Source organism: Trachypithecus francoisi, unplaced genomic scaffold (assembly GCF_009764315.1).
Source record: "Trachypithecus francoisi isolate TF-2019V2 unplaced genomic scaffold, Tfra_2.0 Lachesis_group10, whole genome shotgun sequence".
In the NCBI taxonomy this organism is placed as follows: Eukaryota; Metazoa; Chordata; class Mammalia; order Primates; family Cercopithecidae; genus Trachypithecus; species Trachypithecus francoisi.
The window spans coordinates 127,516,479-127,660,657 of record NW_022681455.1 but is presented as its reverse complement, the minus strand read 5'-3'; the positions used below and the strand labels follow the sequence as shown (position 1 = coordinate 127,660,657).

At 47.8% G+C, this 144,179-nt stretch overlaps 1 protein-coding gene and 1 long non-coding RNA gene across 2 annotated transcripts; both read right to left on the bottom strand.

Moving 5' to 3' along the window:
• Positions 1–36,119: 36,119 nt before the first annotated feature.
• LOC117088169 lies at positions 36,120–105,263 on the bottom strand. The gene is made up of 5 exons (XR_004439031.1): positions 104,448–105,263; positions 101,694–101,758; positions 98,952–99,041; positions 37,879–38,049; positions 36,120–36,809 (listed from the first exon to the last, which is right to left on the bottom strand). It is a non-coding gene; the product is annotated as an uncharacterized LOC117088169 (long non-coding RNA).
• Positions 77,203–77,828, bottom strand: LOC117088168 (60S ribosomal protein L12-like). Its single transcript, XM_033219239.1, has one exon. The coding sequence runs from the start codon at positions 77,738–77,740 to the stop codon at positions 77,243–77,245; it is 498 nt and encodes a 165-aa protein (XP_033075130.1). The 5' UTR covers positions 77,741–77,828; the 3' UTR covers positions 77,203–77,242.
• Positions 105,264–144,179: the final 38,916 nt, after the last annotated feature.

The following is a 144,179-nucleotide window of genomic DNA, read 5'->3' as shown; positions in this document are numbered from 1 at the left end:
CAAATGAAAACTTCCAAAATTCCAAATCCTGCAGGATTGGCTTATTTCACTGTGAGGAAAATGCATGCTGAACAGCTCACGGTAAGCCTACGTGTTTGTTTACTGAGATGGCCCCCCGGTCAGGAATCAGCTATTCTGAAGCACCAGGGCAGGCAGGGGCTGGAGTCCCCCAGCTGGGGACAGGCACTGTGCGGTGAAGGAAGGTCTGGGGCTCCCACCGTGGCCATCCCGCCGGGCTGGCCTCCCGGTTTCCTCCCTCTTCTCTCGCTTTTCCCAGGGAAGGTCCGCAGGCAGGGCGGGCTCTGAGAGAAAGTCTCCTTTGTTTCTCCCCAAATGTTTTCGTTAGAAAGCTGGTTCTCTTCTGTATGTTGTCCCTGGCCCCTCGCAGAACCAGTCATCGGGTTTCAGGACCACGATTTGGACAGCTGCACATGCTAATTTGATCAGGTATCTGATTTGGGGTCCCAGGGAGGCCATGGTGGCTGCCCTGTCCTGTCCTGCAGGCACAGCCCCTGGAGGTATCCACCCTTCTGTAGACAGCTGTCCATCAAAACAGCTCCGGCCTGAATGTGGGAGAACTCCAGTGTGGTCCGACTTATAACGTATTCAATGATGTCCCAAGGGAAAAAGGAAGAGAAAGAAGTAGTGACTGCTTGACTTTCATTTTTCTTTCCTGTGGGGTCTACAGGACCTCCATTCTGATACGGTTTTGGAGCTGGGGTGGCTGACCAGAGGCACAATTGTTCCCTAATCGATGCCAACAACAACCTGTAGAAGCCCCCCCCCCCCCTACTTCCACCAGCTTCTTGTAGCGGGTGGGACTGGCCCCTATTATGCACATCTGACAACCCTGCCTAGAGTTGATATTCGTGTCTGGGGCCACTAATGAATGACCACAAACAGTGGGGCTTACAGCAGCAGAATGGGGAGTCTGAAATCGAGATGTGGGCAGGGCTGTGCTCCCTCTGAGGGCTCCAGGGGAGGGCGCTTCCTGCCTCTTCCAGTTTCCAGTGTCGCTGGCTCTCTTTGGGATTCCTTGGCTCCGAGGTGCAGTACTGTGGCCTCTGTCGTCTTCACTCTGTGTGTGTCTATGTCCAGATTTCCCTCTTCCTGTGAAGGCACCAGTCCTGTTGGATTAGGGTCCACTCTCACCCCATTCGAGCGCATCTTGACCCAATTATACCTGCAAAGACACTACTTTCAAATAAGGTCTCACCACACGTGCCCAGGGCGAGGACTTGAGCATTACTATTTCAGTGACACAATTCAACCCTATACAGAGCTGTTTACCACAAGGGCCCTTTTCACATTGATGTCTCAGTTTTTTCATCTGCAAACTGGGGATAACAGTCACACCTTCCCGACTGGGCGAATGTGGGGACTGAATTGGCTCAGAGACATTGCGTGCTTAGAGCTGTGCTGGACATGCAGCAAGCAGGGTGTCAGAGGGCTCTGCTCTTGATCTCATCATCAGCTGCAGGCTTTGGACAGCACAGAGGGAGACGGTCGGGGTGGACACAGGCCCTACTCCATCAGAATAAAATCCATACCTGTAGCGTGACCTTCCAGGCCGGTGCCATGTAGCTCCTGGACCTCGCCCTGCACCGTCTAGCTCTACCTCACGGTGCCTGGCACGTGGGCCTCTGGTCCTCATCGTGTCGCAGGGGTGGTGGCTGCTGCCTGGAACCATTGTCCTGAGTTCTTGGATGGCGGGGATTTTGCTCCCTTCCCTGACCGCGCCATCAGGGTGGGCTTCCCTGTCCTGGCTTTACTCCCATGCGCCTCTTGCCCTGGCTGCTACCACTGCCCGCTGTTCCCTTCAGCACATGTGCGTTCAGTGCCTTTGTGCAGGGCAGAGTTCGCTTGTGCTCTAATCTGAATGCCTCTAGACTGTGAGTCCCATGAGGACAGGAGCTGTGTCTGATTTGTTCTTCTCCGCATGCCCTGGCAGATGGGAGCTCGAAGTAGTCTTGGTACCCGTGCCTATGGATAAGATTGGACTGCTTGATTGGTCACCTGAGCCCCTTTCACCGACGGGCACTGTGTTACAGGGGCAGCCTCCATCCTGGGGGCAGCCCACGAGAGGGGCAGATGGGCAGGGAGGCTTGACATGGCTCCCCTGGCTGTATTTTTCCCTGTTTTATTTGCTTTTATTAAATTTTTTATTTTCAAAAAAATTGGACTTGTAGAGAAATGGTGAAATATTACAATGACCTGCTATATTCCCTTGGCTGAACTCACCTGTGACTGGCATTACTCCTTTGGCTGAGCTCACCTGTGGCTGGCATGACTCCTGTTGCTGAACTCACCCGCAGCTGGGCTCACCTGTGACTGGGCTCACCTGTGGTTGGCATGACTCCTGTAGCTGGGCTCACCTGTGGCGAGCTTTACTCCTATGGCTGGCATTACTCCTGTAGCTGGGTTCACCTGCAATTGGGCTCACCTGTGGCTGGGCTCACCTATGGCTGGGCTCACCTGTGGTTGGGCTCACCTGTGGCTGGCATTTACTGCACCGTGCTCTTTGCTCCTTCTCTGTCACTGTCAGCATCATCATTGTCATCGTTTATTTTTGGTGAACTCTTTGACAGGAACCTGTGGAGGGTGTGTCCCTCGGCTGTGAACACATCCATGTTCTTCTGAAGACAAGGACGTTCTCCTGCACAGCCACAGCACCAGGATGCTCTTAGCTGATCTTCCTACTCAAACATCACCATTTGTCCCAATGCTGTGTTTTAGGGCAACTTTCACCTTCCCATCCAGGCTTCAACCTGGAAGCACTCCTTGCATTTGGCTATCTCCTTTGTCTTCTTTAATCTGGAACATTCCTCTATCTTTCTTTGTCTTTACTTCATTGGCATTTTGGAAGAGTGTAGGGACTTGCATTTTGCAGTTGTGCATCTATTTGAGTTTGTTTGATTGGATTCAACTAAAGTTTTGCATTTTTGGAAACCCAGTGTTTTTAAAAATGGGGGAATTATTTATTAGGTAAAACATTTTCATCTTTTACAAATTCATAAACTTGGCAACATTGAGCCCCAATTCCCACTTGGCATGTTATCCACAATGCCCCCCTGCCAGCCCCCTGACCCAGGGCTATGAGTGTGTGAGCCCTAATGTCATGGTAAGAGGGAGCCCTGGAGGGGGACAGGAGGATGGTGTCCTGGGCAGGGTCCCCTCCTAACTCACCAAGTGGTCCTGGGCATGCCCTTCACTTCTGTGGGCCTCAGAGAACAGTAACAGAGAAAACATTTGATGAGAGTACATCTCTCTAGTGGCAGAGCCCAGAAAATATGATCCTTTCACTCAAAATCCATAGAAGTCTATAAATAGATGCTCCCACTGCCAGAGAGAGGGGCGTTTTGAAGAAAGATGATGCCCGTGAGCATGAGCAGCTGGGAGGTTGCGAGGATTTGTGCAATCACAGAGGGCACGGGTGATAACACGATAATGCCAAGAAGTGGCTCTGTCACTCATCCAGGAAGGGCTTATCAGCCACATTGATCTTTCTCAAGAACTCGGAGACTGACAGCTCCCTGCAATGAGAGTATCAGTCCCAAAGACAAGGAAGGTTGTGCCCATGCGGGTCATGGAGGGTCTTGGCTAGGACAAGCCCCACCCCAACCATACTTCGTTAGAACCTACCTACCCCCAATCAGAGCTGAAATTTCCCAAGTTTAGATGTGGTTGGGCTCTGTGCTGAGCAGTCAGCTGGTGTGATGTTCATTCATTTTGAATAAATATGTGAATGATTGGATAAGTGTAAAGCAGCTGGTTTCTTAACTAACTCTTTGGCTCATTCTCCAAATAAATGTTTCTTAACCTTCTTAAACAGATATCCCCTTTGAGAAATGCAGAAACACACCCCATTTTATATGTGATTCATACATCCAGTCCCCTAAAGGGCTATGGAGAATACATCCTCACTAACCTTTGTGATCCCACCTAAAAATCTCCACCTGCCAAAAACACTATGTTACTCTGTGTTTTCAAGTTGTATAGAGAAAAGTTATTTTCCCATACATTATATAATATCATAAAATAGAATGTTTGAAACATTTTAGACTTTAAATCTAACTGCATTGCTATCTGTCCTACATCTCCATTCTAGAGGTTCAAATTGCCCACCCTGAAGGTGGGGGAGTGCATGGCCCCTCCCCAGTGAACACCTCAGGCCTAAAGCTTTAGGATGGGGAACCTGCCCACAGCCTCCTAAAGCATTAGGATGGGGGAACCCACCCATGGCCTTCTAAAGCATTAGGATGGGGGAACCCGCCCATGGCCTCCTTGTGCAGGTGCCTGACTTTGGTGCATCATTGAACCTTACAGTCACTGTTCTGGGATCTTCCCCAGGAAGCTGGGCTCTAGGGCCAAAAGAGCTGGTCTACTTATGGGAACTGGCCTCAAAGATTGGCACGCAGCCCCAGTGCTGCCACTCTGCACCCCATGCCTCTCCCACGTAGAATAAATGCCAAGCCATGGAAAGGGAAAAAACAGGGATAGTCAGCCACCCAAAAGGCTCAACTGCAAATGAAATAAATCATGCACGTTCTCAAAACACAGCACAGAAAGGCGTTTGGGGTGAACTGGGCTGTTTGTCTCCATCCCTTCTGTGTGTTTGGTGATAAAGATCTTACTTGGAAACTTTCACAGAGATTAGGACACATTTTCCAGTTCACAGTGACAGATATTAGAAAATTGTTAGCTGACTTGGCTACGAGACAGCACAGGAAAGGTTTCCTCTTCATTTTTAGCCGTAGTAATAATAGCATCAGCCAACTTGAGAAAAGATCAAGTAGAATAGCTGATTCGAATTATCCAACATAATGGTCCAACGTGCTAAATTAACTGTGAAATCTTCTAATTTTATTCAGGCATGTAAATAACATTTCTGTGCCTGAGTACATCCAATGGCATGTTTTCAACTAGTTTTCAATAGGCACCCAGCCTACGTTCAGAGAGGCCCATATTACTAGGGTTCAGAACCTGGGCTCTGGGGCCAGATACTTAGGTTCAAATCTTGCCTTTGCCACTTCCTGCCTGGGTCAGCCTCTAGCAACTTCCTCTCTCTGTGCCTCCGTCTGCTTTTTGGAACAAAGGGAGTAAGGCTCATAGTGCCCTCACTGTGCATGGGAGGCTCTGTGGGATTTTGATTTTCACAAAATCGCTTAGTTTCCAACACATGGAAAGTATGTAGCAGAAGCTAGAGATGAAGGGGTGGAGAATGGTATTTCCTTAATGTACACTGAGCTCTTTGCACTCATAGGTGTCATACAAGTGTGAAACATACGGGTTCAATTAATTCTCCCAGAATCATTGTTGTCCCTATCTTTTTGATCAGAATAGATGAGGTCTAGGGAAGTTAGGGGACTGGAGCGGGGTTGGACCCAGGTCTGTTGGGATGGACTGAGGGCTCTCATGGCCAGTGTTGACACAGAGATGGACAGGATGTGACCAGTGACTCTAGGGGCCCATGATCCCCCCAAAAGGCAGAAGGGTACAGATGATCATAAGACAACGTTCTAGTGCTGGCATCCGGGATAGCAGGCGTCATCATTTGAACCCACCGACACCCTGTCCCATGGTGGGAACAGACACTCTCACATTCATGCAACTAAAGATGCTTTAATTGGCCTGGTGGTTGGTTCCAGGCATGAGAGTCATCATAGTGTGTCCAGAATTGGTGGGTTCCTGGTCTCGCTAACCTCAGGAATGAAGCTGCAGACTCTCGTCGTGAGTGTTACAGTTCTTAAAGACAGTAGTTCGGAGTTCGTTCCTTCGGCTGTTCAGATGCATTCGCAGTTTCTTCCTTTGGGTGGGTTTGTGGTGTCCCTGACAGGAGTGAAGCTGCAGACCTTCCCAGTGAGTGTTACAGCTCTCAAAGCTGGTGCGTCTGGAGTTGTTTGTTCTTCCCGGTGGGTTCATGGTGTCGCTGGCTTCAGGCGTGAAGCTACAGACCTTCGTGGTGAGTGTTGCAGCTCATAAAGGTGGCCTGGACCCAAACACTGAGCAGCAGCAAGATTTCTTATAAAGAGCAAAAGAACACAGCTTCCACAGCGTGAAAGGGTACCCCAGCGGGTTGCCGCTGGCTGGCTCGGGCAGCCTGCTTTTATTCCCTTATTTGGCCCTACCCACATCCTGCTGATTGGTCCATTTTACAGAGAGCTGATTGGTCCGTTTTGACAGAGTGCTGATTGGTGCATTTACAATCCTTTAGCTAGACACAGAGTGCTAGACAGAGAAGTTCTCCAAGTCCCCACTAGGTTAGCTAGATACAGAGTACTGATTGGCGTATTTACAAACCCTGAGCTAGACACAGAGTGCTGATTGGTGTATTTACAATCCCTTAGCTAGACATAAAAGTTCTCCAAGTCCCCACTAGACTCAGGAGCCCAGCTGGCTTCACCTAGTGTAGCCTGCACTGGGGCTGCAGGCAGAGCTGCCCACCAGTCCCGAGCCGCACCTGCACTCCTCAGCCCTTGGGTGGTTGATGGGACCACGGAGCAAGGGGCGGTGCTCATCGGGGAGGCTCGGGTGAGGTGGCAGCCCACCGCAGGGGAGAGGATTTGGGCATGGGGGGCTGCAGGTCCGGAGCCCTGCCCCATGGGGAGGCAGCTGAGGCCCCACGAGAAGTGGAGCACAGCGCAGGCGGGCTGGCCTTGCTGGGGGACCCGGCTCACCCACCGCAGCTACTGGCCCGGATGCTAAGCCCCTCAGTCCCTGGGCCCGCCGCGCCAGCTGGCTGCTCTGAGTGTGGGGCCTGCCGAGCCCGTGCCTGCGTCCGGGGAAACTTGCGCCGGACTGTGAGCGCCAGGGGCAGCCCTGGTTCCTGCGCACACCTCTCCCTCCACACCTCCCCGCAAGCTGAGGGAGCCAGCTCTGGCCTCGGCCAGCCCAGAGAGGGGCTCCCACAGTGCAGTGGCGGGCTGAAGGGCTCCTCAAGCGCTGCCAGAGTGGACACCGAGGCCGAGGAGGCGCCGAGAGTGAGGGCTGCTAGCCATCGTCACCTCTCAATAGCGCCTGTGAACTGGGTCCAGAAATGAGTCACCATCCCACCTGTGGGCTGGGCCCAGATAGGAGAGTCATATCTCCAACTTTCAACTGTGTTCAGGCGTGAGATTGAGGACCTCACCAGTGGGATGTGTCCACGTGTGAGGGTGACCAACTCCGCATGTCTGTGCCCTAATTGAAGTCTATCTACTAATGACTACTTAATTTGTCAATGAGAAGACCAGGTTTCAGTTATCATTTCCAGTCTCAGGTAAAGCTTTATTTACTTTTTAACTCTAATTTCTTCTTTTAATTGACACAATAATTGTACTCATTTATGCTTAAGTGAGGCTATTGTCCTCAACAATAGCTTTTAACACAATTTACATCATAAGTCTTTAGTCATTAGTGTTATGATGCTCTTTGATTATAATGAATGTCCCTAATAACATCAAGTGGTTCTGCATTATGTATTTAATATCTGTCGTCTATCTATATCACCTGTTTATCCATCTCTATCATTTGTCTATCTCTGTTAATCTAGTTCTGTCTCTGTCTCTCCATCCATCTATCCATCCACCCATCCATCCATTCATCCATCCCCAGCCTCCTGCAAAAGATTAGCAGACACTTGTTAAATAAACAAATAGATAGAAAACCCCAGTCCACAAAGGCACGCTCAATATTTGATTGGTCTTTGACATTGGAGACTTTCAGCTACATCCAGGGATTACAGAATCAAATGGTGAAATTGGTTTCGTTTATTTACTGGGGAAACAAGCCATGATTGTTATGTCAATGAATCATCAGGGCTGGCTCTGAAAGACTATTTTAAAATCCAAACCTGCTTCTGAAGATAAAGGTTTGCTGTCCCTAAAGATATTCAAAGACAGGAGTCGCACATAAATGTCTTTAAAGAGACAAAAAGCAGGCAGTGTTCAAAGACCCTTTCTAGAAGCATGTTGGACTAGATTCCTTATAAAGGACAATTGTTTTAGCAATAACAATAATGCTTGTTTTAAAACCTAGTATTTATTGGGGTGTATTGCTCATATTTGGGCCACCATGACTCACAAATATCACCTGCAGCCATCACAACAATCCGGCCAATTCAGCATTATTATTTCCATTCTATAGAGAAGAAAGTGGGTTGAGAGGGTTCAAAGTTTGCCTTGAATCTGACAGCCATTAAGTCCTACGGTCAAGATGAGAACCCAGGTATGCAGCCTCTGAAACTTGGGCAATGTTTAATCTACTCTTGCATCTGTGGTCCTGTTTGATGTTTGTTCTGATGGGTGAGTCAGACTTGGTTGGTGGAAAAGGGCTGGAGAGAGCATTGCAGTTGGAGGAGTCCTACACACGTAAATAAGATAAAAGGAAACATGAGGCCCCTAGGGCATCTGCAAGAACTCAGAGTGGCTGGAGGATTGCGGCAGGAGAGGCAAAGGGTGTGAAGGGGGTGAAGATGCCAAGACAAGAAGCTGGGGAGTCAAGCAGGGGCTAGAGGTGCTCAGCCCTGGCTTCAGGTTACAAAATCCTTTGGGAGTCACTCCAGATCAATGACTCCACACTACATGGAGTAGGACCCCTCATCCCAGGTAAAATTCCATGTTTTTTCAAAGCCCCCCCCCCGCCACCAAGGGAGTTCTAATGAGCTGGGACAACAGACGCTCTAGTGCGGGCATCCGGGATAGCAAGCATCATCATTGTCAAGTGTCAGTCAGCCCCCTGGTCCTCCGCCCGGCCTCTACTCTGTGTGGCACCCACTTGCCCTGTACCTCCAGGTACAAGACAAAGGAAATCTCTCCCCTGGGTATGACATTGTACAAGAGAGTATATATTGAAATAGACTAAATCTGGACTCCTTATAATCATGGCCAACACAGCCCTTCATGCACCACCCCAGCAGCTCATTAGATCTTCGGGGCTTTGGTGTTCGGTAAGTCCCCGTGAGACAAGGAGTCTCTTTTCCTGGGAGATGATGGCCGTTCGTTGGTCAGATATGTACTAACCTCTGCAAAGTGCACACTTGGAGTAAAGACAGTTGAGACAGGCGCTTCCATGGCGGATCTGACAGTCCAGGGTCTGAGAAGGGCATTGAGGGTGAAGTCACTGGGTGTCTGGAGGAGGGAGAACTGGGGATACTAAGTGGGGTGAGGGCACAGAAAAAGACCTGGGAGGGGCGAAGGGAGGGCAGGCACTCACATTTCCTTGTTTATTTTATCCAGACTAGGGTATTTTCTTCCTCTTTTCTACAGAGGAAACTGAGTCACAGTGAGTCAGCTAAGTTACTCAGTGCTGGGCAGCTAATAAGCAGTAGAGCTCCGGGAAGCTCTGGGGACTCCCAGAGGGTTGTGGAGAATCCTGGAAGTTTTGAGAAGGTTTGCCCATGGGCGGCTCTCCAGGAGGCCCCCTGGGCCCGCTGGCATTCCCAGTAAAGCCTCATTTGGCAACCCCACATTCCTGGGGGCAAGATTCCAAGAGAATGGGATGAAACAGTAAAGTTGCAGTGGCTCAGCTGCTCCTGGCTGTAAATAATAAAATGCCTGAGCGAGAGTGGTGTAAGCACTGATGGTCTTGAGTGGCTCCACAGAAGTCTGCAGGGAGGCGGATTCTGCAGGCAGGCGGATTCTGCAGGCAGGGGGATTCTCCAGGCAGGGGGATTCTCCAGGCAGGCGGATTCTCCAGGCAGGCGGATTCCAGGTGTGGCTCAGCAGCGTCATCGTGAGGTAGCACCTCCTGCCTTCTGACTCCCTGGCCTCAGTGTGGGCTGACTAACCTTATGAGATGGGGGCTCCAATGTCAGGCCCTGCCTTCTCGCCCAGTAAGACCCAAAGACGGGGTTGCAGGGGGGACTCTCGTCCCAGGAATCTCTTCACTGGGGAGAAAGTGCTTTCCCAGAAGAAGCTCTCTCCTGGAGACCCCCTGCGGAGCTCCCCTTGAGTTCAGAACTGGATCTATGGGGCCATTCTTAGCTGCAAGGCATTCTGGGAAAGTGAGTGCCTCTAGCACTATTGGTGCCTGTTATGGGATGTGGATTGTGTCAAGGAGGAATGAAACTGAGAACTACCAGGAGAGCTGTGCCTCGCAGTACGGCATCCACAGGTTCACATCCATAGCTTCAACCAACCTCAGATTGAAAATATTCTAAAATCAAACCCAATACAAGTAACAGTGCAACAATAAGATTAATACAAACAAAAATACACTATAACAACTATGCACCTACCATTTATGTTGTGTTAGGTATTTTAAGTAACCTACAGATGATTTGAAGTATATGGGAAGCTGTGCATTGGTTATATGCAAACACTATGCCGTCCTACACAGGGACTTGAGCATCTGCAGATTCTGGTATCTGAGGGGGACCTGGGATCAATTCTGTATTCCTAGGATAAGGAATTGACTCCTCCCATATTCCTCACAAACTTACTTCCTTGGGAGTCATCCTGTAACAGTTATCTGCATGATATACAAGTTTCCCCAGCTAGACTGAGAGGTTGCCTTGTTCATCTCGGTATCTTCAGGTCCAGCACAGTGCTGGGCACATAGTATGTTTTGAACAAATGGATAAATGAATGAGTGATTCAGAGTATCCCAGGCTTAAACTGCAGACTCATCTCCTCCTGGCTTCAGCCCAACTCCCCAGCTGCCACGTGGGTCTACCTGGACTCTCTGTCAGCTAGGAGCCGGGGTGGAGGTATTTGCTTAGGCATGAGTTATTTCCAGGAGCCTGCCAGGAGCCGGTTCCCACTTAGGTGCTGGGAATGGTGAGTGGGACACATGAGGACCTCTGTTAGATAGTCAATGAATCATGCAAATGAAGGAGACACTTGTAGTGTTGGGGGGCAAGTCACCTGGAGAACTGGCCTGGCCTGGTGGTCAGGAGCACTTCCCTGGGGAGGTGACAGTGAGTTGGCACTGGAGGAAGAGGAAGCTGATGGGTGAGGAGGGGAGAGCAAAGGCCGGCAGAGCTTTCCAGGTGGAGGGATAGCACGTGATGTCAACATCCTGGGGCAGGAGGGGGAACTAGAGAAAGCGCCATGTGTCTGTGGCCCCTGGAGGTAGGGGCACCTGGTAGCCCTGGATGAGGCTCAGGTGGGCTGCAGATCTGGAGGGAAGGTGACGGTGGGAAGCCCATCTGTGACCACTTGGGACAAGCCAACCCTAAATTAGGGTGGGGAAGAGTTAAGATCAACAACAGCCCCCACCTCCCAAGAAGATGGAGGGGGTTCTCTAGAGCAGGTGAACCCCACGGCTCCCCACCGCCTCCTCACCCCTCTATTCTCCAACCCTCTCTTCCCACAGGGCCCTTGTCTTAGACCTGGCCTCTTCCCTAGTTGTGCCTGAGGGCAAGTGTCGGCCGGGCACCATCCAGCCTTCTGGGAGGGCACTTCCGTGGCTGCACCAGTCTTGCCTCGGTCTTGAGACAGCCTGAGATTTATGTCCAAGATCTGTGAGCTTAAAACTCCTCATGTTCGCCCTGCAGATGTTTCACGTGCAATTTGGGAATTTGGGAACGCTCAAAATAGCATTTGCCCATAAAATCGCCTGAAATGCAGTCCAAATGTGTCTGTAAAAAGTAACCAAATAGCTATTTATTGTTATTAGTTCATGTTCTTCGAGCTTCCACATGGGGCTGGGCGTTGATTTAATTGGGTGCCAGACGAGTTTGGGGGTGACCTCAGATGCCGACGTGGACACATTGGGCTCTGTTGGCAGAAGCTGACAGTCAGCAGATTCTCCCCGCTGGCTCCGACATCTGACCAGGACGCATGTGGAAAGCCCCGCTGGCCTTTTCAAGATGTTCTCCTTAAGGTAAATTCCTAAAATCCTCGGCAAGAGTCCAAGCCTGCTCATAGAGATGCCAAAATCTAGAAAAAAGGAGCAGGCTAGAAGATGAGAAAATTATAATTAGGCAACCCCCTTCCAAAAGAGCCCATAGCCATCCATTGCTTCTATTCTTATGTTGGTAAAGTACACCTCACATACAAGTCGCCGTTTTGACCATTTCGAAGTGTGCAGTGCAGTGGCATTTAGTACATTCACAATGCAGGGCAACCATCACCAGCAACTCCAGAACATTTTTACCACCTGCAGAGGAAGCCCTGCACCCATTCACAGTCCCTCCCCATGGCCCCTCACCCCAGCCCCTGTCAACCGCACATCCACCTCCTCTCTCTCTGGATTTGCCTCTTCTGGACGTTTCATGGAAATGGAATCGTGCACTATGCGGCCTTTTGTGTCCAACAAGCACATGAAAAGATGCTCACCGTCACAAACTGTGGGGGAAAATGCAAATCAAAACCACAAGGAGATGCCACCTCACACCCACCAGGATGGCTGTCATCCGGGAAGGGAAAATCACCAGCATTGGTGAGGATGTGGGGGAACCGGAGCCCGGGTTCACAGCTGATGAGGGCCAAATGGTGCCACCGCTGTGGACAGCCACCACTTCCTAACAGTCACATGACTTAGCTGCTGGCTGGGCTCACTCTGGCTGAAGGAGAAGGAGCCAGTGGGGGTTTTGTGCCTGTTGGAGCCCCAGACCTCCCGCGTAGTAGCCATGTGACCTTCAGGAACTCACTCGACCTCTGTGAGTCTTTGTTCTTCATCTTTTACCTCCCAAGATTCTTCTGTGAGGCCAAAATAAATCACGTGTATGGCTGGCGAGGGCCTCCCCAGGTGTCCCCTGCAGCCTGTCTGGCCTGGTTCCTTCCTTCCTGTCTCCCTCGTGCCCCACCCCCTCACCAGACACATGGCTGGGGCTCAGTGCCTCACACAGGCAGTTCCTGCCCCGGGGCCTTTGCACTTGCTGGAGTCACCTGGAATGTGGCCTCCCTCACCTCCTTCACACTTGTATTCAAACACCACCTTTCAGTGACACCTGCCCTGAGTGCCCAAGTGAAAGTTATAACCCTTCCCTACCCCGGGCACTCCTGCCACGTAACTCCTGTCACTCACAGCATAAGAATGGACTCTTCAGCTTTGTGAAGTCACTTTCTTACCAACAGAATGTGAGCACCACAAGGGCTGAGTTGTGTCGGTCTGTTTAGCAGAGCTGAGCATGAGGCCGGTGCAGGGAGCCATTCAAAAGACGCTGTTGGATCGATGGACAGGCTGTCGGCTCCACATGATGGAGGCATCTTGAATGACACATGTGCAAGGCAGGTTTCCTGGAGGTCAGGGTCTTCCTCACGACATCCTTGTCTCCCTCCCTGCACGTGGCCCAGGGCACCCGCGTAGTGAGGGGTGTGCAAGAAGCCAGGCTGGTGTGGGATGAGGTCGGCTCTTGTTGGCAAGCAGCACAGACCCCCTGGTTCTGGCTCGGGTGACAAATGGGGAATTTAGAAGGATACAGGGATGGAGCTGAACCTTGGGCAGGGATGGGACAAGGCCCCGGGAAGGTGCAGGAATTCTGTCTCTTTTCCTCCCACTGTCCCTCCCTTCTTCTCTTTTTCCTCTCTAAGTTTCTCTCTCTTCTCTTTCTCCTTCTTTCTCTCTCTCCTCTCTCGGTCTCTCTTCTCTCAGTCTCCTCGTGCTTTACTGCATGGTTCCTCTCCCCTCCACCCATGTCATCTGTGTCTGGGAAACATCTTCCCAGCAGTGCGCGTATCTAGCAACTGAACACAGCGTGCATTCTCTCTCTCTTGGTCCCAAGTCCAACTTCCCTGGCAGGGGATTCTGATCTCCATTTGGGTCATGCTGCTTCCTCGAGCCCATTAGCTGTGTGTGAGGGTGTCAGACACATTGTAGAAGAAGGCTGTAGGGTGGGAGTTGGGGGACAGAGGGGTGAGCCTGGCAGTTAAGGAACTCCATCGTGAGCTGAGAAGCCTTTGCAAAAGCTGCTCACCACACGAAGGTAAAGGGGGCACAGGCTACACACCCTCATTTCCTCATTTGTCCACTTGTCCATCAGATACCTCTTGGGCTCCTACCTCATGCCTAGGACAGTGAGTGGCTACTGGCTGTTCTAGGGTCTGGGTCTACATCGGTGGATGAAATATATGGACACTCCTACCTTTATTAAACTTATAACCAAGCAGAGGAAAGGCTGCATAAAGAAGTAAACACATGACTGAACAGTCCTTAGTGCTTGGAGAAGCTTAGCAAGGTAGGAAGGCCTCTCTAAGGACCTGAGTGAAAGGGATGAGCTGGGCCACACTCCAGGCAGGTGGCCTAGCTTGTGCAAAGGTCCTGTGGCAGGTGCACGTGTAAGATAGGAACGTGGCCAGCGGGCCTGGGAGGAAGGAGACACCTGAGTCCAGCAGGTCATGCACAGGCAGGAGAGCCTGTCCACTTCCAGGCCCTTCCGCAGATGTCAGGCTATCCCCACACACGTTTTTGTTGCCATGAAAACATCTCAAGAGAACAATGGGGCTCCTTCGGGGACACGAGACTGGGACAGAACCTGGAATCGGGAGCTGAGTTGCTTAGATTGGAGTCTCAGGGAAGCCACTCACTGCCTCTGGGACTCTGACCTGCTGCTTGGCCTCTCGGGCCTCGGTTTCCCCATCTGTAGGGTGGCAGTAAGAGCTGCTCCCTATGTCCATGAGTGTCCCATGAAGTCTCACCCAGGACCTCACAGGTGCCCAGTGGTCACGTCCCGCTTCAGGGCAGCATGTGTGCATCTCTGGGCGCCGCTCGGGAAGGTAAACAGCTGCAGGAAACATAAGGCTGCAATTGTGTGCCCGCTGACGGCAAAGATTACAGAGCTCGTTTTTCAGGGATCTGTGATGACAGTCGCGGCCCAGGGTCAGGGGAGCCGCAGCCAGCTCCCTACCCACTGCTCCAGCCTCCTCGCCGACTGTGCGGGAGCTCGGGGTAAAGAATGAGGGCCGTGCCTGGTGGCGCTCTGTGTGCCTGTTGGACAGATGGAAGCTGGCTCAGAACGAGTGACTTTCAGGCGGCTGCAAAGGGGACAGGCTGTCTCGCTTGTCAACCCCCTTTGCTGTGTCCCAAGCAGGAGGCAGGAATTCTTGACAGGAAAAGCTGAAAGATAGGTCCCCACTGGACCATACAGATAATCTGCTGGGGGCCTTTAAACCCCAGGAAAGGCCAGGGCCTGCCAGAGGCCTCACCCTGAGGGTCCCAGGGGCCCTGTCAATCACGGCCCATGCAGGAGCAGTGGGGACGGGTCAGGCCGGCGTTTAAGAAAGCCCGGTATTGTTTTTAAAGGTTAACCCGTTTGCATCTTGGGTTTCATTGGGAAGTCTGTGTGGTCACACCGGCCAATTTAGCATTTGTTGGGAGCTGGGTGAGACGGGCCATGAGGAACAGCCCCCTGGGGGCCCTTAGGTAGTTCTGTGGTCATGACTTATGGGGAACGCAGGCGGGGAAAGGGCACATTTTTATCCCATATTTGGTGGTATAGGGGCTTCAAATTCTTCTTTCTCTCTCATTTGTCAGGATCTTAATGAGAAACCCCAAAAGGATTTAGAGGTTTCCCTTTCCCAAGGACAGGAAATAAATGGGAACGTTCTATGAAATTAGGGGAAAACCCGTTGCAAGTTAAGACAGTGGTCTTTGTTGTCTGTGTGTGTGTGAGTGTGAGAGAATGAGAGTGTGTGAGAGAGACAGACAGGGAGAGATGGACACAGAGGCAGAGAGACAGAGACAGAGAGAGACCAGAGACAGAGAGAGAAACCGGGAGAAAACAGAGACAGAAAAACAGAGGGAGAGAGAGACAGAGAGAGATGGACACAGAGAGACAGGCAGAGATAGAGACCAGAGATAGAGAGAGAAACCGGGAGAAAACAGAGACAGAAAAACAGAGGGAGAGAGAGACAGAGAGAGATGGACACAGAGAGACAGGCAGAGATAGAGAGAGACCAGAGACAGAGAGAGAAACCAGGAGAAAACAGACAGAACAGAGAGAGAGACAGGGAGAGATGGGCATAGAGAGAGATAGGCAGAGATAGAGACCAGAGACAGACACAGAGAGATAAACTGAGAGAAAACAGAGATAGAAAAACAGAGAGGAGAGAGACAGAGACATGGAGAGATGGGCATAGAGAGAGACAGAGACAGAGACAGAGACCAGATACAGAAAAACAGAAAAACAGGAAGAGAAACCCAGAGAAAACAGAGACAGAAAAACAGAGAGAGACAGAGACAGAGACAGAGAAAGACAGAGAGACAGAGACACACAGAGAGACAGAGAAACAGAGAGAGAGAGACAAAAAGAGACCAAAGAGACAGAGCGAGAGACCAGAGAGAGGGACAGAGACAGATCAGAGAGAGACAGAGACAGAAAGAGACCAGTGAGACAGAGAGAGAGACTGGAAAGGGACAGAGAGATACTAGAGAGAGACAGAGACAGATCAGAGAGAGTAAGAGACAGACAGAGACCAGAGAGATAGAGAGACAGACCAGAAAGAGAGAGACAGAGATACCAGAGTCACAGAGAGAGAGACCACAGAGAGAGACAGCAAACAGACAGAGAAACAGAGACAGATATAGAGACCAGAGAGAGCCAGAGCCAGAGCGAGTGCCCCGTCTTTGGGACTTGTTCTCTGGCATTGAGGCCAGGACCGTTTTGCAAAGGTTCATGTTTTGGGCGTTCTGGACCCCACTCATGACAATGATTCATTCTTTGACATTCTCAGCTTTGAATAAACAGTTTGTCCCTCTCTTGTCAGGCATTTGGACACCAGGGGAAGCAAACTTTGGCAAACACGTGTAAATGTATATTAAACCAAAACTACATTGAGAAATAAACAGAGGCTCGTGCGCCGTAAACACTGTAATCTGTTTCTTCCGTGTGATATAACTGGGGTAAAAAGAAGAAGAAAAAGAAGAAATGCTGAGACGCTGAAGATAAAATGGAAATAAGTCTGACCGGAGCAAATTTGCTTTATTGTCCTTTGGAGTTTCTTGAAAACCAAATGTATTCATTTGAAGTGTAACAGGCTTTTCCTTAACCAAACCTTCTGGCCATTGATTCGTGTAAAGAAAAGCCCTGCACAGGCTCAACTGAGAAACAAAAGTTGTTTCAGAGTCATAAGGCTTTTGAGTAAAATCATGTTGTTGATACTTTTTCCCTGTCCGTGTAACATTCCACATTGTTGTCAAGTGATTCCACAGGGAACGCAGCGCCCAGCTTCCCAGACACCTGCCCTGGGTGACAGAGGCACCGGCTCCCAGGTTAGACTGGCATCTGGCAACTCTGAGCTCCAGCCCTGGCCTGCCACTGCCACGGGCCAAGGGACCTTGGCTGAGTTACTTAACGTCGCTAAGCCTCCAGGTTCTGAGCTGTGAAGTGGGCATGCAGCTCCTCTTCCGTTCCACACGAGGTTGACATGCGTTGCGTGTTGATGCTGTGGCTACCTCCGTGACCATGTGGGCACAGCCTGGGGCTTGGCTCACACTGAAGGGGTGGAGGCTTAAACTCAGCAACTAGACAATGACAAGGTGTCATGGTGTCCAGGAGTGAGGAGTGACAAGGGTCAGGAAGAAACCCTGAGAAGGGTGAGAGGATAAGAGGTCCAGGGCTGCTGCTGGATGTGACGGTCAGAAGAGGCCCCTCAGCAGGGGGCCCTCGGAGCTGAGTGAACCATCACGGCGACACCGGACACGGGGACTTCACAGGGGTGGCCAGAGATATGAATTACACCTCATCTCTCTTTTTCAATAGATTTATTGAGCTGTAATTCACATACCGTACAACTCACCCATTTAATATATACAATTCAGTGGTTTCTAGCATAATCTCAGGTAGGCAACCATCACCACGGTCAGCTTTAGAATATTTTCTTTTTATTGTATTTTATTTTAGAGATGAGGGCTCACTATGTTGCCCAGGCCAGTAGCCACCTCCTAGGCTCAAGCAATCCTTCTGCCTTGGCCTTCCAGAGTGCTGGGATTACAGGCACGAGCCACTGTGCCCAGCCAGCCTGAGAACATTTTCATCACCCTAAGCAGAAACCCTGTAGCCATCAGTAGTCAGCTCCATTGCTCTTTCCTCCAGCCCCTGCCAACCACGAGTCTACTTTCCGTCTCTATGGATTTGTCCTTTCTGAACATCTCATAGAAATGGAAGCATATGGACTGTCGTCTGATCTTTCCTGTGTGCGACTGTAGAATGTTGGGTCCTTTGTGACTGTCTCTGTTGCTCAGCATCGCGTCCTCCGGGCTCATCTCTGTTGCACCCTGTGTCCTGTATGCGACTGTAGAATGTTGGGTCCTTTGTGACTGTCTCTGTTGCTCAGCATCGCGTCCTCCGGGCTCATCTCTGTTGCACCCTGTGTCCTGTATGCGACTGTAGAATGTTGGGTCCTTTGTGACTGTCTCTGTTGCTCAGCATCGCGTCCTCCGGGCTCATCTCTGTTGCACCCTGTGTCCTGTGTGCGACTGTAGAATGTTGGGTCCTTTGTGAATGTCTCTGTTGCTCAGCATCGCGTCCTCCGGGCTCATCTCTGTTGCACCCTGTGTCCTGTATGCGACTGTAGAATGTTGGGTCCTTTGTGACTGTCTCTGTTGCTCAGCATCACGTCCTCCGGGCTCATCTCTGTTGCACCCTGTGTCCTGTATGCGACTGTAGAATGTTGGGTCCTTTGTGACTGTCTCTGTTGCTCAGCATCGCGTCCTCCGGCTCATCTCTGTTGCACCCTGTGTCCTGTGTGCGACTGTAGAATGTTGGGTCCTTTGTGACTGTCTCTGTTGCTCAGCATCGCGTCCTCCGGGCTCATCTCTGTTGCACCCTGTGTCCTGTATACGACTGTAGAATGTTGGGTCCTTTGTGGCTGTCTCTGTTGCTCAGCATCGCGTCCTCCGGGCTCATCTCTGTTGCACCCTGTGTCCTGTGTGCGACTGTAGAATGTTGGGTCCTTTGTGACTGTCTCTGTTGCTCAGCATCGCGTCCTCCAGGCTCATCTCTGTTGCACCCTGTGTCCTGTGTGCGACTGTAGAATGTTGGGTCCTTTGTGACTGTCTCTGTTGCTCAGCATCGCGTCCTCCGGGCTCATCTCTGTTGCACCCTGTGTCAATGTTTCACTCCTTTTTATGGCCAAATAATGCTCTATTATATGGACAGATCACATCGTGTGTCTCCATTCATCTTGGGGGACATTTGGGTTGTTTTCACTGTTTAGCTCTTATGAATAATGCTACTGTGGACATTTGTGTTTCAGTGTTTGTGTGGGCATATGTTTTCATTCCTCTTGGGTATATCCCTTGCAGTGGAATTGCTGAGTCATAGGGTAACTAGATGGAAGTGTTTAAGGAACCATCAGACTGTTACTCACAGCAGCTGCATCATCTTGCATCCCCATGAGATTCCTTCTTAACCTTGACCAAAGAAGTCCTCATGAGGTGGGGGAGAGAGTCATTGTCCTCTGATGTGGTCTTAAAAGTGCCTGTAGACCTGGCCTCTAGAGGGATGAAGAAAACGTCAAACATGACCATGATCCCTCTGTTTGACTCTTTCATTTTTTCCTAAGAGGGAATGTTATGTCACTTGGGAGTCATTCCATTTCAGATGATAGAAAACAAGCCCTGAATTGGCTCCTGAAGTAAAATAAATTATTACCTTATCTAACTGGACAGTTTGGAGGCGCTGACTTCAGGCAAGGCTTGATCCAGGGGTTCCAAAAAGCCACAGAACGTCATTGCTGAGTCTCCTCACTCCGCCTTCCAGGGCATGGGCTTCTTCCTCAGCCTCTGCTGGGTGTCCCATAGTTCCAGACTCTTCTGTCAGGGTTCCAGCAGTTCTACTGCTCAAATCCTCATGGTATACAGTTGGGGTGGGGTGGGAGTGGGAATGGGTGGTGGAGAGGAAGAGAAACAGAAAAGGAGAGATAGGGGTGGGTTAGGGTAAGGTAGAAAGGAAAGCGGGGTGGAGATTCTTTCTGCGTATCTCTTCAAGTCCTACCTCTGCCTCAGCACCTGCCTCTGCCTCAGCACCACAGCTGGGAAGATGCTGATCCAATTAAGTCAAAAGGGCCCCATATTCAATAGGGCCACTCTGTTGATCTCATTTTAACTTGATCACCTCTGCAAAGATTGTTGTCAAATTAGGTCACATTCTGAGGACTCGGAGTCAGGATACCATCATATCTTTTTGAGGGGACATAATTCACCCCACAACAGAGAGGAGGAATCTTCTGTGGGTCTGAATATTGTTGGCACCTTTACCTTTCAACGTGCATAGGACCCTGATGCCTCCTGCTCCTAAGCCTGGCTGCTGACCAAGCAGCCCCTGCAGGGCTCAGGGTGCCAATAATGTGGGGACCCCTCACTTTCTACATCCAGTTCTCCAGAGAACAGGCTTACCCTGGGGCTGCTGGGCCCTGGAAGTCCTTCTATTTCATTTATGTAAGAGACTCATCTGTGTCTCATGCACTTCTCTTTGCACTTAACCATAATACTGGTGTTAGTTAGAAACTATCCAGAAAAGAGACAATCTGCCTTGCAGCCCAGGAGGTGGGAGCTGGAAAAGGCCTTAGAGGAAATCAATTTCCAGCCCAGTGTTCTTCAGGCTGGGCTTTGTGCTACTGCAGAATTCCTAGGAGTTTGGTGGCCTCTGCTGGGTCTTAGTTTGGGCTCCTCAGAAGCATACCTAGAGACAAGGAGTCATGGGCAAGCTGTTTATTTGGGAGGTGACCCAAGGAACCCCCCGAGGGAGCAGGGAGGCAGGACAGGGTAGGGGAACAGCAGCGGAGCTTTGGTTCATAGGTAGCGACTGCCTGGGGCACCTGGGGTTCAGTCCCACTGGGGACATCTGGGCGTCAGCATAGAGCTGGCCTCAGAGTTATCCCAGGGAAGGAGTGAGGGAGCTGGGGTATTTATACACCAAATCCCCTGTCCATTGTTGGCAGTGGGCTGATTCTGTTAGAGTCGCAGAGATTCACAGTAAATGGTGTTTCTTGAGGCACATCAGGGGATGAAGAGGGGGCACCAACAATTATAAGGGGTCACCAAAGTTTCAGATTTAGATGTTGATTTAATGCTCATGCAGATGCCTGAGCATCTGCATGAGGATTAAAAAAAAAAAAAATCTACAGGTGTGTTAAACATAACAGCAGTGTCAATGGAGCAGAAGGGCAATGAATGGAAAGTAATTCTTCCCTGGAGTCCAGTTCCCAGTCCCTCCCCAGAGCACTGGGTGAGTGTCTCAGGAGCCCTCCTGATGTCTTCTTTCTGTATCTGAGCAGATGCAAAGAAAAGGCCCACTTTCCTTACTCAGTGGTAGCCTGCTGTTGATGCCTCCAGTGTTTTGCCCTTTTCACTCAGCAATTATCTTGGAATTCATTCCTGTCCGTAGGCATGGTGATGCCTCATCCTTTTTATTTACCATGGCAGCATAGGAACTAGTACTCCAGTGTGTGGACATGGTACTCCAGTGTGCGGACATGGTACTCCAGTGTGCGGACATGGTACTCCAGTGTGTGGACATGGTACCCCATTGTGTGGGCATGGTACCCCAGTGTGGGGACATAGTATTCCACTATGTGGGCATATCATGACTTATTTAATCTGTCTTCTAATACTGGGCATTTTGGTTGTTTCCAATCTTTTGTTACTACAAACGAGGGTGTAACAAAATGTTTATCTCTGTACAGAGGCATGAATTGATCCATTGGATAAATCCCTAGAAGTGGAATTTATTTGGTAGAATCTTATGTTTTTAAGTTTTTGGCAAATACTGTCCAAACACTTTTGAAAGAAGTTGACTGATTTGACATTCCTGTGGCAGGAGCCCATGGGGTGCGTGGCTCAGATGTCCCTCATGTCAGGAGAAACCCTTGCTGTGGGGTGAGGGTGGTTGGTGCCTCTAGCTTCCAGTGCCCTCTGGCTCTGCCTCAGCTCTCCAGCCAAGGCTCCATGTCTCCAGGACAGCTAATGGCCTAGCATGGCAGAAGAATCTGAGGGCCCTTCCATTTCTGCCTAGCAGTGGCATCCTCTGGCGGGGGGCACCTTCAGTCTGGGGCTCTCGGTCAGTGTGGTCAAGACATTCTCTGAGATGCACTGCAGGCTGGGGCTCTTGCTACCGCATGCTCCTTCCTGCCCTTCTCCTCTCACGGGTGTTGGACCAGCATCGCAATCTGAAGGCTCACCCACGCCCTGCAGCTCCCACTTCGTTTTATGCAGTGTGCTGGCACCACCTTCCTAATACATAGCTCACATTCCTGACTGCATCATGGCATTCCTTCCGGAGGACCTGCTGACACCCACTGACAATGTGTGAGGATGGGCTCCTGATGGTACTCAGTGGGCAGGGGTCTATGGCTAAGTGGTTTCTCAGCTCCCAAGCTTATCCAAATCTCTCACTTTATAACGGGAAATCTGATGCCCAGAGAGGGCAAGCCACTTGCCAGAGGCCACACACTCAGGGGTGGCAGAACCAGGCCACACCCAAGTGCCCCCTCAATCTCAGACACCAGCTGGCCTTGATTGTCCCCACTCCCGGCCAAAACGAAGCCTGGAGCAGACACGTGTGGCTGGGATTACCTCTCCTGCTCTCCGGCTCTTCTCAGGGACAGGGTTCAAAGTTCCCTAAAATGTGTTGGGGAAATTGCATCCCAGTTTTTGGAAAGCCTGGCCAATTGCTTCCCATGCAGCCATTCCTGCGTCAATACGGGCTATGCATAGATGCCAGTGCCAGCTCCCACTCCTTCGTGGTCAGCCAAGCAGGGACCAGAACTCAGAGAGAAGCACTTTTCAGAGGAGCAGAGCAGGTGAGGGAGGTGAGGAGGGAGACAGTAGGCCACAGATTCTCATCACGTTTTCCCCGCCTGTGCTTCCAGGGGCTTAAACAGCAATAAAAGAATGTGCGATTGTCAGCATAAATCAAGAAAATCGGAATTCTGCTGAGCCAGGGAGAACATTGGACTTGAAAGGGCCATTTGCTAAATGTGAAAGGAGCCCTCGGAAGTGTTCCTGGAGGCCTCTTTCCTGCCCAGCTAGCTTGGGACTGAGCTAGGTCACCTGGAATCAGGGTCTGCACACGGGCTGGTGTTGAGGGCGTGGCCTCAGGGCTCAGGGCAGCTGCATTTGGGCTTGGCTGTGCCCCACCTGGTATGGCCCTGCAGGCAACTGGGCAGGTGGGTCCTGGCACCAAGATGAGTGAGGGAGGGAAGGAGGGACGAGGAGATGGCGTAGAGATAGGGTCCTCACCATACATACTTCCGTAAGCCCCCAGAGGGCAGAGCCATAGCTCACCTTTTATTCATCTCTAAGTTTCTCTCAGCTCTTAGCATAAGGGGACTCCTGCGCATTGGATGTTTGCTGACTGAGTGAATGAAGAAATAGAAAGGCAAGGAGGAAAGAAAGGGGGAAGGAGGAGGGAGGGGAGGAGGGAAGGAGAGAAGGGAAGGAGGGAGGAAGAAGCAAACCCCTGTAGTAGTCCGTTTTCACACTGCTATAAAGATGCTACCCAAGACTGGGTAATTTATAAAGGAAAGAGGTTTAATTGACTCACAGTTCCCACGGCTGGGGAGGCCTCAGGAAACTGACAATCGTGGCGGAAGGCGAAGAAGAAGCAAGGACCTTCTTCACAAGGCAGCAGGAAAGAGAAAAGCCCAGGGGAAACTGCCAAACACTTTTAAACCATCGGATCTCATGAGAACTCATTCATTATCAGAGATTTTTTTTTTTTTTAATTTTTTTTTATTATTATACTTTAAGTTCTAGGGTACATGTGCATAACGTTTATATCATGTATAACTCCCCAATGCAATCCCTCCCTCCTCCCCCCTCCCCCTGATAGGCCCCAGTGTGTGATGTTCCCCTTCCCGAGTCCAAGTGATCTCATTGTTCAGTTCCCACCTATGAGTGAGAACATGCGGTGTTTGGTTTTCTCTTCTTGTGATAGTTTGCTAAGAATGATGGTTTCCAGCTGCATCCATGTCCCTACAAAGGACGCAAACTCATCCTTTTTGATGGCTGCATAGTATTCCATGGTGTATATGTGCCACATTTTCTTAATCCAGTCTGTCACAGATGGACATTTGGGTTGATTCCAAGTCTTTGCTATTGTGAATAGTGCCGCAATAAACATACGTGTGCATGTGTCTTTGTAGTAGAGTAATTTATAATCCTTTGGGTATATACCCAGTAGTGGGATGGCTAGGTCATATGGTACATCTAGTTCTAGATCCTTGAGGAATCGCCATACTGTTTTCCATAATGGTTGAACTAGTTTACAATCCCACCAACAGTGTAAAAGTGTTCCTATTTCTCCACATCCTCTCCAACATCTATTGTTTCCTGACTTCTTAATGATTGCCATTCTAACTGGTGTGAGATGGTATCTCATTGTGGTTTTGATTTGCATTTCTCTGATGGCGAGTGATGACGAGCATTTTTTCATGTGTCTGTTGGCTGTATGGATGTCTTCTTTTGAGAAATGTCTGTTCATATCCTTTCCCCACTTTTTGATGGGGTTGTTTGTTTTTTTCTTGTAATTTTGTTTGAGTTCTTTGTAGATTCTGGATATTAGCCCTTTGTCAGATGAGTAGGTTGCAAAAATTTTCTCCCATTCTGTAGGTTGCCTGTTCACTCTGATGGTAGTTTCTTTTGCTGTGCAGAAGCTCTTTAGTTTAATTAGATCCCATTTGTCAATTTTGGCTTTTGCTGCCGTTGCTTTTGGTGTTTTAGACATGAAGTCCTTGCCCATGCCTATGTCCTGAATGGTACTACCTAGGTTTTCTTCTAGGGTTTTTATGGTATTAGGTCTAACATTTAAGTCTCTAATCCATCTTGAATTAATTTTCGTATAAGGGGTAAGGAAAGGATCCAGTTTCAGCTTTCTACTTATGGCTAGCCAATTTTCCCAGCACCATTTATTAAATAGGGAATCCTTTCCCCATTTCTTGTTTTTGTCAGGTTTGTCAAAGATCAGATGGCTATAGATGTGTGGTATTATTTCTGAGGACTCTGTTCTGTTCCATTGGTCTATATCTCTGTTGTGGTACCAGTACCATGCTGTTTTGGTTACTGTAGCCTTGTAGTATAGTTTGAAGTCAGGTAGCATGACGCCTCCAGCTTTGTCCTTTTGACCTAGGATTGTCTTGGCAATGCGGGCTCTTTTTTCACTATCAGAGATTTTAAACCATCGGATCTCATGAGAGGTCTCTCACTATCACAAGAACAGCCTGGGGGAAACTGCCCCTGCGATCCAATCACATCCCACCAGGTCCTTCCCTCCGCACGTGGGGATTATGGGGTTTACAATGCGAGATGAGATTTGGGTGGGGACACGACCAAACTGTATCACCGCCAAGTGCTTTTTCTTTTGACTGTGAGTCATTTTAATTAGGCACTGGCCTAACCTTTCTGCTCAGCAGCTGGGACCCAGCCACCTGCCCCAGCACCCCCTGGGTGGACATAGCTATGGCCTGCAGCAGACGGTCCTGAGGTCAGCGCCCCAGCTGTGGACCCACAGATACCCCCAATGGAGAGCGGAGACCATGCCTCGGTTTCCACACTGGCCCCAAGCTTTGCAGAGGAGAGGCCCTTTGTCCAGTAGCTACGTGGTGATCATCGACATCCAGGCTGTCCTCGACTGGACTAGTGCCATTCATGGTTCTTATCCCTTCCATGTCCACATGCTGGGGTACCCCTGAGCTTAAACCCGCGCAACAGCCTGAGGAAGAACCTTGGTCTGAGTTTCCCACGTCTGCACAGGCTCTGCTTCTTCTGGGCTGCGGCTGAGAAGGTGGGTGTATGACACAGGCCACAGCCACATCCTGTGTCTTCATACAGTCAGCTGCAAAACGCACCAATAGGCAGAGAAATGCCACCAGGTGTGTGTGATCAGCGAGGTGGCCATGTGGCTCCGAGACTGAATCATCTCTCCACAGTGCTCCTTCCCCCTGCCCCAGCTGAGAGCATCGCCCCTGAGCAACCCAGTCTTTAAATCCCACCAGAACTTAGAAAGCTTCTATTTCAAAACACAGGACCATGAGCTATCTATTGAAACAATGTCACTGTTAAGCTGCGCTGTCTGTGGCCGATTGGAATGATATCTTTCAGTGTAGTCCAGCGAATGTCCCTCGCTAACCAGGGCACTGAAATGGAGAAGGCAGCAGCTTAGTGAGTCCTGAGAAGAGGATTTAAGGCTTGCCAGAAGGATGTGCAGAGGGTAGGACAGGGTTCCCGGGACCTTGACGATGGAACAGTGAAGACAAGTGTCTCTGCTCAGACTGGCTTGTCTCAGCTGTCACACGAACTGACCTTAACCCACCACAGTGGTTGGGAGGATCTAAGATGAAAATATCCCCCCACCCGTCTCTGAACTTTCGATGGGGGCGGGTCTGGGTAATCAGGTGAGTCTAGGTCCCCAAACCAGGGCCCCCACAATTGGAGCCTCCTCCCTGGTGCTAGGAAGTTAGGTGTGGCACACGTGTGTGTGTGTATCTGTGAAGATGTGCAGTGTTTGCATGGATGGGGTGCATATGTATTGTTGCTGTTGCCTTTTAAAAATTCAGATGAAATTCACATAGTAGAAAAGTAACCATTTTAAAGTGAACAACTTAGTGGCGTTGAGTGCATCACAATGTTGTGCGGCCATCACCTCTATGCAGTTCCAAACTGTGCCTGTGCCCTGTGTGTTCAGGGAGTGGAGGACACGTGGGTGTGCATGTCTGTGGACATGTGGGTGTGTCTCGGGCATGCATGTGCTAGCCAGAGGGGTTTGCCGAGCAGCCACACGGGCCCTTAAGGTAAAGCTGTCAGCCCTGCCCTTATTCCTGTCTCTCCCTGGCCATTTATTTGTTCTTGTCAGGGGTCAGTGAGTGACATTTTGTTTGCTGGATGCATTTAGCTGTGAGTGACAGCTGCGGGGGGCCTGCTGCTCCCCCACCCACTCTGGGAGAGGACCCGGCCCCCCCAGGTGCAGTAGGAGGCTGACCTCTCCACCTGTGGTTCCATGGCTTTCCTCCTCCCCACGGGCAGCTGGCCTGGCCTCCTTGGGACTTGGATGGGGACAGGCTGGCTGGGCTAGTGCTGCTGTCCTTGGGGTGTTGGTCCCCTCAGCTCCTCTCAGCCTGGGTCCTGGAACCTGTGAGGAAGGAGCTGTGTGGCCTCTGCTCATGCCACTCTTGGGAGAGGTGGGCACATTTCAGGTTTCAGCCAGTGCTACCTGGAGGAGACATCCCCTGGGGTCAGGGCTGGGGGCTGGATGCAGCTCAGCTAAAAAGACATTTGATATCATTTAACTGAGTTGCCACTTCAAGGGGAATTAAGCTCTAATGTCAGCACGTAAGCTCCCAATTAAGAACTGTATAGAAAAAATAATCCTTGAAAGAACAGTTAAATCATCTATAAATCATGCTGCTTCCGCTGTTGAACCAGCAAAAGCAGCGGCTTCCACAGAGGCTCATAGCACACCGTAAGGATACGTCTACAAACCGGGAATTCACATTCGCCTTCAGAGCTTCAGGCTGTGCTTTCTGGGTGGCCACGGGATATGGGAAAGGACGGATCTCCAGTTTCATCTCCAGGCGTTAAGTCCACTGGGTGAAGCAGAGGGCAAAGCCCCCAGGCTTTTAGAATCATTTTCCCCCTCTACCTCTCTGCCTCACCTTCTCTCTGTGTCTCAACCCCTCTGTCTTCCTCTCCCTGTCTCTCTGTCTTTGTCTCTGTCTTACCCCTGTTTGTCTTCCTCTTTCTTTCCCGTCTCTCTCCTCGATACCTAGAAGCGAATTCACATGCACATAGGACACGATGCCAGCATAAAATAATTTCATGTTTGGAATTTACCCCCCTTCCCGCTTCAGTAGAGAGTCCAGTACTCAGCTACAACCCGTTGTGGCCACAGCCGAATGCTGGCCTGGGCTGGCCATATCTTCCTGCATTTCAAGAGAAGCCAGAAGTTTGAAATGGTTGGCGACATCTCCCATGTTTAGAAAAATGTGGCTCAAATTAAAAATAAAACATAAAACTACACAAAGGAGAGCAGCAGAAGCTGCTCTGAGGTCCGGAGTGTGACCTCCGTGTGATGGGCTCTCCCTGGGAGGGCTTCTGGGAAGCTGATCCTTCCAGGGAGGGGCCGTGGTTCCCCCGAAACTCGGCCAGCCCTGGTTCCTTCCTTACCTCCTCTGCCCCCTCACCCCTCACACAAACGGCAGAGGGTGTCGGCCTCCCTGTCTCCAGATGCCATTATCATTGCCAGCTGCGGGCAGCGGCCACTGTGAGTGGCTGGACCTGGGGGGCAGTGGTCTGTGAAAAGCGTCATCAAAGGTGCAGTCCCCTTTCCACCATCCAAAGGGGATCACCCTGAGTGTGGATTTGAGAAGTCTTGGCATGGGGATTTTTAAACTGCCCCTTCGATTGGCTGCGTTCTTATTTTTGGCAATCGATGCCATTTGAAAGAATGGCCATTTCTTCTAGCTAACAAAAATGGCAACTGGGCGGGCAGGACCTGCCCAGGTGGAGGAGAGGTTGAGACCACACCCACATTGGGGCAAACCTGTGTCCAAGTTGCCAGTTTGAAGGATATCCATTCCTGCAATTAAGGATTGGGATGCACATAGCAGCACTACCCGTAGGAACCCCAAGTGAAAGCAACTCAAACGCGCACCACGGCAGAATGGGTGAATAAATGTGCCTGTTCCCAGCATGGAGCCTGCTACAGCCTGGAGGTGAATAATCCACAAGTGTAGAGGCGCTGAGCTGAACAAGCCAGACATCGAAAGTACGTGTTGTTTTCCATGAAGTTCAAAGCAAGCAGAACTAACCAGGCATGTTAGGTTGAGGGCATTCTCTCCGGGAGCACAGCAGGGGGCAACACTGCACAGACTCCTGCCCTCATGGACTTATGTTCTGGAGGGAGGACTCAGGCAATAATATCAATAAGTAAACCTCAGGGACTTATGTTCTGGAGGGAGGACTCAGGCAATAAAATCAGTAAGTAAACCTCAGGGACTTATGTTCTGGAGGGAGGACTCAGACAATAAAATCAGTAAGTAAAGTACACAAACATGAGCACATGGGGAGAAAATAGGTGTAGAGGGGATGGGTGTGGGATCTGCATTGTAAATAGAGAAGTCACTGAAGGCTGCAGAGAGGGCGGCATTGTAAAAGTAAAAGCCTATGGAAGGGAAGGTGAGAGCCATAGAGGTATCAGGAGAAGAGCATGCCAGGAGAGGGAGCAGAAAGAGCAAGGGTCTTGAGGCAGGTTGCTTATGGAGGAATAAGAGATGAGCCTGACTGTGATGTGGTGAGTGGGAGCAGTGGAGAGGAGGGAGTTTCAAAGGGGTAAGGGGGAGTGGGGACAATAGAGAGCCCTGGGAGCCTGTAAGGACTTTAGCTTTGACTCTGAGGGACAAGGGGCTGTGGCAGGGTTCTCAGCAGAGGGACGGCCCCTTCTACTCAGGATTTACAAAGGCCACTGTGATTACTGGGCTAAGGGTAGTGTGCAGGTGGACAAGGCAGGGGAACAGGAAGACAGAAAGGAGGCCAACACAATGCTCCAGGGAGATCCAGGCTGGAGGTGCTAGCAGCCTGGGCTAGGTGGCTGTGGATTTGCAGATGGAAGAAGTGGACCCACCTGGGCAAGGCTGCAGCGTTGGGTGTACAGAATCAGGCAGTGGATGTGTGGGTGGGATGGATGGCCAGTGGAGATGCCTGCTAGGAGGTTAGGCCAGAGACCTGAGTTCTGGACTTGGAAACAGTCAGCTCAGACACTAGGTGAATGTCTGGGAGCTGTGGGGTGGGCCTGAAACAGTACAAGGAGGAAGAAGAGGGCCAGGGACCAAGCCCCAGGAAACCTTCATATTTAAGGAATGGCAACGTGACCCCGTGGGGGGAGCTACAGAGGTAGGAAGAAACCAGGAGCTGAGTGACGGAGCAAGGCCATTCTCACTGTGAGACCTTCTGTGGCTCACATCTTCCTCTCTTTTCCCTAGTCCGGAAGCTCCATGAGGACAGGGGTGGGTCCATCAAGTCCTCTGTTAGGTCCCCAGAACTGAGCGCAGGACCTGGCCCAGAAGGGGTGTAGCAGACCTTGTCAGATGAATACATGCCAGTGTGGCTGATGGAGGTAATAAGACAATGACTGTTCATCAAGGTCTGTGGCTGGTGAGGAAGTAGCACGTGCATTCTGTAGGCTGCAAGTCTCAGCCCCTGCACACCGGGAGGCTCAGTGGCCCGTCACGCACGTTGGTGGGAAGGAAGGACAGCTAGTCCAGCCTCTGTCAGGTCGTGCCAGTGTCCTCCCATCTCATGCAGACACAGGCTCAGCCAGCCCACCACCAGAGCCTCCCCTGCGGGAGCCACATCTGCTCTGCCTGTGCTCTTTCCCTGTGTTTTGCAAACTGTTTTTATTTTGCCATCCAAGAGACACAATTGGGACTTCTGTGTCAACGCAGATACGCGCCCTCCCCTCAGATCCTGGTTCAACGCTGAACTCATAAGCCAGGCTGTTAAAAAAAGCAAAATGTGTCTGGCTTGATAGCTGGCTCTGAGTGCAATGGAAAAAGCCAAAAATAAACACTGTAAGTTGATGACATCCGTACCATCCGTGGGCACGGGGCCCAGGCTGGGGGCAAAGCGAGGGAACAGTGTACAGCCCATCGGGGCTTCCTAAGGCAGTCTCGGGCCCCAGCTGACCATGAGGGTGCAGTGCTCTGCTACGCCACCAGCCTCCCTTGGGCACCAGGGACCTTCACGCCCAGGTACTGTGATGCCAGGCACTCAAGCCTCCTGCCTTTGTCTGCTTGCCAGAAAACCACTGCCTGGGGCAGCCTGAATCCTCGGAGTTTGTTTTTCCTCCCTGCTATTTTTCTTGCCATCTGAGAGGTGCCAGTGCCCCTGTGGGGTGAGTTTTGAAAATGGCTTTGTCTGGACAACAGAAAGTCACAGCCATGCTGATGGTGTACGGTTACCTTGGTGACTAGAGAAGAGTTTGCTCTCCTAATTCCATGGATGAGGAAAGGGTACTGGGGAGTCCTGCCTTTTCCCTGCATGGCTGTTGCTGGCTTCGCCTCCTTGGACACTCTTCCCCACAGTCTAGGTGTCCTGCAACCGCCTTTGGTTACCATTTTGATGAATATTTTATTGGAATCAAACTTTGAATTGACATGACACCCTCTTCTTTGTCTTTTTACTCAACTTTATTCTAAACAACACAATTTGTGTTGGTTATGGATCTTTTTCTTAAAACACAGTATTATAAATACAAGATAATTGAAAATGTGAAAACATTTCTTGCACACCCCATGGGAAGCCACCCCTGTATCTGTGTGATCCTTGTCTGGGGGTCGCTGCCCACGCACCTCCGTCCCCCACCCTCGGAGCCCTCTGTGGCCTCCCAGCCCCTGCAGGTTGAGTGGAAGGCAGTGCTCAGGCTTTGAGGACGGGTTATCGATCACATCCACCTCCTCAGGGAAGTAACCCGTGGTGCATTGTCAGACTTTTATTTGGAACATGAATTGCTTGAAAGGTTTTAGACATCGTGTTGACATAAAATGCATACACGGAAAGGGCACAAACTACAGCCTGGTCCCATAACCCCACGCCCAGTCTCATTCCTCTCCGTGCATGTTACACACGTGAGTTCCACATTTTGCTCACTGCTGCCTCCTCAGGGCCAGAACAGTGCCCAGCGTGCTGTAGGTTTTCAATACACGCTGGTTGAATAAATGTGTGAGTGAGTGGAGACTCGGTGGGGTCTTTGCCTCCAGCCTTGTTTCTTTCTAATCTCCAGTCCACTCTGGAGCCAAAGTAACCCTTTATCATGCAATGTGATTGTATCATCTCCCTGCTGAAGATGCCCAAGTAAATTCACAATAGCAAAGACGTGGCATTAACCTAAATGCCCACCAGTAGATTGAATAAAGAAAATGTGGTACATGTAATACCACGGAGTACTACACAGCCAGAAAAAAGAATGAGATCATGTCCTTTGCAGCAACATGGATGGAGCTGGAGGCCAGTATCCTAAGCAAACGAACACAGGAACAGAAAACCCAATACTACGTGTTCTCACTTGTGAGTGGGAGATAAACATTGAGTACACATGGACACAGAGAGGGGACAACAGACACCACGGCCTCCTGGAGGGTGGAGGGAGGGAGGAGGGTGAGGATCAAAAACTTGGGGCAGGGTGTGGTGGCTCACACCTATCTATCCCCACACTCTGGGAGGGCGATGGGGGTGGATCACCTGAGGTCAGGAGTTGGAACCAGCCTGGCCAACATGGCGAAACCCCCTCTCTATTAAAAATACAAAAAATTAGTTGGGCATGATGGGGCACCTTTAATCCCAGCTACTTGGGAGGTTGAGGCAGAATTGCTTAAACCCGGGAGGGGGAGTTTGCAGTGACCCGAGATCATGCCACTGCACTCCAGACTGGGCTACAGAGTGAGACTGTCTCAAAAAAACAAAAGAAAACTACCTATCTGGTACTATGCTTATCACCTGGGTGACTAAATAAAATAATCTGCACAACCAACCCCCCATGACACACAACTTACCTATATAACAAACCTGTACCTGTACCCCTGGACCTAAAAGTTAAGAAAAACAAAAAGGCAACCTCAGGCAAATGTAAATGAAATTTCAATATCATTCTATAAGCCTGACAAAGACACTAGGCATCTGTGTAAAGCTAAAACTGCCCATTGACTATTAAAGAATTGCTGAACTAGTTTAAAATACATATGCCTGAGTGACTCTCCTTGGTCACCGTGATGAAGAGCAACCCCGTAGGGTGTGACCCAGGGATCCAACTCCCTTCCCTGTAGGCTGCACCTGCACGCTCCACTCAGTCTGCTCTGGGCACTCCTGCCTGGTCCTGGACATACAGAGCCCTCCCCTCAGCACCTGCATGTGCTGTTCTCTCTGTCTGGAATGCTTCTCCTCTGCTGGTCACCTGGCCAGCTCCATCAGGGCTCAGTTTACCTCTCCTGTCCGAGGGAAGCCTTTGCTGAGCCCCATCTATCCTGCCATCTGCCTCTTGCCCAGAGTTCTGTGCAGCTGCTCCCTTGTACCAGCCAGGACCAGCAAGGTTGGGCTGCAGTGACAAATAAACCCTGAAACCTTAAGAACTTCATGCAACCCACATCTGCTTCTCACTCACACGGCGTGTTCCAGAAAGCCCAGGTCCCCGTTCCACACCATTGTTAGGGACTCAGGCTGAAGGAGGCACCACTCCTGGGCACAGCAGGGAGCAGAGAGAGTGGAGAGAACTCATTTCTGCCTCAACTGCCCAGGATCCAAAGTGGGCTGTGTTACTGTTGCTCTCAGTCTGTTGTCCAGAACTGATTACCCGGTCCCAGCTGCCTGCAAGAGAGGCAGGGAAGCATGAACTCCTTGTGTATCCTCAAGAAAGTGGATATAAAGTGGAATGGTCTCAGCTGTACCCCACCATGGACTGTCTCATGTGACATTGTAGTTGCCTATTTACTTCTCTGCCCACCCCACACCCCAGACTGAAGTTCCTTCGGTTCACAAATTTCAGGCTTCTCCTCCATATGACTCTTGGCCGCTAGCACAGTGCCCTCCTTGAAGGCCCATGAAGTTTCAGGAAGAGCCGATCACACGACCTGCCCGGCCATAGAGCACCTCCATGCCTCCACGGAGCCGACTTCCCTGGTGCAGCACGGCTGTGACGGATCATTTCTTCATCCATCTCCTCCCTCTGCCAAGTCATCAGAATATGCTGAGCACCTATGGAAAACCCTGAACACACTCCGCCTGTTCTGTCTGGTTTTCATTTTATGTTGTGCTGTTTTTTTGGTACAATAAACAAGGTGAAAGCAAGGAAGTCAACAATGTGGGGTTTGAGGGGGTTTCAACAAATGACTGCTGCCTCGCTGTGTTCTGTTTTGAGCACGTGCATCCCTGGTTTACACTGAGAGCTGGAAAATGGCGCTTGGATGGCAGCCAGGTTTCCGGGGGAATAAACACCTCCAAAGGGACAAATGTTTTTCACAGACTGTGAGTGAAATGGAGACTCAAATATTTAAAAATAAATATATAAAAAAGAAGAAAGAAAAGAAAAGGCAAGGAGATCCTGCTGACCTTAGTTCCCAAATGAGCTAAAAACAAGTTTTTATAGTAATGTTTTCTGCTTCCAAAGAAACAAAACTTCGTATTTTCACTACTCTCAGAATAAGTATTTCTGTGTGTCGCTACTCCCAGAACGAGTATTTCCAAAATGTCATTTTTGAGATTGAACAAAGGGCTTCAGTCTTTAAGCCACAAGTTACTCATCTGTAAAATAGGAATACTGATAATTCCTCACTCCCTGGGTAATTATGAGGATGAAATGAATTGTTATACAAAGGATATAGATCGGGGCCAGTGTGTGGTGAGTTCCATATAATTGTTAGTCATCACTGTCTTCATCATCACCATCATCATCATCACTGTCATCACCACAATCACCACCATGATCATCAGCATCATTGCCACCATCATCACCATCACCACTGTCATTATCATCACCTTCATCTCCACCACAATCACCATCATCATCTTCATCATCACCACCATCACCACCACTATCATCACCACCACCATCATCATTACCATCATCATCACCACCATGATCATCATCACCATCACCACCATTATCACCATCACCACCATCACCACCATCATCATCATCACCACCATCATCATCATCACCACCATCACCACCACCATCATCATCACCATTACCACCACCTTTATCATCACCACCATTGTCATCACCACCACCACCATCATCATTACCATCATCATCACCACCATGATCATCATCACCATCACCACCATTATCACCATCACCACCATCACCACCATCATCATCATCACCACCATCACCACCACCATCATCATCACCATTACCACCACCTTTATCATCATCATCACCACCATTGTCATCATCACCACCACCATCATCATTACCACCATTGTCATCATCACCATCACCACCACCCTCATCACCATCACCATCATCATTACCATCATCATCACCACCATGATCATCATCACCATCACCACCACTATCATCATCACCACCATCATCACCACCATCATCATCACCATTACCACCACCTTTATCATCATCATCACCACCATTGTCATCATCACCACCACCATCATCATTACCACATTGTCATCATCACCATCACCACCACCCTCATCACCATCACCATCATCATCACCACCATGATCATCATCATCACCACCACCATCATCATCACCATTACCACCACCCTTATCATCGTCATCACCACTATTGTCATCATCACCACCACCATCATCATTACCACCATTGTCATCACCATCACCACCATCACCATCATCACCACATCATCATTACCACCATTGTCATCACCATCACCATCATCATCACCACCACCATCATCATCATCACCACCACCACCATCATCATCACCATTACCACCACCCTTATCATCGTCATCACCACTATTGTCATCATCACCACCACCATCATCATTACCACCATTGTCATCACCATCACCACCATCACCATCATCACCACATCATCATTACCACCATTGTCATCACCATCACCATCATCATCACCACCATGATCATCATCACCACCACCATCATCATCACCATTACCACCACCCTTATCATCATCATCACCACTATTGTCATCATCACCACCACCATCATCATTACCACCATTGTCATCACCATCATCACCACATCATCATTACCACCATTGTCATCACCATCACCATCATCACAACCACCATCATCATTACCACCATCATTATCATCATCATCATCATCACCATATTCAGGAACCTGGGAATCTGGTGTGATTAGAAATCAGGTGTGCAACCTAGCAGAGGGAAACTGGAAACCCAAAGTTGACTACAGGCAGAGTACAGAATTTCCTCTAGGCTTTAGTTCCCCCAACTGTAGAAATGGAGACAGCAAAAGCTCGTGCCACCAGCTTAAGAGAGTTTGAGCTACGGCAATGCAGTTACTATTTCCATGACTGCAGACAGGAAGGTGTCAGATCTATTATTGTTAATAGTAATGTTTATTTTGGAAAAGAGGGTCAAAGTAGGATTAGTTAATATATTTACAATCTGTATTTGTTCTCAATCTATTTATGGACCCAGAAATGAAGGTGGTCTAGTTCTCTAAAATGCAAAACATTGATGATAAACAGAACCTCCAAACTGGGCAGTTTTCCATTATCCCTGGCTTTGGCTTTGGGTGAGTCTTTCCACCTACTTGGAATAACGCCCCTCCCCTCTTCTTCTGAGAGTTCCCACTTGCCCTCCATGCTCAACACAGTCGCTTTTCACTTATCAAATAGTCCAATAATCTAAAACATGATCACCCCATCATTGTCCCTTTATACCCAGCAGTCGGGGTAGGGGGATTAATTTTCCCAAGGGATGGTTGGGTAAAGCAGAGCTGAAGTATTAAAAAAGAGCCCATACCTTTCTGCCTAGCAATTTAATTTTAAAATTTACATTTTAAAAGCTTTACATTCTAAGCATTTGTCCTGGAGAAATAATCATGGATTTGCAGCAGGCACTGGCTCAAGGGATGATCACCCCAGCACTGTTTTAACAGCAGAATAATGGGAGACCACCAAAATGTTCAGCTCAGGAGATGGCATGCTTGCATGCTGGAATACTAGGCAGATATCAGAAATGTTTTTATGGGAAAAGAAAACATTTAGTAAGATGGAAAGATGCTATGATGTTTCAAGTGGAAAAAAGACAACATTCAATATAGCGAGGGTGGCCTTACATCCTGTTGTCCCAGCAGGTGTATCTGACCTTCCCCTCTCACTCTTCACACTCCCAGTTAGGACCATGAAGTCCTGGGTCACCTTAAAGTTAGAATGCAGAGCAAGGTCCCGTCTTCATGGAAAACATTGCCTGTACTTCTTCCTAGAAAAATGACCAGAAGAACATGCTGCAGACATTGGTGGCGGTTGCCGCCGGGAGCAGTGTTAGGAGCAGAGCTCCCAGATGGCCCATTTGGCACGGCATAGCACCGCTTCCTGCCCATTTTTTCCTGGTGTAATTCATCAATTAATCCCAGTGTCTTCTCTCACTTCTGAAGTGCCCCAGTTTGGCTAATAAATTACATGGTCACCATAGTTTTGAGAGATTCTTATGGTGTTTTTGCCCATCTCTGTTTTCTAAGCGTTTGTCATCAAGAGAATAAAACTGGAAAAGTGCAGCATGCCTCAACCAAAGCACCACCTTCCTCAGAAAGAGTTCCCCGATCCTCCTGCATGAGACACTCAGGGCTGAGTCCCCAGTGTCCCTTCTTGTCTGGCACATGGCAGGTGATGGTATTCAAAGAAACGAGTGCCAGGTGTGGTGGGTCATGCCCGTAAACCCAGCAATTTGGGAGGCCTAAGCGAGTGGGTCACTTGAGCCCAGGAGTTTGAGATCAGTCTGGGCAACATAGCAGACTGCCTCTCTGTCTCCACTAAAAATACAAAAAATTAGCTGGCTGTGGTGCCATGCTCATGTGGTCCCAGCTACTCGAGAGGCTGAGCTGGGAGAATCACCTGAGCCTGGGAGTTTGAGGCTACAGTGAGGTGAGATGGTGCCACTGCACTCCAGCCTGGGCAACTGGAGTGAGACCCTATATTGAAAAAAAAAGAAAAGAGGAAAGCCCAAAGCCCTCCCCTAGCCACGTGGATGACGCTGTCCTGCTAGCAATGGGAAGAAATTAAAACACTCCTCATGCAGACATAGAAAACATGCCTCCTCCAAGGATTCCGTCCCACCTGCTGGTCGGCAAGGCCGCCCACTCCCTCTGTGGGGGATATTTTCCTGGCTCCATTTAGCTGGTGTTTGCCCCCCGTGAGAGCCCTCCATGTGGGAGAGGACGAAATTGACCCAGGAGCCAAGCCTGAGACAGAAGCACTGAGTGTCCACCTTTGTACTGTGCAGAGCTGCAGTGCACTCCTGTCTATTTTTTCAGGGAACTTTTTCCACTCACCTTTGAACTACCTTGAAACAATAAAGTGTTCTCTTTTGACAGGCTGGCCTAATGGGGAGGTTGACCTGATGTCCACTCTCCTACCGAAAAGTGACGATGCAGCTGCCGGGCCAAGGAGGGACGTTGTGTGACCAGTTCAGAGGCAGGAGTTCACGCGGCTGCAGTGACCCTCTGCAAAAGGAAGCAACCGGACATTTCCTCTACACATTGTCTCTTTTGAAAAGTTCCAAGTGAGGAATATTTGTATTTGATTGTTTTTCTTTCCTTGCATGCCAGCAAAAACTTGCTCAGTTTAGGAGAAACGGAGAAAAAGCCTGGGTTATTAAATTTTAGCGGACAATCATGTTCAAGCCAAGGAAAGTGCGCGCTGACTTCCCCAGGAAGAGCTACCTCTGCCCAGCACCCATAACCGCCCCAGACCAAGAGGCCCGAGCACAGTTTTGGGACATAGATTTCAGGTCAAGTTGACTGTCATGCTTACAACCCTTTAGTGCGCCCTGTTACTTGGGCAGGGGATCTCTGTCTGCTTTTACCTGGAAATCACATGGGCTATGCATAAAAATACTGAGCCTGGGCCTCGCAGGCCAACCTGAACCTCCAGGTGTATGTGTATGTGTGCGTGTATGTGTGTGGTGTTTAGGTGTGTGTGGTTTGTGTATGTGTGTGGTATGTGATGTGTGGGTGGTATGTGTTTATGTGTGTGTGATGTGTGTATGGTGTATGTGCGTGATATGTGTGGTGTGTGTGTGTGATGTGTGTATGGTGTATGTGTGTGATATGTGTGGTATGTGTGTGTGTGGTGTGTGTATGTGGTATGTGTGTGGTATGTGATATGTAGGTGGTGTGTGTTTATGTGTGTGTAATGTGTGTATGGTGTATGGGTGTGATATGTGTGGTGTGTATGTGTGTGTATGTGTGTTTATATGTGTGTGTGATGTGTATGATGTATGTGGTGTGCGTGATGTGTGTGGTGTGTGTGATGTGTGTGGTATATGTGTGATGTGTGTGGTATGTGTCCATGCATGTTTATGTGTGTGTGTGGTTTGTGTATGTGATGTGTGAGCATGATATATGTTGTGTGTTGTGTGTGTGGTGTGTGATGTGTGTGGTATATGTGTGATGTGTGTGGTATGTGTCCATGCATGTTTATGTGTGTGTGTGGTTTGTGTATATGTGATGTGTGAGCATGATATATGTTGTGTGTGTTGTGTGTGTGTGCATGTGTGCTTTGATTCTTTGAAAAATTCATCAAGTGACTAATATGCTTTTGTTATTATTTTTTTAAGGTCACCAAGTGACTCTAACATGCAGCCAGGCTCGTATCACAGCTGCTGGCCTCAGTCCACTTGCACGTGGCTTCTTGGTGCCAGCACCGGTGGCCCCATCCCATGGGTGTCTCTGGCTGAGGGAGCATGCTTAACCCACGCAGGCGCAGAAAGGGTTGCTGTGGGGTGGTTGGCCCAGGAACAGCCTCTGCCAGCTTGGGTTGAAGGATCAATACCCCAGCTCCCTCACCGCTCATGCAGACCACCTGAGGGGTGCTCCCCACTGTCTCTAGGAAGCCTCTGATGGGTCCGAGTCCAGGTGCCCCCGGTGAAGCCTGACTGTCATCACTCCCCACCGTGGCTTCCTTCCCTTCTCTGTCACACGTCCTCATGCTCCTACTAAGCTTCTTGGGATCCACCCAAATAAACTCCTGGCACTCAGTGCTCGTCTTGGGTCTGTGGACAGTCCCTAGAAGAAAACTTGACAGTTTCCAGTGAGCCTGAAGCACTGCACAATCTGGCCACATGGTGTCCCCTCCTCGGTACCCCTCCCCTTGGCCACCCAAGCTTCCTGTGTTTGCCTTGAGTGTCCAGCTTCATCTGTGCCTCTGGATGCAGTGCTCAGCTTTGAACACCGTTCCTGTCCTTACCCTTCCCTTAACTGTCTAAATCCTACACATCCTTGGACCCCAAGTAATGCCCCTCTGTGGGACAGCCTTCCTCAGTCCCCCTGCCCATCCTTCTGGTTTCTCAGCATTAGAGCATCTGCCCAGACCTTCTTCCCTTGGTGCCACCATTTCTCTCTGTCTCCACAGACACCATCTGTGTCCAATCCAGCTCCCTGCTCTCCTGTTCTAACACACTTCACCTGCTCCCAGCCCAGCCCCGGGGTGCTGAACCCTGGCAGCCCATGGGCATCCCTGGCAGCCCTTGAAAAAACATTGACCCCCTCAGTCCTGCCCCTCAGATTCTGCTTTCTGGGGGTGCAGCCTAGATTTCTGGATTTCTAGTGCACAGCCCAGGCTGAGAAACCAGTGCTAGAATCTCACCTCACTGAGCTCCAGCCACACAAGCTCCTCTCTGATCTGTGGGCATGGCCAGTAGAGCCCACGCTGGGCCTCCGCACACGTTGCTGCCTCTCCCCAGAATGCTGTTCCTGTCTCTTCCATGGGGATGGCATTCCTTCATTTTTCCCTTCGGGTTTAACTCCATCGTGAATTTTTGAGAAGAGCCTTCTCTGATCACCCCAGCAGTGCTCTGTTTCATCAAGCACTGGCCACAGTCTCACGGTCTTGTCTGCTTGTTGATTTTCTGTCTTTCCCACCTGGAAGGTGAGTTCCAGGAGGGCAGGGATGGATGTCACTCACCATTGTGGCTTCATTTACTGAATGAATGAATGAATGAATGAATGGATGGTAAATTCCAGCTTATAGTACTCCTGCTCTTCAGGGCACCATGCCAGTTGCTTTGCAGGAGGCCAGGCTGGTGGCCTCCACTCTTCTGCTTTTGTGATTCCAATACTCAATTCCAAGGCTCATCTGAAACCATCTTTTCTCTTCTGAAAGGAATCCACACCACCAGGCTCAAACCTGCCTCCTTCAGCAAGCCTCCCCAGGACCCTCCTCACACGTTCCCTGATGACACGTTCAGGCACACACATTTATCGTGCACCAGCTGAATGCCAGCCGCAGTGCTTAGGTGGAGATTCAGCTGTGAACAGTATCATTGTAGAGCAAGCCAGACCTGTGGTGCAGAACCACAGAGGCAAGGAACCACAGCACCAGAGATTGGCAGGGCCGGGGACCATCTCTCCCATCACCCGTCTCCTGAGCTAGATGGAGTTGGGCTGCTGAGTGGTACACAAAGCATCCTAGGGCTCCTGTTCTCAAACCATTTTCTTGTGTGTGTGTTTTTTTGTTTCTGTTTTTGTTTTTTTGTTTTTGAGACAGAGTTTCGTACTCTCACCCAGGCTGGAGTATAGTGGCGCAATCTCAGTTCTGCAACCTCTGCCTCCCGGGTTCAAGCGATTCTCCTGCCTCAGCCCCCCGAGTAGCTAGGATTACAGGGGCCTGCCACTGTACCCAGCTAATTTTTGTGTTTCCGGTAGAGATGGGGTTTCACCATCTGGCCAGGTTAGTCTCGAACTCCTGACCTCGTGATCCGCCCACCTCGGCCTCCCAAAGTGCTGGGATGACAGGCCTGAGCCACCGTGCCTGGCCATTTTCTTGTTTAAGATGAACCTTTGCTGCCTCTATCTGCCTGGTGTTTGCACCCAGTGCAAGCTCTCCATGTGGAAGAGGAAGAAATTAACTGAGGAACCAAGCCTGAGACAGAAGCACCAAGTGTGCACCTTTGTACCCTGCAGGGTTGTGATAAACTCCTGCCTGTTTTCCAAGGATTTTTTTCTACTCACCTTTGAACTCCCTTAAAAAAAATAAAGTGCTCTCTTTTGACAGGCTGGCCTAATGGGAAGGTTCTCTTCCTTCTTTTTGGCTGGGACTCAGTAAAAGCTTTTCCATTATTTTAGCAGGGCTTATTGAAGAATAATATTAGACAAGGGGCAAAGACTTCAGGATAATAGAAGAGCAGGGTACTTTTTTTTTTTTTTTTCCTGAGACAGGATCTTGCTCTGTCCCCCAGGCTGGAGTGCAATGGCACCATCATAGCTCACTGTGGCCTCAAGCTCCTGGGCTCAAGCAGTTCTCCTACCTTAGCACCCTGAGTAGCTGCAATTACAGGCATGTGCCTGGTGTTTGTTTGTTTGTTTTGGTTTGGTTTTTTGTAGAGGTGGGAATCTCACTATGCTGCCCAGGCTGTTCTCAAACTCCTGGGCTCAAGCGATCCTCCTGCCTCTGCCTCCCAAAGTGCTGGGACTACAGGTATGAGTCACCACACGTGGCTAATTCTTTAAAAAAAAAAAATTGGTAGAAATGGGGTCTTATGGCCGGGCGTGGTGGCTCAAGCCTGTCATCCCAGCACTTTGGGAGGCCGAGACAGCGCGGATCACGAGGTCAGGAGATCGAGACCATCCTGGCTAACACGGTGAAACCCCGTCTCCACTAAAAAAATACAAAAAACTAGCCGGGCGAGGTGGCAGGCGCCTGTAGTCTCAGCTACTCGGGAGGCTGAGGCAGAATGGTGTGAACCCAGGAGGCGGAGCTTGCAGTGAGCTGAGATCCGGCCACTGTACTCCAGCCTGGGCCACAGAGCAAGACTCCGTCTCAAAAAAAAAAAAAAAAAAAGAAATGGGGTCTTGCTTTGTTGCCCAGGCTACTCTCCAACTCCTGGCTTCAAGTAACCTTCCCACCTCGGCCTCCCAAAGTGCTGAGATTACAGGTGGGAGCCACCATGCCTGGCTAAAATGCAAGGTCTTACATGTAAGAAGAATTTTTGTTGTTTGTTAGTGTCTCTCAAACAAAATAAACTTTTAAAAAGCTATTATTTATTGAGCACTTCCCAAGTGCTAGACATTCTGCTAAGCTCTTTAAATGTTAGTTTAACTCCACAAAATTTCCAGCTTTATACATCAAATAGGCTGAAAGCGAGTAAACTCACATGGATCAAACTAAGACATTCCATTTCTTAAAAGTCCAGGGGATAACTGATAATATCCCCATTTTACAGATGAATAAATTGAGGGTCAGAGAGGTTAAGTAATTTGGCCTCAGTCACACAATTCATGAGAGTGGCAGAGCCAGGATTTAAATACAAACATTGATTTGTGTAATAGGAACACTACATGCTGCTAATCTCAAGTGTGGAATTTTAAAAAAATTCACTAAATTTGGAGTCTTTTTGACTCCAAAATTTCACATTTGAGATTACCGTCATGTAGTGCTCCTATTACACAAATTAATGTTTGTGAAGTGCTCAGAATGGTTCCTGACAAAGGAACTGCTACATAAACAAGGTTAAATAAGAATAAATTAAGAAAGTATTTTGTATTCATTCCAATAATTGTTACGCATTAAATCCCAGTCACTCAACACAAAATCCTCTATATTTTGCTGTGTTTGGCCCTAAAAGCCTCCCAGTCCTCCTCATGCTCCATAAACCACCAACACAGCTCCAGCGCCCCCTGCTCCATCCTCCAAAGTTCACGTCCAGAGTCTTCTTGCCCACGAACTTGTCACAGACGCCGGGTCAGATAAGTCTCTATTTTTCTCTTGGAAAACGTGGAAACCACCACAAGGATCATTTCTCCTTTATCACCACAGAGTTATAGAAATGTAGAGATGGAAAGTTCCAGGCAGAACATCTAGTCCAAACTCCCCCACATCAGAGCGTCTCCTGAGACCAGGAGGCGGGCGGCAGAAGACCTGGGGGTTAATCCCATTATGTGCCCAAACCCAATGTGTGGTCTCGGGCACGTCTCATCACATCTCTGGGTCTGTAATTGCCTGTGGTGTGAGGATTGAGCCTGATCTTCTGTGTGTGTGTGCGTGAGAGAGAGATTCACTTTACTGTTATTATAAACAAACACGTTCTCAGATCAGTACAAGTAGCTTCAGAGCTGATATTAATAGAAATTATTCCAAAATTATTCTTAGGTTACAAATAACTACTATCCCACATAAAAAGGGGAAAAACCCACTCAGTCAAAGAAAGGGTATCCTGCATATGTTTCGATGGCAATGAGTTTATGCATTCTCTGATTTTTTTCTGGCTAGTTACCCACCACTTCTCCAATGGGTTCATTCAATTTCTTGGAAAATCATATTGACCAATGAGAGTATCTGGGCCACATGGACATTCCAAATTCATGGTGGATATTGCTATTATGAAAATACTCAGGTCTAGGTCTTGAGAATTCCTCTGCCAAAAGATCCCAAAAGGCTTTATGGAAAACATTAGTCACGCCTCAAAACTGCCCATTGAGGCAGGTCAGTATTATTATCCCCATTTTAACAGAAGGAAAACTGAGGCAATTATAGTTAGATCACTTCCCCAGGGTCACATAGCAAGTCAGTGGTACAGTAGTAGGAGAGGACTGGAGCTGATCTTTAACGTTTGTTTTTAGATTCAAGATTCCGTACGTAAGATCATGTGATTTCACCATGAAACGATATGTCCTCCTGAAACGTAACATACTCACACAGCATGACCTCCTGGGAGAGGGCCGTCGGCTTCCACGTCGCCTCCTTCTTTTCCCTGTGCATGGTTTGGATAGGTCGTTCATGTACTCAGGGCAACATGTACAAGGTACAAAAGGGTTTACAGTGAAAAATAGCTTCACCCTGCTCACACTTCCCTCAGCTGCCCTGGCCGCCTCCCGGGAGGCAGCAGCAGCGTTTTCTTCCTGTCCTTCTGGAGCCAGTCCGTATGTGTGAAAGCAGTCACATGTGGGTGCACCTCCAGCCCACTGGGCACCGGCCACACACCTCACTCACCCCTAACCTGTTTGGGGCGGACCCCCTTCCTCTGGGTTCTCCAGATGTCCTGAAACCGTCCTTTCTCCTCTGACCCCTTTCTTGCTCTTTGTTTTGGAACCTGATGTCCAGCCTCTAGGACTAAGACGATGAGAAATTCAGGCCCCAAAGGACCTCCCTGTATCCCAGGGAAGAAGAAGCTGGCAGAGGAGGCCAAATTCGGGGAGGGGGTGGAGCTGGCTAAATGGAAGGAGGGGCATGTCTCATTTCCTTTGGGCACTAAGTTCGAACGATATCCAGAAAGGGAAGAGAGAGAAATCCATCCAGGAAGAGCAGGGAACATCTTTTTAGGAACATTTTTTATTACATGTTTGTCTAAAGCACTTCCCCGTCACCCCATGCAGACTGGGAAGACTGGAGGAAGAATTAGCACAGCAGATGTCCCCATGCGCCATTGCTAGCAGATTTGTGCCACATCCCTTTGCACTTGGGCTACATTTGAACTTCCTCACTGTGGCCCATGTCCTGTGGGCTCTGGCCCTGTCCACCTCCACAACCTGAGCCTCAGACCCCAACCCACCCTGGCTGCACAGCCTCTTTGTCTGCTCCTCCATCTCCAGCTCCTGTCCAGCATGGGGCTTCCAAATGTCCTTGAAGCGCCATTCACTCCCTCCTCTCAAGGAGACGCACAAAAGTGGCTCATCCTCCTGCTTGGCTATGACCTTAGAGAACTGCGCTAGGCCCTAGGTTTGCACTCACCCCTCCCCAGAGATTCATCATCGGGTTCTACATTTTCCCATAACATTTAACACAGTCTGAAATTATTACATTATTTACTTATATTTTACCACATTTATCCTATGTTTACTTATATATTGTTCTCTCTCTCACCACTGGGGTACAACGTCTATGAAAGTGAGGGCTTTGGTTCGCCTTGTTCCCTACTCTCTCCCCAGTGCCAAGAAAAGCATGTGCCAGGTGCTAAGTACCTTTACCGAATTGTTCAATGAATAATAGGAAAGTTCAGAGTATATACTTTCCCCATTTTCCCAAAGATTTGCCAAAAATGTGGTAGAGCCGAGCTCTGTCTTGCCAGTGGCATGGCATCCCTTTGTGAGCCCTTGCTTAGAAATAAAGCTGGAGAGGGAAGTCAGGAAGTAGAACCTCGGTTCTCAAACAAGGGCATTGGTTCCCACCGGGGCAGCCCTGGGAAGATGGTGTGGTTGGCCAAGGTCTGCCCATTTCCAGGCAGGCCTGTCCACAGACCCACAGCACCTCTCCTAGGCTCCAGGGTGCACACCCTGGCCAGTCCCCACACGTGGCCATGGATGGAAAGTTCTGTATCTGTGCCACTAGGCAGACGTGGCTGCACAATTAAGAAACTGAATTTTAGTTTAGTTGGTTTAATTTTATTTCAAATTATTATTTTAAAGTTTTACTTCAGTTATTATTTATTTATTTATTTATTTTGAGACGGAGCCTCTTGCCCAGGCTGGAGTACAGTGGCGCGATCTCAGTTCACTAAAACCTTTGCCTCCCGGGTTCAAGGGATTCTCCTGCCTCAGCCTCCCAAGCAGCTGGGATTATGGGTGGCTGTCACCATGCCTGGCTAATTTTGTATTTTTTTGTGCCCAGCCAAATTATTCTTTAAAATTATTTAGCTAATTGCTACCATATTGGACAGTGTGGCCCTGGCCTGTTATGCCAAGTCAGGAAGCTGCATTTCCTCATTCATTCCTCAGGACAGCCCCATGAGAGGTAGCTACTGTTACTATCCCACTTCACAGATGGGAAAACTAAGGCCCAGGGAGGTAAATAACTTGCTCAGGGTCCTCAAATAGGGAGCAGTGGAGCCAAGATTCCAGCCCTGAGCTGGCACTCTTCAGCAGCGCACAGTCCACCCTCTCTGCACTCTGGCCAGCGTCAGCATCACCTCCAGGAACAGTGCATGCACCGGGAAGGACACAGCTTTGGAACCATCTGCGTGAAAATGCAAATGTTTACGTTCGCATTGCAAACCCCACTGTAAATCAGCTGTGACTTTGGACAAAGCCCATCATTTCTCTAAAGCCCTAACATCTACGGATTGCATCTGCCTTCCCTTCTTCCCCATCCCCACCCCCAGTAATTCCTGCTCCACCTTCAAACCCCCAACATACATCTCACTCAAACTCCCTTTCAAAGGCTGGGTGCAGTGGCTCATGCCTGTGATCCCAGCACTTTCAGAGGCCAAGGTGGGCAGATCACTTGAAGTCAGGAGTTCAAGACCAGCCTGGCCAATATGGTGACATCCTGTCTCTACTAAAAATACAAAAATAAGCTGGGTGTGGTGGCGTGTGCCTGTAATTCCAGTTACTCTGGAGGCTGAGGCAGGAGAATTTCTTGAACCCGGGAAGCGGAGGTTGCAGTGAGCTGAGATTGCTCCATTGCACTCCAGGCTAGGTGTCGCAGTGAGACTCCATCTCAAAATAAACACATACATACATACATACATACATACATACAACTCCCTTTCAAGATCAGCTCCCTGCATTTCTGGTCATCAGTTATTCCTACTCTAGTAGGTGTTCTGGTTATCTCTTGGTGTATAACAAACCACTTAAGGATTGAAAGCGACATGATTTCATGGGTTGGGAATTCAGGAAGGGCTCAGCTGGGCAGCTCTTGCTAGAGGTCTCTCATCTGGTTGTCATCTGATGTTGACTGACATGTCAGATGGGTATCCAGGACGGTGCACACATATGTTAGTGGTTGGGGCTGGACGTCACTTGGAATCTCGGCAGGTGGCAGATTAGAACCTTCACGTGACCCCTCCATGTGGCTTGGTCTTTCCTCTGCATGGCATTTGTGTCCACCAGAGTGAGCATCTCAGGAGATGCAGGAGGAAGCTGTCAGCCTTCCTGTGATCCATTCTTGTGAGTCCCAGAAGGCCACTTCTGCAGCTATTGATCGAGCAAGTCACTAAAACCAGCCCAGGGTCCGGGGAAGAGGATTACAGCGCAGCTCTTGATGGCAACATGGGAACAGCACTTTGTAAGAGAACCATGAACGAGGGAAGTACTGTCATGGCCACTTTTGTAAAGTAAAATCTGTCAGAGAATGAAGGTGAAATACGTCCGTGTGTTCCCTTTCTCAAGGGACTTTGCATTCAAATTTGATCTTTCATTGACACGCTGCAAATGAGTTTCCCAGAAAAGAATACTTGGTGTCCTGCTGCCCTGCCAGGGTCTCCCAGCACTGCTTTCACTTTCCTGTATGTGTGTTGTCAGGGACACCATCCACACAGTTCTCTGTAGGGGCTCCATCTAATTTTCCCACAAAATTTCTATAATTCGTAACAATAACTGTCGCAATACCTAACATTTGTTAGGAGATTTTTATGGAAATGGTCAAGTGCTAAGAACTTTCTATATTTCTTCTCATTTAGTCTCTCTGAAGGGGTAATGATTCCCATTCCAGGCGGCTGCATGATGGATCCAAGATCTAGATGATCTAATTAACAAGTGGGGAGTCAGGCTTCTTAGCAAAATCTCTCAGAGTGAACCCTGACCGGTACATTTGACACACACAAACGCACACACACGCACACATATGGGTTCATATTGGGAGTTAGTTTGAATGATTGTGGGGGCTGTCTGAAGAAGTCTGCCATTTGTAGGGCAGGAGGATGGGAAGGAAACGCCCTGAGCTGGAGCTCCATGGGCCCAGCCAAGCTGCACCATCCACAGGTGGGAGCTCTCCTTCCCTCCCTCTCTTAGATTATTGTAACAAGTGTGTCATTTCCAGCTTGAGGCAGCTAAAGACAGTGCTACCAGGAGCTCACACAGATATCTTGGTGCACCAAGACACAAGCTTTGCCAGGGGATATGCTTAGGAATGGAATTACAAATTATAGGATGTCCTCAACTTCGACTTTCTAGACAATTCCAAATTATTTCTTCAAGAGGTGTCCTGGCCAATGCAGCATTTTCCATCTGAGGAGCTGCAGTCAGCCTCCAGGTAACCTCTGCTCACTGGTTCACGTCCTGTCCTCTGAGACCCAGAGGCCCCTTCCAGGTCCAGTCCTCCTTGCCTGTGAATGCCACAGCACAGGGGCATAGTAGGTGCTGAATTAAGTATCTGTTGTCTGAATGAACAGAGGAGTTAAATTTGAAAACAGTATGTCCACCCTCCTGGTCTATGCTGTTCAAATTCTTTCCACTGATGACCTATGCCAGCCTATAAGGCATCTTTATACCAATTAGATAAAGAGACCCCTTTGGATGGGCAAATTGTGAAAATTCCTCCGCTCTGCACAGAAGCGGTTACAGTGGCTTATGGCATGAATGGTGGGACCCAAACTGCGTTTCAGCCCCCGATTGCATTGGTAAAAGATACACCGGGAGGCAATCCTAAGCAGAGGCCCTCATTCCCAGGTCTGGTCTGTGGGCTCCGACCACACTCCTGTGGATCAAAGTTCTTCAAAGGCAGCAATGGTCCCCAGACTTTTTGGCACCAGGGACTGGCTTCACGGAAGATAATTTTTCCAGGACCAGGGGTGGGGAGGACAGTTCCGGGATGATTCAAGTGCATTACATTAATCGTGTACTTCATTTCTATTATGATTACATTGTAATATATAATGAAATAATTATACAACTCATGATCATGCAGAATTGGTGGGAGCCCTGAGCTTGTTTTCCTGCGGCTGGATGGTCCCATGGGAGTGGTGGGAGGCAGTGGCAGGTCATCAGCCATTAGATTCTCACAAGGAGTGTGTGACCTAGATCCCTCACATACGCAGTTCACAGGATTCATGCTCCTATGAGAATCTAACGCCGCTGCTGATCTGACGGGAGACGGAGCCCAGGCGGTAATTTGAGCGGTGGGGAGTGGCTGTGAATACAGACGAAGCCTCGCTCACTTGCCTGCTGCTCACCTACTGCTGTACGGCCTGGTTCCTAACAGGCCACAGATTGGTACCAGTCCATGGCCCGGGGATTTGGGACCCCCAATAGCAGCATTCAGAATGCAACATGGTTACCAAGCCTTTCTAGTTCCCAGGATTTGGGACCTCCAACAATAACATTCAGAATGCAACATGGTTACCAAGCCTTTCTAGTTCCCAAGAAAGCAGTTTTTCTAAACAATGCACACAGAGAAGTGAGTCCAAAAAGCATCACAAGATTCCTGTTGGTTCAGTAGCTTTCAGGAAATGAGAGTCACGGGCGAATCTAGCCCAGGAAGCCCCCCAGTCCCATATTTAAGGTTGAGTCTAAATGTCAACCCAGGCACTGCTCTTCCACCTTCTGTTCGGGAGTCTCAGTCTGGTTTCCCAGGCAGGATGCTAGGACACAGGGCTCCCAGATGGCATCGTCACACCACGGCCCCCACGGCAAGAGGATACCGATAATTCCAGGGCTCGACTTCCAGAAAGGGACTTGACTCAGACACTGTGGTTTGGAATTAACCTGCTCAATTCAACTAACTGGGGAGCAAACCAGATTCCACATTAGAGGGCACTGTCTGGGCTGAATGCGCTGTGGAAAGCGGGCAAACATGAGTGGAACTTCTTAGTAAACAAAGGGCAGCCCTTGGCAGCCTGCACGGTACCAGTGTTTTCTAAAATGGCATTTTATTGCCTACATAATGCAATTTCATGACAAATTCTGGGCCGCCTTCCCACACCCCATATTAAGTTATTTCTTTTTATTATACTCATTTTATTGATGATGTCATGACACGGCCCATCAACCCTTAATTAAAACCACGGCTACAATGTTAGGCCTCCTTTAAACCGTGAAAACCAGGGTTTTGGAGGAGTCCTTTAGGAGAGTTTGCTGCTAGGACGGACAAGGACCTCGCTTGCTCCAGGGCAGTCATTGTGGGTTTCCAGAAAAAAAGCAAGAGGTTCTCAGAGGTGCTGGGGTATGGGGGAATTCAGGGTTGTTAGGGGATGAACTGTGTCCTCCAGAAAAAGGTGCGTTGAAGCCTTAACGCCCCGGTTCCTCTGAAGGTGACCTCATCCGAGGGTCATTGCAGATATAATTAGTTACGATGAGGTCATACTGGAGTAGGGTGACCCTAATTGAATATGACTGGTGTCCTTATAAGAAGGTGGTCATGGAAACTCACAGAGACGCACAGGAGGCAACACCACATGAAGATGAAGGCAGAACTCAGGGTGATGCTTCTGCGAACCGAGGGACACCACAGGTCTCCAGCAACCACTGGAAGCTGGCGGGGGGCCTGGGGAAAACCCTCCCTCACAGCCTCCAAAGGAATCAGCCCTATCGACACCTTGATTTCAGACTTTCGGCCTCCAACACTGTGAGACAACACATTTCCATTGCTTTCAGACATCCAGTTTGTGGTGTTTGGTTAAGAAAGCCCCAGGACACTCACACACAGGGTTTGATTGCGTCTTCCTGAGTTTAATCACCCCAACCTTGAAACGCCCCACATGCAGGCAAATTCTGTGTTTCCCATCAGAACCACAGTCACATCTCCCTGGCCTGGACATCAAAGGCATTTTGGTGGGGATAGGATTTGCTCTGCAGGGGCCCCCAGCTTTGACCATAGTTATAATAAGAACATGCAGCATTTGGGGAGAAATGCACCCACATAATTAATTATAGAAAGGCCACTAGGGAGGCTCTGAGAGTTTCTAGGGTTTGAGTTTCTCTTGGGTTCAAAAAAAGGGCTCGGAAAAACTGGATATCCTTCCAACACAACAGATCCCTGTTTTTCACGTAGCACAAAGTTTGAGAACCCGTCACTGAGATCATTGATTCTGGGAGAACATGTTTGTTGCATCCTCAGGGAATTCTTGGTCCCCATTTCCAGGTGGGGAAACCAAGGTTGGCAAAGGCAGCTGTGGGCCCAGATCACAGCCAGAGTGTTGCAGCCTCAGTGGCCAGCTGGCTGTGGTGGCTGGACGTGGGCTCGCTGGGCACTGGTGTGTGGATGTGGAGGAGATATACACGCGTGCGTGTGTGTGTTTGTGTGAGAGAGAGAGCATGTGTGTGCGTGTGAGAGAGAGAGAGAGAGGCCTTATCTCCCATGAGAACGGTAAAAACCTATGTAGTTAAAAATCACTCTTGAAAAAAATTGCAGTGAGATCTGTTTTTACTGACTTATTAATTATAATATTATCAACGTACTTAGTGAAATTTAAGCAATGGCAAAAAAAGACAGTTGGCACCTTGACAAGCAGACCCCTTCAACAGATTCACTTGAGTAAACATCACCTCCTTCCAAGGAGTCTTCCCGGAAATCTCAAGTTAAGCCACCAACAAAATCAGTCTTAGTAGCACCCTGGTTTTTAAAAATAACAAATTGTTGGCTGGGCACAGTGGCTCATGTCTGTAATCCCAGTACTTGGGAGGCCAAGGCAGGCAGATCACGAGGTCAAGAGATCGAGACCATCCTGGCCAACATGGTGAAACCCTGTCTCTACTAAAAATCCAAAAATTAGCTGGTCATGGTGGCACATACCTGCAGTTCCAGCTACTTGGGAGGCTGAGGCAGGAGAATCACTTGAACCTGGGAGGTGGAGGTTGCAGTGAGCCAGGATTGCATCACTGCACTCCAGCCTGGTGACAGAGCAAGACTCCATCTCAAAAGAAAAAAAAATAATAACAAATTGTTGTTTTCTAATTAAAAAATAAAAATTTGTGGAAAAATTAGAAAACACAAAATAAATGTATAAAATAAAATTTCAAAGTGACTATAATCTTATCAATCAAGGTTGTGCCAAAGATGTCGGAATATTTATTTCCAGCTTCTTTACATGTCTGTGTATGTGTGTGCAATTTTGAATTCCATTTTTATATATTTTGTAATACTTATATTACCATTAGAAATGACATTATAGGAGTGCTAACTATTAATATCATTAATAACTTCATAATTATAATTGTTGGCGCATGTCTTTCAATCTTATTTGCCACTTGTGATCGTTGACAAAGACTCAAGAATGGAAACGTCAAGAAAGAGCGCTTCTCAGCCATTGGGGCACTGTGGTGGGGGGCGGATTGGAAGGGGTGTTAATCACCAGGGGACTGCTTAACTGGTCATTCCACCAGGCTTATGTTCTTGGTTTTTAAAGAGCTTGGTGCCTGTTCACTGTGCCATGAACACAATAGTTACATCATAAAATAACTTTCACAACGATGACAACCACAAACTACCAAATGCCAGACACTGCGGTGAGCACCTCCTGGGCACTGAACCATTCTCAACACCTAATCCTCACAGTGTTCCTACCAGGTGGCTCCGATTGTCATATACACTTGATGAGGCAACGCAGGCAGCAAAAGCCGAGGTGCTGCAACTCAGCCACACTGTATACCCACCGACAGGGTACAGGAGACTGAGATCCAATCATTTCCCTTCCCAAATCCCAAGCATCTCCAGGGACCTGGAGTTGGAATTTGTGCATTCTGCATAGATACTGCACTCTTTGTGGATGTCTGATTGCATGTGCCTAGCTGCATTGCAAAGGAGCTATTCTCCTGGCATCTTCTGCCCGGGGACCTGGGATGGTTTTATCTGGTAATTCAGCCTAACTAGTCACTTTTCATAAATCAGCTTGAATCCTACCTCAAAATCAACATGAAAAGGCCCATCTTTGAATGTTTTTGCCCAGAGCTTACGGTGCTGTACATATTCCTTTCTTTTTTATTTTTTGAGACGGAGTCTCGCTCTGTCGCCCAGGCTGGAGTGCAGTGGCACGATCTCGGCTCACTGCAAGCTCCACCTCCCGGGTTTACGCCATTCTCCTGCCTCAGCCTCCTGAGCAGCTGGGACGACAGGTGCCCGCCACCACGCCCTGCTAATTTTTTGTATTTTTTTAGTAGAAATGGGGTTTCACCGTGTTAGCCAGGAAGGTCTCGATCTCCTGACCTCGTGATCTGCCCACCTCGACCTCCCAAAGCGTTGGGATTACAGCCCTGAGCCACTGTGCCCAGCTGGTGCTGTACGTATTTCTAAGCAACAGAAAGCAACCTTTCCCCAATATTCAAACCTCTTCAAGGAATTTAAAAGAAAAATGTGTGGTCAACTTTGAATTTTATGTGAGCATTTTTTAAAGAATCTATTTACATGCACCGTCAGCATGTGGTTTTACTGGAGGTAGAGTCAGTCTTCCTCCAGAAAAACATTAACATGTTATCAAGCACGAAAATCAGAAAAACAATTATTCTGCACTTCAGTAGATTATGTTGATGTAATGATCATGCAACTATTTGGGCTGATAGGAAACTGCATCTAAGTTCTTACTTTGCCCTGGATATTTTATGGCTATTTTGGGGAATAAGGCACTGCTTGTTGCCCTGGGTGTGAGTAAGGTGGCAGTGGAAACTCACTATGCTAGTACAGCAGTTAACCTAGGGCAGGGGTTCCCAACCAGGGGTGATTTTGCTGCCCAGGGACAACTGGCAATGTCTGCAGAGGTTTTTGGTTGCCATTACTTGGAGGGGAGAGTGCTCCTGGTCTCTACTGAGAAGATGCTACCAGGGACTAAATGGTGTCCTACAACAAAGAGTTATTCCACCCAAAGGTTGGCAATGCCAAGGGCAAGGAACTCTGATCTAAGATAATTTGTCTTATACAAATTATATACTGATAATATAATATTTAAATTTATATCATGTACAATATAATTTATATTATATTTGAATATTTTTAAACATAATTGTAATTTTAATATTTAAATGTATGTATATAATGTACAATATAATTTATATTATATGTGAATATTTTACAACATAATTTTAAACATTTAGATTTTATAATTTTATAAATACAAATTTTAAAATTATATACGTATATATAATCACACACATATATGTGATTCACATACATATATACATTTCCTTATTTGATGCAGGCACCCAGTTGAGCTGATTGCAGTCTCCACCTCCGCCCAGTGGAAGATGCCATGTTTCTGCTTCCTTGGTTAACTCCTTGGTTTGGTGGAGGACATCCTGCAGCAGCTTTCTGAGAAAAGGTGCACGGGAAGTGTATTTCTTGACCCCTTGAACTCCTTCAACCCTCCTGTTAGATGGATGGCCTTGTCGAGTTGAGAATTCTCAGGTGGAGATGCCTTTTGTTCACAATCTCCGGCTTTTCTCTGCATTTTCCAGCCCCCCAATGTTGCCACCAAGAAGTCTGGAGTTTTGTTCACTTCCAGAAAGATTTTCTTATCTTTCTCTTCCAACTTTTGCCTTGAACTTTTTCACTTAGGCTATCGTATTTTTCTCTGCTAAGAGCTTTGTGAGGAATATTGTTTTTGTTTCATGAATACAATATTTTATTTTCTTTCTCTGAGGTTATTCATGGTAGCCTTTCTCATTTTAAATTTTTGCTCACTGAATAGTCTTTTACCTTCCTGTTCCTTTTTTTAGTTGTTGTTATTGTGGTAAAATACTTATAAAGTTTGCCCTTTTTACCATGTAAACATTTCAATCTAGTGGCATTTAGAACATTCACAATGTAGTGCCATCACTGCTTCTTTCTAGCCCCAGAACACTCCCATCACCCCACAAGGAAACTTGTGTCCATTAGCAGCCATTCCCACTCCTCTCCCTGCAGCCCCTGATAACCACTCAAGCACTTCCTGTCTCTGTGGATTTGTCTGTTCTGAATGTTTTACATGAACAGAATCAGACCTCTTGTGTCTGCGAGATGGGGGCCCCAGGTTGCCATCTCCTATTTAAGAGCAGGGCACTGAAGGCCAAGGGGTGCCCCCAAGGAGCTTGGGAAGAATGTGATGAGTGTGGGGTCCCTGTGGGGTCCATTGCAGCCATGTCATTAGGGTCCCCCAATGTCAGCACGTTTGGGCACTTCTTGGACTCCAGTTCCCCATGGTGGGCTCTTCTCCTGCCTGCCTGGAGATCTGGAGGCCCAGGGCTAACGTTCTGAGAGTCCGTGCGTGGTGAAGGCCTGGCTGTGGGGAGGGATCAGCCTCCATACTGAACAAGTCACAGTCCTTCAATCCCCTGCTTCCTGCACAGACTCCCACCCTAGCTGGGCTCCAGAGACCCCTTGCCAGCCTTTCAGAGAATGAACGAGCCTCCATCTGCTGCCAAAGTTGGGGCACCTGGCTGTCTGCAGCAGAGGAAGCAGCTGAGGCCCCTCTTCTCCCCACTCCTAGAAGCACCTGGTGCTGCCGATTCCGGAGGCTTTAGGGGTTCTCTACCCCACATTGAGGGATGGAGGTTTCCCCTTCTCTCCCAAGGCTGTGTTAGGATTCAACTTCCCCAGGGGGAGGGGGAGGCAAAGTCAGTTAACACTCCTCCAGGGGCCTGTAGCTTCCAAATCTCTCTGCAGTTTCCACCTCTCTTGTTAGATTCCCAGGTTTGTGCCTTAAACAAAGTCCCTTCAGTGTCATCTAGTGATGCTTCAGGAAGATCCTCCCTGCTTCCCCCAACAATAGCCTCGGCTCTGGCGATACTGCCCCTCTCAGCATGCCCATGGGCACCCACTCCTAAGGCGGAGAGGCAGAGCATGCCTCCAAGAATAAGGACTGTCTGCTCCGACCTTGGTGCCGCCCACAACACCACGGGCTGGATGAGCCCAGGAACCCTGGGGACACAGGGTGGACTGGAGGACAAAGGCGGCCCCCTCCCCGCCCCACTTCACTCTCTCAGTTTCACGGCGTTTATTCTCCTGTGCTCTGCAGTGTTGCCGCCAATGCTTCAATTGCTTGGAAAACGAGTCAGTGGTCACCTGTGTGTTCCTGCCACAGAAATGGGCAGGATTTTTAGGTTCCACATCCTGCCCAAGCTACTTTGAGGGGCTTCATTTGTTTTTCAAGCGAGGTGCCCGGGGAGGAGGAACACCTACAGGAAAAGGCAAATCGCTGTTCCTTCCTGTTTCCCGCCGTTGCTCATTGCTGAAGTGGCCAGTCTTCATCTGAGCCGAGCAGGAGCAGTCACACAGCAAGAAGGCAGAGAGTCCCTCAGCCCCTGCCTGGAGTCAGCTGCCCGGCACCTGCCCCCGACGTGGCCCTGTCCTCGGGAAGGGGTCACGCTTCAGATGCCTGATCCAGCTCAGATCTCAGGGCAGTCCTGGGGGAGGTGAACTCACCCTCCCCCATGATACCCTCACCATGTCAGAGGTCAGAGGGCACGGCACGGGATTCAAGCCAATCACCAGCTCACAATTCTATACACAATGATCTTGGATCTGAGTTAAAAGGCCAGCCAGGACAGAACCCAGTCACCACACATTCCTCTGCTAATGTGTCGTTTCTTGGAAATGCACAAACAAATAAAGCAAAAAGCACACCCCACCGCTGGTGAGTTCTCACGACTGCTTGCTGATGGGGATATGCTGACAGTAGCTCTCAAGGGTTTTAATGCTCCAGACAATTTAAAGTAAAGGAGCTGGTTTAGGGAGGAAAGAATACAGGATGTTTTAAACACCAGAAAACTGAAAATTCTTGTCCCAGGAAATCAGTGACCCCTACAGATGAGCACTTGGAACGAAGGGTCACTGTAAATGGAAAAATGAGAACAACGTCTCTATTACAAAGAAAGCCCAGGGGTAAGGGAATACCAATTGGTACCAATTAGAGACGGATCAGATAGGTGGGGAAAGTTCAGACCCTCTCTGGAGTATATTTATATATCCTCTCTAGAGCAAAAGCCTAGTTAACCTGTGACTGGCTGTCGCCTTCCCCCATCGGTGACCCGATCCACAGTCTCTCTGCAAGCTACTTCAACGATGGCTGACTCTACTCCACGTTATTTGTAAATATGTTGCAGGGGGCACATTTTTTCCAACTGTCTGAAACATTGCAAACCCAATTGCCTTCCAGAATGAGGACAGTAATGTGGACTGGTGAGGCAAGAGGGTGTCAGGCAATAGGGAGTGGTGGGGCCTGTGGCTGAGCCCCAGGCACTCATTTCCACAGGGGAACACTGGCCAGACCTGTGGCCAGACCTTCTGTGTTTATCAAGAGCAGCAGGACAACGGGATTTATAGGTAAGATGTCTCCACTTTGAAAACATTGTAGGCCAACAGAAGATGCCCGAGGCAATGGAAGACTCCTAGATTAAAGTCACAGAAAATGATGGCGGCTTTTCTCTATGCATTGACCAAATCCTCTCGCCTCCCATAAAGGGACAGCGGGTGGTACTGTGGTCTACGCGCAGGCTTGTGGCTGGGCCAGAGAGCTCCCCACACTACTCTCTAGTTCTTGCCTCTGGCCAGGCCTTTTTTGCTCCCCTCCAAATGCAATTTGAGTTGAGCATTAACCTCCCAAGGTGGCGTTCCCATTACGATCTGAGAGGCAAAGGCTCACGACTTTGTAGTAGGCCTGTGAACGGCGCTCCAGCTTCACTGCGGGTTGAACCATTCGGTACAGACCTTGGAGTTCCCCTTGCCTGGTCTCTTCCCCATTGTAGCTTTATTCCCCTACTCTCTGGTATTTATTGAATGCCCTTCAGGGCCCAGACACTGTGGATGCCACTTGACGAGGTTGATGACTCCAGTGAAAAATGTCGTTCTAGCACTGGCTCTGGGGGTCAGTGCAGGTAGAATATTTGGTGCTTCCCTTGAAGGGGGAGCTTCAGGAGAAACGTGAGACACGCTGAGCTGCCTGAGACAGCTCGGTAGTTCTTTCAGCCCAAGCACTTCTGTGAAACCTTTTTTTTTTTTTTTTTTTGAGACGGAGTCTCGCTCTGTCGCCCAGGCTGGAGTGCAGTGGCCGGATCTCAGCTCACTGCAAGCTCCGCCTCCCAGGTTTACGTCATTCTCCTGGCTCAGCCTCCTGCGTAGCTGGGACTACAGGCGCCCGCCACCTCGCCCGGCTAGTTTTTTGTATTTTTTTTTTTTTTTGGTAGAGACGGGGTTTCACCGTGTTAGCCAGGATGGTCTCGATCTCCTGACCTCGTGATCCGCCCGTCTCGGCCTCCCAAAGTGCTGGGATTACAGGCTTGAGCCACCGCGCCCGGCCACGAAGTACATCTTGCTCCCCTCCTTCATGTTGTCTTTTCTCTGTTAACTTCAAAAGCGTAGAGCAAGCCGTCTCCCAGAAGGGTAAAATTTCCAGGGTGACAGATTCAAAGAGTAAAGCAAGTGGGGATCAAAAGCAAAAAGAAAACAGTCTCTTATTTGATAAATGGTTTGAATTTAATGAGTGGGGAAAAGCCCATCTCAGACAATCTGTGACTTGGTCAAGCCCCAGATCCCTTCTTGCAAAGCTGCGACAAGCAAAAGGGGTGGCTGGTCTAAGAAAACCGACCTTTCTGGGATGCCTGCTGTTTAGTCACTGCTCTGTAGCCCAAGTTAACTAGGGCTGAAATACACAGATTGGTGATGTTCTAAGCCAACAATGAAAAGAGTGGTTTTTAGGGTTGTACATTTTAAGGTTTTTTGCAAATAAAAACAAAGTTTTGAAATAAAGTTTTGAAAGAGCAGCAGCACTTTCTCATCCTCTTGCTTCATTTTCCAACTCTACTACGACCTTGTGAATTATGAGAGGTTTGGTTATAGGGTTTCTAAGAAGTCTGAGTTTAAAATTCTTATACCCATAGAGAATGAAAGCAGGTAGAAATATTGCCGTTCCAGGATTGAGTGAAGTCATCTGAACTAACCCTTGAATTGGTTCATTCATTCATTTCTTTTTGTTTATCCCACAAATATCTATGGATAATGGTCCAGGTAATAGGCTAGGTGCCAGGGGTAAGTGGTTTCGACAAAGTTCTCCATCTCATATTCCCTCTTGAGAAGGAGAGGGAGGCCCACGGACTGAAGTGACTTGTCTAGGATTACACAGCAAGCTCAGTTCTGTGCTTGCCCCCCAACCCTGCTTTTTTTTTTTTTCTTTTTTGAAGACTTAAAAAAAATCATGTCTCTTATGAAAGACATGTTTCACCATGTGTTCCTTCTTGTCAACAGGAAAAACAAACTCCTTCTAGCAGCGGTCCCAGGCTACAGACATGACATACTGACTTCTACTTGCCTTCCCTAAAACCTTCCCCCAAGAAAACCAAAAAGATCACTTGGCTTTCCTGCTTCCCTCTTGCCAGTGTGGCTGCAGCAGTGGCCTGGCAGAATTGGAAAGGTTGATTCTGGGTTTTGGGAGGGTTACCTAGATAGACGACCCCATGTCCAAGTTTGCATAGGATGGTCTCAGTTTCTGCCTCCTGACCTGGCATCTCAATGAATTAGTATACTTTTCAACTCTCAAAGGCGCCTTGGCTTGGATGATGCGTTATGGCCATTCTACGTGTAGGACACTTTTAAACACTATTCTGCCCATCACGTGTGAGTCACACAGCCCAGCCTTCCCTCACAGTGGAGATGTCCCCCTGCTGAAGCTCATAGCACAGGGGGAAACAGGCTGGTTCTCTTAGAACATGGGGGACAATGGCCCCTGAAAACCTATTGACTTGTTGACTGGCTACATCAATCTTAGTGGATTTGGGGCCAAAGCCAGATATGTCCATAACATGTGCAGGACATGGGTCAATATGAAAACTCACATGTCTTATATTCTGATACTTTAACATTACAAATCAAAGAGCTAAATAAACTCTGTTCTCCTGACTTGTCAAATGGAGCTTCATGACTACCTGGAAGGTGGGGTTTGAATGCAGAACTGTCATACTCCTAGGAGCTCCATGCTGACAGGTGCACACGGAGAAAGACAGTCCTCAGCCCCAAACCATGGCCTGTCCCTCTTCTTGTCTCATCCTGGTTCCTTTCTGCAGGGCCAGGGGTCTCAGGCTCATGGGTGCAGATGCCATAGCCATGCATCCAAGCTCTGCTCATATCCCTTGCAAACAGCCATCCCTCGACGACCTCTTCAGGCTCATCTGTAAAAGAAGTGCTGTGAACAAGACTAGCACAGGCCTTGGGAGTGAGCTTGGGGCCATATGGGCCAGGAGTTCTGGCCTGGGTACCTGGAGCATGACCTAGAGGTGCAGGTGCAGGTCCAGATGGGTGGTCTCCTCACACTTGGCTCCTGGCTTCCCCATGACCATAGCACCATGACATGGTGAATGGCTTCCATGTTGTCTGCATGGCACATCCCTCATGCTTTTTATCATGGGTGAAATCCCGATCTGTCTCTCATTGCTGACCACAAGGGCATTGCAGTCTTCTCAGTCTGGAAATACTGGGCTGCCTTTTAATTCTTGACTGTTTTAGTCCTAGCACACTGACTTTCCCCTGCCCCCCGACCTAAGCCTTTAAGCCTGAGTCAGAAAGACTTTTGCTATTCTTCACAAATCGGTCTCATTATTCTGTCTCCACCTGTCTTAATTACCTCTTACTCTACCCAAAGTTCTCTTAGTTCCTCTGAGTTAGGGTTTCCATTTCCTAATGTTTTTAATTAAGTTCAGGACTTACTCTATGTCATGAAATGGATGTTACAAAGGCAAAACAGGCTGGGCGCGGTGGTTCATGCCTGTAATCCCAGCACTTTGGGAGGCCGAGGTGGGCAGATCACCTGAGGTCAGGAGTTTGAGACCAGCCTGGCCAACATAGCAAAAAACCTGTCTCTACTAAAAATACAAAAATTAGCCAGGCGTGGTGGCAGGCACCTGTAATGCCAGCTACTTGGGAGGCTGAGACATGAGAATTGCTTGAACCCAGGGGAGGAGGTTGCATTTAGCTAAGATCGCACCATTGCACTCCAGCCTTGGGGACAGAGTGAGACTCTGTCTCCAGAAAAAAAAAAAAAAAGGAGGCGGGGAGCAAAACAAATCCACTGTGGAGATTCCACATCTGATATATGAGAAACAGAATACGCATGCTTTATCTCTGAATTCTTCAAGTAGGGACCAACTCCTCCCATGCACTCTAGAAGTGAGTCCACAAAGTTTATATTCTTAATCACATTTGCAAACAAAAAGGTGCAGTATATTTTGGCTCAAAAAGGGTCCTCAGCAAATATTTGATGAGCGAATAAATGAATGAATGAGTTGCCAAGAACCCAGATTTGGGAGGCTGATAGACCTGGGTTTGAATCCTGGTTACGTCACTTATTGAATGGGACGTCTAGGGCAGTTTTCTTAATAACTCAGCCCCAGATAAGGAAGTACAATCTTAGAGGGCTGCAGTGAAGGTGAAATTAGGTAATATTTGTGAAGACTTAGCAGAGTACACAGCATAAAGAAAGCATCTAATTATACAAGCTGAAAACAACAAGCATTTAATGCCATAGAATCAAATGGAGCTTGAGATCCCCAAAGGCATTGTTTGTTCAACAGTGGCATTAAACAAAACTTTTTTTTAACATAAAAAGTTTGCAGAGGTGTCCAATCTTTTGGCTTCCCTGGGCCACATTGGAAGAAGAATTGTCTTGGGCCACATATAAAATACGCTAACCATATCTGATGAGCTAAAACAAAACAAAACAAAACAAAAACGCAAAGAAAATCTCATAATGTTTTAAGAAAGTTTACGAATTTGTGTTGGACCACATTCAAAGCCATTCTGGGCTGCGGATTGGATGAGTTTGGTTTAAAGACCTCCCCCCAACTTTTTTTGCAAAAAATTTTAAAGGCCTTGTTCCTAGAGAGTACATTGTCTTCCAATAAGTGAGAATTGTTTAGACAATTTGGTATCAACCAGGTTTGAATAAAAATAATAATATAATTATTATACCAAAAGAATCATAGTACATATACAATTCTTCCACTTCCTTTTTTCATTAACTATATATTTCATTCATAATACACTGTCCACATTGATTTACAAAGATATCTCATTTAAAATATGTTTCATATTATTTCACTGCATGAATATTTCTTTTTTTTTTTTAAATTATACTTTAAGTTCTAGGGTACATGTGCATAACGTGCAGGTTTGTTACATATATATACTTGTGCCATGTTGGTGTGCTGCACCCATCAACTTGTCAGCACCCATCAATTCGTCATTTATATCAGGTATAACTCCCAATGCAATCCCTCTCCCCTCCCCCCTCCCCATGATAGGCCCCGATGTGTGATGTTGCCCTTACTGAGTCCAAGTGATCTCATTGTTCAGTTCCCACCTATGAGTGAGAACATGCGGTGTTTGGTTTTCTGTTCTTGTGACAGTTTGCTAAGAATGATGGTTTCCAGCTGCATCCATGTCCCTACAAAGGACGCAAACTCATCCTTTTTTATGGCTGCATAATGTTCCATGGTGTATATGTGCCACATTTTCTTAATCCAGTCTGTCACAGATGGACATTTGGGTTGATTCCAAGTCTTTGCTATTGTGAATAGTGCCGCAATAAACATACGTGTGCATGTGTCTTTATAGCAGCATGATTTATAATCCTTTGGGTATATACCAGTAGTGGGATGGCTGGGTCATATGGTACATCTAGTTCTAGATCCTTGAGGAATCGCCATACTGTTTTCCATAATGGTTGAACTTGTTTACAATCCCACCAACAGTGTAAAAGTGTTCCTATTTCTCCACATCCTCTCCAGCACCTGTTGTTTCCTGACTTTTTAATGATTGCCATTCTAACTGGTGTGAGATGGTATCTCATTGTGGTTTTGATTTGCATTTCTCTGATGGCCAGTGATGATGAGCATTTTTTCATGTGTCTGTTGGCTGTATGAATGTCTTCTTTTGAGAAATGTCTGTTCATATCCTTTGCCCACTTTTTGATGGGGTTATTTGTTTTTTTCTTGTAAATTTGAGTTCTTTGTAGATTCTGGATATTAGCCCTTTGTCAGATGAGTAGATTGCAAAAATTTTCTCCCATTCTGTAGGTTGCCTGTTCACTCTGATGGTAGTTTCTTTTGCTGTGCAGAAGCTCTTTAGTTTAATTAGATCCCATGTGTCAATTTTGGCTTTTGCTGCCGTTGCTTTTGGTGTTTTAGACATGAAGTCCTTGCCCATGCCTATGTCCTGAATGGTACTACCTAGGTTTCTTCTAGGGTTTTTATGGTATTAGGTCTAACATTTAAGTCTCTAATCCATCTTGAATTAATTTTCGTATAAGGAGTAAGGAAAGGATCCAGTTTCAGCTTTCTACTTATGGCTAGCCAATTTTCCCAGCACCATTTATTAAATAGGGAATCCTTTCCCCATTTCTTCTTTCTCTCAGGTTTGTCAAAGATCAGATGGCTGTAGATGTGTGGTATTATTTCTGAGGACTCTGTTTTGTTCCATTGGTCTATCTCTCTGTTTTGGTACCAGTACCATGCTGTTTTGGTTACTGTAGCCTTGTAGTATAGTTTGAAGTCAGGTAGCGTGATGCCTCCAGCTTTGTTCTTTTGACTTAGGATTGTCTTGGCAATGCGGGCTCTTTTTTGGTTCCATATGAACTTTAAAGCCGTTTTTTCCAGTTCTGTGAAGAAACTCATTGGTAGCTTGATGGGGATGGCATTGAATCTATAAATCACCTTGGGCAGTATGGCCATTTTCACGATATTGATTCTTCCTATCCATGAGCATGGTATGTTCTTCCATTTGTTTGTGTCCTCTTTGATTTCACTGAGCAGTGGTTTGTAGTTCTCCTTGAAGAGGTCCTTTACATCCCTTGTAAGTTGGATTCCTAGGTATTTTATTCTCTTTGAAGTAATCGTGAATGGAAGTTCATTCATGATTTGGCTCTCTGTTTGTCTGTTACTGGTGTATAAGAATGCTTGTGATTTTTGCACATTGATTTTGTATCCTGAGACTTTGCTGAAGTTGCTTATCAGCTTAAGGAGATTTTGGGCTGAGACAATGGGGTTTTCTAAAATATAATCATGTCATCTGCAAACAGGGACAATTTGACTTCTTCTTTTCCTAACTGGATACCCTTGATTTCTTTCTCTTGCCTGATTGCCCTAGCCAGAACTTCCAACACTATGTTGAATAGGAGTGGTGAGAGAGGGCATCCCTGTCTTGTGCCAGTTTTCAAAGGGAATTTTTCCAGTTTTTGCCCATTCAGATGATATTGGCTGTGGGTTTGTCATAAATAGCTCTTATTATTTTGAGGTACGTTCCATCAATACCGAATTTATTGAGCGTTTTTTAGCATGAAGGGCTGTTGAATTTTGTCAAAAGCCTTTTCTGCGTCTATTGAGATGATCATGTGGTTCTTGTCTTTGGTTCTGTTTATATGCTGGATTACGTTTATTGATTTGCGAATGTTGAACCAGCCTTGCATCCCAGGGATGAAGCCCACTTGATCATGGTGGATAAGCTTTTTGATGTGCTGCTGAATCCGGTTTGCCAGTATTTTATTGAGGATTTTTGCATCGATGTTCATCAGGGATATTGGTCTAAAATTTTCTTTTTTTGTTGTGTCTCTGCCAGGCTTTGGTGTCAGGATGATGTTGGCCTCATAAAATGAGTTAGGGAGGATTCCCTCTTTTTCAATTGATTGGAATGGTTTCAGAAGGAATGGTACCAGCTCCTCTTTGTACCTCTGGTAGAATTCAGCTGTGAATCCATCTGGTCCTGGATTTTTTGGTTGGTAGGCTATTAATTATTGCCTCAATTCAGAGCCTGCTATTGGTCTATTCAAGGATTCAACTTCTTCCTGGTTTAGTCTTGGAAGAGTGTAAGTGTCCAGGAAATTATCCATTTCTTCTAGATTTTCTAGTTGATTTGCGTAGAGGTGTTTATAGTATTCTCTGATGGTAGTTTGTATTTCTGTGGGGTCCGTGGTGATATCCCTTTATCATTTTTTATTGCGTCTATTTGATTCTTCTCTATTTTCTTCTTTATTAGTCTTGCTAGCGGTCTGTCAATTTTGTTGATTTTTTCAAAAAACCAACTCCTGGATTCATTGATTTTTTGGAGGGTTTTTTGTGTCTCTATCTCCTTCAGTTCTGCTCTGATCTTAGTTATTTCTTGCCTTCTGCTAGCTTTTGAATGTGTTTGCTCTTGCTTCTCCAGTTCTTTTAATTGTGATGTTAGAGTGTCAATTTTAGATCTTTCCAGCTTTCTCTTGTGGGCATTTAGTGCTATAAATTTCCCTCTACACACTGCTTTAAATGTGTCCCAGAGATTCTGGTATGTTGTATCTTTGTTCTCATTGGTTTCAAAGAACATCTTTATTTGTGCCTTCATTTCGTTATGGACCCAGTAGTCATTCAGGAGCAGGTTGTTCAGTTTCCATGTAGTTGAGTGGTTTTGATTGATTTCTTAGTCCTGAGTTCTAGTTTGATTGCACTGTGGTCTGAGAGACAGTTTGTTATAATTTCTGTTCTTTACGTTTGCTAAGGAGTGCTTTACTTCCAATTATGTGGTCAATTTTGGAATAAGTGCAATGTGGTGCTGAGAAGAATGTATATTCTGTTGATTTGGGGTGGAGAGTTCTATAGATGTCTATTAGGTCCGCTTGGTGCAGAGATGAGTTCAATTCCTGGATATCCTTGTTAACTTTCTGTCTCGTTGATCTGTCTAATGTTGACAGTGGAGTGTTAAAGTCTTCCATTATTATTGTATGGGAGTCTAAGTCTCTTTGTAAGTCTCTAAGGACTTGCTTTATGAATTTGAGTGCTCCTGTTTTGGTTGCATATATATTTAGGATAGTTAGCTCTTCCTGTTGAATTGATCCCTTTACCATTATGTAATGGCCTTCTTTGTCTCTTTTGATCTTTGATGGTTTAAAGTCTATTTTATCAGAGACTAGGATTGCAACCCCTGCTTTTTTTTGTTCTCCATTTGGTTGGTAGATCTTCCTCCATCCCTTTATTTTGAGCCTATGTATGTCTCTGCATGTGAGATGGGTCTCCTGAATACAGCAGACTGATGGGTCTTGACTCTTTATCCAGTTTGCCAGTCTATGTCTTTTAATTGGAGCATTTAGTCCATTGACATTTAAGGTTAATATTGTTATGTGTGAACTTGATCCTGCCATTATGATATTAACTGGTTTTTTTGCTCGTTAGTTGATACAGTTTCTTCCTAGCCTCGATGGTCTTTACATTTTGGCATATTTTTGCAATGGCTGGTACCGGTTGTTCCTTTCCATGTTTAGGGCTTCCTTCAGGGTCTCTTGTAAGGCAGGCCTGGTGTTGACAAAATCTCTAAGCATTTGCTTATCTGTAAAGGATTTTATTTCTCCTTCACTGATGAAACTTAGTTTGGCTGGATATGAAATTCTGGGTTTAAAATTCTTTTCTTTAAGAATGTTGAATATTGGCCCCCACTCTCTTCTGGCTTGTAGAGTTTCTGCCGAGAGGTCTGCTGTTAGTCTGATGGGCTTCCCTTTGTGGGTAACCCGACCTTTCTCTCTGGCTGCCCTTAAGATTTTTTCCTTCATTTCAACTTTGGTGAATCTGGCAATTATGTGTCTTGGAGTTGCTCTTCTCGAGGAGTATCTTTGTGGTGTTCTCTGTATTTCCTGAATTTGAATGTTGGCCTGCGCTACTAGGTGGGGAAGTTCTCCTGGATGATATCCTGAAGAGTGTTTTCCAACTTGGTTCCATTTTCCCCCTCACTTTCAGGCACCCCAATCAGACGTAGATTTGGTCTTTTTACATAATCCCATACTTCTTGCAGGCTTTGTTCATTTCTTTTTCTTTTTTTCTTTTGGTTTCTCTTCTCGCTTCATTTCATTCATTTGATCCTCAATCGCTGATACTCTTTCTTCCAGTTGATCAAGTCGGTTACTGAAGCTTGTGGATTTGTCACGTATTTCTCGTGTCATGGTTTTCATCTCTGTCATTTCATTTATGACCTTCTCTGCATTAATTATTCTAGCTATCAATTCTTCCACTCTTTTTTCAAGATTTTTAGTTTCTTTGCGCTGGGTATGTAATTCCTCCTCTAGCCCTGAGAAGTTTGATGGACTGAAGCCTTCTTCTCTCATCTCGTCAAAGTCATTCTCTGACCAGCTTTGATCTGTTGCTGGCGATGAGCTGTGCTCCTTTGCAGGGGGAGATGCGCTCCTATTTTTTGAATTTCCAGCTTTTCTGCCCTGCTTCTTCCCCATCTTTGTGGTTTTATCTGCCTCTGGTCTTTGATGATGGTGATGTACTGATGGGGATTTGATATAGGTGTTCTTCCTGTTTGATAGTTTTCCTTCTAATAGTCAGGACCCTCAGCTGTAGGTCTGTTGGAGATTGCTTGAGGTCCACTCCAGACCCTGTTTGCCTGGGTATCAGCAGCAGAGGTTGTGGAAGATAGAATATTGCTGAACAGTGAGTGTACCTGTCTGATTCTTACTTTGGAAGCTTCCTCTCAGGGGTGTACTCCACCCTGTGAGGTGTGAGGTGTCAGACTGCCCCTAGTGGGGGATGTCTCCCAGTTAGGCTACTCAGGGGTCAGAGACCCACTTGAGCAGGCAGTCTGTCCGTTCTCAGATCTCAACCTCCGTGTTGGGAGATCCACTGCTCTCTTCAAAGCTGTCAGACAGAGTCGTTCGGGTCTGCACAGGCCTCTGCTGCTTCCCCTGTTGTTTTTTAGCTGTGCCCTGTCCCCAGAGGTGGAGTCTACAGAGACAGGCAGGTTTCCTTGAGCTGCTGTGAGCTCTACCCAGTTCGAGCTTCCCAGCGGCTTTGTTTACCTACTTAAGCCTCAGCAATGGTGGGCGCCCCTCCCCCAGCCTCACTGCTGCCTTGCAGTTAGATCGCAGACTGCTGCGCTAGCAATGAGGGAGGCTCCGTGGCCGTGGGACCCTCCCGGCCAGGTGTGGGTATAATCTCCTGGTGTGCCCGTTTGCTTAAAGCGCAGTGTTGGGGTGGGAATTACCCGATTTTCCAGGTGTTGTGTGTCTCAGTTCGCCTGGCTAGGAAAAGGGATTCCCTTCCGCCTTGTGCTTCCCAGGTGAGGCAATGCCTCGCCCTGCTTCAGCTCTCGCTGGTCGGGCTGCAGCAGCTGACCAGCACCGATTGTCCGGCACTCCCCAGTGAGATGACCCCAGTATCTCAGTTGAAAATGCAGAAATCACTGGTCTCCTGTGTCGCTCGGGCCGGGAGTTGGAGACTGGAGCTGTTCCTATTCGGCCATCTTGCTCTGCCCCCCTTTAGGGCTTTTAAAAATGCCTGCATGAATATTTCTTAATGTTTTTGCCCTGTCTCCTATGAATGGACTTGGGGCTGTTTCTAGTTTTTTTCTGATTCTATGTTCAGTGAATAGATCCCTAATTTTTTTCTTTTTTTTTCTTTTGAGACAGCGTCTTGCTCTGTCGCCCAGGCTGGAGTGCAGTGGTGCTATCTTGGCTCACTGCAAGCTCCACCTCCCGGATTCACGCCATTCTCCTGCCTCAGCCTCCTGAGTAGCTGGGACTACAGGCGCCCGCCACCGCGCCCAGCTAATCTAATAGAGACAGTGTTTCACCATGTTGGCCAGGATGGTCTCGATCTCCTGACCCTGTGGCCTTGGCCTCCCAAAGTGCTGGGATTACAGGTGTGAGCCACCGCGCCCAGCCCCCTATGCTTATTTTTTAGTGAGTTAATTTCTAGGAATGAAATTTCTAGGTAAATGGAGAAATTGCATTTTGATAAAAAGTTCCAACTTGGCTTCTCCAAAATGTAGATCAGTCATGTTTGAGGGGGGTTTACTTCCCAAAATTCCAACCAACGTGGAACATTCTGGTTCTTTTTAATCTTGGACAACCTGGTGGACGAAAGTAAGATCTCCTATTGTTAACATGTGCCTGTATTTGATGACTAGACGTGCTGGAGCACTTCATGTGAACACTGGCCATTGGTGCCGTGTTTTCATGAGCTGCCTGATCACATCCTGCCTTTGTCTGTTTTTCTCTTCCAGTTGTTTGTATTTCTGTGCTGATATGTAGGCGCTTTGTTTTGTTTTGTTTGAGACAGAGTCTCGCTCTGTCACCCAGGCTGGAGTGCAGTGGAATGATCTTGGCTCAGGGCAACCTCCACCACCTGGGTTCAAGCAATTCTCCTGCCTCACCCTCCAGAGTAGCTGGGATTACAGGCGCCCACTACCATGCCTGGCAAATGTTCTGTATTTTAATAAAGATGGGGTTTCACCATGTTGGCCAGGTTGTTCTTGAACTCCTGGCCTCAGGCGATCCACCCACCTTGGCCTCCCAAAGTGCTGGGATTACAGGCATGAGCCACCATGCCTGGCTGTTGTTATTTTATAAAATGAATATTCATCATATGTTTGCCATATGTGTTGCAAATTTCTAAGTTATTGATTATCTTTTAATGTTTTATTACAAAATTTGGTAAGATACTTCGTGTATTATTCTGCCTTATTTAATCCAGATCCCTGAAGATAATTGAATTTCTTATCGATGACCCATAACCTGTTCCCTTCTTCATGTGCTGCTAAAATTTGTACAACTATTTGCCCTTTCACTGAATGGTCTCCGATTGCCATACTTCTGAATACTTCTACCTATTTTGTTATCTTGGTCCTTCTACCTTAGTGATGTGTTATTCATATGTATTCCCTGTTATTAATGGGTTAAAATGGTAATATTCAGTATTCTTCCTTGATTTTCTAAATGTGCTTTTCTCGATTGGCTACAGCTGGGGAATCAGACAGCCAAGTCTGGTAGGATTGTGTCTTAAGGGGGAGTCACTAGGTCATGAATGAGATCCTTAGGTGCCCTCAGTTAAATGCACGAATGATTTTCAGAGTCATTTTGTATTTTCTTGCCAATTCTTGGCTCTTGTTCAGCTGGTTAAATGTGCCTGATACTTTAAGCCTCAGTTAAGTGAGGTATTACTATGTACCAAAGACTTACACAGAAGCAAGTGACTATATGCTTTTCAAGTGAATTAGTTGACTCTCAGATCTTAGATTTAATTTGGTCCACTCTCTCTATCTCCAGAATTTGGAACCATTCAACAATGTCCCCAGCTGTGTTGTCATCTACACTCTTTGTGAACAGTGGCAGTGGTGGACAGACCAGTTCTCTAATCCGAGTATTGTACTGTGGACAGCTCTCATTATTACAAAACTGTGTTACTCTATGGAACGTAATTCCCCAGAAAATTCTCCCCATAGTCCTGGATCTACCTTCTTCTTGGCTTAGTTCTGCCACATGTCCTTTTCCCAGTAAGCCCCATGATTGCTCTGTGGTCAGCACAGATGTCCCCAGGTAAGCCTGAATTCCTCCACCAAAAAAACAAAAAGAAAAAACCTCCTCCACCCTAAGGATAACCACTGGGTTTTCCAAGTCCCATATAGAGAGTGTGAGGCTGGCTTTGGAGTCATTTAAGCTGCTCTGGGCTTAATAAGGGTAGCCAGATCCAAAGAGCACCACACACCCAATGAGGTCATCACCATTCCAATCCCACTGAGCCTTCCGCAGATGCTACAAAAAACCTGTCTACCAGGCAAGTCACATGTTAAATGTTAACCTGAGAGGTTCTGAATCTGAACGGGCCAGGGACTACTGGCATTCCTCCATTTTGGCTGCTGCTCTGGATACTGGCGACGGGCTTTCGTCTCCTTTTGAGGGCTCTGACTTGGCAGCGTGTACCTATGGCAGTGTCTCCAATGTCATTTCTTCCTTAACCCTCCAACAGGAAAAAGCACACACACAAAGCAGGTGTTTGTTTTCTTCAGTGATTTGTTCACTCAGAAATGAGTACTCTAGCCTGTGAGCCAAGATGTTCCTCTTTTTTTCTTTCCTTTTTTTTTTTTTTTTTTTTTTTGAGACGGAGTCCCACTCTGTCCCCCAGGCTGGAGTGCAGTGGTGCATCTCAGCGCACTACAAGCTCTGCCTCCTGGGTTTACGCCATTCTCCTGCCTCAGCCTCCCGAGTAGCTGGGACTACAGGCGCCGCCACCACGTCCGGCTAATTTTTTGTATTTTTAGCAGAGATGGGGTTTCACCATGTTAGCCAGGATGGTCTCAATCTCCTGACCTCGTGATCCGCCCACCTCAGCCTCCCAAAGTGCTGGGATTACAGGTGTGAGCCACTGCGCCCAGCCAAGATGTTCCTCTTAAGGAAGTGGTGACTCCACCTGACCTCGCCCCCCCGCACCCCGAGAACCTCCTCTGGCTTCTATGGGGGATGCCACTGGGAGTGGGTCCTGGACAGCCTCGGAAGAAAAGTGTCTGGATGATGTAATCCTCTGGCAAAGGAATGCCTAGCTCAGCTCATTGTAGGTGAACTGAGCCCTTGTGCCCGCCTGGCAGAGCAAGTCTAAGGAGGATGAAGCACACAGCGTTGGTGAACTCAACAGCCACCCTTCCCATAGGTTAAAAAATTGATACCCATAACATATGGATACCTACAGCCTTGAGCAAGATTAGAAACACATTGTCCAGAGCTTCCTTTGTCCAGACTTTCAGTATTTTTTCACCTGTAAAATGAGTGGATTGGACCACAAGGTTTTGAAAGTGCCCTTTAACTCTACTATTCATAGACTTATTGGGTTCAAGTGGGTTATTTGGGGGAAGGGGCACCAAACTATGTCTACTCACCCTTCCTTTCCAAGACAGTCAATGAAGCACTTTTGCACACAATTGGCATTGATCATGCCAGGATGCCCAGCAGACCTTAAGGTGACTGTCTCAATTGTCATCATTGCCATCATCATTCTCATCATTACCATCAGCATAACATGATCACCATGATAAAATGATCACCATGATCATCACCATGAGCATCACCAGCCTGATCACTATCATCACCATCACCCTCACCATCATTACCACAATCACCACCACCACCATCCTCATCACCATCATCCTCACCACCATTACCACCATCACCACCACTGTCATCATCACCATCAGCCTCACCATCATTACCACCATCACTACCACCACCATCCTCACCATCATCCTCACCATCATTACCACCATCCCCACCACCATCATCATCACCATCATCGTCACCATCATTATCATCTTCCTCATCACCATCATCATTACCACCATCACCACTACCATTATCACCATTCCTACCATCCTCCTCCTCATCATCATCATCATTAAGGTCATTAGTATTTGGGGATGTTTAGATTGAGCTAAGACTCAAGGTGACCACTGGTTGTTCTGAAGGTGATACACTGTCTCTCACTCAGTGAACGTAGAAATTGTATTGTGTACTGCCTATTTTGGCTTTCATCTTGACAATAACCCTTTGCATCAAATTCTCCATCCCTGCCCTTTTGACTATTTTCAGACAGTGTAGAAAATGATCATAGAGAGAGGTATCACTTTTATCATTTAATGGAGTGATTCTGTAAGGAAGATGCAACATGTGAGTGGTAAAATACAGCGAAGGAAATAGACAAATAGGCTCCTTGTTTTGACCACATCCTGTTGCCCATTTGTGATGTGTTCCTGTTTGTTGAAATCAGGTGCTGAGTATCCAGTGAATTTCATGCACACCAACAGAAAATGGGGATGAGTGAAAGAGAGAGAGTAAATTTTCTCAGGGCACCAGGTTCTTACTTCCTCCCACTAAAATCTAGAATAAAAGCATTTTAAATGAACACTTAAAAAATCCATACTGCCATGGAGTAAAATCAAAGTCTTGAGCACTATCTACCTTAGAGTTCCCCAAATTCTTATGATGACCATTAATTTATTGTCTAAATAGGGACCCTTTTGAGAATGAAAGGAGGCACTAGAACCAATTAGTAGACATTAATTAACAACTAGACTCCATTAAACTGTCCTAGCCCAACTAGGATGTATAATCAGCCTACAAATACCAGACCTTCAGCTCAGCAGATCTGTAACAAATTTGCACCAAACAATAAATGAGAAAAATGACATTGTAAATATGTAAGATTGTTAACTGCCCTTTCCTGGGGCAATCTATTCTGTATCCATCATTATGTTCTTTCCACTTTTTTTGTGTTCAAGTGTTCTTTTTAAAATAAATTAATTGGTCACAGGGGTAGATGATAGGGTTTCATCATTTTTGTTAATCTGTCTGCTTGTTATTTTTTAATTATTTGATTGGCACATAAAATCTGATGAGCTTATGTCAATCCAGCCATTTTCATTTTTAGTTTCCTAGTCTCTGTAATCCTCAAATCTGGGATTACTTATCTGGACCTTTCCAGCTCACTGGGAAAGGATGATTTGCTCCATGAGTGAGGACATTCCTACTGAGTCTCAGTCTGTGTGCTGCCCCACATACATGTCCGTTCTCAGAACCGCCTATTCTTCCAATTGTGTTAGACTATTTTTTCTCAAATATTTTTATTACTATTTTTTAACCTTGATCTTCCTCCCTGTGAAAACATGGAAAGGCAGCCTCCTCTCTTCCATCAACCCATCCACAGACATCCCCCACCCCAAGCAATGGCAGCTCCTCCATCATCACAGATACTGGAATTTGTCTCAGAACCATCTGGCATGCATCACTATGCAAACGACGTCCTCACCGGAGGGAACCCAAAGGGAGATTGCTATCTCAAGCCCCCATGTAGGCTGGTTGTTATTTTTAAAGGCAGCTCATTCAGCCACTGCAGGGAACTAATTTCTTTTCAACACTGCCACAGCACCCATCCTGAAGTTAGGGAAGCTGGACAGAGATGGAGTAGGTGGGGGTAGGGGAACTATTATTAGCCTGATTTCTAGGATCAAAGTCCTTTATGACCTAAAAGATCTAGGCTGTTAAATTATAAATTAGGGTTTAAGTAGAGTCTTGTCCATCAACTTTTATCCCTGCTTCAGTTTGGGCAAATGGCTCTTGCTTTGGCAGGTCGTTCCTTAAGTGTTTCGGAGACTGTAAGCTCCAGTATTCGTGTCAAACAGTGGAGCAGATGTGCAGTGCTTTTCCACCCCTAAAGGGTAGAAAGTGGAGATGCATTTCATTTGCTTTAGCGAAAATAACTGCAGATATGAAAGTTTAAAAGTCTTGAAGCATCTACACCTCACTCATTGTGGGGCAAAGATGACGCCACAACCGAAGTCTACTAGGAAGCAGAGGTTAAAGAGCCTGAGATTTCTGTTCACCACTGAACTCGGAATTCTGACTCTGGTAACTGGACCACTTATTTAGCTTCTCTAAGCTTCATTTCCCCTCAGTTCTGAGATAAAGATAGTGACAGTAGCTAGTCGTAAAGAATATTATTATTTTTTTCTTTTTTTTTCTTTTTTTGAGACGGAGTCTCGCTCTGTCCCCCAGGCTGGAGTGCAGTGGCCGGATGTCAGCTCACTGCAAGCTCCGCCTCCCCAGTTCACACCATTCTCCTGCCTCAGCCTCCCAAGTAGCTGGGACTACAGGCGCCCACCACCTTGCCCGGCTAGTTTTTTGTATTTTTTAGTAGAGACAGGGTTTCACCGTGTTAGCCAGGATGGTCTCGATCTCCTGACCTCGTGATCCGCCCGTCTCGGCCTCCCAAAGTGCTGGGATTACAGGCTTGAGCCACGGCGCCTGGCCAAGAATATTATTTTTATAGAACTACTATTTACTGGGCACCTGGTATATGACAGGCACTGGGTTAAGCTTTGGGAGTCCTATTGTCAATACAACAAAGAAAGTATTTTGTGGAGCTTACATACTGGACAGGAGAGAGAGGGAGAAACAACAGACCAATAAAGAAATAAACATGATATAATGAAGAAAAATTGAGTAGTGTGTAGGGAGAAGAATAAGAAGGAGGTACTGAGATGCTAAGTGAGCAAATGTATGTTGAGAAGTTAGCATGGTGCCTAGCAGATAATAGTGGTCAAATAAAATTAGTGATGATGATGATGGAGATGGTGGTGAAGGTGATGACTGATGGTGATAGTGGTGATGATGATGGTGATAATGGTAGTGACAGTGATGATGGTGATGGTGGTGATGATGATGATGATAGTGATGATGGTGATGGTGGCAATGGTGATGATGGTGATAATAGAGATAACGATGGAACATGATGATGGTAATGGTGATGATGGTGATAATGATGATGCTGGTGGTGTTGATGATGGTGATGCTAGTGATGATGATGATGATGATGAGATGGTGGTGAAGGTGATGACTGATGGTGATAGTGGTGATGATGATGGTGATAATGGTAGTGACAGTGATGATGGTGACGGTGGTGATGATGATGATGATAGTGATGATGGTGATGGTGGCAATGGTGATGATGGTGATAATGGAGATAACGATGGAACATGATGATGGTAATGGTGATGATGGTGATAATGATGATGCTGGTGGTGTTGATGATGGTGATGGTAGTGATGATGATGATGATGATGAGATGGTGGTGAAGGTGATGACTGATGGTGATAGTGGTGATGATGATGGTGATAATGGTAGTGACAATGATGATGGTGATGGTGGTGATGATGATGATGATAGTGATGATGGTGATGGTGGCAATGGTGATGATGGTGATAATAGAGATAACGATGGAACATGATGATGGTGATGGTAATGGTGATGATGGTGATAATGATGATGCTGGTGGTGTTAATGATGGTGATGGTAGTGATGATGATGATGGTGGTGATACTGGTGATGATAATGATGATGAAGATGACAATGATAATAGGGAGGTCAGTGATGATAATGGTTATTCCTAAAACTTTCTGGACATACCAGATCTCTTTCCTTTATTTTCATTCTTGGAAACAACTCTTCAAAGATTGATTGGAGTGAAAGGATATCAAAGCTATGCCCACTTTTTCTTTTTTCAAGTTGAACTCTGCCTTAGATTTAGCCAAAGGTTTTGGTGTAAGTGTTCAACTAGACATTTCTTAAAAAGCAATATATGCACACAGCCTAAAAAAGTATTCAAACTAGGAAAGAAAAGGGTTCTTTGTGTTTTGCTGCTTGGCAATAAGTTTGTATTAAATCAGAACAAGACAGATTCTGTGTAGATAGGAACTCTTGGAACCAACTTTTCTAACAGCCCCGAGCTGCACATGGCTGAGTGCCTTTCAACCACACCTGTGCCTTTTATTAAATTCGGGAAGGAAAACTCTTGGACCAGCTTGTTCCATTACTAATTTAGTACTGCAAAGCAAAACAGCAAAGAGGAATGAATTTTCCTCGGACCCTCAGCCCCTTTATAATTTTGTGGTCATCCATTATCAAGAAACAATGATGGCCATTTCCCTGTGTCCTCACAATAGTGGAGGAATGTCTCCATTCCTAGGGTGCTTCTGGCTTCATCTCAAATATGAAGCCATCATGTTCATCTAGTTTGGGACAAAAATCCACATGTATTCACCATTGAGGCAGGGGCCAGGCTAAGCCAGAGAATTAATCATTCTCCCCCATTCCTCCCTCCCTGTGATGAGTGATGGGGAGGAGATAAAAAAGATGAAAAGCAGCACTAAGGGAATACCAAGTCTTGCTGCTTATGTCCCTCCAGACACAGTAAGAGTGAAAGCATTTGGCTAAATTAAGGACCATACAAATAGTTAATTAATATTATACTACCAGAAAGGTTAAAAAGAAAGTTTCATTATTTGAGGATTTTGGGTTGCAATGAAAACATTTCTAACTTAAGAAAAAAGGAATTCATGAATTGTTCTGGGATAACTCATGGGCTTGAAAGCAGAATTCCAGCACCAGATCTCAGAAAGGACAGAAACTGGGACAGCTTGGGGGCCTCCAGAGACCACTGTCAGAATGAGTGAACACCAACTCTTTCTAGCTTTGGGGTCAATTAACACCAGATTCAAATTCCAGGGAGAGCAGAGTTTGTCAGGCTGGCCCCACTTGAGTGACATGCCCAGTCCTTGGCTGTGGGGGATGCCTCCGTTCATCTGTGCTGCTTTAACAATGTACCACGGTCTGTGGTGCTTAGAGAACAGATATTTATTTCTCACAGTTCTGGAGGCTGGCAGTCCAAGATCAAGGTGCTGGCAGGGCTGGCTTTTTTTTTTTTTTTTTTTTTCCACCGGTTGTCAAATGATCCTTTGTTGAAATACTTTCCTTTGTGCTTAACTGGCTGGACATTCCACAGCACCACTGTTGATGTCATCTATGATGTCATGAGGGTGGCGGCCATCAACATTACAGCCCACAGACTGGGCAGTCCCCAGGATCTCTTTAATGGTTCCAGAGAGTTCTCTGGCTAAGGATCGGTGCCGTATCTGTCGAGCAATGTTGATGATCTCATCAAAAGTGATATTCCCACTGTGTTTAATGTTTTTCTGTTTCTTTCTGTCTCTTGGTGGTTCCTTGAGGGCTTTGATGATCAGGGCAGAGGCAGAAGGCACCACCTCAATCTGGGCCTGTCTGTTCTGAATGGTCAGTTTCACTGTAATCCTCAGGCCCTTCCAGTCACCCGTTGCCTTGGCAATGTCATCACCCACCTTTTTCGGAGACAGACCCAGGGGGCCGATCTTGGGGGCCAGCGTAGAAGTGGCACCGACTTCACCTCCGGTGCACCTCAGGTATACGACTTTGATCTCGTTGGGGTCGAACTTCGGCGGCATGGTGGAGGCGGCTGGTGTCGGATGAACCCGGATTCGGGACGACCGAAGAAGGTTGCGCCTTTGCCCCCTCCGAGCCGAAAGCCAAAAGCAGGGCTGGCTTTTTCTAAGGCCATCTGCTTGCTGTGTCCTCATAGTCTTTCCTTAGTGTGTGTCTGTGTCCTAATCGCCACTTCTTGTAAGGACACCAGTCCTATTGAATTGGGGTCCCACCCCCGTGACCTCATTTAACCTTACTTGCCTCCTTAGAGACACTGTCTCCAAATACAGCCCATTAAGGTTAGAGTATCAGTATTTGAATTTAAATGCAGGGGAGGCACAATTCTGTTCATAACAGGGGTACTGGCACTTTGATTGATAAATCACTTAAAGCATGGAGACCCAAAGAAGGGAGGATGAACCTGATATCCCAGCACTTTGGGAGGCCAAGGTGGGTGGATCACCTGAGGTCAGGAGTTCGAGACCAGCCTGACCAACACAGTGAAAACCTGTCTCTACTAAAAATACAAAAATTAGCAGGGTGTCGTAGCACGTGCCTCTAGTCCCAGCTACTCAGGAGGCTGAGGCAGGAGAATTGCTTGATCTCAGGAGGCTGAGGTTACAGTGAACCAACATCATACCACTGCACTCCAGCCTGGGTAACAGAGCGAGTCTCGGTCTTAAAAAAAAAAAAAAAAAAAAAAAAAAATGAAGGAAATGAAGGGAGGATGAATGCCAGCTCCAAATACAGACACTCCAGAGACATCAGTGAGCATGGGCCAAGCACAGGCGTGTTGGAATGAACATGACCTGCTGCCATCCTCTCAGACACACACGTTTGGGGCAGGATACAAAGGACCACAATACAGACAGGGGTGTCTGTATTGACAGGGGTGGCAACACAGAGAGGAGAGACTTTTAACTGTGCCTGGCAAGGCAGAGGCAAGGTGGGCTTCAGAGGAAGAGGGCAAGCCTGAGCCGGAGGATGAGCAGCCACCTCCGAGAGGGTCAGTGAGCGTGAACTCTGCCCAGTGCTTTGCAGATCCTGGGGAATGCCTTCTGCTTGTTGCTTGTGGGCTTGGGCCCCACGTGGATGTGATGGTGACAGTGACCAGGGCTCAGCACCCGTGCTGGGGAAGAACTTACAGCCTTGTTTTCTGAAAAGCTACCCAGGCAACCCTTCCCCCTGCAGCTGTGGAAGACTCCTCACCATGCTACCCACGGGCCTGGAATACTCACTCCCCCACTGATCCAAATGCACCTGTTCTGTGTTCTGTCCTGGGTGAGATACAAGTTCATGCATTGGTTTGTTATCATTTTCCTCTCGGGATCTTGGAAATCGGTCATTTGCTAAAGTAACCTCATTCAACATGCTAATGGATTTTCACCCATCAATGGGCTTCTTTTAAAGGTCACGTAACTGTATTTCCCAAGGCCCGCTAGCCACACCAGGTCAGAGGACTGATTTAATGAGCTGTCATGTTAACCATGGGATAAATTAGTTGAAGGAGATAGGAATTAAGTTTTTAACATTTGCTATCTTGTATTTAATTATCAAAGGAATGTGCTTTTTTATTTTAGGAAATTTGGAAAATACAGAAGACATACGTAGACAAGGGGAACCACATATCACATCACCGCCAAGGGGTAACCAAGGTGAATATGTTGATATGTGATTGATTACTTTCAAGTCTCATTGTCTGCCTGCACACACAGAACACAGTTCATGGAGCAGTACGTTAAGTTCTGTGCAGGACCTCACTCTGCCCCTTCCACAGAAGAGGGACGCGTGCCCGCAGCCTTCTTACGGGCAAAGTGCAGCTGGATGCGGGCTGCTTGGCATTCTCCCACGGGGCGACTTCGTAACTGATTTATCAAGCCCTTATTCTTGGACACTGACATCACTCCCAAATTTATCCCCTTCTTTTTATTACCACATTTTAAACATTTAAAACATTTAAACATTTTAAACATTTAAAAACAGCTAACTTTCTAGCACATAAACATCTGTGTGCATCTCAGGTTATTTCCCAGGGATCGCAGCCTGGAAGCAGAATTACTAGACTGCAGGATGAAAACCTTCAGCTTCTTGCTACACACGGGCAGTTACAAGGCCTGGACACTTACGCTCTAGGCGAGAGGATTTGCTTTCTTGCAAGTCTCACCGTTTCGACTCTTCATTTCCCTGTCTCTGAATCTGGCTGCTACAGAGGCCAGGGTTGGCAGGTGGTGTGTCAGGGGTCACTTGGATCACTAGCTCCGGGACAGTTTCTCCTGCATCATGCTGGTAACATCTCTCAACCCACCCTTAGGCTTGGCAAGAGGTGGTGCCCATCATTTCTGCCCACGTCCCATCAGTCAACGCCTGCTTGCCCAGCTCCACTTAAAGGCTGCAGGGTTGGCCTGTGGTCTAGCGTTGCTAGGGCCAGAGAGAACCCCCATACTGGATGCTGGTGAACTAGCCATCCTTTGGCATCAAAAATGATGAAAGTCTCCGTGAAGATTACACAGCTGGGGAGGGGCAGAGCTGGAATCCAAGCCCAGGTGGTTCAACCCAGAGCCACAATCCACTTAATTCACTCACAGACCATTGCTGTGGGTCCAGCTGTATTTTGCCCCGGGGATTGAGCAGTGAGCAAAATGGATAAAAATATGAACCAAAGAAGAAAAGGAATAATAAATAAATGCGTAAGTAACATAGCCATATGACCTATGACCATGGAGAGGAGCTGACAGGTGGGGCGGGGACCCAGGTGGCCGCAGGGTCACTGTAAGCCGGTCCCCTGTGGTGTGGGTGGTGCAGAGGGGCAGGAGTGCAGAGCTGTCCTCTGACCGAGGGCTAGCGGCCCTCCATCTGCTGGGCTGGAAGCAGTCTGCGGGGGGCAGGGTGGGAGCTGACGGCAGCTGCCCAGGTGATAGGTGGGCTAGGGTGGTCTAGGGCCATCGCAGCAGAGGTGGGAGGGGTGCAGGCTTAAGGCGAAGCCAGCAGGATTTGCTAATGGATTGGGTGTGGGCGGTAGGGCAGAGTGATCCATGGACGCGGCCCCAGGGTTGACCTGAGCAGTTTGGCAAGAATGCAGGAATAACAGGCATGGATGGCGGGTGGCGGGTGAGTCCGGGGGATGTCAAGAGTTTAGGCTCGAACCTGAGAAATCTCCAAATCCGAGATCCTGGAGTGAGTCCAACATGACAGAGTTTTTTGCCTGGTGCCTGGCACCTACAAAATCCTCAGAAACACTGACTCCTGGGCCGACTCCCTACTACCCCAGGGTGGGCAGGGCCCCGGGCCCCGGGCCACGTGACCCTCCTCGCTGCTGTCTTTCGGTGCCTGCGGCTCCTCGCATTCATCTCCCACACGAAAGCCCAGGAAATATGAGCTGTGGCTGAGTGCGGACCATCCTGGGAGTCAGGGGAGATGGATGCTCTGTGTGGAGAGGGGCCCCTCCGGGCTCATGCTGGCGGGAGCGGCAACTCCTCTGCCCACGCCTCTGGAAACCCGATCGCTCCCTGTCTGTTAGGAAGAGGGACTCACTGGCAGGTGATTATTTTTGCTTTCCCACTTCATATCAAACACACCGAAGATTAGTCCCCTCAAAGGCCAGCTGTTGACAAGGAGGCTGGAAGGCAGCGGGAGGACGTCCCTGCTGCTCCTTCATGACCTCATTAGGTCGCTAAGCAGGGAGTCCCTCACCCCAGACCCTGGAGGCACACACAGCAGGAGCTGGGGGCCGGGTTCTCTGGAATGTCAGGAAAGCCCCTGGGGCTGGTCTCTGGGCTTGATAAACTCAGGTCTCACTTATTCCAGGAAGTCTCCATGCTCTGGGATATAACTTCCCTGTTATGGGGCCTCTAGCACCTGCCCTTCACCCTGGCTTCCTACCACTGCATCCTTGCAATCATTTTATTAATCATCCATTACCGTTTGTGTAGCACCCATCTCTCCCACATGACTGTGAACCTCCTGGGGAGGAAGGTCCACATCTCTTTGGTTTTGTTAGACCCATTCCAGAGCCTAACACGTGACAGGGGATCAATCCATACTCATGGACTGGCTATTGACATTATCTGTGCAGAATAAAATGGAAAAAGCCGGGTTGATGAGCAAATACAAATACGAGTCATCGCTGTCTTCTATCTTGAGCTATGAGATTTTTTAAAAACCTAAATGACAGGCATTTGCCAGTAATCTAAAACCACTGGTTCCAATCTGTGGCTATGTGCACAGCACTTAACAGCTTGCAAAAGGCTTTCTACATCATGTGTCCCAGGCCCCGGTTCCTAATAGGCCATGGACTGAAACCAGTCTGCAGTCCACGGGCCTGGGACCCATGATGGACAAAGCCTTTTGCAAGCTGTTAAGATGTCACTATGGGAAGGGGATAACATTATTTTAAGGAAGTCTGATTTTGTGGGCCAGGTATTATACTTATTTGAAATTTTTATTATAAAAATTTCCAAACACTTAAGTAGGCAAATAGTCTAATGAGCTTTCATAAACCTACTAACTACATTCAAGTTTTCAATACTTTGCCATGCTTCCCAGATTTCACATCATTTCTTTCCTAAACACTTAAATCAACATCATTTTTAAAAAACAGACATTTTCTTACCTAATAGCAAAAGCATCCCTAGAGAAAACACGGTCTTATACATATGAATTGGACTACTATTTTTAACAGTATATGCTGTTCCCATTGCTGGTTTACTAAACTTAATTGAGGAGTATTACAGAATTCATAGAAGGCGTTTTTGTTGGTGCATTTTCTCAATACACACGTATTAAATCAGATCATCAGACCTTAAATCTTCAGGACTGCTATCTTGAAGAGTCCGTGACATCTTTTTCCGACGTCATACTTGAAAAGGTTGGAAAACTCTGATTTAAAACTTCATTTCAGCCACAACCCGATTTCTCCCCCAGCCGACTCTTGATGGAAGTTGCAAAGAGAACAAATTGGGGCGGCTCAGGATTCTTCTGCTTTGCCTGGTTTCTTTTGCTACCATCCCATCCGGGTGTTCCCAGGATAAACTGGCATCAGACAAGGGGTGGCTGGAGGGGGCTAGCCCACAGAGCATGGTCAGGGTGAGTGCAGCTTGGAAATGGCTTTAGTTTCTGAGTTGTCTGGAAGGATGGACTTAGAGGTTGAGTCCATGGCATAGTTTGGGTCCCAGATAACTCAGCTTTCGTCCTAATCTGCTGTTTGCCAGCCACAGGCCATTGCTGGAATCAGTTAACCCCTCTGAACCTCAGATTTGCCGCCTGCAAAATGGGCATAAGAATCCTAACCTCACTACCTACTCTCCTACTCTCCTTAAAGACCCAGTTAAGACCATCTAGAACAGCGGTCCCCAACGTTTCAGGCACCCAGTCTCGCGGAAGACAGTTTTCCACAGGCCTGTTGGGAGGGATGGTTTTGGGATGACACTCTTCCAGCTCAGATCATCGGGCATTCATTAGATTCTTGTAAGGAGCGTGCAACCTAAATCCCTCACATGCATGGTTCACAGTACTGTTCCTGCTCCCGTGAAAATCTAATGCCGCCACTGATCTGGCAGGAGGTAGAGCTCAGGAGGTCATGCTCGCTCGCCCTCCGCTCACCTCCTGCTGTGAGGCCCGGTTCCTAACAGGCCATGGACTGACACCGGTCTGCAGTCCAGGGGCCTGGGCCCATGATGGAGAAAGCCTTTTGCAAGCTGTTAAGTACTGTGCACATTCTCCTGGGCACACAGGAGCTCTGCCTTTGCAGTGGTCTCTGTGCAGAACCTCCATCCTTGGGGATCTTGGAGCTGCCGCAAGTCCTGGCGCTCCTGCCACGCACCTGCACTTGGCTGCTCTCTTGCCAGTATTTTCATCGGAGCTGCCTCCCCACCGGGCCAGAGCACCTGGCTCTAATGCAGAGGAATCCAATCCACCAGCGGCTTTTCCTAAAAGGCCAAACCACTTCGTGGGCTGATCCTTTTTTTCTCTAACATGGCCAAACGGCCACCAAATGGCCGGGTGGCTGGGGCCAAAAAGCCCCTTCCCAGGACACACCCCAAAGCTCCACATCCGCAACCCTCACCTGGCAACGGCCTTTGGAAGGAGGTGCAGGGCTGATTTGTGTCCTGTGGTCAAATGCAGCGGTTCTCAGTCCTGGCTTTGCTCTCGAATCCCCTGGGGAGATTCCCAGGCCTCATCCCAGAGAGGCTGGGTTGGAATCTCCGGCATGGGGGTCTGGGCACTGGGATTTGCTGGAAGCTCCCCGGGGAATTCGGATGTGCAGCTGGGGCTGGGAACAAGCATCTTATCCATCGTTCAGGTCAGCCAACTTGCTGGTTAAAGTCGGTGAGAAATGAATCAACCAAATTAGTCATTTGACAACCAAAAATTTAAATAAGTTTATCTGGTGCCACACGGAGATTGAGCCACAGAGGGCAGACAAAACCCTCTGCTGGCTTCCTCCCCTCCATGGAAAAGATCCTGGTGGAATAAGTCATGATGACTGCTCAGCTGGTTCTTGTACACGTGCAGCTTTACCTGGGGAAGCTGTTGTTGGCTAAAGACAAGGCAGGCTTTGTCCCTGGTCTGCTCTAACTCTTGGGGTTGGACCATTTCTCTGAACATCCTGATGAGATGAACATCATTCATTCATTCAGTCGTGCCCTCAATTGTTTCTTGCATATCAGGAACTGTGCAAAGTCACAAGTATATATTGCTAGGACCTGGTCATCATCTTCAAGTGGGAAAAAATTATGGGAACACAACAATAATTAGAGCTAGAGTTTACAGTGTCTTCTTCTTTCTAAGCATTCTGCAAAGAACTTGCCAGAATTTACTGTGTCTCCTTCTTGCTAGGCAGTCTGTGAAGAACTCGCTAGAATTTACTGTGTCTCCTTCTTGCTAGGCATTCTGCGAAGAACTTGACATGCATTCTCTCATTTGATCACTCCAGCAATTCTATTAAGTAGGATCATAGAGTTTATTATGATAATAGTTCTTATAACCATTTCATGATTCTATGATCATTTTCTGTAGAAAAATCTGAGGCTCAAAGATGTTAAGTAATTTGCACAAGGTCATAGCACATAGTGGCAGAGCTGGGATCCCCACCCAGCCCAACTCCAGGTAATGCTCCTCACCCAGCACATCACTGCCTCTCACAGTGGCATGACCCACACACTGGTCCACTGTCATCAGGAAGCTGGGAATGAAGGAAGAGACTTTATTCCTGGAGGCAGGATATTTCCCTCCAAGGCTGCATGTTGCTATCGACTGATTTTCAATTTCTGTTTGTGCTGACTCCAGTGGAGATGGGAAGCAATGGTGGGGCACTGAGAAGTGTTTGACAGCCTGGCACCCTGAAGAAAGCTCTGATCAGTTGAGTTTGCCATTGTCCATTTGCCATTCCATGATTATAGAATGGTTCATGATTGTATGATCATGAAATGGTTCTAATAACTATTATCATAATCAGCTCTATGATCCTACTTAATAGAATTGCTGGAGTGATCAAATGTGTGAATACCCCCACCATGGTTGATTTCAAATGGCCAGCATCATATCACTGAACTCAGAGATGGGCAGAGATGTGCACGGTCCGCTCTCACAAGCTGGTGTGAGTAGGCTCCAGCACTCCAGGGCTCTTTCCATTTGCAGGTCTTTTGAGGACCATTAGAGACAACTTGACCCTTTTAAAATTGTGGTTCATCCAGTAGTTTATTAGACTGAAACCCCTATAATGAAAGGGGCCATGTCTATTCTTACCATTGCATCTGTCTACCGCTCCTGGATTAAGCCTGGTAAAAAGTCAGTCCTCAATCAATATTTGTAGAGTTAATTCACTTCCAAGAGCAAGGGTCTCTTACTAGGGAAGCCCAAGATTTAGACGCTTACACTATAATATCATTATCTCAATAGATGTAGACAAATTAATGATGAAATTAAACAACCACCCATGATAAAAACAAACTAGCAAACAATATTTTTTAAAACTAGAAATGAAAGGGAAAATTGTAAAACTGATGAAGAGTATCTTCAATAAACATCATATTTAATAGTGAAAATTTAGCAGCATTTCTGTTATATTCAGAAACAAACTCAGGGTGCCAACCGTCTGCCATTGCCTGCTTTTGTCATTTGACTAGCAATCTCCATCAATACACTACTGTGAGAACAAGGAAGAAAGGGGGAAGAATTAGAGAGAGACAAAGCTGTCATTATCGGTAGACAGTATAATTGTCTGCAATGAAAATTCAAGAAAATCTGCAAACTATTAAAACAAGTAAGTAAATTCTGCAAAGCTTCTGAAGCAAAGGCAAACATTAAAAATAAATTCATTTCCATCCACCAGTCATAACCATTTAAGAGTATGTAAGATCCCATTCACAACAGTGAAACTAAAGCTTAGCAATGAGTAATTTTCACAAAACTTTGAAAGACAATTTTTGAGACAATTGTAAAACTGTATTGAAGGATGGGGAAGACCAAACTAGATGGAGATAGATGGGAAGACTTACAGATGGGAAGACTCAGTTTCAGAGGTGTCCTTTCTCTCTAAATCAATTTCTAAATTATATGCATTGGCAATAAAAATTCCAGTAAGATTTTTTTAATGGCACTTGACAAATCCATTCCAAAAAAAAAAAAAGCAAAGATTTAAATCCAGAAAAATATATTTCTATAAAATTAAACAATAAGATGAGGGGACTTGCCACCAAGTATTAACACTTAGTATCCAAATTATAGTAATGAAGGCAGATAAATAATTTTTAAAAAACAGTAAAACACGCCCATATATTTATTCTTTGAGAGCTATTTATTGAGCAGCTACTATGTGGGAGGCACTCCTCTGGGTGCTGGGTATATGACGGTGGGCTGGCCACAGTCTGGGCCCACAGAGGGCTTTCATTCTCAAAGTGGGAGGTGGGTACTGATAATGAATGAATGGATATGCCAGTTAGGCCTCAGGATTGCTGAGAAAACTAAATCAGGATGGTGGAGAGGGGGGAGTATGTTTGTTTGGACGGAGCGTGTCTGGTAAGATGGCATTTGAGAAGGGTCCTGAATAAATGAAGGGGCAAGCCATGCAATATGTCCTGGAATGAGGTGAGAACACAAGTGCAAAGGCCCTGGGGCAGACTGGTGCTCAGTGTGTTCCAGGAACAAGGTGGCCAGAGTGGCTGGAGCAGGGCGAAGAGGAACAACAGCAGGGCAGAGGGCAGAGATGCGTGAGGGGTGGAGCTGGAGCCCCACACAGGCCATGGAAAGAGCATGGGAAGGCCGTCGGAGAGCAAAGGCACAGCCTGCTCTGGCTTTAATCACTCTGCTAGCTGAGAATATGGAGAGGGAAGTGTGCCAGCAAGGCCTGCCATGAGGCTACTGCAATGCTCCAAGCTCAAGAGGGTGATGGCTTGGCCAGTGGTGTGGTAGTGGTGAGAGGCAGAAGTAGTTAAACTGGGTTATATCTCACAGGCAGGGTGAGTGGGATTTGCTGTTTTATTGTACGTGGGAAGTGAAAGCAGAAGTCAAGGCTTACTCTGGGTTTTTATCCTGAGGACTGGAGTTGGCTTTAGCTGTGATATGGGACACTGGAATACACAGGCCTAGGAGGTTAGAGATGAAAAACTTTGGGCCATCAGAGTTGCCTATTAGTTCTCTAAGTAGATATTGAGTAGGCTGTTGTATAAACCAGTCTAAGGTCTAAGGAACACTGGAGGAGTGTGAGGGAGAGTGGATTGAAAGACTCTGGAATCTATGAGCAGTTGAAGGAAGGGAATGAGGTGGACATGTCAGAGATGGTAGTTGGCTATGAGATGTTTGGAACTGAAGGGGATACAGTTATTGGTAACTTCGTGGTCTTGATTTGACCATGGAAGGAACAGATGAGGCTGTGTCAGGAGGAGAACGTTGGAAGAGATGTCTAGGATCTCAGAGTCTGGGATGAATCGCTAAGAATTATGACAGAATCAGGTTGGGAGAGAGTGTGAAACTTGGCCTGTGGAAGAGGTAGTTTTATAAACCAATGGGCTAAATGCTGGGCTTTTAAATAAATAGTCCTGGGGAAATTGGTTCTCTAATGGGAACAACAAATTAGATTCTTACGTTAGATCATTTACAAAAATAATTTCCAGATAATTAAAAATCTACAAATGCCTAAAGCAATGTTTTAAATCCTCTAGAGGAAAATGTAGGAGACTATCTTTATGATACTGGGACAAACAAGAATGTTATAAACAAGATTCAAAACTCATAAGCCACAAAGGACAATATTGTCAGAGATGACGCTGTTGAAAATTTAACATTGCTACATACTAAATAAAGTGAAGAGGTAGTTCATGTTCTGGAAAATATTTGCAATGTATACACGTGGCAAAGAATTAGGAGCCAAACTATATATAAAGAACTCCAACAGATCAATAAGAAATGAAAAACAACATATCAGAAAATAAGGATAGAAGATATGAACACGCAATCTACAAAAGAGAAAGCCTTACCGCCAGCAGGCAGGGAAATGCACCAGCAGGCAGGGAAATGCCAGTCATAACCAAAATGAGGTACAATTTTCCACTCACTCAATAATTTGGCAGAAATGAAGCTGGGAAGAGGGTTGCGGATCACATTCTCTGTGAGATTTGGAAGGTGGCACAACCACTCTGGAAAACCAATGTCAGTCTTACCTAAAGTCCGGCATGTACCTACGCTCCACCTGGGACAGCACGTACAGGACTTGCCCCAGAGGAACGTTCACCCATGCCCGGGAGTGCCCGCTGCTCATGTAGCAGCAAAAAGTCTGAAACAATACAAAGGGCCATCGACAGGAGTGTGGGTAATTAAATCAGGGTCTATTTGCCCAATGGCACATTCTACAGTGGCCAACAGGAAAAACAGAGCTATGATATCACCAAGAATGAATCTGGAAGCATCGCGATATGCAAGCAAGGAAAATTGCAGAATGAAATGTGCAATTTGAAACCATTTATAAAAGCATGCAAAACAAACACCATTCCACGGTGTTTATGGATGAATACACTTGTGGTCTAGATGTAAAGACATGCATGGGCAAGGTGAACATCGAAATCAGGTTCGTGGCTAATGTTCGGAAAGGAAGAGAGGACCACGGGGCCAGGGAGAAGAATAGAGATGATTTCGAATACATCCGCAATGTTCCTTACGTCTTAAATCATATGCGAATAAACGACGGCAGAATGGTAACATTGCTTAATGTAGGTGATAAAGACATGAGTATTGGTCACTTTATTCTCTGTGCTCATCTGTATGCTTGCAGTATTTCTTTTCTTTTTTCTTTTTTTTTTTTTTTTGAGATGGCGTTTGCTCTTGTTGCCCAGGCTGGAGTGTGCAGTGGGGCCATCTCGGCTCACTGCAGCCTCCACCTCCCAGGTTCAAGCAATTCTCCTGCCTCAGCCTCTCAAGTAGCTGGGATTACAGGTGCCTGCCAGCACGGCCAGCTGATTTTTGTATTTTTAGTAGAAATGGGGTTTCACCATGTTGGCCAGGCTGGACTTGAACTCCTGACCTCAGGTGATCTGCCCACCTCCACCTCCTAAAGTCCTGGGATTACAGGCGTGAGCCACCGTGCCCAGCCAGTATTTCATAATTTTAAGAGAGACAGCACTTCTTTCTTATTGAGCTCATTCTTCCCTGAAGCTTTGTATTCTAAGTTTCTATTCTCTTCTCCAGATGTACAAAAGGTAAGTCCACTCCCTTCACATATGTGAAGACGTTATCTGTTCCCTTCACCACAGGCTCCCCAAGCTGAGATGTTCCTATGCCAGGGAAAAACATTCACTGAATGTTTTATTCAGTGCAATAAAAGGAATAAATGGATATTCCTTTCATCCCATTAGTGGCAATGGGATCAAGAGTAATGACCTCCTTTCTGATATTGGTAATTTGTGTCTTCTCTCTTTTTCTCTTTGTTAGCCTGGCTAGAAGTTGATCAATTGCATTGAGCTTTCCAAAAGATCTCTGCAGGTTTTATGGATTATCTCTGTTCTCCTATTTTCAATTGCCTTGATTTCTGTTCAACTTTTTATTATTTTTTTCTTCTGAAAACTATTCGCTGCTCAGTGCACAGGTGAGGTCTCCCTCCGTATCACCTTTCTCCTTGGACATTCAGGAGACCATTCTTTTAAAGACAGTGCCTGGAAAACAATACAACACCTGGGTATGTTCTGTAGCTGCCCAGGGCTCACTGGGGACACTAGAGGTCTAGGAAGCTGTGCTAAGATAGGAGTCATTCTCGTAGCAGCCACAGCCCACTCTTTGCTCAGAATAAAGGTGTTGCTAGTTAAACACTCACAGTTGCTTTTTAAAAAATACTTGATTTTGACACAGGTCATCTGCATTCTGTGCTAGTGCAATCGGATTTCAGATGTAGATGAAGGCCTTTGCGTTTGTCTCTGTGGCTGTCTGAGCCCTTCATTTCAACTTACTGAAATTCTTTATTTGATAAACATTTATTAAGCACCTCTTAAATGCCAGGTCCTAGTTGTGGGCTTTTATAAATGCATTAAGTATAACTGACTACCATCTCTGGAATCACTACTGTTCTCACCCATTTCATGAGATTTTCTTCTGAGTTCTGTGACTCTTACGGTTTGATGCAATAGTCTCTCTTCAGCCAAATTTTTTGCTTGTTTGTTTGTTTTTGTTGTTGTTTTGTTTTCTGAGATGAAGTCTCACTCTGTCGCCCAGGCTGGAGAGCGGTGGCACAATCTCGGCTCACTGCACTTCCACCTCCAGGATTTAAGCAATTCTCCTGCCTCAGCCTCCTGAGTAGCTGGGACTACAGGTGCGTGCCACCACGCTTGGCTGATTTTTTTTATTTTTAGTAGAGACGGGATTTCACTGTGTTGGCCAGGCTGGTCTCGAGCTCCTGACCTCGTGATCCACCCACCTCAGCCTCCAAAAGTGTTGGGATTACAGATGTGAGCCAGCACACCTGGCCTCAGCCAAGTTTTTATAAAAAGAGTGAGTAGCAAGGGCTAAGTGCAGAGCCCTGTGGCAAGCGATGAGGGACTTCTGTCCGGATGAACTCTCCTAGCCTAATAGACTCTGCGTGCACGTGTTTGCGTCCATATACACTACATCTCTCATACAGAAAAGTTTTAGATGGCCAGTTCTAAAGACAATGTCATGAAGCATCTTAACATATCTTTAAATTGTTTGCTACTTTAGTAGGCAGAAAAAATATATTTGTTGAGCACAGATTTTTCTGTCTATTATGAACTTTAAGTGATACTGTTAAGGAAGAAGGGCAACCCTCCAAGGGCCCGGTTTTGGGGGGAACACTTGCCCTTTTTTCTTTTAACCTGGTTCAGAGGCTGAGGTTCCACCACTGTTTTTCATTTTTCATCGTCCTTCTCACTTGACAACAGAATCTCTCATTGTGATAGTCTTTCCGTCATTTACCTCCCCTCTCTCCTCCTTCTTCTGTATTTTTATTTTCTTATACTACTCGTGTCTTCCTGTTGTTTTCCCACTAGGCTGCTTTATCAATATTTAGTTTGTAAATATTGATTTTCTAAATTGCTGTGCTTGTAGTGTTTAGCCAGCATACTCCATTTCAATGAATCACTTGTAAATCCATTCATTCGTTTGTTGTCAGCCCTGGTTGCACACAGAATTGCCTAGTAAGCTTCCAAAAGTCACCTTGGCCCCATCACAGACCAATGAAGTTAGCATCGCAGGAGGCAGGGTCCAGGTGTGGACATTTGTCAAAAGTTTCCCAGACAATACTGTCATGTAGCCAAGGCTGAGAAATGCTGATTTCATAGATATTACTAAATGTTTCTATGATTCAAGATAGGGGAGGGTCCTGGAGGAGCGATAAGGAGGGCTTCCTGGAAGAAGAGAAACATAAGTGTGGTGGGTTGGATTTCCCAGAGAGGAACACAGCAATATGACCTGCCCCACAAGCCCCTCTGCAGCAAGACCTTGCCAGTCTTCCCTCTTGAACCTGGCGTGGGCAGGTCCTGGGACTGCTTTGACCAATAGAATGATGGAAATGACACTGTTTCCACTCTTGATCCTTAACTGAGCTCTGCTGCCTCTCCTGGTAGATCCTATCTTTCAAGGTACTGGTCCATTGCACCTAAGTTATCAAATCTGTGGGTATTGAGTTGCTTGACTTATTCCTTTTATCCCATTAGTGGCTGTGGGATCAAAGGTAACGACTTCATTTTCCTTTCTGATATTGGTAATTTGTGCCTTCTCTCTTTTTCTCTTTGTTTGCCCGGCTAGAAGTTGATCAACTGCACTGAGCTTTCCAAAGGATCTCCGCAAGTTTTATGGATTGTCTCTGTTGTTCTCCTGTTTTCAATTGCCCTGATTTCTGCTCAATTTTTTATTATTTTTTTCTTCTGCTGGCTTTAGGCTTGAATTTCTCTTCTTTCTCTACTATCTTAAAGTGGAAGCTTTTGTTACTGATGTTTTTATCTTTTTCTTTTCTTCTTTTATTTTAGTTTTTGGAGACAGGATCTTGCTCTGTTGCCCAGGCTAGAGTGCAGTGGTGCAATCATAGCTCACAGCAGCCTTGAGCTCCTAGGTTCCAATGATCCTCCTACCTCAGCCTCTGCAAGTAACTGGGTCCTACAGTGCAAAAGCAGAAGCTTCTAGGACCTCTTAAAATGGAGGCTTGGAATGGGCACAGCCTCCTGCCAGCCCTCTTATTAGTTAAAGTGGGTTACAATTCCAGCTGGTTCAAGGAGAGGGGACTGCGCAAGGCTGGGAATCCCTGCAGGTATGGCTCGTTGACAGTGACCAGCCTCCGGAACCATCACTCTGACCCTTTTCACAGCCCATCCAACCTTAGTTGGAGCCCAAACAAGAACCTGGAGTCTTCAAAGAACGATAGGTGGGAAAGGGACACATTGACTCCTCTCTGATTTCAGCCTCAAGGAAATGAAGTCTGGGATCTCCTTCCTGACTAAGGTGTCATCCCCACAGCAGCAGCAGCAGCACCCGGAATTTGTCAGAAATCAGAATCCCAGGCCCACCCCAGACACAGAGAACTGGAATTTGCATTTTAATGAGATCCCAGGGGACTGAAATGCACCTTAAGGCACGAGGAGAAAGAGCTCTAGACTCTCCACCATCTCAGAGAACTTGCAAACCAGGTTTGCAGAGCAAAACCCAGAGAATGATGGCAAAGGCTGCCGCCACCACCGCACAAAATCACTTCTAAGGGGACCCTGGAAATGAGAAGCAACCTTTCTGTGCTCAGACACACGTCCCAGCATATAAGGCTCAGATGCAGCAGGGAGAGGGGACAGCTTGGTTTCAGACAGTGCATTCTGACCACTTGCCCAAAAAGGGCCCCTTCCAACCCAAGGCTCTGGGAATCCAGGAAATCCCAATTTAGATATGCAGCTTTGGAAACTGGCAGCAAATAGAGAATGGAATCCGGAAGCCCCTTGCCATTGTGAACGCAAAGTCTAGACACTGGAAAGGGAGCCACCGAGGCAGGAAGAAGTGAAAGTCCCTTTCTCAGCGATCTACCTTCCAGGAAGCAACAACCCAGCAGGTCTCAACAAAGCTCCGAGGCTGTGATTCAGCGACCCCTGGGGCAGGTCCAATGCACTGTTATCATACTCTGTGAGCCTCGTCCAAATACTCACACACCCAACCTAGTGCTTCCTCGCGATAACACCAGTAGCAGGAGCGGCCCAGTGTCATCCTGCACAAACAGGTGGTGTTTACGTACGGCGTGTCACCGAGAGCCATCTGACCAGCCGTGCCAGCCGGGAGCAAAGGGGGCTGATAAAGGCAGCTTATCACAAAGGATTAGCAAGTGTTATTTTCTTTCTGTTTGTTTGAAGTTCAGTATTTGGACAATCGCCGTGAACCCCAGTGTGGCCAGGGCCAAGTTTAACAATGACGGGCAGAGATTGCTTGGGGAAGATGAAATGACATGAGTGAGCCGGTGTTGTGTGGGGGAGACCCGCTGCAGGGATTTGTCAGGCTGGGTTTTGACGGGTGGAGACAACATGAGGATTAATGAACCGCTTTGGCTTTAGACAAAATAACCACGTAAAGTAAAACTTCTGTGTGCACCAGATCGGAGCTTCTCAACCTAGGCTGCATGTTAGAATCACCTGGGAACTGTTGTCACTTTGCCACACAGGGGATGCCCCCAAAGCAATGAAACCCTGGTCTCTGGAGGTAGGAGTCCCACATCTATTCCTTGAAGGTTCCAGTGTACAACCTGGTTTGAGAAGTGGCTCCCCGGAGCAAGGCTTCCCCAGCTTTCATGTACATTCCAGCCACCTGGGGAGCTGGTTAAAATGAAGATTCTGATTCAGCCTATCAAGGGTGGGGCCTTGGGTTCTGCATTTTTAACACCCTGCCTGGGATACTGGCGCTGCTGGTCCAGGACCACACTTGGAGCAGAAAAGAGAATTGACTGCTGTCCAAATGTCCCTAGCATCACCTCCAAATCATCTGTGAGGCTGTCAGAGGAGTACAGTGGTTCTCGTGGGTGGGGGAGGTGATGGCCAAGTTGCTAATTGATGGGAAAGAGATGAGCAGAGCTCGGAGTGAAGGGCTCCACTGCAGGGCCTTGAGTTGTCCACTCCCAGAGAGACTGCCACTGGGCAGAATGAACACGGCTGGGTTTTGTGAGTTAACCAGGTACAGATTAGAGAATAAAATTTTGGCCAGGCACGGTGGCTCATGCCTGTAATCCCAGCACTTTGGGAGACTGAGATAAAGGGATTGCTTTAGCCCAGGAGTTCAAGATCAGCATGGGTAACATAGTGAGACGCCATCTCTATAAAAAATACAAAAATTAGCTGGGTGTGGTAGCATCCCCCTGTAATCCCAGCTACGTGGGAGGCTGAGATGGGAGGATCCATTGAGTCCAGGAGATCAAGGCTGCAGTGAGCCGAGATCACTCCACTGTGCTCCAGCCAGGAAGACAGAGCTGGCAAGACCCTGTCTCAAAAAACAAACAAACAAAAAGAATAAAATATCATAAATATCACAACAAAATTTTAAAAATACGTCTTTACTGGGATATGACTCACACACTATAACACGCTCCAATTTAAAGAGCACAATGCCATGGTTTCTAGCATATCTCGAGAGCTGGGCAACCATCACAACTATCTGGATTTAGAACATGTCACCTATAAAGGTGCCATTTCAGGCCACCTTCTTCCCATCACCTCTGGGAAGATTGCAGGCAAGAATACCCCAGTAGGAGTTGAAAGATTTGAGCCCCTGGTTGGAAGCACAGGGTGTCATCATATCCTTAGTAAGGGGAGGCTGTGGACACAAAGTGTGTCACTGACTCCAGAAAGCCCTCTGTGATGCCCCCAGGCCAGATTATATCCACTTCCACCATGTTCTCAAAGCACCCAGCTTACCTGCCATTCCCATCACCCAAGCCAACCAGGCTGGGGATCCCACCAAGTCAGGACCTGTGTTTTTCATAAATCTAGCCCCAGACCAAGCCTCATTCCAGGCCACAGTAGGGTGCAGTACATGTGTGGGCTGTGAGCTTGCACCAAGACCCTCCTGTGCTATAGTGTAACGTCTGGAGACAGGTACGGTGTGGTCTGTCTTTGTCCTCTATGATTGTAGTACAAAGAATGCTCAATTACCAAGAAGTCTGCATCTGAAGCTCACAGCCAGCACCTCAGTGTCCTCAGATGTAAACTACAGACAACCTCCCTCCTGGGCCATTAACCATCCAGGGCTTCTATAACCCGGGAGCAGTGAAGATTAGATCTCCTCAAGGATGGAGCTGGAGGCAATGAGTGGAGTTCAAGGTTGGAAAACTCTAGTTGGATATGAAGAAACAGAGACTCCCCTGATGTTGGAGGTGTCTTTTAGGTTGGTGAGTTCCCATTCCTGGAAGTATTTTAGGTAAATGCTGATCCAAGATGTTACCTAGGAAAAGAGGGTGACCTTGAGGATCTGTTGTAACCTTGTGCTTCTGTGGCGAAGTTTTTCCCTCAGGAAAAAGATGTATTCTTACTAAGCACTGACCATGTGGTGCTGAGTTTTGGAGGCAAGCTGACCAGGAGGAGAATGGTGCCACAGACAGAGTCGGAGGACCTCAAGAAAGAACAAGTTCATCTTAACCAGAAGCCCATAAAGAGCTCTTACGGGCTTAGGCAGTGTTTGCAAAGCATCTCAAATGCTGACGGTTCCCTGCTGATATTTTCACTAAGGGGTTTTGGTTAGGGTGGCAAAACTGAAATCTATATTTTCCAGAGTCTCATCAGTGGAAGCAACGGGGTGGAGATTTTAGAAACACATTTTAAAAAGAGAAAGACATGGTTGGTCTTGTGCTCTTCCCCTTTTCCCTTCTCATGCCTGGATCATGGAATCCATCCAGTGACAAGGACCATGACAGTCAATTGTCAAGGATGGCAGGGCAGGAAGTCCCAAGGACATGGATCCATGACAACACTTTTAGGTGAGCATAATGGCCCTGAAGTATCTCCAAGCATTTATATGGGGAAAAAGTTTTTTGTTTTTTTTTTTTTTTAAGAGCACTGATACATTGATTTGTTTAAGTCACAGTTGAGTTTTTAATTGCAGCTCAATGCATTCCTAACTGAAAGCAATCATTTTTCCTGGCCCCTCCTATATGCAATAGAGATGGCAAAGATAAGAACAAATAAATTTGGCCACTTTCTGTGAGATTACACAAGAATTCTCCATCCTATTCACTATTCCAGGCAGACAGCAAATGACAGCTGTCTGCCTGGAATGTGTCAAGCCTCCCCAGCTTTGTCACTGTTGGCATGTTAGGCTGGCTCCTTCTCCGTGGCAGTGCTGTCTTGTGTGTTGTAGGAAGTTTAGCAGTACCCCTGGCCTCTACCCACCAGATTCCAGTAGCATCCCCCGCTCTCCATTTGTAACAACCAAAACTGCCTCTAGACACTGCCAAATGTCCCCTGGGGGAAGCATCTGAGAACCATCGTTGTAGACATTATGGGAATTTGGCTTTGACTCGTGGGATTCTGAGCAGAGGAGGAACCAGACCTGACTATATTTTAAGAGGATCTCTTGCTCTCATGTGAGAATGAACTCTGCAGAGGAGGTTCAGAAGGGCCCAGGAGCCCGTGAGGAGGGTACTGAACTAGCGCTGGAAAGGCGAGGGGGCCTGTCCAGGATGTAGCGGGAGTTGACGGGAAGGGGTGCATCCAAGATAGATTCTTACGGTGGAACCAGCAGTGTTTTCTGATGGATGGGGAAGGAAGGTGACCAAAACAGGAGACTTGGGGCAACTTTGAGCTTTTGGTTCCGTGGAGATGCCATTTTCTGAGGTGAGAAAGGTCAAGGGTGGACCAGGTTACCAAGTGCAATCAGAATCTGCAGACTGGGGCCCCAGGGGTGCTGATATGGTAGCCGGGGGGCAGTGCACATTCTTCACCTTCCATAGCCAAGATCTTTACTTTTAACCCAGTTCTTAGCATCAAAGATCCACCCACATGCACAGGCCCCATGAAGGCAATCACCACATTTTACCATATGGTTTGTCTTTTCAGAAAATTCCTGAGCATTTCCCTGAAAGAGACTGAAATCCATTTTTTCAGATCTTTAGGCACAGTCAATTAACACATAAGGTCAAAGTACTAATCATCTATTCACAGGCAATTCTATCACCAGGCCTCCAAAGGCATGAAGTGAACAGACCAGCCTGTGATACAGAATTCAAATTCTCCCATTCCCATCGGAACCCTGTCAGGGAGGAGTGGCGGTCACAGGCAGCACCTGGGGCTTGTGGGACATTGCTGTGTAAACCTCCACCCATCAACAGCCACCCAGCTGACCACACGGCCCCCAGCATGGAGTGGACACCTCCTTTGTTTACAAGTTGACACGTCTGGAATACACCCAAAGCATGCACCAGAGATAGCCATTCATTTCTCTGCACCGCCTGTTTTCAATAGTCAGATTCTCACGAACAAACCTCGTTCACCCACACCAAAAATAACATGAACAGTTTAGAGGAATCCAGGCCCTACTTGGTGCTGCACAGTTTCATGCGAGCCATCACAGAGGGCCAAACCAGGACCTTCTTAGGTGATTTTACGAACAAGGCAGAATATTGATCCTGAGAGCTTCCCATGGGCTTTACGATGAAGCCAGCAGAGTCTAGCCAAGAGCATTTTCACACACTAGATTGAATTGTGATCAGAGACGCCCTCATCATGCCTTTCTGCTCTTGGTGATTAAACCAAAGAGAATAAAGACATTTAACTAGACACGAACTGGAAACAGATTCTGGTTCAAAACCCACAGAGAGAAGAGAAAAATACAGCAGATTGCTGGACAGAGCTTGAGCCGCCTCGCTCCACCTGATTTGACAATTTCCTTTAGGTTATTCTACCAGCCAGGGTGGACTAGATTTGCCACAAGAACACACAACCCTCTTTTGTGCGAACCGTGATCTTGTTTTTCTACTGTGCTTCTGCGGAGAGCTGTCACTCCACCAGCATTCAGACGTTGCCAGCCACCATGGCAGAGACAAAAGAAGTCGTGGTAAATTGCACCCCGGACATAAAGCCTCCAGCCTGACAGATATCACTTCTCCACATATTTAGTTGCCTGAACCTTAAAGCCACAGAGAAATTCTACCTGGGCCCGGAAGTTGGCAATAGACCTGATGGTTATGGCAGTGACTCATATTTTCTTTGGCTGCTCAGATGAACACAGGCTGGCGGCTATTTTCAAGGCTGCATTATAATTATTTTATAATTGTCGTGATCAGTCCTAATAACACATATTTAGCGAATAGTTCCCAGGGACTGGACACCTTGCCCCGTGCTTTCTTGCCATTAATTCATTCTTTAATTCACTCATTCAACAATTATATACAGGGTACCTACTGTGTGCGGAGTGTTTTGCCTAGCAGCTCACAATCATGATTCTTCTTTGGAACCACCCCGTGAGACGGTGTGTGAGTCAGGATTTGTAGTTGCAATAACAGAACCCACTTTAGGAAACTGATACAGAAAAGGGAATTTATTCAAGACTTCTCACATTGTCTGTGGGACGTGTGGAAACCAGGAGCAATGCCTAGATCCCACTGGAGGGCCCTCCAGCAAAGGCCTCCGGGAGGCGTCATCACAGCGCTATGACCGGCCGCGGTACTCGTGACAGAACCCACAGATCCCTCCAGCAACACCCTCACCCAAGCCTGCACCCACGCTGCCTCCTCCTGAACCCGGGCATGATATGCTCCCACCTTCCTGCAAAGGGAGTTGGGAAACTTACCTTGGAAGCAGGAGGCAACAGGAGATGGATGCTGTTTACCTGCTGCTGGGAAGCCTAAACAGGGCAGGTGCTCAAGACAGGAAGTCTGTTCTGTGGACAACAAAACCGAGCCTCAGGGAGCTTCAAAACACGCCAACAAAACCAGCAACCACCCCCACCCACCGGGTTCCCCAGCTAGAAGGGGCGCGGCAGGCTCAGTCCAGCCCTAGCTGATGCTGAGGGGTACGGAGGGCTTAGATGAACATGGCGTCAGGTCATCCTGCCTGTGGCATGCATCCCGGTGGGGATTTTCACAGCAGGTAATTAGACGTGTGTCTAGACAGACCATTTCCTTCACTGTCGTTGCAACATCGTGGGTTCTCCAATCAACAAGTACAGGGAGCAGAGAGCAGAGAGCCAGGCTCGAAGATGGTACCTTCCTCCTTGCCTCTTCTCAGCCTTTGACCCTCAGGTCTCACGTTCCCTGGCTCCCTGGCTGGCTGCTGTCCAGTCTCCCTGGCTCCACCTGCCCCTCCCTCACTCTCAGGAGAACTGAGCTGCTGCCGTGGACAGGAGGGAGGTGCTACGGTGGGAAGGTCTTGCTCTCAGGTCTGTGCCTGGACTGCCTGGATTTCTGGTCTCACTGCCACCACACTAATAAGTGAGGATGTTGGGCAAATTCTTCACCTCTCTTGAGTCTCAATGTCCCCTTCTGTGAAATGGGATAAAGTAATCGATGTTTGGCAAAGTTCTGATTACTACTATTATTAAACGGGATGGGAACATGACAGCTATTTCCAAGCTGGGAGGGGCTTTCTGTAAATTAGCTATTGTAGGGTATCCCCTCTGAATGAAGCGTTTCAATTTTGCTACAGGCATTTGCAAATGAGCCCCCCGGGAGAACAGCTATGTTAATGAGTAACGCCATAACCAGGGGAAAGGAGTGAATGACGCCTTACTTGGGGACATGTTGTTGTTTTTGCCAAACCCAGAAAACCTATGTGCAACTTTGCCCAAATGGTCAGGAACGTGGATGTTGGAGTCAGGCCTGAGTTTGAGTCCTGGCCTTGCCATTTTTGAGCTGTGTGACCTTCAACAAGTGTCTCAACGTCTCTGAACTTCCATGTCTTCATTTATAAAATGGAGATAAGCCTAGCCTGTGCCTCGTGAGATTTGGAGGCATACATGAGGCCATTTGTAGAGACAGCCACACACACTGAGAGCTCAGGGAATGGTGACATTGCTGGAGAAGGTGAAGGAGAGACAGAGGAGCCACGAAGAAGATAGAAGGAAAGGATAGCTCTAGCTCACATCTGTGTCCATCGGAGCCAACTCCTCATGAAGGGAGGGCAGCGAGGGAGGGAGCTGACACTGTCCCTAAGTTGCAACGGACAGAGAGAGGGAGCAGACTCGACCATCACCTTGGGACTGGAGCCAAGAGGGAGGGGCTTCCTGGCCAGAGACGTGGTTGAATAGGGAGGCAGACTGTGCCACTGCTGTTCCAGACAGGGATGGGGGTGACAGATGCCCTGCCCCATGTGTCCTCCCACCCTGCACTCTTGCTGGGATATCCAGCTGGGGAACCCAGTGGGAAATCAGAGAGCAGGAGCTCCACTCGGTGCCCGGGCCAGGCTTCTGGGCACAGAACTGAGCCAAGAGAAGGAGAATGAATCTGGGGGGATGGGGCGCTGGGCACACAAAGCGGAACAGCCTGCACGACCTCTGCCACCCCCCTTCCTCCTGCCCAACAGTGGCCTCCCACCGGACCCTCCAGAAAGCCATCCACTCTCCACCCCAACCAACCTCCCCACTTCCCTGCACTGCCTCCGCTGTTCACTTAGAGTTGTAGAATTGGTTTTAATTTGCATGGCATTTATACATATCTTGTCTCAGCTCTGTGGATGTCCAAGACAGCAAACCTGGGGTGGAAGGCTGAGATGTGGAGGTTGGGACGATGGCGCTGACGTTTTGTTTCTAAGACCCCCGCCCGGGTCACCAGCACCCAAAGGCTACTGCTATGTGCAGACTGGACAGGGGATTATTGTGGACTGAGGAGGAGTTTGCATCTCCAGCCCAGATTTCAGGTGGAACGCGGCAGAGGCCCTTCCTTCCCTCTCCCCTGTCTGCCCTTCTTTCTTGGGCTGGGCTGGCCACCAAGTCTCCACCTCCACCCCCAGCCTGGGCTGCTTATCACAGGGGCCTGAAGGACATCAGCCCACAGAAGGCTGGACAAGCCCAGCTCGGTCACCTTGACCCACTTCATTTGCTTCAAGGCCACGAAGCAAGGAACTCACATTTGCTCTTGAGAAGACTGACACCCCAGATTCTTATAGCAGCTTGTCCTGCCTCACTGTGAGCCACACAGATGAGCTGGACCTGCTGGCCCACAAGCCACTGTCTGGTCCCACCTGGGAAGGGGCCTGGGATTGCCACTCAGGGTCGCTGCTCACACGCTCCAGGAAGGCAAGCTGTACTGCTTGCTGGTCTGATGATTCTTTCTATGTCTTCAGTGAAAAAATAAGGGGGGAAAACCTCCTTTCTGAAACAAACCCCACTATGAAAAACCCTAAAATATTTATTTACAGAAGCAGAAATTAAACATCTTTGCCCTTGACTGATGGGAGTAACTTTTTCATCTGACACAGACCGCTTAAAAAAAAACAGAAAAGAAAGCCATCCACCCTCCACCCCAACCAAGCTCCTCCCTCTCCCTGCCCTTGCCTCTGCCGTCCCCCTAGAGTTGTAGAATTGGTTTTTATTTACCTGGCACTTCTACATATCTTGTCTTGTTTGAAGCTCACAGCAACTCTGGGATGCGGTATCTTCCACTGTATCAGAGGAAAGGAAATACAGCTCAGTTACAGGACAGATTCCAAAGGCAGGCGGGGGTGGTGACCAGCAAGTCACAGGGCTCACCCAGCATACCTGACTCTAGAATTTAAAACTGTCTTCTTTTTTTTGTTGTTGTTTGTTTTTTTGAGACAGAGCCTTGCTCTGTCGCCAGGCTGGAGTGCAATGGCGTGATCTCAGCTCACTGCAACCTCTGCCTCTTGGGTTCAAGCGATTCTCCTGCCTCAGCCTCCTGAGTAGCTGGGATTACAGGTGCGCCCACCATCACGTCTGGCTAATTTTTGTATTTTTTTTTTTCTCCGAGATGGTGTCTCGCTCTGTCGCCCAGGCTGGAGTGCAGTGGCCGGATCTCAGCTCACTGCAAGCTCCGCCTCCCGGGTTCACGCCATTCTCCTGCCTCAGCCTCCCGAGTAGCTGGGACTACAGGTGCCCGCCACCTCGCCCGGCTAGTTTTTTGTATTTTTTAGTAGAGACGGGGTTTCACCACGTTAGCCAGGATGGTCTTGATCTCCTGACCTCGTGATCAGTCCGTCTCGGCCTCCCAAAGTGCTGGGATTACAGGCTTGAGCCACCGCGCCCGGCCTAATTTTGTATTTTTAGTAGAGACAGGGTTTTATCATGTTTGTCAGGTTGGTCGCAAAATCCTGACCTCGTGATCCATCTGCCTTGGCCTCCCAAAGTGCTGGGAATACAGGTGTGAGCCACTGTGCCTAGTTTTTGTTGTTGTCGTTTGTTTTTTGTTTGTTTTAATCAGCAGATCATTGGTCCAGGAGACGCTAGTGCATAGGCAGCTCCCAAGCAGATGGAGGAGAGAGGGGTGGCTGAGAATTTGGCTGTGAACACACAGTGGGGGGGTACTGATATGGAGGTGAAAGGATCCTCTCATCCCTCTGCAACCACAGGGAGCCACGGAGGGCCAGAAGCCCACAGCACCCAGATTGGGCTCTGGGAAGTTCCAGCCAGAGCACCTGGTGTGGGACTGATTTCACCTGAGCAATGATTTCAGGTGGAACACTTGGCAGTACTGAAAATTGCAAGGGAAGTTCTGTGATTATGAAAGAGGCCCAAGCACCTCCCCACGCCTCTCTCAAGCATCCCAGTTGCCTCCATTAGCAAGCTAGAGCAGGCTTGGCCTGCAAGCCTCAGGCAAGCCGCAGCATATAGGAAGAGTTTAATAATGGTGGTGTGGTTTCTTGCATTTATTTTTATAGCAGCTTCTGATGGTGATGAGAAATGACTATTTTCATGGAGGTCTGTGCTGTAAAATTGTTCTTTTAAAATAAGGTAAAGTCAGAAAGTGAATTGATTTACAGAAGAAATATTAGGGGGAGGATAATAGTATAAATGGCACACGCAGTGCCAGCGGGAACTGTGATGTGGAGGTTTGGAGAACAGTTTTCTTTCAACCAGATTGAGTGAGGGCAAATAAGACACAGCATGTATTGCAAGGATCTAATCGGTCATCAGTATGTTCATTTACGTGTTCAATTCTCCCCCTATTGCATGAGTTTTATTTCCCACCAAAGCAAATCAACACCTACCTGGGGGGAGGGGGAAGCAGGGGGCAGGTACAAATTAGAAACTCCTCTAGGGGACAAGAGTCTTTTTGACTCTGACTTTCTGCCCTGACTGGAGCCACTCTGAGACCACAGGTTGCTCTCAGCTCTGTGGACGTCCAAGGCAGCAAAACTGGGGGTGGGTGGCTAAAACGGGGAGGCTGAGATGATGGCACTGATGTTTTGCTTCTAAGACCCCCGGGACACCAGCACCCAAAGGCCACCGCGTGCAGACTGGATGAGGGTTATTGTGGGTTGGTAGGAGTTTGCAACACCCATCTTTTCTCACTGACTCTTGGTCATCTCCTGATCTCCTCAAACCCAGCCCTATCCTTGGGGAGGTGCACCCATCAGGAATGTGGAAGTCAGAGAACGTGGGAGGAGTGAAATGCAGGTGCTGGGAGCCAGTCCCAAGGAACGTGGTTAACAGAAGGCTCACATTGCACTGCAGGGCAGCAAGCATTTATTCACACTGTCCCTGCAGCAGTGGAATGAAAGCCGTACCTGAAGCAGCTTTGTTAGAATCCGGGGCTTCATTCTAACTTTCTATCAATTATCACACACTTATCACACACTTCCAGAAAACCGTACAAACTCAATACCTAATGTCCGATTAATTACTCTTCATATATCTAAAGATTATCCTCAGAAATGCCAGACAATGCAACCACTGGTTCAACATACTGTAATTAAGTATTTACTATGGAAAACCACACAGTCATTACAAAGCTAAGCCTATCCAAATGCACTGCTGAGAAAAATGACCACCTCCTATCGTTGAGGGAAAAGACCAGCTCGCACGGCATTTGCTCACCCAGCCAACAATATTTCCTCAGTGTCCGCCGCGTGGCAGGCAGTGTTTTAGGTGCTGAAGATGGGGTAGTGCACAGCGCACATGCCAGGGAGGGAAGACGAAAGGAGTCAGTGCACGAGTACACAGGAAAAGGAGCATTGCCACTCAGACAACGAATGAAACAGGATGTAGGAAGAAGTGACCGCGGTCCCCATGGCAGATGGCTGTGGCCTCACTGAAAAGGTGAGATTGGAGCTGAGAAGTGAAGGATGAGTGAGAACCAGCCTGCGAAGATGTGGCAGGCAGGGCCGGACTTACCGCTCAGACGCAGGCCGAGCAAAGCTGCTGAGAAAGAATCCCGCGTCTTCCAGGACTGGAAAGAAACAGCCTTCAGCGTCTCCACGTGGCAAGACCCAGCCAGGTGTGTGGTGTTCCCACTAAGCCCGCTGTTCTCTCAGCGTCTCCACCTGGCAAGACCCAGCCAGGTGTGTGCTGTTTCCACTAAGCCCGCTGTTCTCTCAGCGTCTCCACCTGACAAGACCCAGCCAGGTGTGTGCTGTTTCCACTAAGCCCGCTGTTCTCTCAGGATCTCGGGGCGGAAGACCGTCATCCTTCTGTAGAGAAATAGAAGTGGACGGCACCATTTGGAAAAGGTGTTGTCTCACAGGCATGACAGTCACCTGTTAGGTGAGGTCGTCCTCACCCCTGCCGTATCTCTGGAATTAATTCTCTCTGTTCTCTTCACAGAACTCAGCACCTTATTTTTGCCTGGATTGCTTAAACAGCTAAAACAGGCCTTTTTAAGAAGCATAGTCTTTAAAACAATCATCCTAGTTCCCATGTCTTAGACATCCTCGTAAATGCCTACTGGGCATGACCTCCTCTTCACACGCCTCTTTCGGAGAGGGACTGAACCCTCCCCTTTCAGAAAGAAGGAACAGCAGGCGGCAAACAGCAGAGCTGTGATTTGAACTCAGGTCTCACCAGCTTCAGGGAGGCAAGACCATTAACTTTGTACTGAAAGAGACGCATTTTTAAATTGAAAACAAAGTATGCAAAGAACTCATGGGAAGCCAGAGAGAAAACAAGGAGATGGCCCGGAACAGCAAAAGAAGGATAGAAATTAGAAAAAGCAAAATCAGAAGTTAAAAATTAAAAATTTTATTTTGTGCTGAACTTGGGTTTTTTGCAGTCTAAGCGGCGGGAGCGATTCCTCTTTCTTTTCGCTAATGAGGCTTCTCTCCATGGGCAGTTGGAGGCACTGCTTTGGACGCCACATTTGACAGCCCCCTCATTGGCCTTCCTGCCTCCACTCTGGCCCCTGCAGGCCACTGTCCCTGGCTGCCGGCACACCTTCCTAGAAGGCAAACGTGGTCCCGCCACTTCCCACGGCACATCTTCTGTGGTGCCCACAGGCAGCCAGGTCAAGTCCCAGCAGGCCCCAGGCAACCTCTGCAGCCTCTCACCCCCCATCCCTCCCTGCGAGGAGCCCCCATCCGTCTCTGCTGGGCGTGAGGTTTACTCTCCCACGCACCCCTCTAGAATCCCCTTGCCCTGACCCCTCTTCTCCAACTCAGGAAATTCTTGGGCTCCTTGGAGGGTCGCTGTAACATCGATAGCTTGTTCTTTGCCCCTGTCGCGGCGTTCCCAGGTCTGTGATTGGCTGTGCATGAATCTTTCCTCTCGGTTACTTCCAGGACTCCGTGAGAGCAGGGCCCGTGTCCTGTTCATCTGTTTCTCTGATGCCTCATTGGAAAAGAGCATGGGAGAGGCCAAAAAATGAAAGAAAAATAAAATGACAGAACAGCTTGGTAAGATATCTCTTATGGGGGTACAGGATCCAGGGGAGGTGCATAAAGAGTTACCAACAAGTGTGTGGGATGGGCAGGTCAGGGAAGGCTTCCTGGAGGAGGCGTGGGCAAGATAAAGGTTGGACTGGAGCCAGTCCGTTAATGTGGTGGAGAAAAGAAATTGAGGCAGGGCTGAGGGTTCAGAGAGGTGAGGAACTCTGCCTCTTTGAGCGTGAGTTAGGGGATGGTGAGAGATGGCCTTGGATAGGTAGATAATGGTCTGGGGCCCGTTATAAGCTTTAGGCTTCATGGTGAGAGGAGCAGGGATACCTACAGGTTGTTTTCTTATGAGGAGGGAGTGGTGTGGTTGAGTTTCCATTTCAGAAAGGTCACTCTGGCTACAGAGGGGAGGACAGATTAAGAAGAGAGGTGGCTGGCTGTCATGTTTGGTTGTATAGGTTGGGCACTGCACAACTTTAGGGGTAAGATTTTCCCCTCCCTGGTGGCCCCTGGGTACTTGAGAGTGGCTGACATCATCTGATGGCAGAGACTCTCATTGGACAGTTGTCATGGCAAGTTAGCAACTGCTGCTGGGCATGGGAACACGTGGAGTGCTGTGGACACAGAGAGAGGGACATGTTGGTTCAGAGAGACTCACAGATGCATCAACAAGGGCTCTGACCCTGCAGCTTTGAACAAGGCCTGGGGTGCAACCTGTTTGCCAGCAGGACACCTAAGGGTGGCATCTATGGACCACCTAGAGGTGGGTTTATCATGAAGCTAATGCAGCTTAAGCTTCAGGACCTGAATTTGCATAGTCCTCTTCCATTATGTCCCCAAAGTCATATGTTTTTGTGAAATGTGCAAGATATTTTCATCACAGTTGGCTAAGACTGCTATCTCCTCCTGCTCTGACTTGCCCTCCATCCCCTCTGCTGGTGGCATGAGAGGGGCCACGATTTGGCTAAGGGGAGGCTGATACCTGGATCCTGGACTATAAGCAGTAGGCTGGCATTAGCAGCATTGCCAGTGCCATCAGTATACAGACACCAGGTGTGGTGGCTTCCAGCATGTTCCTCCTGCCCTTCGGTCAACTTCCCTGTATCGTGACATGGAGGTGCAGAGACAAGGGTGGATCAGGGAAGTCACTATGCCCGGTGATGCTGGCAAGAACATGGGCAGGCGAGCATGGACAAGGTTAGAAGCTGCAGAGCCTGGTCTCTGGAAAATTCCTCCAAACAGATACATATGGCTGTAAACAGAGGACTCGATTCTCTTGGACTCAGTGAAAATGGAAATTCGTTCCCATCAGGACTACCCTCAGCAATGCAGCGTGTAGGATGATAAGTGTGCCACAACTCGTAAAAATCACTTTCGTGGGAATGGTACGTTTGATCAAGCTTGAGTATCCCACTAAAGTTGGAACTTAGAAAGAAAGGGATTTTGGAATATTTGAATAAAACAAGTGAGAAATTGCAGACTCCTAATTTAGATGTATCTGAAAGGTACCTTCTTTTATCTTAAATTTGCTTATTAAAAAACAATGGATGACTTGAGTAATAGAATATGAAACAAAAGAGATGAACATGAAGTATGGCACAGATCTTCCAACATTGAGAAGCGAATTATAACTGAAAATGTCCACATCATAACAGAAGCAGAAGTTCATTAAGAAGAGGTCAGCTAACACGGCGAAAACCCGTCTCTACTAAAAATACACACACACACACACACACACACACAAATTAGCCAGGAGTAGTGGCAGGTGCCTGTAGTCACAGCGACTCGGGAGGCTGAAACAGGAGAATGGCGTGAATCTGAGAGGTGGAGCTTGCAGTGAGCCGAGATTGCGCCACTGCACTCCAGCCTGGGTGACAGAGCGAGACTCCATCTCAAAAAAAAAAAAAAAAAGAGGTCAGCTGGGTGTGGTGGCTCACGCCTGTAATCCCAGCACTTTGGGAGGCCAAGGCAGACAGATCAAGAGGTCAGGAGTTTGAGACCAGTGCGGCCAATATGGTAAAACCCCATCTCTACTAAAACTACAAAAAAAAATTAGCCAGGCATGGTGGCATGCGCCTGTAATCCCAGCTACTCAGGAGGCTGAGGCAGAAGAATTGCTTGAACCTGGAAGGCAGAGGTTGCAGTGAGCTGAGATTGCACCACTGCACTCCAGGCTGCGCAGCAGAGTGAAACTCTGTCTGAAAAAAAAAAAAAAGGTCAATTTCAAATGGAAGTGATAAATTAGCACTTAGGTGACATGAACACCTAGTTCAGGGGTCCCCAGCTCCACAGCTGCTGATGGGTACTGGTCCGTGGGCTGTTAGGAACCAGGCCGCACAGCAGGGTGAGCACCAGGTGAAGGAGCATTACCACCTGAGCTCTACCTCCTGTCAGATCAGGGGAAGCATTAGATTCTCACAAGAACTTGAACGCCATTGTGAACTGCACATGTGAGGGATCTAGGTTGCGGGCACCTTATGAGAATCTAATGCCTGATGATCTGAGGTGGAACAGTTTCATCCTGAAACCATCCCCCCCGCCCACTCCCATCCATGGAAAACTGTTTTCCACAAAACCAGTCTCTGGTGCCAAAAAGTCTGGGGACTGCTGACCTGGTTATTGAAGAGAAGTGAGTCATATTAACATATTACACCAATATTTCAATTTCTTGCTGGTTTGATGGAAAATCACTGACATTCAGGTAGATAGGACAAAATCCACAAATAAAATCACTGATGACAGATTCAGTACTGTCAATTCAAAGAGCATGTAATGTTCTTAATTGTACAAGAAAACCTGAAATGACCTGAAATCTTAACAACTCATATATGAAGGAAATCAATAGAAGTTTTCCCAAATTTGATTATAGTCTTGAATTTTTTACAACAGTCTCAGTTGTGATCCATGGGCCAGGTAGAAGCATAATTATGTCACTGTGAAACGAAAAGTCATTTTTTCTAAGCTAACTTCCAGCAAAGATGCACAAAATCACACTGTAGCCAAATATGCCACAGCAGGTACTGATCTATCTTCCTGTTCTCATTGTAGAAAATGATGCTGACAAAATTGTCATCATATGAAAAGGAGCTCCTTTGGGTATATCTCTAAGAACTTGTTTTAGAAATCTGGGTGCTTCTGTATTGGGTGCATATATATTTAGGATAGGTAGCTCTTCCTATTGAATTAATCCCTTTACCATTATGTAATGTCTTTCTTTGTCTTTTTTGATCTTTGTTGGTTTAAAGTCTGTTTTGTCAGAGAGTAGGACTGCAACCCCTGCTTTTTTTTTTTTTTTTTTTTTTTGCTTTCCATTTGCTTGGTAAATTTTCCTCCATCCCTTTATTTTGAGCCTATATATGTCTTTGCATGTGAGATGGGTCTCCTGAATACAGCACACCAATGGGTCTTGACTCTATCCAATTTGCCGGAAGTAGCTTACCCAAAAGATTCTCTTGCCACTAAAATAAAGGCAGGATTCTATCTAACACATGGAGCAAAATAATGCGGAATGTGAACCTACCAACTGCTGCTGGTCCTGCAAAGTTCTTGAACATACTTCACAGGTGCCATCTGGAACTACACCTGTACAAAAGTCACCCTAAAAATAGTTTTCAATCAACATACACTTGTGATTATATTTTTTTAAAAAAAGGAAATCCAAGAACATGCAGCAAAAACAAGGTTCGTGGGTATGGGTCTCTCAGGCAATGAGTTAGTGAAAATATGTTAATCTGCAGATGTAGTGATATTTCCAGTATTTGTTAGCTTTTCAAATGCAATTTGTTATGGTTTCTTTTCTGAATATTCACTTTTGTAACTACGTCTATATTTATAATTTTGTGTTCTTTCCTTAAAGAAAGATCCTCATATTGTATTAAGGCTTGAGCCCACAAAACCTGGATCTGGTGGTGGGGGCCAGGAATATATGTTTGCAATTTCAGACCATTTGGAGGTCATTTGGGGTAAGACTGAGGTGCGAGTAGTGAGGACTGCCCAGCTCCAGGCTTGGAAACTCGCACTGGATCCCAGCTGAACCAATGCCACTCTGGGCAGATGCTCTGACCTGGGAGCCTTAACAGGCGGTTCACTCATTAATATCACTGGGCTCAGATCTGTGAAACCCACGCCTCCTACACGATGCTCTGTCTTCCAGCCAAAATAACACACTGTAAGCTGGGGTGTAGTTGAAAGTGAAACCGCGTATTTTTTAAAGGTTTAAAAGCTCATTTGAAGAAGGGCAAAGGGTCAGGAAAGAAAGAGTTCCATTTACAGAGACTTGGCAAATCTTTCCCAAGGAAGATGTCCCACTTACAACGCGTACTTTCCACTCTGTGCACCGCCGCCAGGCTGGGGCCAAAGTGGCTGGTCAGCGTTCTTGTCCACAGTGGTGACAAAGACTTGACTTCTGAAGTTTGCTCTGGGGAAAGAGGTAAACTTGGGTGTTTCAGAGGTGGAGGGAGGGCTCTGTGAGGGGCTGGGGGAGGCAGATATGGGGTACAGTCAGGGGAACACTGCACTGCCTACCATAGCTATCACTGCTGGATGGGCTTGAGGGAATGACTTACTCCAAGCGCGTCTCGTATGCCAAAGGGAAAAGAAACGAAGGCCGGGGAGTTTATGCCTCTTGCCCAGAGTCCCTGTGAAATGTGTGTGGGGCCAGGGGTAGCAAGCATTGATTGGAAATCTGCCTTTTAATAGGAGCCTTATTCAGACTGACAGGTACTTGGCCTTCAGATTTTCCCATCTGAGCTCATGGCCGCAGTTCCTAAAAGGCTGTTCGAGGTTCCCCTGTCAACGTTTCACATTTTAAAGCACCACTTTTAGGGCCTTTATCATTATCTACAGCAGCAGCAGCAGCAGCAGCAGCAGCATTAGGAATGTGTTTCCTCCTGCGTTTTGCAGCTTACGTAGGTCTTTCTTCTGCATCGTTTCATGAAATTCTCACAAGAACACTATCAGGTAGGTGTCGCATGTCCGTTCTACAGGGCAGAAAACAGATTTTTTAAAAGAGAGAGAGGGAGAGAGAGGAAAAAGGGCTTTATTCAAAGCCGAGTCAGTTAATAGGGGCAGAGCAAGGACTTGAACGCAGGCCTCATGGTCTTAACTCCAATCTTTTCAGCTCCCTTGGGAACTTCTTGGAAGGGCCTGTTCCATTTTCCTGCCATAACATCATGGAATGAGGGAATGGCTGTGGGTTCCAGTGACGATGTCTCAACTGCCTCCAACAGGTGCTGCCAGGGCACGACTCAATGTCCGGGCTGGGTGGACAGGAACGTGCTGTGGGCCCCAGCCCTCTGCTGCAAGCTTCGCAGGTGCCGTTCCCTCTGCCCAGGACACGTCTCTGGCCTTTCTGCTCAGGCGTTACCACCCCAGGAGCCCAGCTGACTCATCTCACGGGCTCCCCTGCAGCCCTCGCCACCATCTGGAATTAGCTGCCCTGTGTCTGCCACTGCTTCCTTGACATCTGACTCACTGCGGTGGGTTCTAAGCTGCAGAAGGATAGGGGCCTTATTCCCCTGCTCACCAGTGTGTCCTCAGCAGTCACCGCTGGCACTCAGTGTGTTCTCAATAATCGTGTGTGGCTCAGATGCAGGCGGGCAGCAGAAGGAAGCCTTGTCTGCTGCCATTAGGCCGTGTTGTAAGTGCAGATGGCCCTGGGCTGCCGGTTTTCAATGGGGACATTAATCCCAAAGCGACGTCCTCGAGCATCCTTCTATTCTGCAGCACTGCACTGTGCTATGAAAGAGCCAGGAGAGATGGCCCGGGTGCAACCCAAGTCCTTCCATTTCTACTGTAGAACCTGGGGCCAAGTGATGAACCATCTTTGAGGCTCGGCCTCCTCATCTGTAAAATGGGTCTGAGAGCAGTGCCACATGGCTGCATAGCCCTGAAGATAGCCCCGGAAGTGGGGCACTGAAATACCTACTTAGGATACCCTGAGGAAGTGCCCAGTCAACACCAGCCAGAGAACAAATTGGACAGTGCAAGTAACTCAGCTCTGGAAGGCTCCCCCAGTATTTTACTAATAATTAACACTTAAACATTGCTGTCAAATCACAAATATTGTAAGCAAACATCACTCTGCCATTGCTTGCAGAATGAATGAATGCAAGGCTGGCGATTTGGAGAGCCCATCTCAGTCATCAGTTCTCTCTCTCCAGGGACATTGTTTCACACGGCAAGGTTGTCACCTCAAATGCCTTCAAAGGCAGGCAGGTGCCCAAAGGAAGGAGGCAGCAGGGGTTGGGTATGACCTTGCTCCCAACCAAGGACACCAAAAAATTGAAAACACAGTGGTCACTCAGTAAAATCTATCTCCAGGTCATCCTGCAGACTAGCACTTTGCAACTCTGATACATTGCATGGGGACACTTGATTACTGGTGGCAGTTCCAAATGAGATTTTTTCAGGTCCCCAAGCCCTTATTTGAAACCCCGGGGGCCAGATGCATGCATAATGCAGAACTGTCGTGGGTTGTGGAAGGAAACATGGCGAGCAGAACCCACATAATATAACTCCCCACAGGGTTTGGGGCAGCCTTTCATGAACAGTTCTGCAGGGAGTGTTTCAGCATCAAGCTAAGAGGGAGAAACTGAGATTAAAGACAGTCTCACCCATGTTCAGGTGGCAGGTTTTGCTGCCAGTTGAACTTTGGTTATTTTTTTATTCGGTTTTCACATTTGGGATATTGGAATTGCTGAAAAGGGATTGTGGAGCTGTGCAGCCAGGTTCTGAGTCTCTCAGGCAGATCCTGATGCACCCGCTGCCTCCAGCATCCCTGTGTCCATTTCCCTGTGTCCTGGGAGGAGGCTCCCTTGTCCTCCAGTGCCACTCCACCTCCTCTGTTCTTCTTCCCTCATCAGGGGCCTTCCCATCCAGGCTTCCAAGAGCTGCGGAGATTTTTTCCTCTGCATATCTTGCAGTATTCAGACTCTGAGCACCAAGGCCAATTTAGCTGCTAGTTGAGCAGAACAGCACCAGATGAGCCAGTTGATAATTCGATGAGCAAAGGCAGGTTCCACGCTGGATCACCAGTGGGCCACGGTGATCAGGGCTGGACTTGCATCTTCTGATTCCAACTTTGGGGTGTTTTCTCTAAGCTGCAAGAGGCTCAAGGGAAAAAAAAAAAAAAACAAGGCCCTGGTATCCGGCAGAGGACGCATGCCAAGGCTGAATCTAGAGAGGAGACGCGTGGCCCCAATCCACGTCCATCTTACAGACCTCTTGTCTTTGGCAACCCTTCTTCCTGAAAGTGAAAATCCCTTTTGTCTGTGGGAAAAACCTCATAAAAAAAAAAGCCCAACTGAAAAACACATTGGTTTCTATTTATAATTGGGGGGTGGGGGGAAGGAATTTCACACAGATTCAACACATACATGAAAAATAAAAAGAACCAATGACTCAGAGACTGACGTGTTTCCCATTTCCTAATAGCCTTAATTTTTTAGGTCACTGCTCAGCTATTCAAAGATTGTCTCATTTAAGGATGATTTATTTATCAAGGACATTGGGAGAAGCCCAGTGAGTGCTGAATCCAAAAATGCCACAAGCAGGCCCCTCTCTGCTCACAAATAGAATGGCAACAACCTACTTCTCTGGTCATTTCCAAAGAGCCGCCATGTTCAGAAACCTGAAAGTGGTGAAAACAGGTGGAAAATGGTGAATATTTTGAATTTCCTCCCTACAGAGTGGAAGAGGGGAATCAAAGAGAAGAAGAGGGACCAATTTCAACACAGGCAAAGCTGGGGCTTGACTAGAATTTCCAGCCACTCTTTCTGCATGGCATGTTCTGGCAAGGTCTATGGAAAAATGAAGAAGCCTTCGAATGAATTTCATTCCATGGTAAAATACAATCTCAAGCCCTGGGGAATTTGGAGAGATGTGGAACTTTTGACCCCTTGTCTGAGTCTGTCTGTCCAATAAGTGTGAAGGAGGAGGTCAGCTCCAGCTCCCAGTCAACCATTTAGGTCAGAGAATGATTTCACTAAGTCAGCGAGGTTTGCCACTGTCAGCTGCAAACCTCCACAGCAGAATGAGTGGCGTGGGTGCAGCCCTCTCTGCTCTTGTCAATGACAACCTACTCCGTTGACAACAGAGTAGAGAATAATGGCAACAGAGAATATGGCTGGGGGGTTAGCACCCTCAGAGGCTGCAGGGCAGGCCTTGACATGAATAAGCCAACTCCTCTTATGGATTGAACTGTGTCCCCCCAAAAAAGCATTAAAGTCCTAACCCCCAATACCTGTGAATGTGGCCCTATGTGGAAATAGGCCTTATGTAAATGATCGACTTGAGATCATCACACGGTGGTGGGCCTCCTAGGTATGACTGGTGTCCTTATAGAAGGGGTAATTTGGACGCAGAGATGGACATGCTTGGAGGGGGAGCGATGTGAAGACTGGGAGGAGACAGTGCTCTAGGAACCAAGGAACCCCTGAAGCTACCAGGAGCGAGGCCTGAAGCAAAGTGTCCCTCGAGCCCCAGAATGAACCAGCCCTGCCGACACCTCCGTCTCAGACTCGTAGCCTCCAGAACATGGGATAATAAATTTCCATGGTTCTAAGCCACCTGGTTTATGGCCCTTTGTTGTGGCCACCCCAGCAAACTCTTATACTCCCCACTGTGTGAGGTGGGTGTCTCGTTATCCCCATGCCATGAACACAGCGCTAGAGAGAAATGTTACAGAAACCAGAGGTTCAAACAGCAGGTGAATAACACCGTCGAGATTTGAACTCAACTCTCTGTGACTATAAAGCTCCAGCTTATCACCACATCACTCCAAGGTCCTTGTGAGCTTGTGTCTCGGGAGGGGACATCTGCTTCATCCCCCTCAATGCATGCAGGAAGTCAAGGATATCAAAGAGGTCAAAGATCACACTCAAGGTCACCCAGCCCATCAGCAGCCAAGTTGACATAGGGGACACAGCTCACTGACAGGGCTCCATCCCCTCTCCTAGCTGGCCCCCATCATGTTGGCCAGGGAGCCACTCTCAGCCAGGCAAGGAAAGAGCACATTTGGGTCTGGAGTTGTAGATGGTGCTCCAGGGGTGCTCGCTCCATCAGAAGGGCAGGGGGTAGAGCGGGGGGCTTACTCTTGAAAATCAGGTACCTCACCCTTGAATGGCAGGACTCGAGCCCTAAAAAGCTCAGACATCTAAAAAGTTACCTTTTTCAGCCGGGCGTGGTATCTCACGCCTGTAATCCCAGCACTTTGGGAGGCTGAGGCAGGTGGATCACCTGAGGTCAGGAGTTTGAGACCAGGCTGGACAACATGGTGAAACTATCTCCACTAAAAATACAAAAATCAGCCTGGTGTGGCAGCACACACCTGTAATCCCAGCTACTTGGGTGGCTGAGGCAGGAGAATCACTTGAACCCGGGAGGTGGAGGTTGCAGTGAGCCGAGATCGCATCACTGCATTCCAGCCTGGGCGACAGAGAGAGACTCCCTCTCAAAACAAAAAACGAAAACAAAAATTACCTTTTTTGTTTGTGAATGTTAGCTAGAGGGTCCCTTTTCCTGGGGCTGTTTTCTTAAAACAGGAGGGAAGGCAAAGGAATTTAGAACATGATTTCTTTTTAAGCACATATAATAATCAAATCTGATAAATGAAATGTGCATGTGCCTGTGTGCTTGTGCATGTGTGTGTTTGTGTGTGCTTTGTGTGTGCTCATGTGTGCACCTGTGTGTGCACGTGTGTTCATGTGTAGTTTGCATGTGCTCATGTGTTTGTGTGTACGTGTTCACGTGTGCTTTGTGTGTGCTCATGTGTGCGTGTGTGTGCACGTGTACCCAGGTTTGCATGTGTGTCTGTGTGTGCCTGTGTGTGCTCATGTGTGTTCATGTGTACTTTGCATGTGCTCATGTGTGTGCCTGTGTGTGCTATGATTCCACTGATATATTTCATGGAGGACAGCAGTTCCTGCCTCTGTGTCTTCTTCTTTGAAGCTATACCTACTCTCCTCTCCTTCCAGGGCCAAAGTCATCCTTCCTCTTACCTACTCAACCTAACTGATGCATGTTTAAGAAACAGAGCGTCCATGCATTTTCCACTCCGGGACTTGGCGACTTCTTTTTTTTTTTTTTTTTTTTTGAGACAGAGTCTCACTCTGTCGCCCAGGCTGGAGTGCAGTGGCGCCATCTCAGCTCACTACAACCTCCGCCCCTCCAGGTTTAAGCAATTCTCTGCCTCAGCCTCTGGAGTAGCTGGGATTACAGGCGCGTGCCACCACGCCCGGCTAATTTTTTTTCGTATTTTTAGTAGAGACAAGGTTTCACCATCTTGGCCAGGCTGGTCTTGAACTCCTGACCTCGTGATCTACCTGCCTCGGCCTCCCAAAGTACTGTGATTACAGGCGTGAGCCACCGCACTCGGCCGGCGACTTCTATATTCCTTTCGTCTTTCTAAAGTGGGTAAGAGGGAAAGGTCAACACAAAGCCAGCCGTGGCACAGGCCTCGAGGAGAAGGCTGACCGTCCATGGACGGCAGGCCCATGGCTGCTCTCGCTGCCCTCCGCTGCTGGGAGTGAGCGGCCGGGTGGCAGGCGCCCTCCAGGGCATCGATGAAACCTCACAAATGGGGCTTTGTCGTCCCCGCCGAGGGATCTGGGACGTCCAGTGAGTTGGAATATACAACGCCCACTGGATTAAGAGCCGTCAGACTGGTTCCCAAAGCAAACACTGAGTTAATTTTTCCAGCATATGCCTTTCATGTCTGGGCTGCTTCAGGCTTTGCTGGGTCACTGGGCTCTTTGTTGCTGCCTCCACTGAAGTCCCTGGCCCCTCCGCCTCGCTGGCTCCTGGAGTCACCCAAATCCTAATACAGTGTTCCGTTTCACTTGAGGAGCTGAAAGAGCCCCCGGAAAGTTCCTCCAAGATTGGTCTTTGAAATCCGCAAGTTAGTGAGGAGGAACCCCTGGAAGTTCTGGATCACATTTCTCCAAGTCCGCAGCACATGCTGGCCTGTAGACGTCAGGTCCTCACTTCAGGATGTGTCCCAGATCCTGTCACCCATGACCCCCCCTGAGGACTGTCTGGTGGTGCTACCCAGCCCCCTGACCCTTGTGAAGGTGCATCAGGGGCTCCCACTGCGTCAAGTTGCTACCCAAACTCGTCCTGTGGTACGTGAAGCCCTGCCTGGTCTAGCCTCACACTCACCCCTGCCTGGTCTTGCCTCACACTCGCCCCTGCCTGGTCTAGCCTCACACTCGCCCCTGTGGTGAGTAAAGCCCTGTCTGGTCTAGCCTCACACTCGCCCCTGCCTGGTCTAGCCTCACACTCGCCCCTGTCTGGTCTAGCCTCACACTGGCTCTCATAGCTCTAAATTTATTTTTGTTCCCCCACTGTTCCTGTGCTCCCTATTTCTATGATGTAAGTGGAAACCTATTTGCTGTTTGTATTGGTGTGAGTCAAAACAGGAAAAGGAGAAAACAATCTGAATATTGAAAACAGAGAGAATTTAATGCAGGGAATTGGCTACATACTTGATGGCTTTGCTAAGAAATGGACCAGGGGACAGGGAGAAACCCATAGGTGAGCAGGAGCGAAGGCCTCCCCCATCACACCATCCAGAGCTTGGGCAGAGGGAGGAAGCAGTGCAGGGCCACCCTGTGGATGTGCTCATCAGGGCCCTGGTTGCTGGGGTGCTGGTGCTGCAGGGGAGACAGTGCCTGTGGCTGAGGAGGAGGAGGAGAGAGAACGCCCTGGCTCCTCCCTTCCTCCTACCTCTGCTTGTCCCCAGGGTCCCTTTTTAGCTGAACCAGGTGGAACCAGTAGACATGAGGGGGACTGGAGTGCAGCCCTGAGCCACCCTGCAACACACAGCAGAGTGGGAGGAGGCAGAGTGCACCCGCCAGTGGACCAGTGGATGGACACACAGCTGCACACCAGCCCTGGCATCAGGCTGCCCACTCAGATGGGAATCCATCCTTCTGCATATCTTCTCTTCTCATCATCATTTACATGTATTTCTCAAACTCTATTGGTTGGAAGTGACAGAAACGTACCTAAATAAGAAAAGGAATGAATTGATTGGTTTGTGGAACTGAAAACTCCTGTTGTTGGATTCAGGTAGGGCTGGATCCAGGGACTCAGACAAGTCAGCAGGGTTCCATTTGGGCCACTTCAGCCCTCAGTTCTGCTTTCCTTTGTTGGGGTTCCATGATCAGGATACGTCAGGTGGCAGCCCCAGGGCTGAGTCTCGTTTCCCCAGCAACCTCAGTGAAAGAGGCAGCCCCTCCTTCCCATTTGCTCCAACTGAAGCCCTGGAACTGAGTCTTCTCGGCCCACTTGGACCAGTTGCTGATATGGGAACCGGCGACTGTGATCTGAGTGGTGAAAAGCTCCAATTGGCCAGGGCTGGGGGCAGGACACGGGGGATAATCCCACTGAAACTATGGGCTAAGGGAGGAATGGAGGAGGTAACACAGGTAGAGAAAGTAATGGATCTCGAGGGAACAAAAGAATCTTTGCTTTTTCATGGCACTGGTACCCAACCAAAAGAACCAGACAACTTGGTTGGATTTATTCATCTGGCTACATCATCTGCCTTTCCAAGTCTTCCAAGGAAGACAGAATTTAATCCCGAAGGGTCTGCACATCCTACTGGAACCTCATCCTGCTTCTCTCTAGGAGCCCTGGACCTCTACTGGCTGGAGGCTGTGGAGCTGAGAATGAGGCTCGCTCTGAGGGATGTTGCCTGCCTTTTGCTTCTTGGCGTTCCGGGCTTGTCTGAGGATGTGGCGGGAAGGCAATTTTGCCAAGCTGGTGAGAGCACATGATGGGAGGCTTGACATATAAAGGAAGCCCCTGAGGCCTGCCCTATCCACACAGTTTGGGTCATCATGGTGTCCCAAGCCTTTCCCATCAGTTTCCCACGTGTTTATCCCAGTTACCTGGAGGAATATGCAGGAAAGAGGCCTTCCTTGCCTCCTAGCACAGAAGACTGAGGGCCAGCGAGTTTGAGGGAGATTCCTGGGGCCACTCTCCAAAGAATCCCAACTGCAGCCACCACTATGTATGGAGCACTGAATCAATACCAGGCCTTCATCCTAAGAACAGTGTGAAGCTGTCAGTGGATGTGAGGCATGGGGTAGCTGCGTGGGCATAGGATCTGCACACGAGGGAGGGGAAACTCAAGGATAAAGCCCCAGCATCTTCTCACCAGAGTGCAGCTGGGAGTCCAGGATTCAATGTCCAGGCCTGCCTGCCTCTGAACCTGGAGTTCCAGTGAAATTAGGCAGAAAATCTGAGACCATGGTGGGATCTCTAGTGGAACTCTAGGCCGTTCCGCTTTAGCAAGTTTTCTCTTGGCACATTAGTTTGTGAATGGAGGCAGCTCGGGAGAAAGAGTCCGCAGATCCCACGGGCTTCTCACTCCTCCCTGAGGAGCCAGGGCCTGGTCTTAATTTCCAAAACATTGTTGAATAGACTGATTTCTGTTCAAGGGCCTGTGACCTGGGAGCTCTCCCGGCTGGAAGGTGTGGAGCTGAGGAAGCTGTGGGCTCACGCTGAGGAACGTTGCCTGCACTTTGCTTCGTGGTGTTCAGGGCTTGTCCGAGGATGTGGCAGGAAGGGAATTTTGCCAAGCTGGTAAGAGCAGATAAATGGAGGCCCGGCACATGAAGGAAGCCCGGGGGGTCTGCAGCCTCCCTCTCCCAGCACTGCCTCCATTCATGCACTGATGCACCAGGAGACACCTTGCTAAAATGGAACAATCTAGAGTATTCTTCAGATTTTCTGCACAATTTCACTTTCTAGGCAGCAATGAGAAGAGGCTCAGCTAAGATGACCCAGTGAATGAATGGCTGGAACAGGACCAGAGACCAGCTCTCCTGGCAAGCAGCCCTCTCCCCATCTCTCCCCATTCATTCCTAGGAGGAGAAGGGTACTGGGATTCCAACAGGAATGCTAAGTGCCAAAAGCTCCCAGCAAGGAGTTAGAATCGTGCTTTTTATAGGAATAGCCTCAATGGGCTGTGCTTCCCTACCTGGGAGGGGCGGCGATTGGGTCCCCATGCGGCTGCACCAGGGCTGATGGCTTGCTGTGCGTCACTGAACTTCCATCTCTCCATCAGGGCAAATGAATCATAATTGATGCTCCGAAGGCAGTTTACATCTAAACATGAATGTTCCTGATGAGCTCTTGTCTCCTTCCTCATCCTCCATCACTCCTGCCTCATGCTCCATGTGCTCCAGTGACTCCAGCCTGCCCAGAGTTCGTGGAATGCTCCATGCTGTTTCAGGATGCTGTCGCTGTGTGGCCATCCCAGCAGCCTGCAATTGAGCCATCCCAGCCTGCCTTTTCCTGAGCCGTCCTTCAAAACAGGCTCAGATTTTCCCTTCTCCTGGAACCTTTCACACCCTGCCTCACCTTCAGCTGAGTCATTTCTCTCTGCTTTGCGGTCCTAGGGCACCTGCCATTCTTCACCTGGAGCTCCTACCTGGGTGCCTTGCACACCTGTCACCCCAGTGGGCTATGAACTGCTTGAGGACTAGGCAGGTCCCTTTTTCTCCCACCTCCACTGCCTCTTGCAGGTACTGGGAAGACAGTAGGCACTCAATAAATACCAGTGAAAGCCTGCAGTGGGCACTCAATACTGACATAAAAACTAAACCTGGCCGCCTGCACTGTGTCAGGCACGGTGGGACAGGGACTCTCTGCTCTGACTGCACCTCAGCATCGCCTGGGGGAGGGTGGCCTTTAGAAATGTAGCTGGCATTTGTCAATTGTGGCTTTTGCTGCCATTGCTTTTGGTGTTTTAGACATGAAGTCCTTGCCCATGCCTATGTCCTGAATGGTACTACCTAGGTTTTCTTCTAGGGTTTTTATGGTATTAAGTCTAACATTTAAGTCTCTAATCCATCTTGAATTAATTTTCGTATAAGGAGTAAGGAAAGGATCCAGTTTCAGCTTTCTACTTATGGCTAGCCTATTTTCCCAGCACCATTTATTAAATAGGGAATCCTTTCCCCATTTCTTCTTTCTCTCAGGTTTGTCAAAGATCAGATGGCTGTAGATGTGTGGTATTATTTCTGAGGACTCTGTTCTGTTCCATTGGTCTATATCTCTGTTTTGGTACCAGTACCATGCTGTTTTGGTTACTGTAGCCTTGTAGTATAGTTTGAAGTCAGGTAGCGTGATGCCTCCAGCTTTGTTCTTTTGACTTAGGATTGTCTTGGCAATGCAGGCTCTTTTTTGGTTCCATATGAACTTTAAAGCCGTTTTTTCCAGTTCTGTGAAGAAACTCATTGGTAGCTTGATGGGGATGGCACTGAATCTATAAATAACCTTGGGCAGTATGGCCATTTTCACAATATTGATTCTTCCTATCCATGAGCATGGTATGTTCTTCCATTTGTTTGTGTCCTCTTTGATTTCACTGAGCAGTGGTTTGTAGTTCTCCTTGAAGAGGTCCTTTACATCCCTTGTAAGTTGGATTCCTAGGTATTTTATTCTCTTTGAAGCAATTGTGAATGGAAGTTCATTCATGATTTGGCTGTTTGTCTGTTACTGGTGTATAAGAATGCTTGTGATTTTTGCACATTAATTTTGTATCCTGAGACTTTGCTGAAGTTGCTTATCAGCTTAAGGAGATTTTGGGCTGAGACAATGGGGTTTTCTAAATATACAATCATGTCATCTGCAAACAGGGACAATTTGACTTCTAATTAAACTAAAGAGCTTCTGCACAGCAAAAGAAACTACCATCAGAGTGAACAGGCAACCTACAGAATGGGAGAAAATTTTTGCAATCTACTCATCTGACAAAGGGCTGATATCCAGAACCTACAAAGAACTCAAACAAATACACAAGAAAAAAACAAACAACCCCATCAAAAAGTGGGCAAAGGATATGAACAGACATTTCTCAAAAGAAGACATTCATACAGCCAACAGACACATGAAAAAATGCTCATCATCACTGGCCATCAGAGAAATGCAAATCAAAACCACAATGAGATACCATCTCACACCAGTTAGAATGGCAATCATTAAAAAGTCAGGAAACAACAGGTGCTGGAGAGGATGTGGAGAAATAGGAACACTTTTACACTGTTGGTGGGATTGTAAACAAGTTCAACCATTATGGAAAACAGTATGGCGATTCCTCAAGGATCTAGAACTAGATGTACCATATGACCCAGCCATCCCACTACTGGGTATATACCCAAAGGATTATAAATCATGCTGCTATAAAGACACATGCACACGTATGTTTATTGCGGCTCTATTCACAATAGCAAAGACTTGGAATCAACCCAAATGTCCATCTGTGACAGACTGGATTAAGAAAATGTGGCACATATACACCATGGAATACTATGCAGCCATAAAAAAGGATGAGTTTGCATCCTTTGTAGGGACATGGATGCAGCTGGAAACCATCATTCTTAGCAAACTATCACAAGAACAGAAAACCAAACACCGCATGTTCTCACTCATAGGTGGGAACTGAACAATGAGATCACTTGGACTCAGGAAGGGGAACATCACACACCGGGGCCTATCATGGGGAGGGGGGAGGGGAGAGGGATTGCATTGGGAGTTATACCTGATATAAATGACGAATTGATGGGTGCTGACGAGTTGATGGGTGCAGCACACCAACATGGCACAAGTATACATATGTAACAAACCTGCACGTTATGCACATGTATCCTAGAACTTAAAGTATAATAATAATAAAAATAATAATAATAATAAAAATTAAAGAAAAGAAATGTAGCTGGCAGCTCACCCAGATGAAAATATCACCAGAACTTTTTAAAAACTCTCAAGGTGAACATAACCAGCCGGAGATTAGTCTGCTGTGGTGGGGGATAGAAAACGGCGAAGTCCTGGTTCCCCTGCCTTTGAGACGTTGACATGACCAAATTGATATTTTTTTTCCAAGAAAGAAGAGTGGTTCTCAAAGGAGGGTGGTGGGAAGAGCAGAAAGCCTCTCCTCAGACCCTGTTGGAGATGCAGGTTCTGGAACTCCACCCTAGACCTGTTGAATCAGAGACCCTAGCAAGGGCCTAGCCATCTGGGGGTGAACACGCTCTGCAGGGGCCTCAGGGTGCTGGAGTTTGAGAACCGCTGCTCTAAGACCTTGTCTCTCAGAGTGTGACCCACTCACAGCCACACCAGAAACCCACAGGATATTGTTAAAATGCAGTTCCAGACCGACTGGCTCAGAACCTTGGAGCTGGGAGGGGGAAGTAGCATTTTATAGAAAGCTCCCCAGAGATTGGTAACCTTATGGAGGTTGCAAAACTAGTGCTCTCATCTAATGACAATTCTGATAAATATTATGTGCCCCACCCCTCCCCTCTGAAAGCCAGGACTTGGGTGATCAGGGCCTGGCTGCTCATCACACATTCATTATTGGGGGTCTCCTGGGCCGTCCATCTTTTGGGCCTCTTGGAATGCAGTCATGGTTGCCCATGACCCTGCTTCAAAGACTCTTAGGTCTGGTCAACGCCCACCCTCCACTGACACTCAGGAGCAGAGGAGCCCTGGAGCTCCCGCAACCCTCCTTCTCCTAGCCAGTGTCTCTTCTGCACCATCCCGTCTCAGAAAGGGATCTTGGGAAGTCCTCTTCCTCCTGGGACGCCTAGCCCATCATCACCAACAGACAGCACAGACGGAGTTGCCACTTGGGACTCTGTGTCAACTTCTAGCTCTGCCTCTGGGGTCAGAGAACTGCCAAGTCTTCTAACCAACATACATTTGGTGATCAGAAAAAACCCTGTGGTGAGAGGGGGTGGGGATCAGTGGCACAGAGGGACCTTACCTTGTGCACATTTAAGCCAACATGAGCTTTCCAGCTGCTGAGCCGGCAGTGCGATCACGCCCCATTCCATTTTTCTTCCATCAGCAAAACAATGCCAGGCCTGAAGGGAAATGGAGAGTTGTCCTGCCCAGGACGAGCGTAGCCCCTGCTCAGTTTCCTGTTGTTCTCGCGATGGCGACCGCAGCCAAGTGGCCCCTTTGGATGCTCCGGGGGAAGCTTGCTCTGGGCTCTGCCAGCTGCCTGAAAAGTACTTGCTCTGTACGGCACCTGCAGAGCCTTGTCATCGGAGAATTTTCTTCGGCCTCAAGCCTTGGTGGGTGGGCGAGCATCTGCCTGCAGGGAAGAAGAATTTATTTTCTAAATTCTAGATTTACGAAAGAAAACATTTTGCCTTCAAAGCCCCTGGTGAGCCCCACTGGGTACAGAGCGTGTTGAATTTCATCCACTTCTTACCATCTCGGGACCAAAAGAGAGGACCAAAGTTGTAAAAATAACCACACCACAGGCTGGAAAAGCCCATAAGCGAGAGACAAGGTCAGTGGTTTTTGAACTGGGTTCTAAGAAACCTAAAGGTGCCTCAAAAAGCCCATGGGGAGAGGGGACTGCGGGGTCTACTGAAAATTAGCAGGGCGACTTCGGACAAATGAAGTCCCTTCTGGAAACCTTACTTTCCTCATCTGTGAAATGGAGGTAATGTGTCTACCTTCCTTATGTCATAGAGTTATTGAGAGGATGAAAGGGACACTGTTCTAGGCACATGGTGACAGCTTGATGCACTTGGACGTAGTTTCAACCTGCAGGATGATTTGGTGGAAAGGACAAAGGGCATTTCAGGATAAAGGCTGGCAAAGCAAAGGCCAGCTGGCAGGTGTGTGTGCCATGTGTGGGGAAGGAGGAGACGACCCCAAGTGGCCGGGCAGGGGGTACTCCCTGGCTTCCAAGTGCTGGCCTCTCTCACTGCTCTCCTCAGCTAAGCCTCTGTTCCAGGACAACAGATTTCTCTTTCCATCTGCCTCAGGGCATTTCCTTCCTGGACCCAAACTGATCAGAGTCAGACAATGAGCTTCTTTATAACATCTTCCACAATTTAGGATGAGGACATATAGAAAAGAAGTGGTCTTGCTGCTGGAAATATTCAGAAACCCTCGTGACTACAGATTAATTTGCTTCATTAGTTCTAGTAATGGTCATGATAATAAAAAAGAAAAACTTATTACCATCATCCTCATCATTACTGCCATCATCATCACCATCACCATCATTATCTTCATCACCATCACCACCATCACCATCATCACTGTCACCATCACTATCACCATCATTATCACCATCACCATCATCACCACCATCACCATCATCACCACCATCACCATCATCACCACCATCAACATCATCACCATCATCCTCACCATCACCATCAACATCATCACCATCATCCTCACCATCACCATCATCACCATCAACATCATCATTACCGTCATCACCATCACCATTATCACCACCATCATCACTATCATCATCACCATCACCATCACCATCATCATCATCCTCACCATCACCATCACCATCATCACCACCCTCAACATCACCATCATCACCACCATCACCATCATCAACACCATCAACATCATCACCATCATCATTACCGTCATCATCATCATCACCATCACCATCACTATCATCATCACCATCACCATCATCACTGTCATTACCACCATCACTATCATTATCATCACCAAGAAGTGAGGCCATTGGATGGTTGGTAGACAATAATTTCCCCAAATGGATTTAGTGAGCAGGCTACAGACTGCTAACACCAACATGAGTTGAGTCAGGCTGATGATGTGAAAGAATGAGACAGTGAAAGCCCCTGCCCTCAGGCAGCTAATGTTTCCAGGGGAGGAAGGAACTTGATCCATGTGCATTAGCTTGGTACTTTCACTGTGGGGCCAGTGGAAGTGAAGGGATGAAGTTGGAAGAGGGAAGCCTGGCATTGTTTTGGCTATAGCATCTCCAGGAATCACAGATGAGCTTGATCTCACTGACTTCCAGCACTGGGATGACAGTCTGTGTTCAGAGGAAATGTGAAGCTGCCTCCAAACTGTGTACTTGAGACTTGCCTGACCTGGGCCTGGAGAAAAGAAGCGTAGCCAGAGAGTAGATGGAGGTCCCAACTCTAACCCACCCCCAGACCTCAAAATATTTGCAAAATTGTTTCAAAAATCTATCTGTAAAAGCTCACGCCCATAATCCCAGCACTTTGGGAGGCCGAGGTGGGCAGATTGTGAGATAAACAGATTGAGACCATCCTGGCCAACATGGTGAAATCCTGTCTCTATTAAAAATACAAAAGTTAGCTGGGCATGGTGGCGCGCACATGTAGGCCCAGCTACTTGGGAGGTTGAGGCAGAAGAACCACTTGAACCCAGGAGGCAGAGGTTGCAGTGAGCCAAGATCGTGCCCCAGCACTCCAGTCCAGCCTGGTGACAGAGCGAGACTCCGTCTCAAAAAATAAAAAATAAATTAAAAAATAACTGAAATGTTAAGTATCGAGTGAGGTGCATATCACACAACCCCATAAGGACAGGAAGAGATAGGATGTTGTCAGGCACTAAAAATATCCCGCAGACCCTCCTAACACATCACAATTTTCCAAAGGGTGGACCTGCTGGGCTGATTAGAGCCAGGAAGAAGCACGGGGATGGCAGATGTATATGTTCCACTTCTAGAATTCTGATGCCAGTTTTCTTGTTTAGGGGGGTAAAAGTGTTTAAAATACATAAATCGCTAAGAAAAAATGAAAATTGTTAAATTTTGTTGTCAAGGTTGCAACTCCTGCAGCATTAAAACTGCAAGGCTTTGGCCAGGCTCAGTGGCTCATGCCTGTAATCCCAACATTTAGGAAGCTGAGGCGAGAGAATCACTTGAGCCCAGGAGTTTGAGACCAGCCTGGGCAACAGAGTGAGACCCCTTCCCCTCAAAACATTTTTGAAATTAGCTAAACGTGGTGATACATACCAGAGCCTGAGGCAGGAGGATTGCTTGAGCCAAGGAGGTCAAGGCAGCCGTGAGCTATGATGGCACCTCTGCGCTCTAGCCTGGAAGACAGAGCGAGGCCCTGCCTCGAAGGAAAAAAAAGTTTGCAAGGCTTTGCTATAGAGATTTTCCTGGTGCTTTGTGGAGCCTGTTTGGAGTTTCTGACTGCTGCCATTATGCTCATCACCACCATCACCATCATCATCTTCATCACCATCATTATCATCTTCATCATCACTGTAATCGTCACCATCATCATCAGGATCATGGGTGCCATCATTATAATTACTGTGACTCATGTCAACAAGCAGCCCAGAGTGGCTGTGTGGTTCTGAAGCTGCCAGGTGCAGGCTGGCAACAGCAGACTCTTCTGGGAGGAGCTTCCTAAGACTTGGAAGCTTTTCTCTTCGGCCCCTCTTTACACAATTATGGGTAACCAGGAGCCCAGCATTTTATGCACCAGCTGTAGCGTCACCTCTGTCCCCTAGTTTTACCCAGAGCCTGACCTCACAAGTCAATTACAGCTGTTTTCATTGTGCTCATCAGCTTCCAGCATCCACCCTGGCCCGGCTTTCAACAGAGGGTGGATTCCCATGAACTCTATTCTTTATGACCAGCTGGTTCCGATTAGAGATGAACCAATAAAGCAGGGGGTAATACAGTCGCAGCGTGTTCCTGAATGTATCACTTCTCCATGTGCTTTCATTTACCGGCTGACCAATAAACCCCAGCCTTTCAACAAGGTGGATTCCATACCTCGCTTATTTTGCTCATTTTGGTACACGCAGCTTTTTAGAGACTGAAGAAAAAAAAAAAAAACGGGGGGATGACATAGGCTTGGTGAGTGTGTAAGTGTGTGAGCTTTGTGGGGGTGTGAGAATGTGTGTGTGCGAATATGTGAGAGTGTGTGCATGTGTGTGAATATGTGTTTATAAAAGTGTATAAGTGTGAGAGTGTGTGATGTATTGGGTCAATGACGCGTCTCTCTGATGGGCAGTAAGCATTGACTTCAGAGCATCTAAGATTTCTATACAAATGCTCCTTGTCAACACCCTTGGTTAAAAGGATTATGAACATAAGAAGAAATATGCAATAAGGCATTTTCCTCTCTCATTTTTATGAGAATGAGAGCTATTCCTTTCCTTCCTAAATATTTGTTTTCCACCTGTTTTTTCGTTTCCCTTTAAAGACGGCCATGACTCATCAGTTTCTCTTGCCTTTGTGCTGGATGGAATTGTTGACTATGAAAACGGCAGTAACGTTTTAAGTAAGGAAAGTCCCACATTGTAGCTTTGTGGCCGGGGAGAAATTCTGTAGCCCTGCTAAAATAATGGAAAAGCTTTTACTGAGTCCCAGCCTTTGAAAAAAAGGGAGATTCCCATGATGGTTATTGGAGTTGCCCTAGCTCTCCCTTCCAAGGACTTCAGCAGTAGGGAAAAGCTGCATCCCAAAGAAGGTATCTCATGGCTCAGCCCACTGCATTGATGAATCTGGGAACAGAGCGCACCCAAGACCCGACTCCTGGGGCTGTGAATTCCTCAGCCATATGTCGCCCTTGCAAGGTGGGGGGTCCCTGTCACAGCCCAGACAAATGCTCAGCCCCTGAGCCAGCAAGCCGCAGGAGGTGAGGTCCACATGGGCTGATTACTTCAGGAGATGCCGCCACCAGGAGGCCCCTTCTCATCCCCTTCCTGCCTAAGCACCGTGGCAGCCTGCATGGAAATGCCATTCTGTCTCCTGGGTCCCGCCCTTGGATGGCAGCGCCTGTCTCGGGGAAGAACAGATGTGTGTGCAGATTGCCAACTCCTGCCTGAGTGGAGAGGTGGCCCAAGTACCCACCACTGCTCATGTCCTGGAAAAAATGTCAAGTGGGGAAGGCTTGCGGGAAACCAAAAGGATAGCCACAGGAGCCCATTAACCGCTGGTCAGGAAAGGGAGGGAAGCCTTCCACTCCCGCAGAAAGCAGCCAAGCTCCTGCCTGGCCCTGAGGTGAGCACCAATGGTGTTCCCATCTGTGTTGCAAGTCAGGCATTCAAATGATCATCATTAAATTCTGCAAGTGTCCACCCTGTGTGGCAACGACATTGGGGGCGGGATTGAGGACGTTTCATGGATGGGATTCACAGGGTTTTATATTCCAAAGCCCAATCTGCTGCACAGTCCCGCTGGGTGATGTCACTGCTTTCTGATGTGGTAATGGCCAAACGCTGGGGTGGCCGCCCAGCCACTACACATCAATCACACAGAAGGCTGAAGTACTTGAGCCCTCTCTCCCACCGCCCACCCCCACCTGTCCTGCTGGCTTCAGTACTGCAGATCCTCCACCCCAAGGTGCACCCCACTGTGGGGCAAACGTGGAGCTTTATAAATAACCGTTGTCATCATGAAAGGAAGTTACTTCATTATATTGTAAAGACAGCACAAAACATTCTCTGAACAGGTTAAAAAACAAAATGTTCAAATTTACCCTTTGGAGATCAGAATATCATACACAGCATTTGCCACCTGTCAAGAGCATTTCCTTCTTCTTGCTATGAATACGTGTGTGTAAATGTACATAGTCAGCAAATGTCTTTGTTTTCTTTCCTCTCCTATTTCTTTATCGTGTAACATAAGATGACTTGGCTTTCTATCAATATTGCAGCATTGTGAATTTTACATCGTAGTGTTCAGTTATGAGATGCCAAGGGAGTGAACATCACTCAGGAACTTTCTCTCCTCTCTGGGGAGGAGGCTGGTGTGTTTTTGCTTGTATGCAGGAGAGCTGTTTGATGTTGGCAGAATCACACTTTATTTTGTCTTTATTTGGAGATGGAGTAGGATTTAAGGAGATGCATGTGGGTGCCAGGCTCATGAGTGGTGGGCTCGTGATGGTGAATTTCGTGTGTCAACCTGACTGGGCTAAAGGGTACCCATGTAGCTGGGATGACATGGTTTCTGGGTGTGTCTGGGAGGGTGTTTCTGGAAGAGATTGGCATCCGAATCAATAGCCTGAGTAAAAAGAACACTCTTCCCCAGTGTGGGTGGGCCCCATCTGATCCGCTAAGGGCCTAGATAAAACAAAAAGGCAGAGAAAGGGCGAGTTCAGTATCTCTCCAGGCCTGGGGCATCTGTCTTGTCCTGCCCTCAAACATCAGTGCTCCTGGTCTGTGGGCCTTTGGATCCTTGGGCTTACTCCAGTGTCCCATCCCTGGTTTCAGACCTTGGCCTTGGGCTGGAAGCTGCACCATTGGCCCTCCTGGCTCCCAGGCCTTCAGACTTGAACTGAACTGTGCCACTGACTTTCCCATTCTCTGGCTTGCTCATAGCAGATTGTGAGACTCCTTGGCCTAAGCCAATTCCCATAATGAATGTCCTCTGATATGCATGCCTGTCTTTCCTGTTGGAGCTGTTTCTCTGGAGAACCTTGACCAATACATCCCTTATGAAGAATCAGTATAACTTTAGAAAAGGTTTAAAGGAGCCTGGGTCATCAAGATTTTCACATCTGATTTTCACCTATAGTCTCCGTGGCACGGATGGTTTTGCAAGCATGTCCCTGATAAAAACAGGCCCTTACATTCCTTCTAGCGCTTGTGCTGGTTCTAAGCATGTGCACCAACGGGTGCATCCGATGCTTCCAGCAACCCCAGGAGCCAGGGATCCACCCTGGTCATCTCTGTTCCATGGGGAGGAAGTGGAGACACACACAGGCTGCAAAGCCACTGCCCTGGTCCCTTGGCTGGTGCATGGGGTCATGGCACTCAGCCCAACAGCCTGGCTCCATGCACACAAGCACCATAGCAGGAATGAGATCATGGTTTTGCCCTCACCCTCAGCTCCCCTCCCTCCCGCACAGACAAGCATCAGGGCTGGGAATGTGCCTTCAGCCACTGCAAGGGAATGGGGCTGACTGCTGACCCTCCAGTCCTCTCCTCCCTGCTGGCCATGTCAGTCCTTGGAGTTAATGAGCCAGGATGGTTCAGTCGCTGCCCTGGAGTGACTGAGACCTGTCACTAAATTGCATGTAACACATTGGCCTGGTCCCCTGGGTGAGCCAGGCCGCTCCATGTTGCTGCCTGCTGAGTTCAGGAAATGAATGGCAGCTTTTCTCCCTGCAGATGCCCAAGCCCTTTGGGGGCCTCCCTGCTCCTCTCCCAAAATGCAGCTCTAAGACACACAGGCAGGAGATCCCTCTCCGTGCCAGGGGAGTTAAACCAGCTCGGCAGCACACAGCAGTCCCTCCTGCTGCCCTCTGGGGGGATCGGCACACCCCGGGGCTGTATTTCACATAGTCATTAATTGATGACAAACAGCAATGCATGGGCCACATTCCTACTTCAGTGAAGTGCATAATTCTGGGCTCGTGGAGCTGGGATGGGCCCAGCTCTTGTTTTCTTTTAATCTGGTTTGAAAGACGAGCACTCTCCCAGGCGGCAGGGATGGAGCCCGCTACTCCGTGAGTTCATCAGTGTGGCATGTGCGGCTTCGTTGCACTCGGAGATAGGAAATGCCTACCGTCACAGCCCCTTAGTGGCCTTGGGGGCATGGGTGAGGAGCCTAATTAGCCGTGGTCACAGTTTATTAAAAATCATAAATATTCCTCTGGAGGCAGGGTGGGAGTCAGAGAAGGAAAGAGGCAGTGTCTGGCTGGTGTGTGCATGTGTGTATGCGTGTGCGTGCATCTGTGTGTGCACGTGTGTGCGCATGTGCATACATCTGTGTGTGCATGTGCATGTGTGTGCATGTGTGTGTATGTGTGTGCATGCATCTGTGTGTGCATGTGTGTGTATGTGTATGTGTGTGCATACATCTGTGTGTGCATGTGTGTGTATGTGTATGTCTGTGCATGCATCTGTGTGAGGATTCACATGCAACTGATTTTCAACAAGTATGTGTAAGCAGGCAAACCTTACTGGAAGGCAGAAGCATGGATGTGGTTCAGTTATTAAAGAACATGTCCCAGTGCCTGAAGACAGAGACACAGGCCTTTTGCCTTGTTTTCCTGGGGGCAGAAGTGTCAGAAAAACAACGGTATGTCATCATCATTCACTTGTCCCAATTCACTTTGCTCTCAGTGGAATCCCACAAAAATTGGGACAAGTGAACAACGATGATCCTGTGGTCAAAGCTGGGAATAATGAGATGAATCAGACACAACCCTTTGCATCCAGTAGTTCACGGTCTCTGGGGGAAACCCTCAGGGAAACAGATATTCTAGGGCATAACAATTACGCAGTAATAATAATACTAATAATACTACTACTACTAATAATAAATAAGTGCGTTTAGGCTCAGGGAAAGGCATTGCATGGGTAGTCCTTTTGAATCTTGTAAAGTCCTGGCTCGGTACTGGTTACAGGGGCCTCCCACTGCCCCGCCCCCACCCCAACCCATTCCTGTCTTGCCGTTGAAAGCAGAGTGCTCCCACAGCACACAGCCAGGTGCTGCCCACTCGGTCACTCCATGTCCTGGCCCCCGTGTCCCCCTGGTGACAGGCACTTGGAGGAGGTTTGGGTGAGGGTGGTGCATGTCACATCTCAGTCAAGGCTGGTGTCCTGGAGGTGTCATCTCCCTCTCCTTTCCATCTCACTGGCAGATGCACAGAACAAGCCTCCAGGGTATGGCGTATTAAGGCCCTGGACCCTTCGACATCTGGTGAAGTCTCTGGAACTTTATCAGAACAATGCTTTGAAATCTGTGAACTATGTAGAAGCAGAAAGAAAATTGATGACATTGAAATGTATGCAAACATATGCAGCAACATATAAACGTGTGGGCACTTCACCAATGCATTCAGGAACAGGATGTAGTAGCTACTGCAATTTCAAATGAAAGTAGACAAAGTTTCATGACATCCACCGCTGAAATGTGATGAGAAAATATCTGATTTCCATGGCCAGAAGGTTCACGGAGGCTGCTAATACTACTGCCGTCTGTTTCCGGGCATTCATAATAGAACCAAAGCTACATGTCAGTTAGAGGCGAATGAAAATAAAGGTGTCTGTCTTTCCCATCCCTGTTTATGGAACCTCCTGAGCTCCCCCCAGCTGGGGTTGAGGAGAGCCACCAAGCGGGAGGTGCCTAGGTCCCTGAATCACACTGTGGAGGAGAGATTTGCCTTCCAACCTAAGAAAATGCCTTTCCACTGGATTCTCTATCCTTGCTTATGTGAGTCCCAAGCAGCAAGTGGAATCGTGGAAAATTAATTAATAAAATCTTAACATAACCAGTTCTCAGTTTTAAACTCAGCCCAGTAGCTAGTATTCCAGTGCCTCTCTGCACTCCAAATGGGTTCGTGCAATCTTCTATCAAGCATATTTCCTAAGGCATGCAACTATTTGAAAAAACCCAAAACAGTCCAGGCTAACAAGCATATTTCTCCATGAGCAATCTAGAAATCTAACTTTTGATGGTGTAGGTGAAATTGCTTTGACCACAACAGGAAAGGGAGGAAGGGAGAATCATTCATTTTTATGGATCACCTGAACATTGTTCTTTTTATGCACTATCTCATTTATGGAGAAGCTGAAGATGCTGAGCTCTGGCGCTGTGTGACCTTGGGAAATCACATCAACAGTTAGGGTGCAAGTAGCAGATATCCAAACTGGTTTAAACAACAAAGGGGATTTACCTGTCCATGTACCTGGAAAGTCCAGAGATAGGGAGGGCTTCAGGCTAGTTTCTTCCAGAGGTTGATAATGTCACCAGGGCTGTGTCTCTCACTGTCTGTGGCAGCTTCACATTCAGAATGATTTCCCATGTGGTTGTCAGGTAGCTCCTGACAGCACCGGGGTTCCATGCTTCCTGTTTACCTACAGCAGAAGAGAGGAGGTCTTCCCATCACATCTAGTGAAAGTCCTGAGATCTGCTCTGTTTTCACTAAGTTATGCAGCAACCTCTTTCTTAAATCCGTAACAGTGTCAAAGAAGACAGAGCATGTGATTGTCCTAAACTGCCCCTGAGCCCACAGAAACCACTTGACTAAAAGGTTCAGATTCCTATTAGGAATCTAGGGGGTTAATAGATGTTGAGAAGGCAACTAACTACAGCCACAGCAAAAAAAAAAAAAAAAAAGGCATTAATAACATCAAACTCTCCACAAGCAAATTGCCCAGGGTCCTGCCCCAGGCTGCGTTACCATCTCACGCTGTCCATTTATAGGCAACGTGTCTCATTTAATTCTCAGCCACCCCCGAGATGTGGAAACGGGTGTTCTCCCCATTTGGTACATAAGCAAACTCCCCATTTGGTACAGGAGCTTAAATACTTGTCTGAATCTAGGTGTCTCACCAGTGGCAGGTTTCATGGGAAACCAAGTCCTACTGAGGGCTTCTTACTCTTCACCACCAGGCAGACCTGCTTCCCTGGGGCCCTGCCCCACTCTCAACCTCAGTTTACCCATCTGTAAAATGAGTTGGGTTGACTTTATCACCTCGAAGGGCCTCTACTATTGCAAGCGACTAGGCCACCTGGATTTCATTCTTCCTGGGAGACAGGAGCCCTCATTTCTGCTCCTGGTGGTTGCTCACCTCCATGTAACCCTTGGCATTGAGGCTCCCTGGGTCTCTGGCTCCTTGATAATGCCACGCAGAGGTCCTGAGGTCGAGAAGATGTCCCTGCTTGTGGCTGTGGCTCCTGGGCACACGTACGGCATATTTCAGGTATACTTTCTTGGAGGAAGAGGGAACATCTGTACACGCTCCTGAGTGTGGGGGCGGGAAAAGACCCCTAGGAGAGAAGGCCCACAGTCCAAAGGCCTAGACACGAGGAGGGAAGATCTCAGCAGCAGCCTGTTCACACGTGGGCACGGGCTGTATTTTATTTTATTTTATTTATTTATTGTTTTTGAGACGGAGTCTGGCTCTGACGCCCAGGCTGGAGTGCAGTGGCCGGATCTCAGCTCACTGCAAGCTCCGCCTCCCGGGTTTCCGCCATTCTCCTGCCTCAGCCTCCGGAGTAGCTGGGACTACAGGCCCCTGCCACCTCGCCCGGCTAGTTTTTTGTATCTTTTAGTAGAGACGGGGTTTCACCGTGTTCGCCAGGATGGTCTCGATCTCCTGACCTCGTGATCTGCCCATCTCGGCCTCCCAAAGTGCTGGGATTATAGGCTTGAGCCACCGCGCCCGGCCCACGGGCTGTATTTTAACTGCTCTTTTTTCAAGTGGGCATCTGAGATCAAGAAAGATGGTCACCCCGCTAGTCAGTGGGTCAGTGGAAGATGTAGGAATAAGCAACTCCAGGCTCTTCTTTCCCCCAGAGTGCTGGGAGCCTCTGCTATAGCCAGTATATTGTTTCCTAGTATCTGGATCAATCCAAGGATACCAACTGGTGAAACGGAAAAACACACTCAAAACCAGTGGGCCTTGCTTTCATCCTCATTGTAACCACTGAGCACCAGGACAGACATTGGGGTGAGTGGAATTTTCATGGTTCAGTCATTGGAATAACCAAAATACTTATTGTGCCAACTGGATTGTCACCAAAGTATTTCTTTTTAGTGGACTTTGTTGTCAAATGTTTGCTCACTGACAACCTGGCAGCTGGCCCGGACATGTATGCAAGCAGTCAATCATGAGAGCCAGAGTGGGCGCGGTGCTGACGGATGCTGAGCAACAGCTCTACAGGGGAAGCTCTGATCTGCGGGGCCTGCTGTTGGCTGTGGTGTAAACACTCTCACCATGGCCAGTTTTGAGTGTGGAACCCAGGCACAATCAGCCCTGAAAAGTAGGTCTGAGTAGACTCCACGCACCACTGGCTGGAGGGGTGCGTGATTTTTCATGCAAATGGGGACAGTTTGGAGAGTAATGAGGGACATTGTTGAGGTCCCTACTGAGCAATAGGCATAAATCAGGAGCTCCCCAGGCAAACTGGTCACTGTTATTGCAGACCAGGCATCTGGTCACTTTTATTACAGACCGGGCATCTGATCACTTTCATTACAGACCAGGCATCTGATCACCCTCATTACAGATCAGAGGGACCTTAGGGATCATCTGTTCAATTCTCTCATCTTGCAGATGAGGAAACTAAGATACGAAAACGGGGGATGACTTGCCCCGGAAGCTTGACCACATAACATAACGTTACTATTGTAATACCTTTATCAAGAGCACCTCACATGGCAACAAAGGGAGAAAAGTTATATAGCTGGCTGCATCAGGGAGAAAAGGAAGGGTGCCCCTGGAGGCCACGGGAGACCAAGACAATCCCTCTATGGCTCAGAGTCTGGTAATGGCTTAATTATCTTGGGGGAAAAAAATGTGAACTGCCTACACCTCCTGATCCATGAAATTGCAATTACCCTGAAGAGTCATTCATCAACTACCCTTTTGAAGGTGGGAGGGACAGCATCTGAGGCTGCACATTTTGACCCACACACAGCTTCCCACAGTAACACAGTGGGAGGGACGGTGGCTGGGGTGAGGAATCCCGAACGCAGCTTCCCCTCTGCCTTGGCTACATCGGGGTTCTTTAGCTCATTGCTTCTCCTCTCTGCACTTCACATTCTTTACTTAAAATATGACTGTGGTTCAGAAGATGAGTTTTTGCCCACTTAGGGCATGTGTTCACTGATTTAAAAACCTCCACTCCCTACCACTCTCTGTTGTCTAATGATACATTTCATTTCATTTCATTTCATTTCATTTATTTATTGAGATGGAGTCTCCTTCTGTCACCCAGGCTGGAGTGCAGTGGCACGATTGGGGCTCACTGCAACTTCCACCTCCTGGGTTCAAGCAGTTCTCCTGCCTCAGCCTCCCACATAGTGGGATTGCAGGTGCCTGCCACCACATCCAGCTATTTTTTTTTAATTTTTAGTAGAGATGGGGTTTTGCCATGTTGGCCGTGGTTGGCCAGGCTGGTCTTGAACTCCTGACCTCAGGTGATCTGCCTGCCTCGGCCTCCCAGTGTTGGGATTACAGGCGTAAGCCCCTGTGCCTGGCCCTGCATTTTTTTCTTTTAAGTTCTATGATTGGCACATGCCCTAAATCTGGCAAGCCAGATTTAGTAAATTTAGTATAAGTATGTGTTGTGTAGTATTTGGAACTTACTTATATTTTTAAAGTATTAATTTTTAATCTGAAATTAAAATGGAACTGGGCATCCTGTGTTTTATCTGGCCATTTTACAGAAGCATTTGAGTTTGAGACTCCTAGACTAGAGGGTTTGTGAAGTATATTTCAGTTCTAAAAGTTTATAGCCCTCAATTCATTCAGTAATCTTACTGGGTGCCTGTGGCATATATATTTTTGCTTTCTGGGAAATACAGTTGGAACCCTGATAAGCCCAGAGTCTATGTGGTTCAATTTCCAAAAACTGTTGCAATTCAAAGATACACAGTGTAAAGAACAAATAATCCAATTAAAAATGGGCAAAAGATATAAATAGATACTTCTGAAAAGAAGACATACCAGCAGCCAACAAATATATGAAAAGATACTCCACATCACTAATCATTAGAGAAATGCGAATCAAAACCACAATGAGATACCATCTCACACCAGTCAGAATGGCTATTACTAAAAAGCCAAGAAATAACAGAAGCTGGTGAGGGTGTGGACAAAAGGGAACACTTACACATTGCTGGTGGGAATGCCAATTAATCCAGCCACTCTGGAAAGCAGTTTGGAAATTTCTCAAAGAACTTAAAACTGAACCACCATTTGACCCAGCAATCCTATTATTGGGTATATACCCAAAGGTGAAAAAATCGTTCTACCAAAAAGATGCATGCATTCACATGTTCATTGCAGTTCTATTCACAATAACAAAGATGTGGAATCAACATAGGTGTCCACAAATGGTGGATTAGATTTAAAAAATGTGGTACATGTACACCATGGAATACTATGCAGCCATAAAAAAGAACATAATCACGTCCTTTGCAGCAACATGGATGCAGCTGGAGGCCATTATCCTAAGTGAATTAATGAGGGAACAGAAAATCAAATACCGCATATTCTCACTTATAAGTGGGAGCTAAATATTGAATACGCATGAACATAAAGATGACAACAATAGACTCCAGGACTGCCAGAGAGAGGAGGGAGGGGGTCATGAGCTGAAAAACTAACTACTGGGTGCTATGCTCACTTATCTAGGAGACAGGACCATCTGTACTCTAAATCTCAGCATCACACAATATACCCATGCAATTAACCTGCACATGCACTCCCTGAGTGAAAAAAAAAAAAAAGGAATTTTAGAACTTCTCATATCCTTTCCTTACATTTCTCCAAAGCCACAAAAGGATCTGGGCACACCATCTCCAAAAGAAGACCTTTCTGCATCCACTCTTTTCCTTCACACCTGGGTACTGCATGAGGGCTACAATTGCTTCTGAAACTCCACTCTGAGTCACTTTTCTCTTTCTCCAGCCCCCTCATTCCTTTGTTATGTCATACATCTGCTTCCTTATTAGCTGAAAAGACATTCCTTGAGGAAGAGGAGGGAGGCAGAGATGAGGTTGGCCTTTCCAGAATATTCTGTAGTGGCCCTAGGGGGTAGACGAAACACCTGAACACATCTATGTTTATAGTTTGTGCTCTGTTATCTGAGCATAGCAAAAACCATGTTTCTGCCTTCAGAGAACTTCAGATGCACACAGGGCACAAGACACACCTAGTAAAACAAGTAGAAAACACAAAGGCAGAATCATTACATACTGGGAATGTAAATACCAAAGAAATCAAAACAAAGCAGGAAGTCAAGGCACCCTGGAAAGGCAGAACTATTTTCTTGAAAGATCTTATAGCAGATGCAGATGCTGTCAGGTACTGCCCTCACCCTAACCACATCCAAACCCAGCACCTGAAACTCGCTGGCTGAGGGCTATCTAAAGGCCCTGGAGTGCCAGGGCATCCCTACTCCCAGAGTAGTTTTGAACCAATGTCAGGTGAGAGCTGGTGTATAAATACCCCTGCTCCCTCTCCTTGGGTGGGATAATTCTGAGATCTGTACCGCATGGTTTCCTATTGCTTAACACTGGCCTAATGACATCCCCTCACATAGGCTCCTCCCCTTCTCTGGGTCATGTCCTCACTTTTCCACTCCCTTGCTGGTGTTTCCTGGGATCACCTCCCAAATTAACGATTTGTGTCGGAATCCTTGTCTCAAGGTTGCTTCTGAGGACCCCGAACAAGACAAGCACCAGCACTCCAAAAGACTGGCAGAGCTCAACTCCAAAGTCAGAACAGGATGGAAGCAATGGACACCCAGGTCTAGGAAAGGCCCCAGAGATGTGCTTGAAGAACATATTTTGGGTAGGCAGAGCCCTTGGTTAATTACTGGCTCTCTGAAAAACTCAGTGACCCAGTACTTTGTGAAGCTGAGGTGGGAGGATTGTATGAAGTCAGGAGTTCAAGACCAGCCTGGGCAACATAGTGAGACCCCATCTCTACAAAAAATAAAACAAAGTAGCTGAGCATGAAGGTGTGCACCTGTAGTCTCAGCTACTTAGGAAGCTGAGGTGGGAGGATCGCTTGAGCCCGGGAGTCTGGGGCTGCAGTGAGCTATAATTGCACCACCGTGCACTCCAGCCTGGGTGCTGGGTGACAGAGTGAGACCTTGTCTCTAAAACTAAAGAAAAAGGGAGAAAGAGAGAGAAAGTGAAAGAAAGAGAGAAAGAAATTTTTAAATGTCAAAAAAGAAGGAAAGAGAAAGAAAGGAAGAAAAAAAGAAGGAAGGAAAGAAGAAAGAAACAAAAATTTAAAATATCAAAGATCTAATTTAATTAGATGCCTTCAGTTTCACGGATGGAGCAAATGGGCTCGAAAGACCAGTGACGTTTTCTCACAAACAGGGACACCCATTTCTCTTCCTGGTTTTGCCTGCTCCCTTTCAAGTTCTTTCTATTTCCCAAAGAAGAAGCTGGAATCCCCCAATGCAGCCCTCTGACGCTGCCGACTAATGCACACTGTCTGAAGCATTATCATAGCAGTGATGATACTAACATGTCCCTAAAGGGCGCTTATACCCTGTGCCTGGCACTGTAGGAAGCACTCATGCACTGACCCCATCTTCAATGCCACGTGATACAGTAGCTTTAACATCCCTCCTTTACATATGATGAAACAAAACACAGAGAGGTTAGCTGACTTCCCCAGAGACGCACAGCAAGGAAGTGGGGACCAGAACTCATACACAGGCAGCCTGGCTCCAGATCCCACACTCTGGAGCCCATGCAGATCCCACACTCTGGAGCCCATGCAAGCCATAACTGATCTAGAATAAAACACAGACAAATAGAGGGAGTCCATTCTTAACTAGCCCTTCCTAGATGCACCCTCAGACACAGCTAACCAAAGACCAGGTACCAGCCTGCATTTTCATTGGATGGGTGGGTTAACCTCAGAAGTTATCAGGGGTTAGTCAGTGGTTCAAGATCTCTTGGTTCAAACCTCTTTGCTCTAGAAACACATCTGGAGAGATTTCTTGCACATTTTCCACTATTTCCTGGTTTATTCCAGATAGAAAACTCGTGAATATGGAAGGTAATAAGCTTTGCCCCTTATATCTGGAAAATGTAGCCGCCCAGAAACGGGGGTGGGAATTAACATTGCAAACCCCACCTGGCATCTTTAAGAGATGCATTCAGGCTGCTTCTCATTTCATCCACATCTTTCCACCCATGGCCAGTGAAGAACGTGAAGAACACGATGTGGTACATTTTAAAACTGTCTAACCCTGTGATCAACCGATAACATGTGTTCACTTGAGCCCACCCAACACACTGGCCAGCCTTTCATCATCATTTCCCAATCACCAAGCAGACTGCCACCCAGGAAGGCTTCTGGGGCAATCTCAAGGCGACGTGTGAACTTGGTAATCTTGAAAGCATTTTGCTCACACAACTTGACTTTCTTTGGAACTTGCAGCTCGCTTCTGTTCAACTGGCCTCAAAATTGCCTGTGTCGTGGAGATGTGCTTGCAGGCTGTGACTGTGGCTCCACACTGGAACTTTTAGCTACAACCCCCACAAACACTGAGAATACTGAATGGGGTGCTGGGGTGAACGGAGGAAAACTTTGCATGCTGAGAAAACGATGCAAGCTCAGTGGCTTCCCCATCCAACTGGAGGGGGTCCGTGGGGATCAGAAGAAGCAAGGCTTGAGTGGTTTCCATTTTCCTGAGCTAACGGCCACAAGCTTATTCCAGTGGACCCTTGTGATTTGAGATGGTTCGTGCTAGCTCCATTTGGAGCTCCAGCTTCCATGGGAGTTGGAGCGGAAAGAACCCTGAAATGTCCTCTTCTTGCTGGGAGCCGTGGACACCTCTTCTGGAGAAGGGTGTGTAAGGAGCCCAGATGTGAAAGCAAAGTATTCCAATCCCTCCTCTCAGCCCGGAAGGAGTCCTGCCCCCTGGGAGTGCCCCAAGATGAAGAGATGGGCCAGGCGTGGTGGCTCATGCCTGTAATCTCAGCACTTTGGGAGGTGGAGGCGGGCGGATGATGAGGTCAGGAGATCGAGACCATCCTGGCTAACACGGTGAAACCCCGTCTCTACTAAAAATACAAAATAATAATAATAATAACAATTAGCCAGGTGTGGTGGCTGGCACCTGTAGTTCCAGCTACTCAGGAAGCTGAGGCAGGAGAATGGCGTGAACCCGGGAGGCGGAGCTTGCAGTGAGCCAAGATCGCGCCACTGCACTCCAGGCTAGGGGGACAGAGTGAGACTCTGTCTCTGTTTCAAAAAAAAGAGATGGCAGAGAACAAGGTGGGGGGAGCCTGAGAAGAGCCCCAAAGTGAGGGCCACCATGGGATGCTCGGTACACTCTGTGACCTGGATCAATTATCTTCCCTCTCTGGCTTAGGTTTGCTTGTCAATAGAAATAACAGTGACAGCAGCAATCATAATTGCTGAATATGGATAGTCCTCCCTCCCTGTTTGCACAAGACTACTCCTTTGCCTCCGTCATTATACAGAACTATGCCCATCATAACTTCGTGAAGCAGACATGAGCATTAACCCATTTCTACAGATGAAGAAGCTGAGGCACAGGGATGTGAAGTTAACTGCCCAAGTGGGTGACAAAGTTGGGATCAGAACCAGGTAATTCAACTCCAGACCCGTGTTCTTCACCACAAAGCTATCCTGCCTCCCTTGTGAAATAGGGGTTTGAGCTGGAGCTGGGGTTCTCAACCTGGAGTGACCAGGCAGTGGGTTTAAGGGGTCCTGTGAGCCTCTGAAATGGACTGGAATGTGAATATACACAGGCATTTCTGCATGTTCGTAGATTGTGCTAGATTCTCAGAGGGGTTCCTAACCCCCCAATAAGACCATGAATCCAGAACCACCAAATTGAGGACCTGAGACCCCCCTCACCTCCCAGCATAGAAAACTTTCATCTCCAAGACAGAAACGGCGTGATCCATGGACACATGGCCACAGGCTGCTGTCCCATTCCTGCCATATTCTCTGGACGTCCACTCTCAGCGCCGCCCCCCCACCCCACCGCAGGGCCCCCTCCTGGTCATGAGCAGGCCAGCAACACCCTCCTCTGGCTCTGTCTGGATGAGCCTTGTGCAGGCATCTCCCCTCATCTCTCACACCTCTCATCTTGTGCTTCTCCCAGTTCTCCTGCTTCTTCATGACCTACTTCTTGTTCTGTTCCCCATAAAAGAACAGAAAAAAAAAAAAAAAAAGCCTCCGGACAGCCCCGTGAGCACCTTGCCCTGGATGCGTTCCTCGTTCTGATTTTCCATGTTAGTGCAGCAGATGTTGTGTTGGCTCAAAGCAAAGACACTCAGGTTTCCACGTGGGTAAGAAGAATCTGCAAAATTTGCCTTAAAAAATGCCAGTCTCCTTTCATTCTGATGTAATTAGCAGGTATTTACAATTGTGATGCAATCAGTCTCGGAGACACCCTGAGAAACGCCGCCTAATGGAATCCATCCCTCGGGACAGAAGCCAGCCGGTCTTCCCTGCCCGCACCCACTCGCCCCACAGAGCACCCCCTCCTTGTCAAAGCCGTCGAGTCTCCAGGCTTCTGGTGCAGACAATGTGGTCACCACATGCACAGCACCCAGCGTGCAGGGATGCTGGGCAAATGTTATTACAGCGATAACAGTGATTCTGCTTAGGATAACAATGATGGAAATCTGTATTAAATGACTTGAAACTGCTGATGCCTTTCCTTTTCCCCAAAGAGAAGAAAGGGATGCGAATCTGTCACTTGAACCGGCAGCTGCGGTTCATCTGGACTCCATTGTTCCTGCCATCATCTTTATTAGTAGCATTGTTTTTAAAAAAATAGTAAGTTTGAAACCACCAGGTGTTTTGAATTTTTATCTTGTTCACTTGCTTACATGAGGTAATTCAAATGGAGACCAATGCATTAATAAAAGCCCAGTGGAAGGAAAGTGCCACTTCTCTCCCGGGTGGGGGGTGCTCCCTGCCCTCCCGGGCAGGCTCCCCCCAGTTCTGGGTTCTGGCTGCAGTTCCAGCCCCGGCCACCAGGAGTTGATCTCGGGGGCGTTATCTGTGCGGCTCCTTCTCAGTCCTCCTCTGAGTCCGCTGTGACTTCAAGCAGTCTTGCAGGCTTCCTTCTCCCTCCCTGTTAATCCCCACGGAGGGGGCAGGCTTGGTGTGACTGCCCCCCAGACTCACAGGCCCTTTCTGGTTATTTCTGCAGAATCCACTCTCCCTGTCAGTCTGGGAAAGAAAGGAGAGAGAGAGAGAAAAAGCAGCAACCCTTCGTGCTCCAGGGTCTCCTTCGGGAGCCTTGCAATCTCAGTGCCAGCTGCTGAACACCTAGAGTATTGTTCAGTGGAGGATGCCAAGGGAGGCTTTAAGCCTGAATTAGCCCCATGAAAAGGGTCTTGCTCCCCGCTCAAAAGCTGAGGTCCAGGGAGCAGAGGCAGCTTACCCAGGAGGACCACAAGAGCCCACAAGCAATTTGGTGACCCCCTTTCCCTCTGTCGTTTGGTCACCTCTAGCTATTAGAACAGGATGCCATTGGCCGGGCGCAGTGGCTCACGCCTGTAATCCCAGCACTTTGGGAGGATGAGGCGGGCAGATCACAAGGTCAGGAGATCGAGACCATCCTGGCTAATGTGGTGAAACCCCGTCTCTACTGAAAAAAAAAAAAAAATTAGCCGTGCGTGGTGGCGGACACCTGTAGTCCCAGCTACTCAGGAGGTTGAGGCAGAAGAATGGCGTGAACCCGGGAGGCGGAGCTTGCAGAGAGCCGAGATCATGCCAGATCATGCCACTGCATTCCAGCCTGGGCAACAGAGTGAGACTCCATTTCAAAAAAAAGAACAGGATGCCATTGATGTTTATTGCCGATACACAGTGTGTGTGTCAAAGGCGCCGTGATGGGGATAGAATGATATTTCTATGCAGCCTGGAAGAAAAAGTGAGAAAATACCCATTTTACTGGGAAAGCTCTGTCCCCTTCCCCACACTGTGTAGACTGCAGGGTGGCCCTTTCGTGGTCTTTCTTATCTCTGCAAAAATCTGG

Excerpts from the sequence above, each read along its gene's own strand:
- LOC117088168 (XM_033219239.1), bottom strand. The coding sequence starts at position 77,740 with ATGCCGCCGAAGTTCGACCCCAACGAGATCAAAGTCGTATACCTGAGG.